This window comes from Mus musculus, chromosome 13, assembly GCF_000001635.26.
Source record: "Mus musculus strain C57BL/6J chromosome 13, GRCm38.p6 C57BL/6J".
In the NCBI taxonomy this organism is placed as follows: domain Eukaryota; kingdom Metazoa; phylum Chordata; class Mammalia; order Rodentia; family Muridae; genus Mus; species Mus musculus.
In genome coordinates, this window is record NC_000079.6 from 62,664,904 (window position 1) to 62,809,082 (window position 144,179).

Sequence of the window (144,179 nt, forward strand, 5' to 3'; positions counted from 1 at the left end):
AAACAAACAAACAAAAAATGACCTAACCAAACCAAGCCAAAGCAAACCAACCAAAAACAAAAACAAAAACCTAACTTTAGAAAAGCTTTCACCAGCCAGGTATGGTGGCACAGGCCTTTGATCCCAGCATTGGGGAGGCAGAGGTAAGCAGATTTCTGAGTTCAAGGCCATCCTGGTCTACAAAGTGAGTTCAAAGACATCCAGGGCTATACAGAAAAACCTGTCTCGAAAAAAGAAAAGAAAAGAAGAGAAAAGGAAAGAAAAGCTTTCACCAAAAACTTAAGGAACCTCTGCAAGGCAAGATGTGAACATAACCAATGTTACCTATGGCTTTATGTGTGGAAAATTAATAGAATATTCTGAGCTTTTGGGGTAATATCCACTTATCAGAGAGTGTATACAGTGTGTGTTCTTTTGTGTCTGGGTTACCTCACTTATGATACTATTTCTGTCCATTTGCCTGTAAATATCATGAAGTCATTGTTTTTGATAGTTGAGTAGTACTCCATTGTGTAAATATACCACATTTTCTGTAGTCACTCCCCTTTTGAGGGGCATCTGGGTTTTTTGCAACTTCTGGTCAATATATACAAGTTTGCTAAAAACATGGTGGAGTATGTGTCCTTGTTATATGTTGGAGCATGTTCTGGGTATGCCCAGAAGTGAGATAGCTGGTCTTCAAGTAGAAGTATATCTAATTTTCTCAGGAATTGACAGATTGATTTCCAAAGTGGTTGTACCAGCTTGCAGTCTGACCAGAAAGGGAGCAATATTCCTCTTTCTCCACATCCTTGCCAGCATCTACTGTCACCTGAGTTTTTGAATTTACCCATTCTGATTGTTGTAGGGTGGAATTTCAGAGTTGTTTTGCTTTTCATTTCCCTGATGAACAAAGAATTTGAACACTTCTTTAGGTGCTTCTTGGCCATTCTAGATTACACAGTTGAGAATTCTTTGTTTAGCTCTGTAACCCATTTTTTACACACAGACCATATGGTACTCAGGGGAATGGAAAACAAGGGTGTGGATGCTTCAGTCCTGCATAGAAAAGGGAACAAGATGGTTGAAATAGGTAGAAGAAATAGGAACCTGGGATCCTTTATGGCACACCAGGCCTTTTTGTTGATTGTGTGTGACCCCACTATTCTCTTTCAAGCAGATTTTTAAAATACTGACCTTGATCTGGAGATGGACCTAGTGGCCATATTAATCAGGGTCGTTTTCCTTTTTATGATCTGAAGCCATATTTCCTGACAATTCCAATGAACATACATGTGTATTCTAGTATACCTAAAATATCTTATGATGCTAGGTTACTGTGCTACTTACCTGTGGGTGGTTTTTTTGTTTGTTTGTTTGTTTTTGTTTTCTGTTTTTTTGTTTTTCTTTTTGTTTTTGTTTTTGTTTTTTTTTTTTTTTTTTTTGAGACAGGGTTTCTCTGTGTAGCCCTGGCTGTCCTGGAACTCACTCTGTAGACCAGGCTGGCCTCGAACTCAGAAATCCACTTGCCTCTGCCTCCGGAGTGCAGGGATTAAAGGTGTGAGCCACCACGCCTGGTATGTGGGTGTTTTAAAGACAGTCCATCCCTTAGTAAATTCTGCTAGGTGTGAGTTACTATTTCCTAAGCACTGGAAAATCTTTTACATCATACATTCTATTCTGATCACAGCTTAAATTTGGTGTGATACCCAGTTTGTGAGAAACAGTTTACAACCCTCACAAAATTAATTACAAATGGATCTTAAAGGGCAAGGGCACAAATTCTAGAAGATACCAAGAAACTTATTCTCTTCCATTTTGGCATCCTGCCAAGGATGTTTCTACAGCAAATCCATTGTTCCAAATGCTTTTTGCAGATCCAGCTCCCATAATGAAGTATTAGGAACCTCACAAGTGGCTGTTAGTTTTCACCCAGCCCAGTGGAGGGCCACCACCTCCTCTCCTGCTTCTCAGTCCACAGCTAATTCGGGTTAGGGGCAGCGGTTATTGCTCACTGTAAGACCCCCTTTTGGGGACCCCCACTCAAGTCTCGGGAGAGAGAGAGAACCTAAAGAAACACGAGAATCCTTCCTTGTTGTAAACACATGAGGCAGTTTAATGACAGAACTCCAGGTCCAAATGTATCTCACGCAGGAGACAGTGGATTCGACCCCGAGGCTCGAAAACTAGGGGGTTTTATGGGGTAAGGGGCTTAGGGGTGTAGAATTCAGCATAGCAACACACTATTGGCTTATTCAAACATCAGCAGAAAAATTACATGTACGTGCAGGATATCAGAGTTCTGTGAGTTGTTGACTCAGTTCAGATTGCCCTGTTATGTCTTCACATTCTTTTTTATCTTTAAGGTTAAACTGTTCCCAGAAATGTTTTAACTACAGGGCGTACCCGTGTTTTTCTTTTCTTTTCTTCTTCTTCTTTTTTTTTTTTTTTTTTTTTCTCAGCCCTTGGCAGCCTCTAGGCTCACAAACAACCAGCAATTTCTGAGTACTTTATATGACTTACAGGTCTTGAAATTTCATCTTTCTTTCACTCACCATGATGAGACTTAGTAGCTCCTGTAGGCACTCCCCTAAGGCACTTTGCTGCAGAGGTCAAAACACAACACACCAACCACAAAAGCCTGCTCAGCAATGGAGCTGAACCTGCAGCAAGGAGCAAAGCACCTGGAAGAACTCTCCTCTTCTTCTGATTGGGGCGGCTTCATGGAGTTCCTGATTGGCTAATGAGTCTTGAGTGACATGAGCACCTCCCTTAGGGTTAGACTGTGGTGGAGGCACCAGCCGCATAAGGTTTCCTGGCCTGGCATTCTAGTCCAGGAGCTGACCCTTTTTCAGCCCAGCAAGTTTTGTCTTTCAGTATAACTTTTGCCTATCCTTCAATAGCCCATCTTTCTGTCTACTAGCACTGAGCAGGGATTTCTTCCCCCCCCTCTCCCTTCCCCTTGTCTTCCTCCTCCTCTTCTTTCTTCTTCTCCTCATCCTCTTTCTTCTTCCTCCTCTTATTCTTCTTGGTCTCCTTCTTGTTCTTGTCTTATTCTTCCTCTTCTTTTCTACGTGCCCCTCCTCCTCCCCCTCCTCTTCTCATGCTAAACCTCCTTGAATCAAGATGGAGAGCTTGAAAAAGTTCATTATTCATTGTATGATCCATGCACAGAATGATTCCAAGGATATCAAAAATTAGCCGGGCGTGGTGGTGCACGCCTTTAATCCCAGCACTTGGGAGGCAGAGGCAGGTGGATTTCTGAGTTCAAGGCCAGCCTGGTCTACAGAGTGAGTTCCAGGACAGCCAGGGCTACACAGAGAAACCCTGTCAAGAAACAAACAAAAAAATTAAAGAGAAGATTTTAGGACACAAAATGATATGTGACTCTGTGATTTTACACTTCCATCAGGAAAACTATAACTGATATTCTTCTACTACATAATGTACATGTCTGGAAAAAATCGCTGAAGGAAGACCCCAGACTCAAATATTATGTAAAAGCAAAGAGGGCTTATTGTGCAGAAACAATCATCATACAGAGGTCAACCATTCATTGAAATAGCGACCTCAGACAAAGGCATAAAAGCTTTTTTATCGGGAATCAGGGAAAATAGGGTAATCAAAAATTTCATTGGTGGGTGCTAGGGGGGGTCACAGGTTGTCAGTTGTCTGTATGCCTCTGTCAAGGACTTCTAACCATATGATGAAATAGGGCTGCCCAGTGCAGATGGCACATTGTTATTGGGTTTTTTTTTTTTTTTGAAGAGGAAATTATTTTTAATATCAAAGGTTATAAAGACTCATTCTTACATTCATCCAAACTCAATTAGCTATGGAGAAAGCTGCCAGCCTACATACTTCCTAACAATTCTTTTTTTAAAAAAGATTTATTATATGTAAGTACATTGTAGAAGAGGGGTCAGATCCTGTTACAGATGGTTGTGAGCCACCATATATGTGGTTGCTGAGATTTAAACAGTCAGAAGAGCAGTCAATATTGAGCTGAGCCACCTCTCCAGCCCCTAACAATTCCTTAATTAGCAACTAAGAGACCTACAGACTAAAGCAGTGGCTCAGGACCAGTCTCAGCACTTTGGAAGGTGACTCAGCAAGACTGCCTAGTTGCAGGCCAGCCTGGGCTACACAGTGAATTCCAGATTAGCCAGTGTAAGAATAAAACATCTCCATATATGACATAATCCATGCTATATGTATAGAAAGGAACAGAAAGTGTTCCAGATAGAAAGAAGTCTTGTTTCTCCTGCTCACTCCCATTTTTCCTAAGAAAGCCAGGTGTTATGACACACATCTTTGATCACAAAAAAAAATCTGAGATTTTCCGTACAGACAAGGAAGATAAAGAAATTCATCACTTTTGTGCTGTCCTTGCTTGCTGCCCTTAAGATTAGGAATGAGGCCCGAACAGAAATGCACCAAAGACTGAATGAGATAGGCATCTCAGAAGACAATGACTTTGTGTCAGTCAGCTGCTGTGAATCAGCAGGTACCTTCATCCTGGGCATTGGCTGAGAGTCTGGTTGTGACAAAGTGACAGCTACTGCATTCAATTTCATCCTACAGACAGCAGTTGTGTGAACCTCTAAGGATTTCTGGCTAGGCAGCCTTCTCAGGTAGGAACCACGCTCCAGTAGGAATCTAGCCCAGCACAGACTTGCAGGCTGGAGTGCTCAGGCAGGGACAAGGACAGGAACCATGTTCCTGGAGATCCATCTCTTGGTTGCTGGGATGGTCTTCATACAAAATAGACAATACAAATCTTGAGGCTCCTGCTGTTCCCAGTCTGGTGGGATCCTGTAATGAAAACTTCTTTCAATACCACAACATTTGTTTTTATAAAAGACTGTGCTTATAGTGCTTGGGCTAGCAGCTCTGAGTGGCAGGCTCTCAGACTTAGGAGCTCCTTGAGATGAAGAGACTTCAGGCTCAGCAGCTCCTTAAGTTGACGGTTCTTCGGGCTCAGCAGCTCCTTGAGGTGACCGGAGTTCAGGCTCAGCAGCTCCTCCAGGTGATAGGTCTCCCTGCTCAGCAGCTCAGAGATTTGGTCTTTTAGTCTCTCCTTCTGCAAAATCTTGCAGTTGCAGAGCTGTTCCGACAGGATACAGTTTTCGTTCTTTAGCCCTGTTGCTTCTTCCATGCTGCAGCTTCCTTCTCCTTCAACATTTCCACTGTCTGTTCCAGCGTCTTCCAGTGCTGCTTCTGTTCCGTTAAGCTGAGGGTGAGCTAGCTGTTTTCTTTCTTGAGCTGTTCCAACTGCTCTTTTCTTGATCTTTCACAATAAGGTCCTCCATTTCTTTTTCTTGAGTTGCCAGCTGGGTCTGAAGCTCTTCTACTCTGATCCCCAAGTCCTTTTCCGACATTATCTTCTGCTGTATGGATTCTTTTGGAGCAGCTCACTCTCCCAAGAGCCCTTCTTTTCCTCCCAAGAGGCCTTCTCTTCCACTTCCTGTTCTAAGGTCTTTTTCATCCTCTGCGTGGTTTCCAGTACCATCTGCTTCCTCTGAAGCTGCTCATGGAGGTCAGCGTACTTGTCTTTCAGTTCCTGGTTTTCTTGGTAAAGCTCCTCACTGAGCTGTTGCATCTCGTCTACCCTTTCCTTATTGATAGCAACCATTATGTCCTCGTCAGGGTCTGGACAGAACTGGAAAGGGACACTTGTTCCCCAGACCAAACTATCTTCATCCACATAGCAGAACTGGTAGCTCTCCTCATCCTTGGGAAGGTAATAAGCTTTGAATTGGATTTCCTGCTGCGTGGCTGACACCTTGTTTAGGTCTTTCTCTGCAAGGGAGCCCACACGAAGGTATAATACTCCTGGGTGGTCTTCCATCCTACTTTAAAGATGCAGATCCAGGCCTTGGGATGAGGGATGAACTTTTCAGTGAGGGTGTAATAGCACATGACATCTCCTCCAGGAACATAGAACTTCTCAACATTGTTAAACAGGACCTGAGAGAAGTTGCCATGTTCTAGCAAGGTAGGTATGGGGCACTGGTCTATGGTGGAGTCCGGGCACAGCAGCCAGCAGCAGCGCAACAGCAGCAGGGCCCAGATGGCCCATTCTGAGATAAGATATCACCCCCTGTTTTGTGGTTATGCCTGGGCTGGTCTCTGTGGCTGTGAGGTTATGAATTTGTTCTGGATTTAAGATCTGTTCCTAGAGCTGGTGTCTTACGACTTTCCTTCTGTTACTGTGGCCTGTTCCTGAAGCTGGTGCTTTAATGGCTGTTTTCAAAACCAAGCCCTGTCTTCCAAATGGAGACAAATGGGGTTCTTAAAGGAGATAAATGGGGTTTATCTTTCCCTCTTTTGTGAAAAAAACAACAACAAAAAACCAAAACACAAAACAGCTCACCAAGCTTTCACCAGCAACCTTACTAAAATGTATAATCACACATATCCTCATATTTAAATAAAGAATGGACCAGTTAGATGAGTAGTATCTAACTTCATTGCAGCAGAAAAATACCTTTCAACAAGTAAAGTTGAAATAAAGTTGAAGTCTCAGAATGAACTCAAGGATCCCCCAATAAACACCTGTAAATGGATTTGAAAGTCATAGAACAAACGTCAATATCTATCCCAAAAGTTTGAAAATAAAAACCACCACTATGATTGGTGATCTCTACTACAACACTTGGGTGAACGTGGGAAATAATTTACTTCCTTCAAGGCTATGATGAAGAGAAGAAAAAACGGGATTTTTTTCCCTGCTATCAAAAACATCTGTGATGTCTATCGTCTATAACAAGATCATCAACCAGATAAGGTTTTCTCTTGTATAAGTTTTTTACATTTCCTGACATCAAGATGATGTAAAACACATTAAAATAGACACATGGCCAAGCAATTAAAAAAAAGTTTTTTCCCAGGAACCAGGTCAGGGTTTGACATCTTCCTTTATTTCCTGCTATAAGAAGGTACAGCAGCTTAATTTTCTTGGAAATCAGCATGCACATCCTCACACAAAGCCACAGACAAATCTCATATTTTCTCATGCTGTTCTTCTTATACAAGAATTCATTACTATAACACAGGAGTGGAGGCATCTGAAGGCTTACCCAGTTTTCCTTCATCATGAATGCGCTCATGTAACACAAAGCAATCATAAAGGCTTAAAAGCAAAGAAATCAATCCTTCTCAGTTGGTAGTGTCATTTGGGGAGATTAAGGAAATGTTCCCCTACTGGAGAAAATATGTCACTGTGGCTGAACTTCAGAGTTTACATCCTTACACCATGTCTAGTTCCCACACTGTGAAGTGCAAAAATTTCCCACAATGACTACATTTATAGGGCTTCCCTGCAGCATGGACTTTTCTCATAATTTCCAGAATGACTCGTACACGCACAAGCTTTACCACATTGCTTATTTTCATGAAGTTTCTTACAAGTGTTGTTTCATACATTACGAGATAAATGTCACCTGCCAAGGCCTTACCATATTATTTACAAAGGTTTCACCAGAGTGTTTTTTCTTGTATTGTGATACATTATGTATTTTTTTTAAATGTTCAAAGATGACTGTCATATGCAAAGGCTTACCACATTGTGTACATTCATAAGTTAACCGCCCCAACCTCTGTCTCCCCAGTATGTGCTCCTTGATGCATTAGGAGATAAGTGTGTTGGGATAGGTTTTATCACACAGTTAATATTCAGAGGGTTTCTTGTCAATACAAATATGTTCATGAAGATTAAGACTATGAATATTTGTAGATTTTACCATATTATATACATTCATAAGCGTTCTTTACAGTATGAATTCTTTTATGCTTTTGAAGATTCCTGTGACGTACATGGGCTTTCACACATAGATCACATTCATCGGGTTTCTATCCAGTATGTATTCCTTTATGTCTTTGAAGATCATAATGTCCTAAAAAGACTTTCTCACAGTGATTACATTTGTAGGATTTCTCTCCAGTATGAATTCTTCTATGTGAATGGAGTATACTATGTTTTGAAAAGGCTTTTTCACATGTATTACATTTGTAGGGTTTCTTTCCAGTATGAATTCTTCTATGTGACTGGAGGTTACTATGTTGTGAAAAGGCTTTCTCACATTCATTACATTTGTAGGGTTTCTTTCCAGTATGAATTCTTCTATGCGACTGGAGGTTACTATGTTGTGAAAAGGCTTTCTCACATTCATTACATTTGAAGGGTTTCTCTCCAGCATGTATTCTTATATGTATTTGGAGCGTACTATGCCTGGAAAAGACTTTGTCACATTGATTACATTTATAGGGTTTCTCTCCTGTATGTGTTCTCTTATGTATTTGGAGACTATGATGTTGGGAAAAGGCTTTGTCACACTGATTACATTTGTAGGGTTTTTCTCCTGTATGTATTCTTCTATGCTTCTGGAGATCACTGCTTTGTCTAAATACTTTATCACATTCATTACATTTGTAGGGTTTCTCTCCTGTATGTATTCTTTTATGCTTTTGGAGACTATGATGTTGGGAAAAGGCTTTGTCACATTGATGACATTTGTAGGGTTTCTCTCCTGTATGTATTCTTTTATGCTTTTGGAGATTACAGTGTTCTGAAAAGGCTTTACCACATTGATCACATTTGTAGGGTTTCTCTCCAGTATGAATTCTTCCATGCCTTTTAAGCCGACTATGTTGTGAAAAGGCTTTACCACACAGATCACATTCATAGCATTTCTCTCCAGTATGTCTTCCTTTAGGTTGTAGGAGATTACTGTGACTTGAAAAGGCTTTTTCCCACTGGTGACATTCATAAGGTTTCTCTCCCATAAGAATTCCTTCATAGCTTTTAAGATGACTGTGATCTTCAAAGGCTTTACCACATTGCTTCCATTCATAGAGTTTCTTTCCAGTTTGTACTCTTTTACGAAGTTGGAGACTATGTTGAGCAAAGGCTTCAACAAATTGAATAACTCCATGGGGTTTCTTTTCTCTATGAATCCTTTCATGCCTTTGAGCATGACTGTGAGCATGTAAAGCAAATGCTTTACCACCTTGAGTATATTCAGAGGGTTTCTCTGCACTCTGAATTCTTTCATGCCTGAGAAGAGAATTGGCACATGTGAAAGTTTTATCACACTGATGAATACTTTCATCTGTATGATTTAATGTTACTATTTGTCTAAATATTAAGAGGAATCAGATCTTAAGATCTTTATCACTTTGCTGTTTATCATTCACGCTGTTACCCCTTCACTATGGGTTGTTTTTCAGCTTCAAAGATACCTGAGATGGCATGACCATATATTACATGGCTCAACTTTATTTATTCTTTTTCTATAAGAGGGTTTTCCCATATTTGAACAAAAGTGGAACAACTCAGACCTTTACCACACTAAGTGTATTCCAATTTTTCATATACTATGGGTCATTCTATATTTGCAAAAAGAACTAGGAGAAAGAGAAGCATTTCCACATTCCTAGTACTCAAGAGAATTTTCTACAGATGAGGTTGCTGATGTATTGCCAATGAAGTTGAAAAACCAATGATATGAAATTTGTATCACATTCAAAAAGTCTATCCTAACTGAAAGCAAATGCATATCTTCTAATTGCTCTGGGAGGCAGAAAGGGGAACACTAGGTCATTCAATATCCGTTATGTATACATGGCTTCTGTCCATTATGACATATGATATGTCTATAAAAGGATGACTAACAAAAAATTTGAACATTGGATTCACTGAGTGTAACATTTTGCTCCTCAGAGATATGTGATATAGGGCTAAGGTTACTTTACAACATGGCTGTTACCTCCCATAAGCTGCTTGTCTCAATGAATTTAGCAATTTCACTACCTGTATGAAGTAACAGTAGCTTTACTATAGACTTTTTGCTTCTTAGAAGCTATTGGACCTATATGTACTACCTTTTAGTGTGCAGAGCATTTACATAAGAAGAAGAAACTGATTGCCAGCTGTGAACTGTAACTCTAATAGGACTATGTTTCTAATGATGATATACACTAAGACACTATTTCCATGTCCTCTTTCTAAAGGAATGCCTTGCAAAAACAAATCAGATACAGGACATTGAGGACCATGGTTTTGTTAGAATGTAAAAATCACCAATACACTTATAGTTGTGCTTATTAAAAATGTTGATTTTCTTTAAAACTTTCAGCACACATTAAAATTTCTTTTTTTTTTTTTTTCCGGTTTGGTTCAAGACAGGGTTTCTCTGTGTAGCCCTGGCTGTCCTGGAACTCAGTCTGTAGACCAGGCTGGCCTCGAACTCAGAAATTCGCCTGCCTCTGCTTCCCAAGTGCTAGGAGTAAAGGTGTGTGCCACCCCTGTCCAGCTAAAATGTCTTCAGAAGCTTATTTGTATGAGCTTGCACGTGAAAATTACCTTGTGTGTCTTCCAAAACTTTGACAATGTTCTTCAATATTTTTGTCGTCCCAATTAAATCCTAAAATAGAGTAACAGAAAATGTATGTATGGACATTAGGCAAAATGTAAGTTACTGTCTTCAGTTAACCTTAGAGTCATGCATCACTTACTCACCCAATTCTTCATCCATCTCAATTGGAATTACAGAAGTGAATCAAAAGAAAAAACAAACAAACAAACAAACATTTTTTCCAATTTTAAAATAGGAAAGGGAATTCACAGTTTTACCTATAGCGATGAGGTTCCTGTAGGTCTCCAGCATGACATCTTTGTAGAGCTTCTTCTGGGAAGGATCCAGCAGAGCCCACTCCTCTTGAGTGAAGTTCACATGTACGTCTTTATAAGTCACTGCATTCTGTAGAATCTCATATACAGGTGCAAAAGAAAGTACAATAGAGACATTATTGATCATGTTTTTTTTGTTTTTTGTTTTTTTGTTTTTTTTTTGAGACAGGGTTTCTCTGTATAGCTCTGGCTGTCCTGGAACAAACTTTGTAGACCAGGCTGGCCTCGAACTCAGAAATCCACCGGCCTCTGCCTCCTGAGTGCTGGGATTAAAAGCGTACACCACCACACCCGGCTTCATGTATTCTTCATAGACAATGTGTTCATATAATTCTGGGGCGTGCCCCACTTATTTCCTGACAAAGAAGCTCTACTGTAACTACCGAGTCATGTTAGAAGGATACTTAATAATGAGGTTCACCCCTGTCATTTCTCAGTCCTTTGGATAGGATATAGCCTTCCTAGAGAATTGTCAATTACAGACATAAAGAGGATGCAAGCTCTACAAGATCAGCAGGGCTTACCACACATTAAAGAAATTGTATTAACATTAACAGTTACTAACTATAAAAATCAATCAGGGGCTGGTGAGATGGCTCAGCGGTTAAGAGCGCCGACTCAAAGGTCATGAGTTCAAATCCCAGCAACCACATGGTGGTTCATAACCATCTGTAATGAAATCTGATGCCCTCTTCTGGTGTGTCTGAAGACAGCTACAGTGTACTTACATATAATAAATAAATAAATATTAAAAAAAAAAATCAGCCTTAGCACCAAGGGGGATGGGGATGGGGGACTTGAGGATAACAAACAATAAGGCCGGCTGCATTTCAATAAAACTTTATTTAAAAAAAAAAATCAATCAGTATGCTGGGTCTATTGGCTTATGTCATTAACACTACAGTCAGGGGACAGAAGCAGAAGTATCACATTGAGTTGGATGCCAGTGTGATATATCCAAAGAGTTCTAGGACAGACAAAGGTACATAGTAAGAACCTGTGTCCCTTGCCAGAGTTAATCAATCTGTATAGCAGTACCCTACATGCAAATTGAATGCTCATTGGCTTAACTGACATTCACAAATCAAACACCCATCAATATAGGCTGTCTTCATCACAGAACATGATTAATACATGATCCAAAATTAAAAATCATCTCCCTGCCATAATCGGGTCTTGTTCATAAGGGCGACTCCAGCAGCTGATTGCCTACCCTGTTTCCCCAGTAGGGATCACAATAAACTCCCTTATCTTCTGGTGTGAATGCAGAAGCTATGCCCATCAGGCAAATCCTGTTCCTCTTACTGTAATAAAAAAGTTGATTACATACATGATTCAGCAAGTAATTTAAAAACACAGTGGTGGTAGTGATTTAGACTCAGCAGTTAGGAGGGCCGACTGCTCTTCCAAAGGTCCTGAGTTCAAATCCCAGCAACCACATGGTGGCTCACAACCATCCGTAATGAGATCTGATGCCCTCTTCTGGAGTGTCTGAAGACAGCTACAGTGTATATAATAAACAAACAAACAAACAAACAAACAAACAAAAAATCCTTGTATTTAATATCCCCACAGGCTAACCAGCATGTTTTAATCCCCAGATATTAGCATATATTTATGTACAAATAATAAAGAGTTAAGTTTATAACCATAGTAAGATGTAACAGACATAAAGAGTTAATAAAGAATTGTTTATTCATGACTTAATGTACCACAGAATAATAAGAAAGAGTTTAGATTTTACCACAAGATTGTATAAAAGAGTTAAGATTCCCCAGCAAGCCATGAAGCACAGAACAGTCATAAAGTTAAGAAGGAGTTAAGTTTTCAGGGCTTAATAAAGCACACAATAGCAATAGAGAGTTATAAAGTGAAGATACAGCAATTAATAAAGCACAGAGTTTTATAAAGTAAAAAAAATGCACAGCAAGATAAATAGGAAAGCCAGCCATTTTCATCCACACTATGAGCAAGAGCGTGTCAAGTCTCTAGAAGCCATTAGTGGATAGCATCCAGTACAATTGGAGAAAGATACAAGGCCAGAGATCATCAGTCTTTTGGCCCTCATCCAATGCTGTGTCCCATCCACCTGAGCTGTAAACCCCCCAAAGCTGGTACGACCAAGCAGCAGAGCCTGTTGATAAACCTGTAGCCTGATATGGTATCTGATGCTCCTAATCTGGGGAAGACTTGATGAGCAAATGTGGGAAGATACCTGGGGCCAGGAGAAGCCATGGGAAAGGTCTCTATGACAGGGAGGGGAGATCAGCAGATGGGATAGCATTTGAAATGCAAAAAACAGCACCTCAGTTTAGTAAAGCTTTCACCAAGAACCTAAGGCAACTCTGAGAGGCAAAATGTGAACTTGATCAGTGTTACCAAAGGCGTTATGTGTAGAAAATTAAAACAACACAGACTTCTCAATGCCCACAATAATGACTCAAACTGGACCTTAATCTGTTATATTTCTCACCCTCCAGCTACTACTGATCTTTCTTCCAAGTATAATCCCCATCACCTCATGTCTCAGTTTTGAAACTATTTGTAAAATTTATCACACAAACATGTCTGTGGAATACAGTGTTCAGAAACCCTAGAAACAAGAAATTTATTTTGTAAAATTGTCTTTCCACTACATCCACAAAACAATGTCTCAGTGTGTACACTGTATAGTAATTTTATAAGGACCACAGTTTAACACTGCCAGGACTGCAGAACCTCTCTCTCCCCATGAAGTCCAAACTCGGGAAGGCTGAGAGGCCAAGGGTTTCTGCTCAGTTCACCACATGGACGAAGAGAACCACTGTCTGACTCACAGTCCATCCCAGGCCCAGCAGATCAGATTCTGATAGCTCAGCCTACCTGCTCTTCCTGGGCATGGAATCTCCTGTCCTAAACCGTGGCTGCCACACTCAGCACAGTATTGCTTGTGGTCTACCTCACAGACCACTCGTGCTGCATCCCAGGAGAATCCCAGCAGGATTCCACAACATACCTCTTAATGTTGCTTCTAATGACTAGGTCTCCCCAGAATTCATCTCAACCCAGAGTCACTCGGCTGTACCTCAGGACAGCAGCGACATTGCTACTGGATGAACAGAGAACAAATGACTCAGACAGCACAGACCTACCTAGCCCTGTACTTCCTCAACAGGGGCAGACAGGGCCCTAGTCTGGGAAATCTGTAGTTATCAAGAAATTCTTCCAGTCTCCCAGAGAACATCTTCTTATTCAATCAAAGGACACAGTACCTTGTGTGTGCATTCTATTACACTCCAATAGTCCATTTCAGCCATTAACTCACGTCATAGTTGGAAAGTCCTGCAGGCAGACGTAGGTCACATTCAAACAGTAACTATTGTTCAAGCAAAAAGAGCTCTTAGATGATAAACAATGAGTCGCCTATGGAAGGATTTGGAGTCTGAAGATGGATGGTGGAAATGCCATAAGTATAGTCAGAAAATATTGTTTAAAAGTTGAAATGGGCCTTATGGGCATGTGCTCTAAGAGGCTGGCCAGTTTGAGTCTCAGTCATGATGTTTGTAGAGGAATACAAACTGTGACTAAGACAGTGATGCTAACGGTTGTTTGCTTGCACTATTTCTCTCCGTGAATTACACAAGAATCTTGTCCTACTCTGGTCTGAAGGCAGAAGCCATGCTCCACATGCAAATCCTTTCCCCCTTACTGCAGTGGAAAGTTGATGATATGACTCAAACAGGTAAGTTTAAAACTGAGTGGCGGTGCAGGCAGTTCATTTAAGTATTTAACTATGGCTTAATCAAGAAAACAGTATGCACCAGCCGGGCATGGTGGCGCACACCTTTAATCCCAGCACTCAGGAGGCAGAGGCAGGCGGATTTCTGAGTTCGAGGCCAGCCTGGTCTACAGAGTGAGTTCCAGGACAGCCAGGGCTATACAGAGAAACCCTGTCTCAAAAAAACAAAAAAAAAAAAAAAAAAAAAAAAAACAAAAAACAAAAAAAAACAAAGAAAACAATATGCTATTCCCCCAGGAGCAATATCTGGGATCAAGGACACTGGAGTATGTGTGGGAGAGCTTTTCTAAAAACATCTTTCTAGGCTGGAAATACAGCTGCTCTAGCATTAATATGCGTTTTGATAAGGAAATCACCCTACACAAATAAAAATTATCTTTAAAAATCTTTTTTTTCACCGGGCGTGGTGGCGCACACCTTTAATCCCAGCACTCGGGAGGCAGAGGCAGGCAGATTTCTGAGTTCGAGGCCAGCCTGGTCTACAGAGTGAGTTCCAGGACAGCCAGGGCTATACAGAAAAACCCTGTCTCGAAAAACCAAAACCAAAACAAACAAACAAAAAAACCTCTTTTTTAAAAATTAGATATTTTCTTGATTTACATTTCAAATGTTATCCCCTTTCCTAGTTTCCCCTCTGAAAATCCCCTATCCCTTCTTCCCCTGCTCATCAAACCACACACTCCCATTTCCTGACCTTGGCATTCCCCTATACTGGGGCACAGAACCTTCACAGAGCCAAGGGCCTCTCCTCCCATTGAGGACCGACTAGGCTATCCTATGCTACATATGCAGTTAGAGCCATTAGCCCCACCATGTGTTTTCTTTGACTGGTGATTTAGTCCCAGGGAGCTCTGGGGGTACTGGTTAGTTCATATTGTTGTTCCTCAGCCTGGGAACTCAGGCCCATAAAGAATAAGGGAGGTCCAGGGAGAAAAAAAAAGGGGAGGGGTTAAGTCAAGAGGGTGGGTCTTCTAATCTCAACATTGTCAGTCCCTCAAAATCAAAGTCCCCCCTTAACAAGAAACAGAAAACAGAGTAGACAAAAGTGACAGAGAGCAAAAGTAAATAGGACCCCAAATATAGGCGTTCCACATCTACTCAGTCTTTTCCAGAAATTAACACCAGGAGCACTCTGTTCCCTGGGGTCCTTGGAACATCTCTCAAGGCCCCATGGCTATGAGGAACCAGCACATCTGCTGCAGCGAGATTCCACATCCTCTTTTGTCATTTCTTCCATGAAATACAAAGTTTTAGGCTTCTTTAGAACAGAATTACAGAATTATTTAGAAAAGATTTATTGTGGCTCATAGACACAGACATTACTGGCATTGAGACCTACTGTGTTGGGTCCTGGTGGCCTTGGAGTTCCTGTGCCAGAAAGCATTCCTTAACACCAAAGACCACCAAGGAGCCATTCCTGATGTAATAGAATAAGGGTGGCTTAATTACAAGCTCAGGCTTGGGCTCTCCTCCAACCCAACTCTGACTCAGTAGGACAGGAAGGAAAGGTGGATGAGCCCCAAATCTCAGCAGGACAAGATTTTATAGGACAATAGAACCCAGTGAGGGGGTGAGGGAGGAAGTCCAGTCTGACAAATATCTATTAGAATAACTATTGTAAGCCAACATGTGGGTGCTCTAAGGCAAGATCATATACAATCACCACAAGTCTGAAAGTACACCTGAAACAGACTATCTTTGATTAACTGTTGCTTGGAAGTAGCTAGGGAGGAACTCTGGCCAAGAATAAATAGGGGGGGTGGTCCTTGCTGGTACAGGGGTGGGGCTTGGGTACTCCTGCAGGTCAAGTTCTCAGGCTTTTTTTTTCTTTTCTTTAAGATGGAGGACAGTCCCAAGATGGAGTAGATATAATTTCTCAAAACAACATTTCAAAGTAATTTGTGGAAATATGAATAATAATACAAGGCAAAACTGCTCCCAACAAGCAGCCTTCCTTGAAAAGCGTGATCAAGCACAGCCTGATATTTGTATAAACAGTGATGCACTTAGATGATAGGAATCCCTTTCTATACATCGCTGCAGAAAGCTACCTATCACCAGGTGAAAGCATATTCCAAGATCAACAGGAGCCAGAGAAGGAAGACGGGAACAGCCAAACAATCTCTCTGAATGGATTTGTCACACACAGAGCAAATGTTAATATCTACTACCAATGTTTCAACAACCACATTGGTGATCTCCCCAAAAGTACTTGAGTGAATGTGGTAAATAATTTACTTCCTTCAAGGCTGTGATGCAGAAGAGATGAAGCAAGATTGTTTTTTGAAACAAGATGTTATGCTCTTGAAATTGAAGACAACTCTGATGTCTACAGTCTTTACCCAGTCATTTACATGGATAGGATTTTTCTCTTGGTAAAACCTTTTCCTATTTCCTGACATTAAGATGATATAAAAAGACTTGAAAATATTTACAGTGCTATAGACATAGACAAGCCATACAGAAAAGTTCATTTCCAGAACAAATGAAGTTTTTGCCAACTTCTCATAATTCCTTCTAAAAGAAGATCTAATGGTTAAATCTTCTGGGAAACCAGTATGTATATCCTATCACAAAAACACAGAGATGTCTCTTAATAAAAAATTAAGGGCTGGTGAGATGGCTCAGTGGGTAAGAGCACCCGACTGCTTTTCCAAAGGTCCAGAGTTCAAATCCCAGCAACCACATGGTGGCTCACAACCATCTGTAACAAGATCTGATGCCCTCTTCTGGAGTGTCTGAAGACAGCTACAGTGTACTTACATATAATAATAAATAAAAATCTTTAAAAAAAAATTAAAAAAAAAAATTAAAAGAAAATCTATAAATATACTTACCGTGGTAAATGTCAACACTTCATGGTCTCTTTTAATAGTAAAATTTTGAGAGTGTACTCAGTCTGTCAAAGCCTTTGCATAATACAGAAGTCTTTGAGGACCAGAGAGAATTAATACTGAAGGAACTCTAAGACTACAGAGAATGTGGTATGATCTTTAGCTAGCCCGCTTATGTTAAGTTCCACACGATTGTATTTTCTTGAGAAAAACTCTAAAAAGTATCATGAGACTTCTTAAGTATACTGATGTCCCTTTCTATAGTTTCTGTATTTGCAAACTCATGGAAAGAAACCTATGAATTTCATTGATAAGGCAACCTGTTTAGATTTCACACTTCTCTTTACTTCCATGAAATAACTCATTTAGGTGTAAAAGGTTATGGCTATGTACCAGTGACATCTCAGCTGCTGGTGATAAAACAAAATATCTAAGGCAACTTTTAAAAGTGTTTAACTTGAGGCTGGAGAGATGGCTCAGCACACCTGGCCACTGGTTCCCACCCAGCCAAGGGAAGTACCCACTTCCCCAGCATCAAATGTTCATGCCCCTGCTCTTTCAAGTAAGAGGCAGCTGTCACAGGCTCACCATAGAGCTGAACCTCCAGTATGGCACAAAGTACTGGGAAGAACCCTCCTATTCTCCTGATTGGCCTGCCTGGATGCCCTGATTGGCCAGTGATTCTTGAGTGATATAAGCATGCTCTTTAGGGTTAGAGTGTGCTGAAGGCACACAGTATAGACCTTCAATGCTCAAAATTCTAGTTCAGGAACTTTGAAAGTAGTGTAGTCACAGCCCAAAAAGGGACAGGACAAAAGGAAGTAGATAACTTTGCTGCTTTACAGTATGTAATATTAAGAATGAACAGTGAGGCAATCAATTGTAGACCATTGACAAGAGTCTGAATGGCCTATTTTTTTGGTCCACACACCAGGCAATCAAGAATCTGAATAAAAATTTGACCATACTGTGAAAACAAGATACTACCTGAGTCCTACGAAATACATTGTATTACCAAATCTAGGTAATACAATGTGGCCCATCTACTCAGAGGAAAAGGGAAGGGGGGACTGGGGGAAGAATTGTGGGAGGGGGGTGACTGGGAGGAAGGCAGTGAGCAGGATATAAATTGAATAAAGAGAAATCGATTTATTAAAAAGTAGGGGAGTGCTTTTATAGTCAAGCTCAAGGCCTAGGTACATAGCATGTGCTTACAAAAGTGGAATCTTTTTCAGTTAGTAACTTAGTTCACTATCACACAGTTAACAGAACACACCAGGAATGCTGGAATCCATTTCTGATGTGGAAATCACAAGATTATAAATAAATGAAAAGTCAATAAAAGAAGGTGACTTTTAAGTAGGAATTGAATTTTAACATTAAGATTAATTGGTAACCTAGCACTTGGGAGGCAGAGGCAGGCAGATTTCTGAGTTCACGGCCAGGATGGTCTATAGAGTAAGTTCCAGGACAGCCAGACCTGCACAGAGAAACCCTGTCTCTCAATACCAGAAAAAAAAATTAATTGGTAAAAGAAAAACTGGAGTCTGCAAGCCTATCACAAATACAATTCTGATTATTTCCTGTGTTTGAGATAGGGTCTGATTTAGAAGCCCAGCTGACTTTGACTCACTCAGCACACTACAATGTATAATACATATTAAAAGTACAATAGATAGCAGGATGTATGCGCCTTTGAACAAATATTCCTAGCATCAGAATCTTCTATAGAAGAGAGAGCTGAGAAGTCATTTGGCGTTGGAATGGTTATTAGGAAAGGAGAGTGATTTTGAAAAAGTGCAGGCCATTCCCTGGCAGAGAGAATGGCATAAGAAGATATAGTTTGACAGCACCCCTATGTGCAATGTTAGCTGCGGAGAGACATAATCTAACACACAGCTTCTCAACACTCTGAGCTGAAGTAACTGTGCAAGTGGATTGGACATATCTGCAAAGGAGTCCCCTCTAGTTGGAAATTCAACATACATTGGACCAAACTAACCTCCCAAAAGTGTATGAATTTATATGTTTATCCATATTTGCCTTTCCTTCTGTGAGGGTGGCTCTCTTCTCCTGGTTTAAGAGAACTTTATTGCTCCAAACTTGCCCCAGGCTTAGCAAGCAAGAGGCATCTGGACAAGAGGGAAAGGCTCTAGCAATGACTCCTTTACTTAATTACCCACTCCCTTTCATAGGAAACTTTTTAGAAGAACTTGGAAATAAAGATTAAAGAGATGTTTAAAAGTGTCCCGCCTTTCTTCCTGTGACTTCAACTAGCAGGCTGGAAGTTAGAGCAGCCCAGTTTCAGTGGAGATAGAACAAAAGCTACTCACTTAATCCCCTGTCTTTTTAAGAGGAGGCTCTAAATACCAGAGATTGCAGCGTCCAGCCTTGCCTCAGAGGAACTCGGGCAGGTCAGCTTCGGATGCAATGCGACTGAGACTCAAAATAGGCAAACGTCTTAATACTAAACAGCAACCCTAAACATCCCTAAAGACCAAGTCTTGTCACCTCAGACACTTCCCCCTCCGCTGCCTGAAGAGGAACCAAGAACAGTCAGGGCTGGTCCCCTGCATCCCATCACCCCGACTCCAGCTGCTTAACTCCCTGCTCCTTCCGGTTAAGGGCAGTGGTCACACGCTCACCATGTCGCCACGTTGTAGATCGCTGGCAATTCCCTAAGGCCCCTGTCAGCAGAGATGAAAACAAATCAGATCAATCTTTCAGCCTGCTCGCAACGGAGAGGAACAGAGAGCACAAGGCACACGGAAGAACACGCCTCTACTTCTATTGGCGGGCCTATCCAGAGGCCCTGATTGGCTAGTGAGTCTTGATTGACATGACCACCTCCCTTAGGGTTAGAGTGCGCTGAAGACACACAGCATAAGGCTTCCCAGCTTGGATTTCTTATCTAGGAGCTGACCCTTTTCAGATCTGCAAGACTTTCTTTCAGTCCTGTCCTCCAAAAGTCTATCTTTCAGTCATCCAGAACTCAGCAGGAATTTCTTCTTCCTGCTCCTCCAAGGCCGCCGCTGGTTCTCCTCCTCCTCGCTCCGCCCCCTGCTCCTCCAAGGAAACAAGAGCCACACCTTGCACAGTACATTATTCAACTTGGAGCAGAGTGAACTATAGGTTTCAAGAATATTTACAATTAAAGAGAGATTTTAGGACACAAAATGTGCTTCTCTCGTTTTACACTGACATCAGGAAAACCGCAGCTAATAAGCAATTGCTACTCCAGACAACCCTGGGAGAAAAGCAGGGGATGGATGCCATTCATTATGGAGCACTATTGTTAGCCAGCACGGTTTCCTACGTGGGAAGGTGAAAAAACATATCTGTATTAGTAAAGGTTTTCCAGATGAACAGAATTCAGAGCATGAATCTCTATGAGTATGCAGAAAGTGGAGAGATCAGAATGGCTCACAGAATGAGGCCCCACTAGTAAATCAATGACTGTACCAATGGAGAGTTGAAGAAAACAGTAGTGCCTATATGTCTCAGCTGGTCTTCAGCATGTAACAGAATTCCACAGATGGAGCCTTAATGTCAGAAAAATAAAGAGACCTTGCAAGCCAGTACGTGGGAAAGAGAGATTGAGAAAGACCTATCATCTTCAATATCCTTTATATATATATATATATATATATATATATATATATATATATATATATATATATATATATACTCACAGCAGAAGTAGTTCTGGCCTAGATTAATTTTTTTCTTCTCAATCAAAACCTCCAGATTAAAGAAGGGTTTTCCCATCTTTTTGTTTGTTTGTTTTGTTTTGTGTTTTTTGAGACAGGGTTTCTCTGTATAGCCCTGGCTGTCCTAGAACTCACTTTGTAGACCAGGCTGGCCCGGAACTCAGAAATCTGCCTGCCTCTGCCTCCTGAGTGCTGGGATTAAAGGCGTGTGAAACCAATCCCGGCTCTCTTTTCAGATTCTTAATTGCCTGGTCTGCAGACCAGAGTAATGGCCAGTCAAGGTGACATCAAGATGGAAAACTGGTGACCTTACTACTCATTGCTAATGTCAAGTACAGCCATACCAGAAAAACGTTCACCTTCAAAGCCTAGCCTAGAAGAGATGCAGGACAATCTTCCCATCATGTGGCTTTAGAGACAGGATTAGATGTTCAAAGCAATTCTGAATTACATGGCATGAGCCAGCCTGGGCTTCGGGAGACCTTGTCCTAAGCAGCACTTGTAAAAGAAATGGAAAGAAATTCTTATGCCTGAGAAACATCACAGAATGGATACAAGTAAGAGATCAGAGCAGTGTGGCATTTAAAGGGAACCAATAATTGACTTTTTACAAACATCAATATAATTGAAAAAGCACATAGCCTTTCTGACTTTGAAAAGAGCAGTCCATTTCCTTCTAGAAGGAATAGCATTTTACCAATACTTTTGACCTTGCCTCTATGTGGATTGTTGCCTGCTGAGACCTGTAACTTGACACACACAACTACAGCCAATGAAGTCCTGTGTTTTAAATTTCTGAGCTGACTTAATTATGTCAATGAGAATTGCACGTATCTCATAGGACAGTAGTAACCTAACTGCAATTTGAATATTCACTGGCTTACCTGACATCACATATCATACACCCACCGATCTAGTCTATTTTCATTTACAAAACATGAATTAAGACATGCTGCAAAATTATAAAATTACCTCCATGCCAGCATCAGGCACTTTCCCTTATGGCAACTCCAGCAGCTGATTACCCACCTTTTTCCCCATTAGTGTACACAATAAAATTCTTCCTATTTTGGTGAGAATGCAGAAGCTATGCCCCTCATGCAAATCTTTTCCCTCTTGACTGAGTAAACAATTGATTACATGACTCAAATGCATAACTATAAAACACAGTGGTGGTACAGATATTAACTTAAGAATTTCGTTGTTTTAAACAATAGGATAGGCCAGGCGTGGTGGCGCACACCTTTAATCCCAGCACTCGGGAGGCAGAGGCAGGCAGATTTATGAGTTCGAGGCCAGCCTGGTCTACAAACTGAGTTCCAGGTTTCGAGAAGCCCTGTCTCGAAAAACCAAAACCAAAAAAAAATAAAATAAAATAAAATAAAATAAATAAAAAGAATTTAGTTGGTTTAAACAATAGGATAGTAATGTAACTGCCCTGAGAGATAACAAAGTGGAATGAGAGCTACATGGCTCACCATAGGAAACCTTGTCTCAGAAAAAATTTCTAAAAGCCTGGAGGTATAACAGGTAGAATTAGCATCCTTTCTCATGAAGATATCACTTATTCACCATTGACTGATGCCCAAAGAAAAGCCAGCCTAGAACAGAATTTTTAGTTCCCAATATGCTGTTGTACCTAAGTCTGTCTTGGGTTTGGGCCACAGCTATAGTTTGAACAATAGTCACAGAGGCAGAAGGAGATTTACAGAGTAAAACGACCTTCTAGTCAACAATGTATGATCTAAAAGTAAATTTAAAAGATGTACCAATGCCACAACTCTCCATATACATTGGACAGAGAATACAAACAGAAAATATCAAGGAAACATCACCCAACAGCACTGTGGTTACCGTTCTTACGTGAGCAGGTGTGCTGAGCTAGTCTAACCTCAGAATAAGGCTGCTTTTTTTGTAAAAGGTTTATTTATTTATTATATGTAAGTACATTGTAGCTGTCTTCAGACACTCCAGAAGAGGGTGTCAGATCTTGTTACAGGTGGTTGTGAGCCACCATGTGGTTGCTGGGATTTGAACTCCGGACCTTCGGAAGAGCAGTCGGGTGCTCTTACCCACTGACCCATCTCACCAGCCCAAGGCTGCTTTTTTACTCAGCAACTTGGTTCAGAGGAAAGTCACAGGTGCTTTTCTGTAGGACCAGAAAGAAGTGCATCCTGAATGCTGTGTGTCTCAAGGCTGTGACATCTCTGTAGAAGATTCCATATTTTATACTTTATTTTTTGTATGTCAGTCTGTTGCTGGGACATGTCTGTTTGTATTACCAACAGTGGTCAAAAAAGGGCATTATATACCTTGGGATTGCAGTTACAGCAATTGGACTAATGCCATATGGTTTCTGGGAATGCAACCTGTGTAAACTGGAACACTATGCAATGCTCATAACTAAACTATATGTTTATTCATTAATTTTTCATTTAAAATTCGTTTTTATGAATTTAAATAAGAATATAATGCATCACTTCTTGTCAACTTTACTTTTTTACATTTCTCTAATATGTATTCCCAATAATGACAAAGGAGGTTGGAGGTTTGGTAAAAACATGCTATCCTAGTAAGCTAACTTCATTTTCTTCACTATATGCAAAATACCTATTTACAAGCTTGAATGTACTGAAAGAAAATAAAACTTGAGACCTGTGATTCATGTAATTTATGTCAAATAGCCCAAAGAGTTGTTTGTGAGCTTTGAAACCTGGGGCTAAGAACATAGCAGAACAGGCCAGGACATGCCCAGGGAGGCCAGTCATTAAGATATTCCTGAGGTTGCTTAGCCATAAAGATAAAGAGAACGACATGTCCAGACTGGCTGGCGCCTCCCTATCTCCAGCCCTTCTGACCTAAGTTAAATGTTATCTGCATGTACAGTCTGCTGATGTTTAAATGAACCAATCATGTGAAACCGTGCCGATTCCTCCCCCCAGCCCCAGCCCCTTTTCTATAAAAACCCCTAGCTTCCAAGCCTCGTGGTCAAATCCACTGTCTCCTGCAAGAGATACATTTCCACCTGGAGCTCCGCCACTAAACTACCTCGTGTTTTTACATCAAGATGGTCTGTTTGTTTGTGATTCTTGGGTGCAAGCCGAATCAGGAGTTAAGTGGGGGTCTCCCCACCAGGTTTTTTCAGTACAACTAAACTGCTAGTGGCTAAGAAATCTCTTTGTCTATGCCTGTTTACATAGATAATATACCTTTCTCTTAAGCTCACCCAGGAGGGCTCCTTTGCTCTCTTTCTTGAAATCCTGTCTCATCTCTGTCCTGCTATTAATTACCACTCTGCTTCCACAATGCTATTCTAAGCCAAGAGATAGAGACAGAGTCCAAAGAGAGTGCCCACCAGGAGAAAGCTCAAATGTCTTATTGCTATAAAACCAGGCTGTATCTCCCTTACTACATCCTTGGCAGGCTGCAGCAGGTCAGCTCCAAGTGGTGGTAGTGGCGGGAGGAGCCAAGTCAAGTCTGAAAAGAGCTAAAACTTTTCACCTTTACTAAGGAGCATTTCTAGGCCATCCCAGCTGACTTTGCCTCAAATCATCCAACAAAGAACTCAAGACCCTTCCCAAGTAATTTGCCTTAAAATGTGTTGTGGATAGCTATGGAGCTAATTATATTTGATGTTCTGTTCTCCAAGGAGTGGCTGCAAAGGAAGAATGAGTTGAAACTAAGGTGATTTCCTGTAACCTGCTTCCTACCTTAATTTGTAAAATAAAGGGTAGGTGATGATTGGACAGATAAAAGGAGAGGTGGAGCTGAAGGTGAGGGAAGAGGAGGAGGAGGTTGGAGGAGACAACTCAGAGGAGGAAGAAGAAGAAAAGCTGAGCAGAAGCACATGGCTGGAGAAACCTCAAGTTCTAAGGGGGTCTCATAAGATGAGAAAGATGGTAGTGGAGCAGTAGATCTGCCCAGCCTAGTCACACAGCATGTATTCATATTAACTGAGTTGTGTTGTCATTGCCTGGGCATATTTGGATTGGAGCTTTACTGCAACAAAATTAGGCAGGACATTTCCATTCTTTAGCATTGTCTTGTATTGAGGCTTTTGCTTTCAGAGGCACACCCAAACTATATATTTTCAGGGCACATCTACCTGCATCTGAAAAGACAATATCTTCCTAAGCTTGGCTATTTCACTACCAATTAATCAGGTTTTCTATGAACCATAATCAAATATCCTTCAACAATTTACACCCTTACTTCTCCCCTCTCCTTCCTAAATTCTTCCCTGCCAATTTCTTCCTTGTTACATACATGTGTGACTATGAAGACTCAAATACATAAATAAAACTTGCTTGACTGCATTTTTATTCCTTACTTGTATATGATTCAAGGAATGCCATTGTTGCATTGATTAGACAAATAGATAACTCATTGACTGGGGCTAATTCTACTTGAAAGTTCCACTCTTTAATAAGCAATAGGACTTGAGGAGTACAAATTACTGACAAATCATGAAAATACCATAGGCCCTCTTCTCTGTGAAGAAGATACAAGTTCCTGCATTGAATACAAAAGCTGCAAGTGGATTATTTTATTTACCGAGTGAGCTTTTTGCCTTCTGTGGTGGCAAACCTCCCCTACCTTTGATATAGAGGTAGATGTCACCCAAATTCCCCACAATAATTATCCTAAACCTTTCTCCTACTCCTCTGAAAGACTTCCAGGTACTGGAAAATAAGTATTCAACATAGGAACAATGGGCGACATTCCCATTTAAACAGCACATCTTGCTTCAATACCTACGGAGTGAATCCTGCCTCTTACCCTACCACTCTCTTCCATGACTGTCAATGAGACTGTTATGATTCCAACATACAAAGCTAAGAATAATCAACATTATTCCACAAAGAGTCAAAGCATATCAACGATGGAACAGACCAAAGCAAGACCTAATCCAGCAGGAAAATATGAAATCATGAAGTTCTTGTCCAGCTTCTTGAGATAATGATGAAATTGCCTAGAGCACAAATTACTTAGGTGTCCCTAGTCTTCCAACTCTGTCACTGAAGCACACATGGCCACATTTTTTGCCAACTCCACGACATGCTTGCAGCTCTTTTCAAAGCTGCTCCTCTTGTCTCAAATACCTTGTGTGTGGTATTATATTTTACTTTACTGAAATTAGGTTAGTGGGGCAGGAGAGCTTTCTCAGTTGTTAAGAGCACCAACTGGAGAACCAGGCTTCATTCCTAGCATATACATGGCAGATCACAACCATCTATAATATAGTTCCACAAAAACCTAAGGTCTAGCCAGGCAGTGGTGGCGCACGCCTTTAATCCCAGTACTTGGGAGGCAGAGGCAGGTGGACTTCTGAGTTCCAGGCCAGCCTGGTCTACAGAGTGAGTTCCAACAGAGCCATGGCTACACAGAGAAACCCTGTCTTGAAAAACCAAAACAAAAAAAACAAAAAAAAAACCAAAAAAAAAAAACACCAAAAAACAAAAAACAAACAAACAAAAAAAACCCCTAAGGTCTAAATAGTTACATATAAGCTGTCACCTGGCATCTTCTTGGGTATTTCCATAAGTGAGACCTTTTCTGTGTGTCTTGTCATATAGACTTGAAAATTAATGGTATACATATATACTTTCAAACTGTGAGGGAACAAAACAAAGTTGTTTGAGTTACTCTTTCAATCAGCAATGACAATATGTGATGTAAAGAATCAAATGTATGGTTTCAGGGGTTATAATAAATCAATTATAACAAAGAAACCACAAAGTTTTAATTTTGAGTTATCTGTAAAATAACAATAATAATAATAATAACCTACAGCAATCAGAGTTTAATTCATCTGCTAACTCACAATCCCCTGCCAGAATCAGATGCACAGTTCAATTCTGAACTGTGTTTTATTTTCACCCCTTTGTTTTCTCGGTTACTTAGGGGGTACTTAGTGGGAGAATTTTCCTCTGCCCAGTTCACCACATGTATGATCAGAGCCATAGTCTAGCTCACAATCCATCCCAGTCCCAGCAGACCAGATTCTGATAGCTCAGCCAAACTGCTCTTCCTGGGAATGGAATTTCCTGTCCTAAACAGTGGCTGCCACACTTAGTACAGTATTGCTTGTGGTCTACCTCACAGCTCACTAGTGCTACATCAAGGGAGAATCCCAGCAGGATCCCACAAGGTTCCTCCTACTGTCGCTACTGATTGCTAGCTCTGCCCAGATCCATCACTATCTAGGTCACCCAGCTGGGTCTCAGGACAATAGCAGCACAGCGACTGGATGATGAGAGATGAGAGGATTCAGACAGCACAGGCCCATTGAGCTCTACACAGCCACAATAGGGGTAGACATGGACTGAGTTTGCAAACTTTGTAGTTATGAAGCCATTCTTGCAGTCTCCCAGAGCATGTCTTCCTCTCCAATCAAGGAACAGGGTACATCATGTGTACATCCTATTCCACACCTATATTCCTCTTCAGCCATCAATTTGCTTCATAGTTGAGAAGTCCTGCAGGCAAACATAGGTCACATTCAAACAGTAACTGTTGTTCAAGGAGAAATGGCCGTCATGAAAAACAATGAATTGTCTATGAAGGAATTCAGAGACAGAAGAGAGATGGTGGGAATGCTGTAAGTATAATGGAAAATACAGTTTTAAAGTGGAAAAGGCTTGATGATTACGTGCTCCATAGAGGAGGGAAGTGTATTAGAGCACACCACGTGTTACTCAGGCCTAGTCTCTCAGGAGGATCATCTTAAAACTTAAAAAAAAAAAAACAAAACCGTGAATCACAATCACTACCTAGATACCCTTTTGTTAGGACTAGTGTAACTATAGTAATTTGATTTTTTTGGTAAATTCATTTTTTATGCAGATTCTTTTGTTTTTGTTTTTCGACACAGGGTTTCTTCGTGTAGCCCTGGCTGTCCTGGAACTCACTCTGTAGACCAGGGTGGCCTCGAACTCAGAAATCCACCTGCCTCTGCCCACCAAGTGCTGGGATTAAAGGCATGTACCACCACTGCCCAGCTTCTGTGCAGATTCTTGAACACCTGGTGTTGGACCCAAAAAAATGGGCTAGCAGGATACTTATCAATCATCTCAAATTGATTACCTCAGTGTTCATTGCTAATAATAGGTACTGTCAAAGCAGGGAATTTATCAACTCTTTTGTCCTGTCGCTTACTGTCTCCACTTTCCCAGCACCATGATTGCAGGCCTGTGCCTCCATGTCTGGCTGAGGTGGCTTCCACTTCATTGACTGAGTCTCTGGAAACAGTCCTTTGGTGACTTATAACAGATGTTATGATAAAGCAAAACAACATAGCTCCTAATGTGAAAAACAGGGGAGTTTAAGATAGGAAGGCTGCATTTTATGGTGGACTTCTGTTACTAGAGTTAGGACCTTAGTCTGTGTCCTAGCTACCCTAACCTGATATAGACTCAGCCACTCATGTTCATTAAGCCAATTAAAAGAACACATTTATCTAGCTGTCACATGCCTATCTATAATGCTGGTAATCTGGAGGCAAGGTGGGCAGAATTCTCTGATGTTCTAGAACAGATTATAGTTCCAGGCTATCCAGAGACTCATAGTAAGAATATTCTTTAAAATAAAACAACAGAAATGAATACAGTAAAAAAAAAGGAAATTACTAATGAAAACTGAAAACAGATTAACTGGGCTGGAGACATGGCTCAGAGGATAAGTCAGTACTGCTCTTCTGGAGGTCCTGAGTTCAATTCCCAGCAACCACATGATGGCTCACAACCATCTGTAACAAGACCTGATGCCCTCTTCTGGTGTGTCTGAAGATAACTATGGTGTACTCATATACATAATATAAATAAATAAATCTTTAAAAAAACATAAAACAATAAAACAAAACAGCAGAACTTCTGTAAGGCAAAGGACACTGTCAGTAGGATCAAACAGCGGCCTACACACTGGATCATAATCTTCAATAATCCTTCATCTGGCAGAGGGATAATATTCAAATTTCTAAAGAACTCAAGGGGTTAGACACCAACAACCCAAATATCCCAATTACAGTATGGGGTACAGTGCTTATCAGAGAAGACTCAACAGAGGAATTGTGAGTGGCCAAGGAATACTTAAAGAAATGTTCAAAGTCTTTCATCATCAGAGAAATTCAAATCAAAACTTTGAGGATCCATCTTGCACCCACTGGAATTGCTAACATCAAAAACTCAAAAAATGCACATGCTGGAAAGAATGTGGTGCCAGGGAAACACTCTTCTATTGCTGGTGGGTGTGCAAACTTATAGAACCACTTTGAAAATCATTTTGTCAGCTTCCAAGAAAACTGGGAAATGTTTTACCTCAAGAGCCAGCTATATCACTCCTGGGCATATACCCAAAATATGCTCCCCTACTCCACCTGGACACTTTCCCAACTATGTTAATAGCAGGTTTATTCATACCAGATATAAACTACAAAACGGAAACTTTCATGTCGCTGACCTGAAGAATGGATAAAGGACATGCCATTCCATTACAGGAAGAACACTCTGGCATTAAAAACAAGGGCATCATGCAGGCAAATGGAGGAAATGTCATCCTGGGTGAGGTAGCCCAGACCTAAAAATACATGAATGATATGCACTGACTTATAAGTGGATATTATAGACAAAATACAGGATAATCATACTAACTTCACAGATCTAAATACCCAAATAATTAAGAGAGCCCAAAGAAGGCTGGTTGAATGGTCCTCATAAGATTTCAAACTGAGGGGAACCCCAGGGCCAAAAAAATGGGAGTGGGCAGGTAGGGGAGTTGGGGGGGAAGGGGGGACTTTTGGGATAGCATTGGAAATGTAATTGAGGAAAATACATAATAAAAAAAATTATCTTAAAAAAAAAAAAGATTTCAAACTGGGTGGGAAAAGAAATTCGGAAGGAAGCCGTGGGTGGGGAGAGTAGGGTACAGATGCAGGGAAAGCAGAGGAGATAATGCAAAGTGGTGGTATAGGATCCAAAAGACATGTTTAGGTTCTGCCAGGAACCACAGACAGGGGGAGCCCACAAGATGACTATTGCAAGACTCTAGCTAAAACTCCTTTTTTTTTTGTTTGTTTGTTTTTGTTTTTTTGAAACAGGGTTTCTCTGTATAGCCCTGGCAGTCCTGGAACTCACTTTGTAGACCAGGCTGGCCTCCAACTCAGAAATCTGCCTGCCTCTACCTCCGGAGTGCTGGGATTAACGATGTGGGCCACCATGCCAGGCTAGCTAAAACTCCTAGGACTGGAAGATGTGGATCATGAATTGGCCACTTCCTGTAACCAAGCAGGTCTCCCAGTGGAGAAATAAGGACATCACCTCACCCACAAAATTTTCTATCTACTCTTGACTTCTTGCTCTAGCTCTGTCCTCTCCCTCCTGCTCCCCCTTTTACACCATTCCTCTCCCCCTCTCTCTCCAGTGCTCATGGCCAACCTCTACTCTATTCTCTCTCTGCCCTTCTCTATCTCTACTACCTGCTTAACTCCCCTCCCCTGTGCTGAATAAACTCTATTCTCTACTCTCTCTCCCTCTCTCTCTATCTATATATACACACACTTCCTTCTAAAACTTGCCCTGTTTATAAGACAAATAGTGAGAAGAGCACAAAGAAGAAAGAAGTGGTCAATCAACAACTGGCCCCAATCGAGATACATCCCATGGACAAGAACTAATCCCTCACACTATTAATGATATCATGTTATGCTAGCAGACAGGATACTAGCAAACCTCTTCTCTGAGAGACTCTAATGAACAGCTAACAGAAATACATGCAGAGACAGACAATTATTAAACAGAGCTTGGTGAAGTGTGTGGAAGAGTTGGGTTCAGGAAAAGATTGAGGGACCCAAAGAAGATAGGGAATCCACAGGAAGATCAATAGAATCTACTACCCTGGAATCTTGATGGATCCCAGAGACTGAACAACCATCCAAACTGTGAGCATGAACTGGAACTAGGCCCGCTCTCATATATGTAACAGAGGTACATATTGGTTTTAATGTGGATCCCCCAACAATTATAGTGGTGGCTGTCTCTGATTTGATGCCTGCCTGTGGATTCCATTACCCTAACTGGGCTGTCATATCTGGCCTCAGTGAGAAGATGTGCCTAGTCCTGTAGAGAATGATGTGTTCAGGGTAGAAGGGTTGAGGAGGTGGCAGAGTTGAGGATCATACACAGGACTGGTTCCTCCATCTCAAAAGGGAATGTGGAGAGGAGCTGCGAGAGGGTGGTGGGAGAAGGGGGGCTGATACTGGGGTTTAAGTTGAAATTAAATAAATTTTTTTTAAAAGTGAAATCAATTGTTTACTCTTAAAAAATGATAAATATGTTTTTTAAAACCTACGTAGCTATACTAACTTTGAAAAGGAGAAGGCAGGGCTGGAGAGATGGCTCAATGGTTACGAGAACTTTTGAAGGTTCTTAATTCAAATCCCAGCAACCACATGTGGCTCACAACCATTTGTACAAGATCTGACGCCCTCTTCTGGAATGTCTGAAGATAACTACATTGTACTTAGATATAATAAATAAATAAATCTTAAAAAAAAAAAAAAAAAAAGACGGCCAATCCCCTGCAGAGAGAACAGTATTAAGAAGGTACTGTTTAGCTGGGTAGTGGCCCACGCCTTTAATCCCAGCACTTGGGAAGCAGAGGCAGGAGGATTTCTGAGTTCAAGGCCAGCCTGGTCTACAAAGTGAGTTCCAGTACAGCCAGGGCTATACAGAGAAACCAAAAAACCAAAAAAAAAAAAAAAAAAAAAAAAGGTACTATTTAATCTTGCCCCTAAATACAATGTAAACTTCTAAGATATGTAAACATACAATGTCTTAGTTAGGGTTTTACTCCTTAGTTGGGGTTTTACTGAACAGAAACCACGAACAAAGCAACTCTTATACGGCAAAGATCTAATTGGGGCTGGCTTACAGTTTCAAAGGTTCAGTCAATTATCATCCAGGTAGAGCATACTCTGTCCAGGCAAGCATGGTGCAGGGGGAGCTGAGGGTTCTCCATCTTCTTCTGAAGACTGCTAGCAGGATACTGGCTCCCAGGCAGCTAGGACAAGGGTATTAAAGCACACACCTACAAGGCCACAGCTCCAACAGTGACACACCCTGGGCCAAGCATATAGGAAACATCACAAATCCACACAGTTAAAACCAATGGCCTGTTTCTCACCCCTCTGAGATGAATTACCTATGAAAGGGGATAAAACATATCTGCAGGGTGGACCTGGTACAGGTATATTCAATATTCACTGGATCAAGCACGCCTCCTCAAATTGTATGCATACAAAGCTGGTTGGCACATGGCATGAATTAATACATGCAGGGAAATTACAAAATCCTTCAGCATGTCACAATGCGGTACTTTAGCATAATTGTGACTCTAGCAGCTGATTGCTTACAATATTTCTCCCTGTGAATTGTACAATAAGAGGCTACTCTCATTCTGGTGTGAAGTTAAAAGCCATAGTCCACATCCAAATCCTTTTCCTCTTGCTGTGATGCAAAGATGACAACATGATTCAAATGGGTAACTGAAAAACTGAGTGGTGGGACACCCATCTAATTGAAGGGCTTAGCTAGGTTAGTCACGAAGACAACATGTTATTGCCCTAAGGAGCAACAGTGGGATCAAGGCCACCAGAGTCAACCAGAGGAGCTTTTCTCAGTCTCATTCTAGACTGGGAGCAGCTGCTCTAGAATCAATATGTATCTCTTGGAAGAAATTATTCCACACATTTAAAAGATTATTTTTTTCAAAAAATCTTTTAGTAACAGCCTACATTTAGCTTGAGTTAATGCTCAAAGACAAGACAAGCAAGAACAAAATTTGTATTCCACATATGCTGTCATGCTGAAGGCTGTTTTGTTAACAGTCTGAAAATAAAACAGTACTTTACTGTTTATAGTCTGAAAACAAAACAGTATTCTACTGATATAATCTCTCTATTTCTTTGAGCATTAGTGAGAAGGCTCAATATGAAAGGTCTATGGTGAGCAAGGCTGGTAACCTGACCTTGATCTCCATATAATGATGGCCAAAAGTAGAAGCCACAAAGTTGTCTTCCAGTCTCCACATATCTGTGCTGACCTAAAAACACATCACCACATCCTACACAGACTCAAAGTAAAAAAAAATTAAAATCTCACTGCACTTACATCATCCTACATCTGCAGGTAATTTCCTTAAAAGACAGCAGCAGTTCAAGATGAAGTGCCAACTGCATAACTCACAGGACATGAAGAAGCATGGGCTGACAAATAATATAGACACACACATTGCATATCAAGCTATGATGTGAGATATATAGTTGATTGGTTATTCTATGTTACATTTCTATGATATAGATGAATATGATAGGAATTTCATTGTTCCTTCTATTTCCATCTTTTAAGCACTTTAACATTAATATTATTAAAACACATTAAAGAAAAAGGACACACTGAGCATACATCTCCTATCCCTGGACTTGTACTCAGAAGGCTGACACATGAGTATCAAGAGGTAAAACGAAATGCTGACTGACTGACAACAAAGCCAGGCTGGATAACAAACAACAATATCTCAAAGAAGTTTGTGAAAAAATGAAACACAAAACAGAGCTCACCATGCTTTTAGCAGCAACCTTACTGGAAATGTATAATCACACAGATCCTTATATTTAAAGAATGGACCAGTTATAGGAGGACTATCCAACTAAATTCATTGCAGCAGAAAAATACCTTTCAACAAGTAAAGTTGAAATAAAGGTGAACTTAAGTCTCAGAATGAACTCAAGGACCCCCTAATAAACACCTGTAAATGGATTTGAAAGTCATAGAACAAACGTCAATATCTATTGCAAAAGTTTAAACTAAAACCCACAACCACAGTTGGTGATCTCTACTACAACACTTGAGTGAACGTGGGAAATAATTTACTTCCTTCAAGGCCATGATGAAGAAGGAATGAAACAGGATTTTTTCCCCCTGATATCAAAAACAACTGTGGTTTCTACAGTCTATAATGAGATCATCAACATACATAGGGTTTTTCTCTTGTATAAGTGTTTTCCATTTTCTGACATTAAGATGATGTAAAACACTGTAAAATATTTACATGCCTAGACACATGGCCAAGCAATTAAGAAAAGTTTATTCCCTGGAACCAGGTCAGGGTTTTACATCTTCCTATATTTTTCTGCTATACAACAGCTTAATTTTCTTGGAAATCAGCATTCACACAATCACACAAAGCCACAGACAAAGCGTAGCCTAGATGAAGCAAGGCAAATTCTAGGATGAAATCATTGGCCGGGAAATAGACATAATAGCACAGAGCATAAATATCTGCCAAGCTCATGTGCTGATCAAGGCTTAGTATAAATATAAAGGCTGTGTGTCTTTTACCTGAAAAATAAATGGCCAAAGATGGGGTGGGACCCCTGGTTTGGGATTTCTCTATAATACTTAAAATGTTTTATCAAATCAACAAAAAACACACAAATATGCACCCATAGTTCTACACATGAATGAGTTATTTAATGGACTTAAAATGAACTGTGAAATTTAAACCAGTTACCTTCTCAATGAAATTGAAAGGTCTTTTGAACCTATGAATTTACAAGTTAAAAAAAATAAAGATATCATCATATTTGAGCAGATAGTTGACACTTGCTAGTGTTTTTCTCAGGAATAAATAATTTTGTGTAACTTAATGTAAGTGGATTGGCTAAAGATTGTTCCAAGTCCATCAGAGTCATAGACTGCCTTACTTATGAGTTCTTAGAGGTTGAAAAATTACTGTGACATGCAAACGTTAACAGACTTAGTATAAGCTAAAGGCTTTCCTCTTACAGAAAGATACTGTGAAGTGCAAAGTTTTACTTGAATGACTACATTTGTAGGGCTTCCCTGCAGCATGGAATTTTACCACATTGTGTCCATTCATAAGTCCTCCTCCCCAACCCCCCACCTCTGTCTCCCCAGTATGTGCTCCTTGATGTATTGGGAGATAAGTGTGTTGGGATACGTTTTACCACACAGATAATATTCAGAGGGTTTCTTGCCAATACAATATGTTCATGATGATTAAGACTAGATATTTGTAGATTTTACATATTGTATACATTCATAAGCTTTCTCTACAGTATGAATTCTTTTATGCTTTTGAAGATGCCTGTGACATACACAGGCTTTCACACATAGATCACATTCATTGTGTTTCTATCCAGTATGTATTCTTTTATGTCTTTGGAGGCTATAGTGTTGTAAAAAGGCTTTCTCACATTTATTACATTTAAAGGATTTCTCTCCATTATGAATTCTTCTATGCGACTGGAGGTTACTATGTTGTGAAAAGGCTTTCTCACATTTATTACATCTGTAGGGTTTCTCTCCAGTATGAATTCTTCTATGTGACTGGAGATGACTATGTTGTGAAAAGGCTTTCTCACATGTATTACATTTGTAGGGTTTCTCTCCAGTATGAATTCGTCTATGTGACTGGAGGTTACCAAGTTGTGAAAAGGCTTTATCACATTCATTACATTTGAAGGGTTTCTCTCCAGTATGTGATCTTTTATGGATTTGGAGATGATGATGTTGGGAGAAGACTTTCTCACACTGATTACATTTGTAGGGTTTTTCTCCTGTGTGTGTCCTTCTATGCTTTTGGAGATCACTGCTTTGTCTAAATACTTTATCACATTCATTACATTTGTAGGGTTTCTCTCCACTATGAATTCTTCTATGATACTTGAGGGCATTATGTTGTGAAAAGGCTTTCTCACATTTATTACATTTGTAGGGTTTCTCTCCACTATGAATTCTTCTATGATACTGGAGGGCATTATGTTGTGAAAAGGCTTTCTCACATTTATTACAGTTGTATGGTTTCTCTCCAGTATGTCTTCTTTTATGCGTTTGGAGATCACGATTTTGTGAAAAGGCTTTATCACATTCATTACATTTGTAGGGTTTCTGTCCTATATGTGTTCTTTTATGCTTTTGGACAGTATAGTGTTGTGAAAAGGCTTTACCACACAGATCACATTCATAGCATTTCTCTCCAGTATGTGTTCCTTTAGGTTGTAGGAGATTACTGTGACTTGAAAAGGCTTTTTCCCACTGATGACATTCATAAGGTTTCTCTCCGGTATGCATTCCTTCATGGCTTTTAAGATGACTGTGATCTGCAAAGGCTTTACCACATTGCTTCCATTCATAGAGTTTCTTTCCAGTTTGGGCTCTTTTACTAAGTTGGAGACTATGTTGAGCAAAGGCTTCAACAAATTGAATCACTCCATGGGGTTTCTTTTCTGTATGAATCCTTTCATGCCTTTGAGCATGACTGTGAGCATGTAAAGCAAAGGCTTTACCATGTTGAGTATATTCAGAGGGTTTCTCTGCACTCTGAATTCTTTCATGCCCGAGAAGAGAATTGGCACATTTGAAAGCTTTATCACACTGACAAATACTTTCATTTGTATGAATTAATGGTACTATTGTCTAAATATAAAGAGGAATCAGATCTTAAGATTTTTATCACTTTGCTTACATTCCTGCAGTTACCCCTTCATTATGGGTTGGCTTTCATCTTCAAGGATACCTGACAAAGAATGAATGAGCATGTATTACATGGTTCAGCTTTATATATTCTTTTTCTATTAGAGGGTTTTCCCATATTTGAACAAAAGTGGGAGAACTCAGCCCTTTACCACATTAAGTGTATTCCAATTTTTCCTGGACTGTGGGTCAGACTATATTTGCAAAGTGAACCAGGAGAAAGAGAAGCATTTCCACATTCCTAGGACTCAAGAGAATTTTCTACAGAATGAGGTTGTTGATAAATTGCCAATGAAGTTGAAAAACCAATGATATGTGACTTGTATCACATTCAAAAAGTCTACCTTAACTGCAAGCAAATGCATGTCTTCTAAGTGTTCTGGGAGACAGAGAGAAGAACACTACTTCACTTAATATCCCTTAAGTACACGTGGCGGGTATCCATTAGGACATATGATACATCTATAAAAGGACAACTAACAACTAAAAAGTTAGAACATTTCATTCACTGAGTATAACATTTTGTTCCTCAGTGATATGTGATATAGGGACTAAGGTTACAGTACAACATTATTCTTACTTCCCATAAGCTGCTTGTCTCAATCAACTTAGTAATGTTACTATTAATATACGAGTAACATTATCTTTACTAGACTATTTGCTTCTTAGAAGATTTTGGACCTATATGTACTACATTTTATTGTGTATAGCTTTTACATAATGAGAAGAAATGGATTGCCAGCTGTACAGTGTAGCTCTAATATGGCTATATTTCAAATGACGATATACACTAAGGCACTATTTCCATGTACTCTTTCTTAAAGGAATGCCTTGAAAAAACTAATCAGATACAGGACACTGAGGACTATGGTGTTGTTAGAATGTAAGAATAACCAATACAATTATAGTTGTGCTTATTTACACTGTTGCTTTACTTTAAAACCTTCAGCTCATATTAATATTTCTTCAGAGGCATATTTGTATGAACTTGCACATGAAAATTACCTTCTGCATTTCATGAAGCCACAATTACTCTTATACCTAAACCACACAAAGACCCAACAAAGAAAGAGAACTTCAGACCAATTTCCCTTATGAATATCGATGAGAAAATACCCAATAAAATTCTCGCAAACCAAATCCTAGAACACATCAAAACAATCCTCCATCATGATCAAGTAGGATTCACCCCAGGGATGCAAGGTTGGTTCAATATACAGAAATCTATCAACATAATCCACTATATAAATAAATTGAAAGAAAAAAACATATTATCATCTCATTAGATGCCGAGACAGCATTTGATAAAATCCAACACCTGCTCATGATAAAAGTCTTGAAAAGAGCAGGAATGCAAGGCCAATACCTAAACATAATAAAAGCAATATAAAGCAAACAAGTAGGCCACATCAAATAAATGGAGAGAAACTTGAAGCAATTCCACTAAAATCAGGGACTAGACAAGGCTGCCCAATCTCTCCCCACCTATTCAATATAGTACTTGAAGGCCTATCCAGAGCAATTAGACAACAAAAGTATATCAAAGGGATACAAATTGGAAAGGAAGAAGTGAAAATATCACTATTTTCAGATGATATGATAGTATACATAAGTGACGCCAAAAATTCCACCAGAGAACTCCTTCAGCTGATAAACAACTTGAGTGAAGTAGCTGGATATAAAATTAATTCTAACAAATCAGTGGCCTTTCTCTACACAAAGGATAAACAGGCTAATAAAGAAATTAGGGAAACAACACCCTTCAAAATAGTCACAAATAATATAAAATACCTCGGTATGACTCTAAATAACCAAGTCAAAGATTTGTATAGTAAGAACTTCAAGTCTCTGAAGAAAAAAATTAAAGAAGATCTCAGAAGATGGAAAGATCTCCCATGTTCGTGGATTGGTAGGAGTAATATAGTAAAAATTGCTATCTTGTCGGAAAGCAATCTGCAGATTCAGTGCAATCCCCGTCAAAATTCTAACACAATTCTTCACAAAGGTAGAAAGGGCAATTTGCTAATTCATCTGGAATAACAAAAAACCTAGGGTAGCAAAAACTATTCTCAACAATAAAAGAACCTCTGGTGGAATCACGATTCCCAATCTCAAGCTTACTACAGAGCAATTGTGATAAAAACACATGGTACTGGTACAGTGAAAGACAGGTAGATCAATGGAATAGAATTGAAGACCCAGAAATGAACCCACACACACAAGGTCACTTGATCTTTGACAAAGGAGCTAAAACCATCCAGTGGAAAGAAGACAGCATTTTCAACAAATTGTGCTGGCTCAACTGGCAGTTATATAGAAGAATGCGAAATGATCCATTTTTTCTCCTTGTACAAAGCTCAAGTCTAAGTGGATCAAGGAACTCCACATAAAACCAGACGCACTGAAACTTATAGAGGAGAAAGTGGGGAAGAGCCTCGAAGATATGGGCACTGGGCAAAAATTCCTGAACAGAACACGAATGGCTTCTGCTCTAAGATCAAGAATCAACAAATGGGACCTCATAAAATTGGAAAGCTTCTGTAAAGCAAAGGACATTGTCAATAAGACCGAAAGGCCACCAACAGATTAGGAAAAGATCTTTACCAATCCTAAATCAGATAGAATGTTAATATCCAAGATATACAAAGAACTCAAGAAGTTAGACTCCAGATAACCAAATAACACTATTAAAAAATGGGGTACAGGGCTGGAGAGATGGCTCAGCGGTTAAGAACAGCGACTGCTCTTCCGAAGGTCCTGAGTTCAAATCCCAGCAACCACATGGTGGCTTACAACCATCTGTAATGGAATCTGATGCCCTCTTCTGGTGTGTCTGAAGACAGCTACAGTGTACTCACATACATAAAATAAATAATTCTTTAAAAAACATGGGGTACAGAGCTAAACAAAGACTTCTCATCTGAGGAATACTGAGTAGCTGAGAAATACCTAAAAAAATGTTCAACATCCTTAATCATCAAGGAAATGCAAATCAAAACAACCCTAAGATTCTACCTCACACCAGTCAGAATAGCTAAGATCAAAAAGACAGGTGACAGAAGATGTGAAGAAAGAGGAACACTCCTCCATTGCTAGTGGAATTGAAAACTGGTATAACTATTCTGTAAATCAATTTGGCCGTTCCTCAGAAAATTGGACATAGTCCTACCTGAATATCCAGGAATACCTCTTCTGGGCATATATCGAGAAGATGTTCCAACTTGTAATAAGGACACATACTCCCCTGTGTTCATAGCAGCCTTATTTATAATAGCCAGAAGCTGAAAAGAACCCAGATGTCCCCCAACAGAGGAATGGATACAGAAAACGTGGTACATTTACAGAATGGAATACACAGCTATTAAAAACAATTAAATTATGAAATTCTTAGACAAATGGACAGATCTGGAGGCTATCATCCTAAGTGAGGTAATCCAATCACAAAAGAACACACATGATATACACTCACTGATAAGTGGATATTAGCCCAGAAGCTCAGAATACCCAAGATATAATTTGCAAAACACACAAAACTCAAGAAGAAGAAAGACCAAAGTGTAGATATTTCAATCCTTCTTAGAAGGAGGAAAAAATACCCATGGAAGGAGTTACAGAGACAATATTCAGATCAGGGACTGAAGAAATGACCATCCAGAGACTACTCCACCTGGGGATCCATCCCAGAAACAACCACCAAACCCAGACACTATTGTGGTTGCCAACAAGAGCTTGCTGACAGGAGTCTGATATAGCTGACTCCTGAGAGGCTCTGCCAGTGACTGCCAAATACAGATGTGGATGCTCACAGCCATCCACTGAACAGAGCACAGGGTCCTCAATGAAAGAGTTAGAGGAAGTACCCAAGGAGCTGAAGGGGTTTGCAGCCCCATAGGAGGAACAACAATATGAACTAACCAGTACCCACAGATCTCCCTGAGACTAAACCACCAATCAAAGAAAACACATGGTGGGACTCATGTCTCTAGCTGCATATGTAGCAGAGGATGGCCTAGTCAGTCATCAATGGGAGGAGAGGCCCTTGCTCCTGTGAAGGTTCTATGCTCCAGTATAGGGGAATGCCAGGGAGCTGGAGTGGTTGGGATGGGGAGGAGGGGGAGGGGAGGGGGAGAGGGGATAAGGGATTTTTGGAGGGGAAACTAGGAAAGAGGATAACATTTGAAATGTAAATAAAGAAAATATCTAATAAAAAAATAAAAGTAAAAATAAATAAATAAAAAAGAAAGAAAATTACCTTCTCCATCTCCTGGTACTTGGACAATGTTCTTCAGTATTTTTGTCATCCCAATTAAATCCTAAAATAGAGTAACAGGAAATGTATGTGTGGAAATTAGGCAAAATATAAGTTAGTATCTTCAATGAACCTTAGAATTACATATGATTTATTCACCAAACTCTTTGTCCATCTCAATTGAAATTACAGAAGTGCATCAAAAGAAAGAAACTGTTTTTTCCAATTTTAAAACAGGAAAGGGAGCCGGGCGTGGTCACACACACCTTTAATCCCAGACAGAGGCAGGCAGATTTCTGAGATCGAAGCCAGCCTGGTCTATAAAATGAGTTCCTGGACAGCCATGGATACACAGAGAAACCCTGTCTTGAAAAAAAAAAAACAACAAAAAACAAACAAACAAAAAACAGGAAAGGGAATTCATAGTCTTACCTATAGCATTGAGGTTCCTGTAGGTCTCCAGCATGACATCTTTGTAGAGCTTCTTCTGAGAAGGATCCAGCAGAGCCCACTCCTCTTGAGTGAAGTTCACATGCACGTCCCCATAAGTCACTGCATTCTAGAGCATCCCATAAATGTGTACAAAACAAAGCACAATAGAAACAACATCGGGCATCTATTCTTCATTGGCAATGTGTTCATATAATTCTGGGGCCTACTCTACTTACTCCACTTATTTACTGACACTGAAGTTCTACCTTTTTTTTTTTTTTCCTTCGAGATAGCGTTTCTCTGTGTAGCCTTGGCTGTCCTGGAACTCATTCTGTAGACCAGGCTGGCCTCGAACTCAGAAATCCCCCTTTCTCTGCCTCCCAAGTGCTGGCATTAAAGGCGTACGCCACCACTGCCCATTCAGTTCTACTTTAACTACCAAGTCATATTAGAAGTTAACTTAACAATGAGTTTCACCCCTGTCATCATTCAGCCCTTTAAGTAGGATGTAGCCTTTCTAGAGAAATGTCAATTACAGATATAAAGAGGAGACAAGCTCATATATATGTATGTGTGTGTGTATATATATATATATATATATATATATATAAAACATTAATAAGATACTATCAAAAAGGAATATATGTTTAAACAGTTATAATTGGACAGAAGAAAATACTCGTAATGTTAATGTTGATTAGAGGTAAACAACATAGGGCAGTAGAGATAGCTCAGCAGTGCAGTGTAGGGCATGGTTCTGATGCTCTGACTGGGATTTGGCCTGTAAACTCTGAAGGTCCTTTTCTCCATTTGGTTCTTGATCCATCCATAAAGTGGCCAGCAGCCAATGGAAGGATGGAAGAGGCAGGATTTACAGGTTCCTAAAGGTGAGGAAAGAAGAGGCAGGAGGCAGGAAAGGGAGATTTCCTATGCTTGGGAGGGAGAGAGAGTCAACAGCCATGTGAGATCCCCAGTGGAGTAGACATTGGCCACTTTCTCAGATGGTAGTTTAGAAATACAACTAATCTGAGAGCAGATTTAGCAAAGAGAAAGAACCTGGGCAACTAGGCTGAGGGCAGATTTAAGATGTGGAGCAAGGAGGAGGTAACAGCAAATAAGTTAATGAAACATTTAGACTGTTGAGCAAGGATTAAAAAAGGAACACATTAGCTGTGACAAGCATGGAAAAGCCCAGCCGCTGAGCCATAAGGCAATGTAAAAACAGTGTGGCTGGGCGTGGTGGCACATACCTTTAATCCCAGAACTCGGGAGGCAGAGGCAGATGGATTTCTGAGTTAGAGGCCACCCTGGTCTACAAAGTGACTTCCAGGACAGCCAGGGCTATACAGAGAAACCCGTTCTAGAAAAAACCAAAAAAAAAAAAAAAAAAAAAAAAAAAACCACACACACACACACACATTTGTGTGTGTACATTTGTGTGCGTGTGTGATTTTAATCCATGAAGCGAGGGAACCAGAGTTTGGCTGGTAGTATGCCTGTCTGGAGCTTAAGAAAAGGTAGTTGCCAGGTGGTGGTGGCGGCACACACCTTTAATCCCAGCACTTGGGAGGCAGAGCCAGGTGTATTTCTGAGTTTGAGGCCAGCCTGGTCTACAAAGTGAGTTCCAGGACAGCCAGGACTATACAGAGAAACCCTGTCTTGAAAAACCAACCAACCAACCAACCAACCAACCAACCAACCAACCAACCAAAAAAGAAGAAGAAGAGGAGGAGGAGAAGGAGGAGGAGGAGGAGGAGGAGGAGGAGGAGGAGGAGGAGGTAGTTTAAAGGCTACACACTGCATGAAAAGCTCTTGCTGGCTCAGCAAATAAGTGAGCTCAAGTGCCTATATTTACATGGACCCAGAGCTATTCATTATTGCACTTTCAGGAGGTTTCAGGCCATCTCTGACTACTGTGAGGACTGGGCACACATGAAGTTTATATTCATGCATACAGGCAAAAGACTCAGAGTCTTCCTAACATAACTCACAACAAACACATCAGGGAGAAAGAAGGTCAGCACCTGCCATCCAATGACTGAGAAGGGTCAGCAGTATTATCATCATGAGTAGTGCCATCCTGGGAAAGAGAATGATAATGCATCCAGAATTTGAAAAATCAAGATGTGGTTGAAGCTCAGCACAAAAGCACACACTTGCCGTATAAAAACACGTATACTACAAACCCATCTGACAATAAAAATAATTTTAAACTATAAAAGCATTAAGTAAGCAAAACACTGAATAGCTACTACTTCTACTGACCTTATGCGATTCAAGGACAGAGTCTATTATGGGGAAGGCATGACAGGAAGGAAGAACATGAGATGGAAAATGAAGGGTGAGTTTCAAGCAAAGAAGAATAAACAGAAAGAGGAAATGGATTAAGTCTGTAGACACTTAAATCTCATTTCAAAAAGGAGTTGCACCTAAGCAAACACATTTTGCTTCCCATTTTATTTTTCTCACTTGCATGTTAGAACTGTTGTGATGAAGTGCTAAAAGCCAATGTGTCTCAAGTAACAAACAGGTTCATTTGGTTGGTTCTTCCCAATCACATTGCATTATTTAGGAAGCTTGTAATAGAAACTCAAGTTCAAAAGTAAAAGCAAACACCATGGTCAAACATTGTTTCCTAGCCTGCTCTCTCGCTTGGTCACTGGCTCATGCTCAGCTAGCTGGCTTATCCAGCCTAGGCCCACCTCCTTAGGGATTCATCCCCACTCAGTGGATGAGCCTTCAATAGACAATTGTCAATCACCACAATCTCTCACAAAGTTAGCAAAGAGCCATTCTGATTGGGGCACCTCCTCAATTATAGTTCCCTCAAATGATTGTAGGCTCTGAAATGCTGACAATTTAAGAAATTGGGAGATTGGGACAATAATATATGAGAAAAATTTAAGAATCCCAAACTTAATCAGTCACTTAAGTATTAAGAATCCAAACATTGATTACTGCAAGAACTGGGAAACACAGATTTTCCAAGAAATTAGAGAGGCAAGCCTTTTGATTTAAAAAGAGAAAAACTAGGGCTGGTGAGATGGTTCAGCAGTTAAGAGCACTGACTGCTCTCCCAAAGGTCCTGAGTTCTATTCCCAGCAACCACATAGAGGCTCCCAACCACATAGTGGCTCACAATAACCTGTAATTAGATCTGACCACCTCTTCAAGTGCGTCTGAAGACAGCTACAGTGTACATATTTATAATAATAAGTAAATCTTTGGGCTGGAGCAAGGAGGGACTGAGCCATAGGACCAACCAGAGCAAATGGGGTTGACCTGAGCAAGTCTTGGTCCTAAATTCAATACCTAACAACCACATATACATATGTGTACTCATATACATAAATTAAATAAAAATTTTAAAAATATGAAAAAATACAGAGAACCATTTATCAATTATAGCTATTTATATGAAAGCTTTCTGGATAGGCCTATATTTCCTTAGAGAACAGTGCAGTCAATTCTTACAAAAGTTCTTCTTTATTTTTAATTAGGGATTGAGACCTCAGAAAACAGCCCTGCACTGGTCTGTTTCCCTTCCTATTGACCAGTCATAGCATATCCTGGAAGGTGTTGCAGGACTGTCTTCCAGGAACTGGGTGGCAGAGGCAAGATGGACTGTTCAAAGTAATTCTCAATTAAATAGGATAAGTCACGCATGCGCTACAGAGATACTGCTATGAATAGAAATAAATAAAGTAAATGGTGAAAAGTGAAAAGATTAGTGATGGGGAAACATTGGAGAATTGAAACAAATAAAGGATTAGGCTGAGAATCATTACAAAATGAAATTTAACATGTAATGCCAAAAATAGACTTTTGGGGAAGATATATATATATACATATATATATATATATGTATATATATATATATATATATATATATATATATATATAACTGCAAAAAGACATAGGTATATTGTTTTTGAAAAAAAGCAGGCCATCCCCTGGCAGAGGCAATGGCATTAACAAAATTCTTTTTCATCTTGCCCCTATGTCAATTGGTAGTTGCTGAGTCCTGTAACATGACACACACAGCTGCAGCCAATGAATGGCCTGTGTCCCAAAAATCTGAGCTGGCTTAACCATGTCATTGAGGACCAGAGATATCCACAAAGGACAGACAGTACCCTAACTGGAAATTCAATATTCATTGGATCAACCCAATCTCTCCTAATTGTACAACCATCAATCGTGTGTATTTTCATTAACATGCATGAATTGATACATGCTAGGAAATTTTAAAATCACCCACCCTGCATCCATCAGCTCCTTCTTCATAATGGTGAGACCTGCAGCTGGTTGGCTCAAACTTGAGTAAGTCTGTGATCTAGCTATCACCTTCTCTCTTTTACTCTGCTCTATACACAGGACACTGTTCCTCCTTTTCTGGTTGAGGGCAGAAGCCATGCTCCACATGAAAATCCTTTCCCTGTTACTGCAATGCACATTTCATTCCATGACTGAAAAGCTTAACTTTAAATCTTTGTTGTGCTAGTACCATCTAACTTAATAATTTAGAAACTTTAATCAAGAGGAAATCAAGGTCATTGCACTTGGGAGCAACATGCTTTGATCAGTGCCAGTGCCCCTGAGGGCACAAAAATGTTTGTGTCAGAAACATTTTTCTAAAGGGCTGAAAATACAGCTGTTCTAGAACTAACTTGTCTTCCCAGGGAAGAAATCAGAAAACAAAACATTAAGAAAAATAAATCTCTGTAACAATACCACTCATCTCTGATTAATGGTCAAAGAGGAGCCAGGCCAGAAGAGATTTTGCATCCCATATACTCTGTCATACTTTTTTTACACCCTAGGTTATACTGTGAACAGTTTAAAGATAGAGCAGACGCTACTTGGTTTAGCCACTTGGCGGTTGGTAGATTTACAGTGCCAATATATTTTACTAATAATTTCTTAAGTACACTAATACCCTCAAAGAGCAGGCCAATCTTCACTGACATAGTCCTAAGTGGAAGGCCTCAGAGGATGCAAGAGGTAGAAAAAGTAGGAGATAGAGAGTATAAAAGATGGGGTGGTTGGCCAGGAGACAAGGCTTGTGCTAAGGTAGTTTGTATACTGCCTACAGGGGAAAATGGAAAGAAATGGGAGGCTTCTATGAAATCAGCAGAAACTACCACACACTGGGACAAACTAAAGAGCGATCTAATCAAACAATGCTGCTCACTGTGAACAGGGTACTCTCATCAACATTACTGACCATGCCTACAGTGTTTTGCAACTGATATCATCATCCTCATGTGGGAGGGAATTCTTGTAATCTAAGATCAGAGACATTCCCTCTCCACAGGACCAGGCCCCAAACCATTAGCAGCTCTCTCAAGAATATGCCTAGTATAAGGGAAGCAGTTCTGGTTTTTTGTTTTTAAATAAATACCTCAAGACCTTAGGGAAAGTTCCTGAGTCCTAGACCACAGGCTGTTACAGGCTCTTCCAAGCATGTATCTGCATTTGAGAAGGACCTATGTCATTCTCCATTCACGAAGGCCTCATAGAAAGCCTTGCTTGGGCAGGCCAGTCCTTACCACAACAGTGTTTTTCCTTTTCAAATGGTTTCACCAGATGTCTTGCCCATGTGGCAAAACTATGCTTTTCTCAAGAAGAAAAATTATCCTGTATGGCACACCAGGCCTAAGTGTTGGTTGTGACCCTGCAATGCTCAATTGAGCAGATTGTTCAAGTACTCACCTTTGATCTGGGGATGGGCCTAGTGGCTATAAATCAACATTGTCTCCTTTGTTACGATTGGAGCCATATTTCCCAATAATCCTGATGTACAATCATGTGTATCCCAGCACCCTAATCTCTCAGATGCTTGGATTAGCATACTACTTACCTGTAATATGTTTTAGAAGCAGTCCCTCCCTCAGCTAAATTCTACTAGGTGTGACTTACTGTTTCCTAAGCATTTGGAAATCCTTTACATCATCGTTTCTACTCTTTTTTTTTTTTTTTTGAGACAGGGTTTCTCTGTATAGCCCTGGCTATCCTGGAACTCACTCTGTAGACCAGGCTGGCCTCGAAGTCAGAAATCTGCCTGCCTCTGCCTCCCGTGTCCTGGGATTAAAGGCATGAGCCACCACGCCCGGCGATTCTACTCTTCTTATCACAGCTTCAATATGGAGTGCTATGCCGCCTGTAAGATGGGGTTTACAACTGCCACAAAATTAACTCCAAATGGATCTTAAAAGGCCAGGACACAAGTTCCAAAAGAAACCAGAGATGATGGGCCTTTCCAAATATGGCTTCCTGCTAAGGATGTTGCTATATGCAAGCCCTTGTTCCAAATGGTTTCTGTAGATGCAGCACCCATGATAAAGTTATTCAGATGCCACCACTGACTACATCTAGTGGCTAAGACCTCATGGAACCTCACAGGTGGCTGCTAGTTTCCACCTAACCCAGGGGAGGACCCACTACCAAGACTCCTGCTTCTCAGACCACTGCTCCTTCCGTTTAGGGGCAGTGTTCCCATGCTCACCATGATGAGACTCAATAGCTCGCCAGCACTCCGCCAAGGCACCCAGCAGCAAAGGTCAAAGCAAGTCACACCAACCATTCAAGGCTACTCCACAATGAAGATGAATCTGCAGCACTAAACAAAGCACCGGAAGAACCCGCCTCTTCTCCTGATTGGACGGTTTTCCTGGAGGCCCTGATTGGTCTGGCAGTCTTGAGTGACATGAGCACTGATGGCCCATGTGGAATGATTTCCTGGCCCAGGAATTAAGTACAGAAGCTGGTCTTTTCCAGATCATTAACATTTTTACTTCAGTATCGCGTTTCCCTGTCCTCCAATGACCTATCTTTCTGTATAGCAGTACTCAGCACGAATATCTTCCCCCTCCTCATCAGCTTAGTCCTTCTCCTCCACCTTCCTCTTTCTACCCTTCCTCCTCCTCACCTTCTCCTTCCTCTTTTCCTCCTCCTTCTCCTTCTCCTCGGCTTCCTCCTCCTCCTCCTCCTCCTTCCCCTTCTCTTCTTCCTTATCCCCTCCTCTGCCTCTCTTCCTCCTCGTAGACTCAAAATGTATAATTTGCACAGTCCTCTATTCACCTTGGAGCAGAGTAAACTATATGGCCCATAGGCAGAATGGTTCTGTGCCTATTAACAATTAAAGAGACAAATTAAGACACAAAATATGATATTTGGTTTCGTGATTTTACACTGATGTCAGGATTACTGCAGCTAATATTCACCTGCTATATATTGTAAGGGTCCAAAAATCGCTGAAGAAAGACCCCAGATTCAGATAGTATGCAAAAACAATAAGCACTTACTTTGCAGAAACAACCAGCATTCTTTGAAATGGCAACCCCAGACAAAGACACAAACACTTCCTTATAGGAAAAAAAAATGGAACTCTCTAGAAAGATAGGGCAGTCTTAAATTTTATTGGTGGGGACTAGGGAGTCACAGGTTGTCAGTGATCTGCATTCCTATGTTATGAACTTTTCACCATATGATGAAACAGGCCTGCCCAGCCCAGATGGACCATTCTGAGATATTTCCCCATTTCTGTGGTTATCCCCAGGCTGGTCTCTGGAAGGGGGTTCTACCATCTTCTTCTGGATTTTATGGTCTGTTCCTAGACCTGGTGTGTCATGACTTACTTTGGGGATTTACAGTTTATTCCAGAAGCTGGCACCTTTTTGAAATCAGGACTGGTCTTCAAATGGAAATTAAATGGAGACAAATGGGGTGTATTTTACCCTTTCAATATGATTCTCCAGACAACCCTGGGAGAAAAGCAGGAGATGGATGCCAGTCACTATGGAGCACTATTGTTAGCCAGCACGTCTTCCTCAGGGGGAAGGTTAGTGAGCATATCTGTATTTGAAAGGTTTTACACACTAACAGAACTGATAGCATGGATCTCTCTATGTATGCAGAAAGGGGATATATATGAATGGTTCACAAAATGTGGTTCAGTTAGTGAAGCAATTAGTGTGTACCCATGAAAAGTTGAAGACTACAGTAGTGCCTCTATGTCTCAACTGGTCTTCAGCATATACCAGGAGTCCGATCTTGCTATCCAGAATTTGGCAAGCAGAAAAAGAGAAGGAGCTACCATCTTCCATATGCTTTATATGTGTAGGCTGCCACCTGTCACGGACTCTGGTGGAGTCAGCTTGTGAGGCAGAAATGCCAAAAAGCTGCTCATGAGAAATGAATTTCTAGGACTCTCCTCCTGGATATTCTGGCGAAAGCCAACTCTCCAGTTTGGATCGGTTTGTCAGGCGAAAAGCCTGGAAGCTGTTTCACGAGGATAAGAGTCCAGGGAAATTTTCCTCCCAGAGTTATGGCATCTCTTACCCTAACCCATTATATTCAAATTTCCACCACATTAATCTAGTGTATAGATTCACGTGCACTCTATTAAGCATCACCTTATAGTAAATGCCTTTTAAGATTGTATTCTAACATAGCTAAAGCCTTTTCCCAGTGTTCTTAGATTCCAGATAGCAGCAAGGAGCTTAACCCATTCAGTAAACAATTAAGCACTTGCCATTTTACTCAGCTGTTTACAGATAGAGACTAAAAGTCTCACTGAGATAGAAATCTTTTACTACAGGCTACTTCCATGTCAAGTATAAGTTGATATACTACCCTGATAAGGGGAAACTCTCCAGACAAGATAAGTTTTATTAGACCTAAGAATTTAGAGCTCTGTGATAGCACATTACTCTTAAGGCCTGTCAAGAGTTAACAACCCCCTGATGCTTTTAACCTTAAAGTGTGAAATTCTTGCCTGGCATTAGGCTGATCCTAGGCAGGGCTTGTTATCCCTAATGTAAACATTTAATTAGTCCCTGTAAATTCCTTTCTGCTGTAACTGGTGAATTTCAGTGTATCTTGTCTTTTTGTGATTTGTATCCTCTGATAATTCGTTGTAATATAAGTCTGAAGCTCAACCAGAACATTACATTCAGATTCAACACATCTTTCGTGTATCTGTCTGTCATTTTCATCCGGAATCTTTGTCCATCTGCCTAAGAAATCCCGTTCTTCACAGACCAGGGACCCAGATTGTCTGTGGCAGTTGGCGCCTTCGAACAGGGACAACTGGGCAGATTAGTCTTTTCTTTTCTTTCCTTTTTTTCTTTCTATTCTTTATTTTCTCAGGCAAAGATAGGACCCCGTAGGACTGCGCTGCAGGCAGGCGGACCGGCGTGTTCGTTATAAAGACGGGTAAGTATTTATCATGGGGCAATCAGAATCAAAAGGGAAAAAATTGTTCCTGTCAGTGTTTAAACACATGCTGTCTGGAAGAGGCCTAAAAATCTCGGATAAATCTTTACAAGAATTTTATGATTTCGTGCAAAAAATCAGTCCCTGGTTTCCAGAGGAGGGAAGCTTGACACTAGAAGATTGGAAGCGAGTAGGAAAGGATATGAGGAAGTTTCACGAGGAAAATTTATCCAGGAACGTTCCTGACAGTGCTTTTATATTGTGGCAACAGATGAGGGATTTATTGACTGAGAAAACAGACCTAGAATTCCTTGCAGAGGAAGCTCCTTCAGAGCTCTCTGATGATCAGAAAGTGAAACTCAATACTAGTAAAAAGAAATCGTATTGTTCAAGAAAAAAAGGGATAAAGCTAGAAAAAAGTGAATCAGAGATCACTGACAGTGAAAATGATGATGAATGGGAAAGGACTAAGGGAATGGCAAAGTGTGTAATTAAGGGAAGAAAGGATCGTTTTAGTAAGCACACAGATAGCAGTGAGGAGGAGTCTTTAATTATAACACCAGCCGCCCGCAGACCAGTGCCAAAGCCACGTAGACTTTTGCCACCGGTAGGCTTTGATGCTGCTGTGGCAGAGGCAAAAAGGCAAGGAGACTTTACACTCACTTGCCCGGTAATCTGTGAAGAAGGGAGTGAGCCGCAATGGGAACCTTTGTCGTTAAAAACTCTTAAGGAATTACAGTCAGCAGTAAAAACGCTGGGTCCTACTGCACCATATACTTTACAGGTCCGGGATGCAGTAGCTAGTCAGTGGCTGACCCCTTATGATTGGTACCAAACCGCGAAAGCTACTCTTGCTCCCGGAGATTTCATTCTCTGGAGAACAGAATATGAAGAAAGGGCCAGAAAGTTAGTTCAGGAAAGATCTTCATCAAGAAATGGAGCTAGACCCACAGTACCTATGCTTCTTGGGCAGAAAGACTATGCTAGACCAGCAGCGCAACTGAATATTCCTAAGGCAGTGTTGGAGAGAATTAATCAGATAGCTATATCTAGCTGGCGGAGTTTACCTGTACCAGGGGCTAAATCCACAGTCCTTTCAGGAATTAGACAAAAGCATGATGAATCTTATGAAAGTTTTGTAGCTAGATTGGAAGAGGCAGTTTCCAGGATGCTTCCTCCCTCGGAAGGTACTGATATACTAATGAAACAATTGGCTTTGGAAAACGCTAGTACCTTGTGTCAAGACCTGATCAGACCAATTCGTAAGACAGGCTCCCTACAAGATTATATTAAAGCATGTGTAGATGCCTCACTGGCTGTAATGCAGGAATTAGCTTACGCCACAGCAAGGAAAGGGAAGAAATTCGGCGCTACGTGTGGAATTACATGTTTCGGTTGTGAAAAACCGGGGCACCTGAGAAAAGATTGTAAAAATCTCTCAGGAGACAAGAAGAGCATTCCTTTGGGTCCCTCCCAGTGTTGTGACAAGCACTGGAGAAGTGAATGTAAATCAAAGTCCCATAAGGATGGGACTCAGCTCACTAGAGAAGCTGGAAAGACAAAGAACTATAGAACTGCATGTTTCGGTTGTGAAAAACCGGGGCACCTGAGTAAGGATTGTAAAAATCCCTCGGGGAAACAAGAAGGGCCTTTCTCCAGGTCTCTGTCCAGGCTGAGGTGGAAACCTTGGGGGAATGATTGCAGATCAAAGTCCCATAAGGATGGGACTCTGCTCACTAAGAAGCAGGTAAGGCGAAAGACTAAAGGGGCAGTCTCTTAGCCCCGTTCAGAAACTGTGGAGCTCATTATAAGACACAGCTCCAGTTATAAGAAAAACTTCAAGTTGTAGATTCTGATACTTTAGGCTAAATTAAGAGTTATGGTTAAATTATGGTCAAAGTATAAAAAGAGACTTCATAAAAGTCAAAATATAGGTCATTTCTTACTGTTATCTTATTTACAATTTCCCAATCCTACATTGTGCTAAAATTCGTAGAAAAGGTTTTATTAAAAGTTAAGTCATCTCCTAAAACATATATAATTCATTCCATAAATGGTATTTTTGTAGGTTGCAGAAAATAGCGTTTTTGCAGGTGACTATAAAATATATGACTAACTGTGGACTGATGATGGCTTCAAAAAGATTCAGCATGGTAAACTTTTTGGCTATTTGAGACATTTAGCGTATAGAGATTGTGTGTTTTCTCAAAAATTTGCCCTCAGATTAAATAAATTAGAAGTTTGGATGCTTGCCAGAGCTGTTAGAAAATTTTAGGTTTTAATCTTGGTTCAAAAACCTGCCTCTTACAAGCAGGAAAAGAAAGGAAGGGATAAAAGAAAATGGATTTTAAAATTCTCCCAGGGACAGAGAGAAATCGGGGGACGCCCTGTTTCATTCTCTCTGGCCCCTACAGGAGAAATTCTTTGTTGTCTAATGTTCTGTTCGGTGCACCAATCATGTCAATTCATGTATATCTTTTTTGTTTCATTGTCTGAATGATTGTGTCGTTGTCTGAATGACTGTTTTATGTTTCATGTTGAAAAAAATAAATAAATAAATAAAACAAAAATAATGGTTAAAACTTTACCTGCTGATTCACTCTCAGTTTGCACAAAGGAGGCTGAGAAAGAGCCTTCACTATAGCCATAAATCAAGCACTGCAAGAGAGGCCCTGCTAGAAACTGTTTTTAAAGAAAAGGAATCTGCAACCTCTTAGTTCTAAGGCAAATAAGCTGATAGTTGTTTTTTCCTAAAACTTTCTCTGCAAGTTTGTGATCATTGTGTTTAGCAAATAACAAATTGCTTTTTTATCTTACAAGTATAGCTATAAAAGGTAAAATTCTTTGATTGATCTAAATTCATAAGATTCATGTAGCTACTTCATTTGGTTTTTGATTGGTCTTAAAGGTATAAATATGATCTAACATGTCTTGGTCATAGAGAATTGGTTTATAAGTTATTTGGGTATAATTAAAAAGATGTAACACTAGTTACAAAGTTAACTTAAAAGTAGTAACTCAAAGATAGAGTCATTTTCAAACAAAAGCACCTGGCATAAATCAGCCCAGAGAACTAGTCCTCTAAAGATACTTCTAAATTGAGATAACATTTTATGTAATTCTTATCTTTAAAGATAATATCTCTTTAATGAAACATTAAACTGTCATACATTAATGAATTAACAGCCAAATTTTGTAACGTGATAGTGATGTTTTTAGTATTGATTTTAAAGAAAATAAATTGTTTAAAATTGGGTCTTACTTATCAAAAGTTATAGATATATTCTAATATTGCAACAAAAACTTAAAAATTCTGGTTAAAATTGCCAGTGTCCCATTGACTGCAGTTTGCAGTTTAATCAAAAGCTTAAGACTTTTAACTCACCCATAATTAAGATTATTACTAAAATAATCAACTTATAAGAGTGCTAATGCTGCTCACTTGGGACATTCAGCCATACAAAACAAAGTAAAATTAACTAGATATATTCATCTTTGTGCAGAAATTAGACCCCCACACAATCAGTTTGACTATGGCTGTGGCCTTGTAGGACCATAAAAGGTCATAAAAGAAAATGTTTAAGGTATAAGTCATCTTAAGAAAGAGTGTCCAAAATCAGAGGCATGGACAAACAGTTAAATTGCTCCTCTAGAATCTGTCCTCATTGCAGGAGGGCAAGATGCTCAAATTAAAAAATATATACATTTGGGTTAATACAAAACTTAAAGCAGCCTCAGAGAAGCTTGTGCAAAGTTTCTTGCGTTTTACAGACTGCGCCTAAAAAAGTTCTTGAAACTTCACCCTCCCTGCCTTCAGGGAGAATTTCTTTTAGCTAAACAACATTTTTTCTTTTCAGATCTACCCAGGTGTTGTTCATGATTAAGTCTAAACTCAAGATTTATAAAAGGTCAATCAGGCTATAAAACTTATAAAGGCATTACAAAATAACTTGCCTACTTCATGTAAAATTATTATAGATTTAAAAGTCTATTTTTTCCATTTATAAAGAGTTTACTTCTAGTGAACTGGTGACCATTAAAGGTTTTTACCCCTAGGTACGGCTAATATAGTCTTATATTATGTAAGAAATTTTCATTGTCCAGGCTTCAATACAAGAAGCAAAATAGTTTAAATCTTTCAGTATATATTGTTTCCTAAGTGGAAAATATTTTATTAACTAATGTCTCTAGAGAGAAGTTTAAAGTTCTGGAAAATAGTTGTTGCTTCATAAGATTCAGAGGCAATGTCTTTTTTAATATCTAGAGTTTTAGTTATATTGGAAAATTGGTACAAATTTGCTTCAAAATTTTATTTTCAAAAAGCTTCCAGGAGATGTTAATTGACTAAGACCTCACCTTAAATTCACCACAAGAAAACCTAAGCCTTTGTTAGGTACTATCAAGTGAGATTCAAATTAACTGGAGAGAACTAAAAAGGCTTTAACAGAAAGTAGAGAAAACTTCTATAATATATTGATATCGATTGTAATTGATGGCAATCAAATATTAGCTACATATTCTAGTTATTGTTATTAAATGTGTCCACAGCTATTCTTTAGCAAGAGAAAATATTAATGTAAAATTATCCTTCTTCACCTTAAAGTTTTAACATCCTATTATAAGGCTGCTGTGGTACTAATCAAAAATTAAAAATTCCTTGTCCCAAACAGCAATTGGTTATTGCAGAATATTGATATTTGACCTATTGCATACCATCATTTTAAATAAAATTGATATCCATCCTAAAAATAAGTTAATTGCTTATTATGCATGCTTTTGTAAATTCATACATACATGCATCCCATTTACTGTATTTAAAAACAACCTTTCTATGGAAAGAAAAGTATATGTAAATTGAATCACATGTTTATTCTTTTGAGTTTCTGCCTACTTCAGCACAGATAATTAAATTATGTGCTGTAGATAGTGTTTTAAAATGTTAAAGATTGCCTGGTAAAAACCTCTTAAGGCAATGCCACGCTAGATTTCTATCCCAGGTAAATTATAGATCTTATAAAAAAAAAATAATTGCCATATAATCTTATTCTTTACATCATCAAAATAGTAATGGCTTGAGATAATAATTTGGTATTTATAATAAATAAATAAATTAATTAATTAATTAATGTGCATGTCATATTGTAAAGATTTGATCTCAGTGTCCTCAGTTTCTACCTGTTCCACACATTGGTATTAATTCTTAAGGACGTATACTTAATCAATTATTACAAATAGATACTTTTTAATTTTACAAAAATAAATCATGCACATGTGACTATTGATACCTTTTTAATCTTTCTAATTACAACTGCTCTAATAAAAATAGCAACTAAAAGTATAGTTGCCTATGTTGATATTTTTACTTGGTGTTCCAAATCAATTAAAACTGGCTATTATAGCCAAGCATTTGAGATGTTTTATCAACAATTTAATGTTATCCATGTTACTGAGATTTTTATTATTCCCAAGGAAACAGTACTGTGGAACTTTAAATCTATATCTTTTAAAAAAATTTTTTTTGGATGTCAAAAATCTCTCTAAGTGTCTATGGCACCCTACAATCAGACATACTCATGAGATAAAGGGATCCACTTATTGGCACATGGTATGATCCTGTTCAGATACTTAATATGGGGGAAAGGGGGCAATATTTCTGTTTTTTCCACAGAATGCTACAAGAGCGTGCTAGCTCCCAAAATGATTCATGTGACAGGCTGACCTATGAGTTCCTGAGTGCCCTGACAGTGGTGACCAGAAAGCTGTATTGAGTGCACAGAAGAAAAAGAAATCAGTCACTCACAAGCAAAATAAAGAAACTCTTCCTATCTCCGCCATGGACTACAACAAGGAGAGCAGACCTGGTGTCAACTTGGAGACAACTAAAACAGCTGACTTGTGAGGTGGAAGGACTACTACTAAATATTGGACAAGATTTCATTAGAGACTGTTTTTGGCCATTCAGGCCAACTCCCCTATAGCTGTAAAAGCTTGTGTACCTTACCTGTATGCTTATTGTTAAATAATTTTAAGAGTTAAGATCACCAATCTTGGCAAGTCTTTTCATATACATTGTAATTCTTGTTATTTAACTAATTGTGTAGATCCTAATTTAAATAAGGAATCTACTGTTATGATTTTGTTAAAAAGATTCTGCTTATGTTTTGCTGCCTGTAGAGTTAAAAATGCTCCTTGGTTTGAGAACTCAGGATTGCAAGCTTTAAAAGACTAAAAGAACTTATTAGACCTAAGAGATTTGTAGCAGCTTTGATCCTGGGAATTACTGCTTTAATTGCTATTTTAACTACCCTTACAATATCCACCACAGCCTTAGTACAACAACTGCATACTGCTCATTTTGTTAATGACATGCATAAGAATATCTCTGTAGCCTTGTCAGAGTTGTATTTTATAGATAAAAAATTGGAAGCAAAGGTTAACGCCCTAAAAGAAGTCGTGCTGGCAATAGGACAAGATATTGCTAATATCAAGACCAGGTTAGCTACTAAATGTCATGCTTCTTTTCTATACATTTATGTCACTCCTTTACCTTACAACCACTGATTAGGAAAAGACAAAAACTCATTTACAGGGTATATGGAAAGATACTGATATTTCTCATGACTTAGAACAGTTAAAGTTAAAAATTTCAGATATTAGTAAAAGCCATCTGGACACTTGGAACATTGATGAATTGGCTAGAGATTTAAAAATAACTTAAGTGCATTGAACCCCCTGAATTGGGTTCAATATATCATCCTACTTGTTATTATTTTTGGCATTACTTCATTAGTAATCATTGTGTTTCCACTCATCTTTAGAGTGCTCCTGAAATCTGTAGCTACGACAAAGCGGGACATCCTGAAACTTCGGCTGAGAATTAAAGATAAATTTAAAAAAAAAAAAAAAAAAGGGTGAAATGTCACGGACTCTGGTGGAGTCAGCTTGTGAGGCAGAAATGCCAAAAAGCTGCTCATGAGAAATGAATTTCTAGGACTCTCCTCCTGGATATTCTGGCGAAAGCCAACTCTCCAGTTTGGATCGGTTTGTCAGGCGAAAAGCCTGGAAGCTGTTTCACGAGGATAAGAGTCCAGGGAAATTTTCCTCCCAGAGTTATGGCATCTCTTACCCTAACCCATTATATTCAAATTTCCACCACATTAATCTAGTGTATAGATTCACGTGCACTCTATTAAGCATCACCTTATAGTAAATGCCTTTTAAGATTGTATTCTAACATAGCTAAAGCCTTTTCCCAGTGTTCTTAGATTCCAGATAGCAGCAAGGAGCTTAACCCATTCAGTAAACAATTAAGCACTTGCCATTTTACTCAGCTGTTTACAGATAGAGACTAAAAGTCTCACTGAGATAGAAATCTTTTACTACAGGCTACTTCCATGTCAAGTATAAGTTGATATACTACCCTGATAAGGGGAAACTCTCCAGACAAGATAAGTTTTATTAGACCTAAGAATTTAGAGCTCTGTGATAGCACATTACTCTTAAGGCCTGTCAAGAGTTAACAACCCCCTGATGCTTTTAACCTTAAAGTGTGAAATTCTTGCCTGGCATTAGGCTGATCCTAGGCAGGGCTTGTTATCCCTAATGTAAACATTTAATTAGTCCCTGTAAATTCCTTTCTGCTGTAACTGGTGAATTTCAGTGTATCTTGTCTTTTTGTGATTTGTATCCTCTGATAATTCGTTGTAATATAAGTCTGAAGCTCAACCAGAACATTACATTCAGATTCAACACATCTTTCGTGTATCTGTCTGTCATTTTCATCCGGAATCTTTGTCCATCTGCCTAAGAAATCCCGTTCTTCACAGACCAGGGACCCAGATTGTCTGTGGCAGCCACCAGAAGGTGTGTCCTAGATTAAAGACTTTTCTTGTCAATTCAAAAGTTCCAGCTTAAAGAAGGGCTTTCCCATTATAAATATTGCAAATAATAGAAAGCTTTCACAGTGACCCTCTGCTTTGGTTTTAGGTAATTTAACAGTGTTCAGGTACAGTAATTTGAAGTACTTGAACTACTGTGAACTACAGTTGTCAGTAAGTTCAGTTCTTTATCCATATTCATGATTGCCTTTTCTGCAGACCAGAGTAATGGCCAGTCAACCATACTGACATTTAAAAACAGCAGCCTATTTCCTTAGAGCAGGAATAGCATCAATTAACACTATTTGAACTTGTCTCTATGTGGACTCTTAGCTCCTGACTCTGGTAACTTGAGAAACACAGCTGCATGCAATGGCCTGGATTTCAATTTCTGAGCTGACTTAATGATGTCAGTGAAGATTGCACATGTATCTGAAGAACAGTACCCTACATGCAAATTGAATACTCATTGGCTTAATAAGTATTGGCTTATTGTGTCATCAATAAGCCTCCTTTAGGCTTGGGCCCCAGGTTATACTTTGAACAATTTAAATAGGGACAAGACCTTGCAAGATTTGTCACTGAGGGATGTAGAGTTTACAGAGCAAAACTATCTTCTAGTCCATAATATATGATCTAAAAGATAGATTTAAAAGATTTATCAATGACACTACTCTCACATATACAAAGGAGAGAGAACACAAACACAGAAAATATCAAGAAACCTAACAGTGATGTGGTTACCGTTCTTACATGAGCAGGTCTGCTGAGCCTGTCTAACCTCAGAATGAGGCTGCTGTTCTCACTCAGCAACTTGGTTCAGAGGAAGCCACAGGTGCTTCTCTGTAGGACCAGAAAGAGGTGCATTTTACCTTGTCCCGAATGCTGTGTGTCTCAAGGCTGCAGCATCCATGTAGAAGACTCCATATTTTATACTTAATTTTTATTTCATGTATGAGCATGTCTTGCTGGTACCTGTCTGTGTGAAGTACCTGCAGTGGTCAGAAGAGAGCATTAGATTCCCTGGGATTGCAGTTACAGCAGCTGGATTACTGCCATGTGGTTTCTGGGAATGCAACCTGTGTCATCTGTAACAACATCAAATGCTCATAATTGAGCCATCTCTGTACTTACTATAAATGATAATCTAAATAATAAATAATTAGTAATAATAAATTATAATTTAAATAATTTAAAAATGAATTTACATATTTGAAATAAAATGTAATATATCACTTTCTGTAACCCTTACTTTCTTTACATTTTCTTTTAAGATTTATTTATTTATTTTATGTATGTGAGTACACTGTAGCTGTACAGAAGGTTGTAAGCCTTCATGTGGTTGTTGCAAATTAAAGTTTTAGGACCTCTGCTTGCTCTGGTTGGCCCCGCTTGCTTCGATCAATTCTGTTCAACTCTGCTCGCTCAATCCGTGCTTTCTGCAGCCCAAAGATTTATTTATTATTATACATAATTACATTGTAGCTGACTTCAGACATGCCAGAAAACGGCTTCAGGTATCATTAGTGGTAGTTGTGAGCCACCATATGGTTGCTGGGATTTGAACTAAGGACTTTCAGAAGAGCAGTCAGTGCTCTTACCTGCTGAGTCATCTCAACAGCCCCTATGTTTTTCTAATATGTATTTTCAATAATGACACGTGAGGTGGGAGGTTTGGTAAAAACATCTTTCCAAGATGGGCATGGTGGCACACCCTTTAATCCCAGCACTCGGGAGGCTGAGGCAGGTGGATTTCTGAGTTCAAGGCCAAGGCCAGCCTGGTCTACAAAGTGAGTTCCACCACAGCCAGAGCTACAACAGAGAAACCCTGTTTCGAAAAACCAAAAACCAACCAACCAAACAAACAAACAAAAAACATCTTTCCAGAACACACCTTGCTGCACCTAAAAGGCAATTTCTTCCTAAGCTTGGATATTTTACAACCAATTAGGTTTTCTACGAACCTTAATCAACTATTCTTCAATGATTTATTTTTTCTTTTGGTTTTTCCAGACAGGGTTTCTCTGTATAGCTCTGGCTGTCCTGGAACTCACTCTGTCGACCAGGCTGTCCTCGAACTCAGAAATCTGCCTGCCTCTGCCTCCCAAATGCTGGGATTAAAGGCGTGTGCCACCAGTGCCTGGCCATCCTTCAATGATTTACCCCCTTACTTTATTCCCTCTCCATGCTAAATTCTTCCCCACCAATTTCTTCCATGTTATGCATGTGTGAAAATGAAATCTCAAATATATAAATACATCTTGCTGCCTGCATTTCTATTGGTTGTATGTATATGGTTCAAAGACTGACCCATTTGCATTGATTAACCAAAGAGCAACTCACTGCCTGAGGTTCAGTCTCCTAGCTGAAGGAGAGTTCCACTCTTTAATAAGCCATAGGGCTTGGGGAGCTCAAATCACCCACAGATCACTAGGAAAATAAGGAAGGGGCCTCTCCCTTGTGAAGTACATAAAGAACCTGCATTTAATACAAGGGCTTAAGTGATTTTTTTTTTATTGACCTGGTGAACATTTTGCTACTTGTGGTGGTTGACCTTCCTACCTTTGTTATAGAGGTAGAAGTCACCCAAATTCCCAAGAATGATTATCCCAGACTTTTTCCTCTTATAACTCTTACCGATCCTTATCAAAATATGTGACATGTAATTTATGGCCTGCAGACCTCTTTGGTATCGATCAGAGAGCACATTGGATTATAGGCCTTTAAGCTCTAGAATCGACCCCCATGGCCTCCTGTATTTTTGCAAGAGTTTGTGTATAGATGCTTCCTGTGTCCCTGGAGTCCCTGGAGTCAGCTTGATTGGATTGACCGTTGTCTTGATTGGACTGACCGTTGTCTGGAAACCTTCTCCCAAATTGCACTGTGTTTTAAGTATGCTGTCAACGATTTACCTGGTATTAGACTCTCTGAAGACTGATCCAGGTTGAAAAAGACAATCTGCATGAGGTTTTCATCCTCATTTCTTAGCATACTTTCTTTCCATAATTGCAGGGACCCTTCAACACAAGCCTGACCCCCACGAGTTGTAGAATACTTTGGACAAGAAACATAATCAAGAATAGAAAACCTGGGATAAAAAATCCCCTAGAAGCTCAGAACACAAAATGTTCTTCCTGAGCACCCATGTTTCAACCCCAATATCATTCATCCCCGACTAAGAGCAGGAGAGCCCTGTATAGACAAACTCAACCCTAGTTACATAGAAAGGGATTACAAAAGCAGATTTTCAGGTAATAATTTAGTTAACTATTGTATTAGTCAGGGTTCTCTAGAGTCACAGAACTTATGGATAGTCTCTAGATAATAAAGGAATTTATTGATGACTTACAGTCGGCAGCTCAATTCCCAACAATTGTTCAGTCGCAGCTGTGAATGGAAGTCCAAGGATCTAGCAGTTATTCAGTCTCACGCAGCAAGCAGGCGAAGGAGCAAGAGCAAGAGCTAGACTCCCTTCTTCCAATGTCCTTATATTGTCTCCAGCAGAAGGTGTAGCCCAGATTAAAGGTGTGTTCCACCACACCTTTAATCCCAGATGAAAGGCGTAGCCCAGATTAAAGGTGTGTTCTTTAAACTCGGAGATTCAATCTTCTGGAATCCATAGCCACTATGGCTCAAGATCTTCAAACCAAGATCCAGATAAGGATCTCCAAGCCTCCAGATAAGGATCACTGGTGAGCCTTCCAATTCCGGATTGTAGTTCATTCCAAATATTGTCAAGTTGACAACCAGGAATAGCCACTACAATCCACCCCTTGTCAACTTGACACAAATAATATCTCATGTTCACATGAAACAATAACAAGGTTGTAAATACGCCTAACATGATATAACTATCCCTCGTACAATCGCAAACGCATTAGTAAATTTACAATGGGCATTCATATTACTTTATAATCCTCGTTTCTGCAACTGGTTACGTGGCCTTAATTGGTATTTATAAGTACCTTCCTCTACTACCCATTCTGTATTTCCTTCTCCTTCAGCCAGCACCTCAGCAGGTCTTGGCTCTTTTCCTGGAGGATTGACCCATACCTTCATTCCTGATGGGTCTGCGTCCTTTGTCATCCTGCTTGGATTAGGCTGTTGTAGTTTCCCATTGACTTTAATCACAGGACATGGTAGTACTAAGAGAAGCCCTAAGGGGTCTCCTACACTCCAGACATAATCTTGCTTACCACCATTGTGAAGAGGTAATCCAATTTCCCCATGGTAATCTGGATCTATCACCCCTCCTAACACTGTTATTCCTTTTTTAGCCTGTTGGTTTAAGGGCATTAGAAGCCCAAAATAACCAGAGGGAAGTCTGAGCTTCCAGTTCAATGGAATGTTTGTTGTAGCTCCTGGTAGGAGCACTCCCCTCTCTGGAGCCAAAACTTCTAGGCCAGCAGAACCTAGAGTTATGGGGACAGGAAGCAAAAATTTTCCTAGAGGGTCACTAGGAGTGATAGTAAGTGGAACTATTCCATTTTCCACCCCTTGATTCCTGGACCCATGAATCCTGGCTATGGGTGAAACTGTACCATATATCGAGCGCTGATTCAAAGCATATACTGCCTTCTGAAGAACTCTGCCCCAGCCTTCCAAGCTGTTACCACCTAATTGGCGCTGTAACTGCGTCTTCAAAAGGCCATTCCATCTTTCTATCAGACCAGCTGCTTCAGGATGATGGGGAATGTGGTAAGACCAGTGAATTCCATGATCGTAAGCCCACTGTCGTACTTCTCTGGCTGTGAAATGAGTTCCTTGGTCAGAAGCAATACTGTGTGGAATACCATGACGATAGATGAGGCATTCTGTCAATCCGTGAATGGTGGTTTTGGCAGAGGCATTACGTGCAGGAAAGGCAAATCCATAACCAGAATAAGTATCTACTCCAGTAAGAACAAAACGCTGTCCTTTCCACGAAGGAAGTGGTCCAATGTAGTCAACCTGCCACCAGGTTGCTGGCTGGTCACCTCGAGGAATGGTGCCGTATCTGGGGCTCAGTGTTGGTTTCTGCTGTTGGCAGATCTGGCAATCAGCAGCAGCTGTAGCCAGGTCAGCTTTGGTGAGTGGAAGCCCGTGTTGCTGAGCCCAAGCATAACCTCCATCTCGACCACCATGGCCACTTTGTTCATGTGCCCATTGAGCAATGACAGGGATGGCTGGGGAGAGAGGCTGACTGTCCACAGAACGGGTCATCTTATCCACTTGATTATTGAACTCCTCCTCGGCTGAAGTCACCTTTTGGTGAGCATTTACATGGGACACAAATATCTTCACATCCTTTGCCCATTTGGAGAGATCTATCCACATACTTCTTCCCCAGATGTCTTTCTCACCAATTTTCCAATTGTGATCTTTCCAAGTCCCTGACCATCCAGCCAATCCATTGGCTACAGCCCATGAGTCAGTGAATAATCGTACATCTGGCCATTTCTTCTTGCAAACAAACTGTAATACCATGTGTACTGCCCGAAGTTCTGCCCACTGTGAAGATTTCCCTTCACCTGTGTCTTTCAAGGTTGTCCCAGAAAGGGGTTGTAATGCTGCAGCTGTCCACTTCTGGGTGGTGCCTGCATAACGTGCAGAGCCATCAGTAAACCAGGCTCTAGTCTTCTCCTCTTCAGTCAGTTGATCATAGGGAACACCCCATGAGGCTATAGGCGCATGCTTGGCAGCAGATGGCATTGTAACAGGAGTAGAAACCATAGGCATTTGAGCAACTTCTTCATGTAACTTGCTTGTGCCTTCAGGACCTGCTCTGGCCCGATCACGTATATACCACTTCCATTTGATAATAGACTGCTGCTGTGCACGTCCCACTTTATGACTTGCAGGGTCTGATAGTACCCAGCTCATGATGGGTAGTTCAGGTCGCATAGTAACTTGGTGTCCTATTGTCAAACGTTCAGTTTCCACTAAGGCCCAATAGCAGGCCAAGAGCTGTTTTTCAAAGGGAGAATAGTTGTCTGCCGATGATGGTAGAGCTTTGCTCCAAAATCCCAAAGGTCTTTTCTGTGATTCACCTACAGGGGCCTGCCAGAGGCTCCAAACAGCATCTCTATCAGCCACAGACACCTCAAGTACCATCGGGTCTGCTGGGTCATATGGTCCAAGTGGTAGAGCAGCCTGCACAGCAGCCTGGACCTGTTGAAGGGCCTTCTCCTGTTCCAGGCCCCCCACAAAGCTAGCAGCTTTCCGAGTCACTTGGTAAATAGGCCTAAGTAACACACCCAAGTGAGGGATGTGTTGTCTCCAGAATCCAAATAGACCCACTAAACGTTGTGCTTCTTTCTTGGTTGTAGGAGGGGCCAGGTGCAATAACTTATCTTTCACCTTAGAAGGAATATCTCTGCATGCTCTACACCACTGGACTCCTAAGAATTTCACTGAGGTAGATGGTCCTTGAATTTTGGTTGGATTTATTTCCCATCCTCTGATACGCATATGTGTTACCAATGAGTCCAAAGTGGTTGCTACTTCCTGCTCACTTGGTCCAATCAGCATAATGTCATCAATATAGTGCACCAATGTGATATTTTGTGGAAGATCCAAACGATCAAGATCCCTTCTAACTAAATTATGACACAGGGCAGGAGAGTTAATATATCCTTGAGGCAAAACTGTGAAGGTATACTGTTGGCCTTGCCAACTGAAAGCAAATTGCTTCTGGTGGTCCTTATGGACAGGTACTGAGAAGAAGGCATTTGCCAGATCAATAGCCGCATACCAGGTGCCAGGAGATGTGTTAATTTGCTCAAGTAACGAAACTACATCTGGTACAGCAGCTGCAATTGGAGTTACTACCTGATTTAGTTTTCGATAATCAACTGTCATTCTCCATGATCCATCTGTTTTCTGCACTGGCCAGATAGGAGAGTTAAATGGAGATGTGGTGGGAACCACCACCCCTGCATCTTTCAAGTCCTTGATAGTGGCAGTAATTTCTGCAATGCCTCCAGGAATACGATACTGTTTTTGATTCACTATTTTCTTTGGCAGAGGCAACTCTAAAGGCTTCCATTTGGCCTTTCCAACCATAATAGCCCTCACTTTACAATTCAGGGAACCAATATGAGAATTCTGCCAATTTCTGAGTATATCTATCCCAATTATACATTCTGGAACTGGGGAAATCACCACAGGATGTGTCCGGGGACCTACTGGACCTACTGTGAGTCGGACATCAGTCAAAACTCCATTAATCACCTGCCCTCCATAAGCCCCTACTTTAACTGGAGGGCCACAATGTTTCTTGGGATCCCCTGGGATCAGTGTCAACTCAGAACCAGTATCCAGCAGACCCCGAAAAGTCTGATTATTTCCTTTTCCCCAGTGTACAGTTACCCTTGTAAAAGGCCGTAGGTCCCTCTGGGGAAGAACTGGAGAAAGGGTAACAGCAAAACCTTTAGGTGTCCTATCAAGATCCTTCCTCAGCGGAACCTGGCCACCCCTTCATTCAAGGGGTTCTGGATCTGCAAACTGTCTCAAGTCTGGAAATTGATTCACTGGCTGAGATTGCTGTTTACCATGATCTAATGTAGCCTTTCTTTCATTGGGCTGTTTACCACGATCTAATGTAGCCTTTCTTTCATTTGTTTGAGAATTTTTCTGCTTATACAGATCAAACAAATATGCAGTAGGCTTCCTATGTATTTCATTCCTGGAAACACCATGATTGGTTAGCCAGTACCAAAGGTCCAACCGAGTCATGCCATTATAAATTTCACCTCTCCTGTGATGACCATTACTGGGTATGTTATTATAAACATTCTTTTGTCTACGCTGTCCATTATAATAACTAGAATCACCTTGTCTCCGGCGATTCAATGCTGCCACCTGGCCCTTGTTACCTCGGAATCCAACTAAACCCAGTGAATTTAATTCATCTAATTGAGCAGAAGCATCTCCAATGCTAAGATCTGGCACAAGGAAAAGGGAAAGAACAAAACCCTTCAAATGTGCTGGTGCCCCTCTCACCAATTTGCGTCTTATAGAGCTAGTGAAAGGCATATCTTCTGGACCTTCCCATTGTGGACAATTATGCTTTACACAATATATCCACTCTAGCATTGCAATTTCCCTAAGTCTTAAAATCCCTTCATTGACACTAAGCCACGGAATATCAGGCATCTCCAAGTCATTTCCAGTAGGCCATCTTTTGATAAACACCTCAGCCAACCATTCAAACAAACTTTTGACACCTTTTTTAACTATGCGAGCTTCCATATTAAACCTAGAATCTCTACTCAGAGGACCCATGTCAATAAACTCAGCCTGCTCTAGTTTTATGTTCCTTCCACCCTTATCCCACACCCTTAAAATCCATTCCCACACATATTCACCAGGTTTCTGCTTGAATGAATTAGCAAACTCATTAAGCTCCTTAGTAGTGTAGCGAATTTCCTCATGGACTACACTTTCTACCTCCCCTCTAGGAGCCTGTTTTGCTTTGAGTCTGGTTACAGGTCTAGAAGAAACTATTGGTGGGCCTTGAGAAACATCAGTAGTGAAAGTCATTGCTGGTTTATCAGACTCTGCAAAATTAATTTCCTCATGTGGGGAAGGCATTATTTCAAGGGGTGGGGCTGAGGGTACTACTTCCTCAGGTGGGGCAAACTCTTGAGAATCTGAAGATTCAAAATTCTCAGCTTCAACATGGTCTTCCCACACATCCCCGTCCCATGTTGTAGGATCCCATTCTTTGCCAATTAGAGCCCTTACTTTAACTGTCGACACACTCTGAGGCTGAGACTTGAATTTTCGCTGTAGTTCAGCCAACCTTACAATGAGAGTTTCCGTTTGATTTTCTGCAACTTGAGCTCTATTGCTACAAGAGAGAAGATTCTCCTCAAGGACACACTTAGCAACTTTTAGATCGTTTACTTGTGTCTGGAGCCTTTCGATTTTATCACACAACTCCTTCCTTTCATTCATCATTTTTTCCACAGATACTAAGAGCAGCCAGCCAGTAAAATCATTTTCTGATTTTTTCCCCATCTTGTAGAAAGCTTTGTGCACTGAATCACCTAATTCATTAAGAAAATCAAGGGCATTCGCTTCTTTAAGTTTGGAATATAGTTTCAACCATGGGTCTTCAAAATTCTCTGAGCTCCCAGGAGGGAGAGAATCTGGAGAGGTTTCAATAGTTGAAAGTGCTGGTGGATCAACAAGCCAATTCCAGTATTTTAAAAGATTCATCCTTGTACTTCTGTTACTCTAGAACCACTCCTGGTACCAACTTCTGTATTAGTCAGGGTTCTCTAGAGTCACAGAACTTATGGATAGTCTCTAGATAATAAAGGAATTTATTGATGACTTACAGTCGGCAGCTCAATTCCCAACAATTGTTCAGTCGCAGCTGTGAATGGAAGTCCAAGGATCTAGCAGTTATTCAGTCTCACGCAGCAAGCAGGCGAAGGAGCAAGAGCAAGAGCTAGACTCCCTTCTTCCAATGTCCTTATATTGTCTCCAGCAGAAGGTGTAGCCCAGATTAAAGGTGTGTTCCACCACACCTTTAATCCCAGATGAAAGGCGTAGCCCAGATTAAAGGTGTGTTCTTTAAACTCGGAGATTCAATCTTCTGGAATCCATAGCCACTATGGCTCAAGATCTTCAAACCAAGATCCAGATAAGGATCTCCAAGCCTCCAGATAAGGATCACTGGTGAGCCTTCCAATTCCGGATTGTAGTTCATTCCAAATATTGTCAAGTTGACAACCAGGAATAGCCACTACAACTATATACCAGTTCCCAGAACATAAGACAAACAACAGAAATCATTTATGATGTGGAAATCATAAGATTATAGATCAAGTAAAAAAAAAGTGGACTTTTAACTTGGAATCAAATTTTAACATTATGATTAATTAGTAAAAGTAAGAAAAAATGGAGTCTGCTAGCCTATCACAAATATAAATTTAATTTTTTCCTTTGTAGGGGACATAGTCTCATTTAGAACCCTAGCTGACCTTGATTCACTAAGCACCCTATAATGTATGATACATATTGAATCTGTAATAAATAGCAGTGAATATTTATTCTGTGCATTTGGATCACTATTCCTAGAATGATAATCTCCTATGTATGGGAGATCTTAGAAGGAATGTGATACTGGTTTGGTTAGAAGTAAAGCATTGTCTTCATAACAGAATTGCTTCTTCATTGCAGCCAAGAGTTGTCAATCATGGGGTGTCTCATATGCTCAAAGGGATTGCTCTACAGCTAGATTGAGAAGAAACCCTCCCTGCTTTCTGTAATTCTAGGGGTAGGTTTATTGTGCTCGCACAGTCCACAGACACTTATCTATACTTAACTTTTAGTGCCGTCATAAAACACACCATGGCCAAGGCAAATTATAAATGAAAGCACTAAACTGGACTTACACTTCTAAAGAATTAGAGTCCATGATGGCATTGTAAACACATGGCAACAAGAGGAGCAGAAAGTTCACATTTTGAAACTCAGACATGAGGTAGACAGTAGCACATTTTACATGGTCAGAGGCTTTTAAAAGGTCTAGTATACCCACATGACACACGCTTTTCTAAAAGGTCACACATCTGGTCTTTCCCAAACACTTCCAGCAACTGGAAAATAAGTATTCAACATATGAGCATATGGGAGACATTCTCATTTAAACTCTACATATTCCTTCGAGTCTTAAGAGTAGGAAACCTACTTTTTATCATATGACATTCTACCATGACTTTCAATGAGACAGTTGTGTCCAATATACAATGCAAAGAATAAACAGTATTATTCCACAAAGAGTCAGAGCCTATCAAAGATGGAGCAGATTGACACAGGAGCAAATCCAGCAGGTAAAACAAAACCATGAAGCTCCTTGTTCACGTTCTTGAGATTATGATGAAATTACAATGTACTTAGGTATCCTAGTCCTCCAACTCTGCCTCCTGAAGCACACAGTCTTCCTTCTAGGGCAGTTCCATAAGATTCTCCAGCTTTCCTCAAGGCTGCTCCTCTTATCCCAAATATCTTTGTATGTGGTTTTATTTTACTTCTTTGAAAGTAAATACGTGAGGTAAAGAATCAAATGGATGGGGCTGGAGAGATGGCTCAGTGTTTAAGAGCACTGACAGCTCTTCCAGATGTCCTGAGTTCAAATCCCAGCAACCACATAGTGGCTCACAACCATCTGTAATGGGATCCGGAGCCCTTTTCTGGTGTGTCTGAAGACAGCTATAGTATACTCACACATACAACAAATAAAATCTTTTAAAAAAATCAGATAGCCGGGCGTGGTGGCACATGCCTTTAATCCCAGCACTTGGGAGGCAGAGGCAGGTGAATGTCTGAGTTTGAGGCCAGCCTGGTCTACAGAGTGAGTTCCAGGAAAGCCAGGGCTACACAGAGAAACCCTGTCTCGAAAACCCAAAAAAAAAAAAAAAAAAAAAAAAAACCCAAAAAATATATCAGATAATCTTGATCATTTTTAAAAAAAGAACAAAAGGAATCAAATGTATATCTAAATTATAGTTTGAAGAGAAATAAATCATCTATAACAATAAAGCAAGGTTTTACCTGATTTTATTTGCTGTTTGTGGGAAAAAAACAACCTACAGCTATTAGAGTTTTTCTGTATGCTAACACACAATCCCCTGTCACAGTCAGATTCATTGTTAAATTCTGGACCATGTTTTATTTTCACTTTTTGTATTCTCAGTTAAATAATAGCTAGTGGAATAGCTTTCATGTAGCAATAACAATGTGTTCTGTGTCATGAAGCAAAATTTTTACTGTCTAAAAAAAATTGAAAAAACAAAGATGGAGCAGAGACTGAAAAAATAGCCAACCAATACCAGCCCATCTTGAAACACATGACATGGGTAACTACTAATCTCTAACATTATTAATGATACTCTGTTATGCTTGTAGGCCGGCGCCTAGGATAAAGATCCTGAGAGGCTCTACCCAGCTGCTGACTCATACAGATGCATTACCCAAAGCCACACATTGTACAGAGATTGGAGATTTTGTGGAAGAGTTGGGGAAAAGATTGAAGTCCCTGGAGTAGGTGGGAACCCCACAGGAAGACCAGTAGGGTCAACTAGCCTGGACCTCTGTGAGCTCCCAGTGACTGAGCCACCAACCAAAGTGCACACATGGGCTGGAATGAGGTCCTAGGCACATATGTAGCAGAAGTGCAGCAGTCTCCCTCTAGGCTCCCCACCAAAAGGATCTGAGTGTCAGGAGCCATCTAGGAAAGGCTAAGTCAAGCAGGAGGCCTTCGTATATGGAGCCTACCTCTTTTTGCGTGGCCTAAGATGGGTGAGCTCTTAGAAGGAAGGTCCCAAGAGATTTCACATCAGGACTGCTTCTTGCAGATGATATATATACCTTTTTATCACTATTACGTAATTGAATGATATGTCGGCATCAGCCACTCTTATTGGGTAAATTTCCTTCAGATCAACATGAAGATGAACTTTGATGAATTAATGCTTTTAGAAGAATTAATGATTTTATGGAGTTCCTGGTTTGATTAAAATAATGTAAGGAATATTTTTTTATAGTGTGCCCATTCCTCATAAAACTAAGTAAAGTTTTCCAAATAAGCAATACAATGAGCATTCATAATTACACTAAAAGGAGAAACAGGCTTGGAACAAATTTGTCTTCAAGGAAAAACATTCAGGTCCAGGGATGAAGCTACAGGTGTGTACTTTGATAAGGCAAGGCCATGTGAAAACTGTTGTCTTGAACTTAATATATCACTGCTTTAAATTTGTCATTGATACATTTTTGAAACTCTCCTTTTTGTAACATTTTATATATGAGGTAATCTTTTTTTAAAAAATTTAATTTATTATATATACACACACACACATATATATATATATGACTAGTACACTGTAGCTATCTTCAGACACACCAGAAGAGGGCATCAGATCTCAATACAGATGGTTAAAAGCCACCATGTGGTTGCTGGGATTTGAACTCAGGACCTTTGGAAGAGCAGTCAGTGCTCTTAACTGCTGAGACGTTTCTCCAGCCCATGAGGTAATCTTTTAAGGAACTTTTGTCTAAGAAGCTATAAAAAGTACAGAGGAAAAAAGTAAAGTTGATAACTTGGGTGTTCTGTCCCATCCATTCATTAAAATGTATTAGTACAGCCATTTTCTACTTCACCTAATATGGGGCGTGGGTGTAGGGGGAAGAGGGGAGGGAGAGCCTGCGTCCGGCCGGAGTTGCTGTGCTCTAGGCAGGCAGATGTGGGAGGACTACCGGAAGTTTTCCACTCGGCCCTGGGTGGGCATCTATAGCTGTGTGAAACTACTGACCCCACACAGCTGGAAGGTAGACAAGGGGCAGCCCCAGAACCATGTTCTCAGTCTCTGGCATCCCACACTGGATATGGCAGAGGAGCTGAGAACAGAATAGGGGCCCCAGGGAAGAGGGCAGAGAGAGAGAGAGAGAGAGAGAGAGAGAGAGAGAGAGAGAGAGAGAGAGAGAGAGAGAGAGAGAGGTAGGGGGGAGGCGTCCCTTAGTCTCGTCCATGGCTGCAGCATTGGAAGTCTTTCTGTGAGGAGATTAGGCACGGCTCATTAGGAGAAAGCCTATCTGATCATAAGCACAAGCACAGTGGGCCTTGATGAACAGAGACAGTCTATCTGGTTTTATAGCTTAATTGTAGAAAGGCAGGGGGAAAGAGAGAAAGTAGAAACAGAGAGACAGGCCATGGCCAAGAGGAGAGAAGGGGAAAAGGAGAGAGAGAGAAGAAAGGCTAGAGAGGAAGAAAGCTTAAAGAAAGAGAGGTAAAAGCTTAAGAGAGTAAGACAGAGACAGTAAGAGGGAGAGAGAGTAAGGAAAGTAAAGGCTTAAGAGAGCAAGGAGTGGCCAAGCAGCCCCTCTTAGAGTGGGCAGTGTTATCTTGCTGTTGCTAGGTAACTGGGAGGAGTCTAGCCTGAAGGTCAGAAGCTTGGGACATTGTCTATGTGACTGAAAGCCATGAGCTTCTCCTCTGGGGGCTGTTGGGGTGGTAACTTTGTCAGGAACCAGGGGTCCAGGAGCATGAGGGAAGCCTTCCTTCCCATGTAGATGAAAATGATCACCACCATTTGCACCGGGGCTCCACCTCTCAACCAGCCTGTCTGTGCATAGGCCATTGTCCCACAGTGTATCTGTGTAGTGTATATGTGCCTGTGTGAGTGACTCCTTTCCTCTCTCTCTGGTTCAAAGAGGTAACAAACTCCCAGGCCAGCAAGAAGCATCTAGCAATAAATCCTTTCACTTAATACCCACAAACTAAACAGCATTTTTTCATCCCCAGATATTAGCACTTATTTATGCAAAAGTAATAAAGAGTTAAGTTTTGGCTGGAAAGATGGCTCAGTGGTTAGGAGCATCGACTGCTCTTCCGAAGGTCCTGAGTTCAAATCCCAGTAACCACGTGGTGGCTCACAACCATCCATAATGAGATCTGATGCCCTCTTCTGGTGCATCTGAAGACAGCTACAGTGTACTTAGATATAATAATAAATAAATCTTTAAAAAAAAAAAAAGAGTTAAGTTTTTAGCACAGAACAGTAAGAGTTGTTTCTCCAGCACTTAATGAACCACAGAATAATAAGAAAGAATTTAGATTTTAGCACAGAACAGTAATAAGGAGTTAATAAGGAGTCAAGTTTTAGGAGCTAAATAAAGCATAGAAGAGAGAGTTATAACATAAAGATACAGCATTGAATAAAGCCCAGAGTTTTATAAAGTAAAAATAACACACAGCAAGATAAGGAGAAAAGAATCAAGCCAAGAGAGTGTTAGGTTTCTAAAAGACATTAGTTGATAGCATCCAGTACAAGTGAAGAAAGTTACAAGACCAGTGATCATCATCCAACACTGTGACCCACCCACCTGAGCTGTAACCCCTCAAATGCCAGTTATGCCCCCAGCAGAAGAGGCTGTCCCTAAACCTGTAACCTTACTGTGGTATGTGATGCACCTAATCTGGGAAAGACTTGATGGCCAACAGTGGGAGGATACCTAGGGCAAGGAGAAGCAATGGGAAAGGTCTCTATGGCAGGAAGTGGGTAGTGGGGAACCAGCAGAAGGGACAGCCTTTGGAATGCAAATGAACCTAACTTTAGAAAAGCTTTCACCAAAAACCTAAAGAACCTCTGCAAGGCAAAATGTGACCTTAACCAATGTTACCTATGGCTTTATGTGTGCAAAATTCATAGAATATTCTGAGCTTTTGAGCTAATATCCACTTATCAGTGAGTGTATACCATGTGTGTTCTTTTGTGTTTGGGTTACCTCACTCATGATTCTATTTCTATCCATTTGCCCGTGAATTTAATGAAGTCATTGTTTTTAATAGTTGAGTAGTACTCCATTGTATAAATGTACCACATTTTCTGTAGCCATTCTCATGTTAAGGGTCATCTGGGTTCTTTGCAGCTTCTGGTCATTATAAACATGGTGGGACATGTGTCCTTGTTATATGTTGGAACACGTTTTGGGTATATGCTCAGGAGTGGTATAGCTGCTCTTCATGCAGAAGTATTTCCAGTTTTCTCAGGAACTTCCATATTGATTTCCAAAGTGGTTGTACCAGCTTGTAGTCCCACCAGAAATGGAGGAGTGTTCCTCTTTCTCCACATCCTTGCCAGTATCTACTGTCACCTGAGTTTTTGAACTTACCCATTCTGATTGGTGTGAGGTAGAATCTCAGAGTTGTTTTGCTTTGTATTTCCCTGATGACCAAGGATGCAGAATAATTCTTTACGTGCTTCTTGGCCATTCTACATTCCTCAGTTGAGAATTCTTCCTTTAGCTCTGTACTCATTTTTTACCCACAGACCATATGGTGCTTTGGGGAAAGAAAACCAGAGTGTGGATGATTCAGTCCTGCATAGAAAAGAGAACAGGATGGTTGAAATAGGTAGAAGGAGTAGAAACCTGAGAGGGAGAGATGGGGGGGAAGGAAGGGGGACATGATCAGGTATTGGAGAGGACAGGAGAGAATTACAGAGGATCAGGAAATCAAATAAAATTATGTACCAGTAGTGGATGAGGAACTGGGGGTAGCCACTGGAGAGTCCCAGAAGCCAGGGAAGTGAAAGGATCCCAGGACACAATGGGGATAACTTTAGCCCCAACAGGATTGACTTTAGCTGAAATGAGAAGCAAAGGGGAGATAGAACCTCTAGAGACCACCTCCAGTAGAATGACATGGCCTCCAGTCAATGGATGGATCCACCCACCTATTTCAAAGTTTTTAACCCAGAAATGTCTCTGTCCAAAGGAAAGACAGGGACAAATATTGGAGTAGAGACTGATGCAGGGCTATCCTGGGACCACTCCAACTGGGCACCCATTCCCTCTGCAGACACCAAACTCTGACAGTGGACATTGTTGCTGTAGCCAAGAGGCGATTGCAGACAGTAACCTGGTGTGGCTCTTCCTGGGAGGTTCTGCTAGTCCCTGATGAGAGCAGATGTGGATGCTCCCAGCAAAACATCACACTGAGCTCTGGACCCTGGTTGGGAGCTCAGGGGAAGGTCTGGAAGAGCAGAGTGGGATTGCAACCCCATAGGAAGAACAATGTAGGCTGAGATGACCACTCAGAGCTCCCAGGGACTTGACCACCAGCCAAGGAGTGTACCATGGCTCCAGATACATATGTAGCAGAAGATGGGCCTTGTCTGCCATCAATGGGAGGGGAGGGACTTTGTCCTGTGGAGGTTTGATGCTCCAGCATAGGGGGCTGATGGTGTGGTATGGCAGGAATGGGTGAGTTGGTGGGAGAGCACCTTCATAGAGGCAAAAGGGGGTAGAGAGAAGAGAGTTGGAATGTGGTAGTGGCAGAGGTGTAACCAGGAACGGTGATACCATTTGAGATGTAAACTAATGGAATGATTAATTAACAAAATTTAGTAATTAAAAGACTTCTCAACACCCACAATAATAATGCAAACTAGACCCTAGTTTGTAATTTGGTATATTTCTTTTTTTTTTTTTTTTTGGTTTTTTTATTTTATTATTTATTTATTTATTTTGGTTTTTCAAGACAGGGTTTCTTTGTATAGCTCTGGCTGTCCTAGAACTCACTCTGTAGACCAGGCTGGCCTCAAGCTCAGAAATCCACCTGCCTCTGCCTCGAAAGTGCTGGGATTAAAGGTGTGCCACCACTGCCCCACCCTGATTTGGTTTATTTTTTACCCTACAACAACTACTGATCTTTCTTTCAAGTATGACCCTATCTCCTCCTGTCAATCAGTTTCTAAACTATTTGTAAACTATATCAAACAAAACTATCTTTGGAATGCAATGTTAAGAATTTCTAGAAACTACAAATACATTTTCTAAAATTGTCTTTCCCCTACATCTAAAAAGCAGTGTCTTGGTGTATGCACTGGATAGTCATTTTGTAAGAACCACAGCTTTCCACTGCCAGGACTGCAGAAACTTTCTCCACACCCCGCAACCCCCATCCCCCAGGAAATTCAAACTCAGGAAGGTTCACAGGCCAAGGTCCTTGGTCAAGGTCACCACATACATGTATGAACAGAACCATAGTCTGCTCACAATCCATCCCAGTCCCAACAGATCAGATTCTGATAGTTTAGCCAACCTACTCTTTCTAGTCCTGAAAGTGACCTTCCTGGACAGGAGCTGAGACACTCAGCTTATGGTCTACCTCACAGCTTCCTAGTGCTACATCAGAGTTGAATTCCAGAAGTAAGACACAAGGTACTTCCTACTGTTGCTTCTAGTGACTACGTCTACCCAGAGTTCATCACAATCTAGTGTCATCCTGCTGGGCCTCAAAACTGTGGCCGCACTCCTACTGGACCAGAAGAGATCAAATGACTCAGACAGCACAGGCCTGCCCAGCTCTCTGCTTCCACAATAGGGCCACACAAGGCCTTAGTTCTGGAAATTTGTAGTTATCAAGCATGGTGGCGCACGCCTTTAATCCCAGCACTTGGGAGGCAGAGGCAGGTGGATTTCTGAGTTCGAGTACAGCCTGGTCTACAGAGTGAGTTCCAGGACAGCCAAGGCTATACAGAGAAACCCTGTCTGGAAAAAAAAAAAAAAAAAGAAAAACAAAAAAGAAATTCTTGCAGTCTCCCAGAGCACATTTTCTTATTCAATCAAGGGACAGAGTACCTTGTGTGTACAACGACTTCCAATTTTCTGAAGATGGCTGGATTGACTTTCAGAGTGGTTATAAAGTTTTATAATCCCACCAGGAGTGGAGGGGTCCCTTTCTCCACACCCTTGGGAGCAGGTGCTCTTACTTGAGTTTTTGACCTTAGCCACTTTGATTTTTTAGGAGGAATCTCAGCGTTGTTTTGATTTGCATTTTCCTGATGAGTAAGGAGTTTCAACATTTCTTTAAGTGTTTCTCAGACATTCCAGATTCTTCTGTTGAGAATTTTGTCTCCAATTAATTTTGGAGAATTTTCTGTGAGGTGCTGAGAAGCAGGCATATTCTTTCATCTGGATGTGAAATGTTCTTTAGGTACCTGTTTTTTGAAAAAAATTCTAAAAGAGCTAGAAAATTTGTAAAAGCTGTGTTATCTCTCCATGGATTTACCAACCAATGTCAGAAATTCTCACTGAAAAAAAAAAAAAATTCAAGAGCTTTTTAGGTTTTCCAGAGATGTCCAGACTGCTCAGCTCTTGCTGGAAAAAAAAAAAAAAAATTAAAAAAAAATCTAAAAAGTAAGGCTTACAGCTTTTGGCTAGTTAAGCCGGAAAGCCAAGGTTTTAATTCACACATCCATTTAGTTCTTTATTGCAGAATTCAGAGGTCTGTCTGCAGAGCATAAATTTAGCTGGGTGAGACCTTGTCCTGAGATTTCCATTCTGACCACACCAGGACCTAAATTCTCTCTGTTTCAGGCTGACTTTAAACTCAGGGATCTGCCTGCATTTGCATTTGCCTGTCTTTCAATCTTTCTGATAAGCTGCCTCATAGTATAGCTGCCTCTGTTCCTTTAGATCTGTGAAGCCCCTTATAGAATTTATATTGCATCCTTATATTTTTATGTAGTTCAGAAATTATATATTTTCAAACTCATGCTTTTAAAGTTCTTCTCCACAGCCTTACCTCTGTATTGAAGTTCCTAGGATTTACCATTTTGATGACACATTAGCCACATCTTTTCTTCCCAGATTAATTCTGTCACTGATTATCTTGGAGTCATTAACAGAGAGGACCCTCCTTGGAGTAGGATGTGAGAACATGTACATTATAATACAAAGAAGCCTTACACCCATAGCATCTCTTGATACTCCAAGTGGCCCATGACGTCTTGCCCTGTCCTAGGAACAGGAACCGTGTCCCGCTATCCCTACCAAGGCCGTGCTGGACTCTGGCAGTATCCATTTCTGTTGGTTTTGTGTACATGGTTTTGGGGATGAATACTTTGCACTGAAAATGCCATTAAGGAGCTCATCACTGCCTGAGGATAGCATTCCCACTCTCAGTATATTCTGACCCTGAAGTAACCTAGGCTATCTAGGACAGGAAACATTATCAAGAATAGAACACTTGGCATGGGGAATACCTCTGCTAACATTTACAGATGCCATGGGCCTGAAGTTTTGCAGCTGCGGGGAAAACTATCCATATTGGCCTGAACCAAGCACTCACAGGCTGTCTTGGCTCTCTGGGTCTCCTACCATACCCCACTAACCACTCTCATCTTACTTTAAAAACAGGTTTTATTTATTTATTTATTTATTTTATGTATATGTCACTGTAGCTTTCTTCATAAACATCAGAAAAGGACATCAGATCCCATTTCAGATGGTTGTGAACCACCATGTGGTTGCTGGGAATTGAACTCAGGATCTTTGGAAGAGCAGTCAATGCTCTTACCTGCTGAGCCATCTCTCCAGCCCTTTACTTAAACTCTTTTGAGAGTGATACATACAATACAGTTCTGTATTCATCTTCCAGAACCTGAGGTACACCAGTTCACACTATAACATTAATAAGATATTACCAAAAGGGAATATATGGTTTAGCAGTTCCACTTGGACATAAGAAAATATTGGCTGAGTTCCTGGGTGTCTGGTTAACGATGGTCCCAGTAACTGCAGGTGTTGGGGCACATGTTTTGTGCTCCTCACCTATAATCCTATGATCCTGGAAGTGTTAGAGCACTTGGGAGTGGTGCTTCCTCTGGGTGTTGTGGGACAGGCTGTGGAATTTACACCCAATGTCCACTCATGGCACCAGTCCAGAGTGGAAGCAAGTTGATCCATTCTTATCTCCTTGTACAAAGCTCAAGTCCACTTGGATCAGGGACTGCCACATAAAACCAGATACACTGAATCTAATAGAAGAGAAAGTGGGGGAAGAGCCTCAAACACATGGGCACAGGGGAAAATTTCCTGAACAGAACACAAATGGTTTATGCTCTAAGACCAAGAATTGATAAATGCAACCTCAGAAAATTGCAAAGCTTCTGTAAGGCAAAGGACAGAGCCAATAGGACAAAATGGCAACCAACAGATTGGGAAAAGATCTTTACCAACCCTACATCTGCTAGAGGGCTTATATTCAATATATATAAATAACTTAAGAAGTTAGACGCCAGAGAACCAAATAACCCTATTAAAAATAGGATCCAGAGTTAAACAAAGAATTCTCAACTGAGGAATATTCAGTGGCTGAGAAGCACCTAAAGAAATAGTCAACATCCTTAGTCATCATGGAAATGCAAATCAAAACAACTCTGAGATTCTACCTCACACCAGTCAGAATGGGTAAGATCAAAATTTCAAGCGACAGCAGATATTGGTGAGGATTTGGCAAAAGAAGAATATTCCTCCATTGTTGGTGGGATTGCAAGCTGGTACAACCACTCTGGAAATCAGTCTTGAGTTTCTTTAGAAAACTGGACATAGTACTACCTGAGAACCCAGCTATACCACTTCTGTGCATATACCCAAAAGATGCTCCAACATATAACAAGGACACATGTTCCATTATGTTCATAGCAGCCTTATTTATAATAGCCAGAAGCTGCAAAGAACTCAGATGTCCTTCAACATAGGATTGGATACAGAAAATGTGGAATAATTTACACAATGGAGTACTACTAAGGTATTAAAAACAATGACTTCATGAAATTCTTAGAAAACTTGATGGAAATAGACAATATCATCCTGAATGAGGTAACCCAGTCAAAAAAGACACACATGGAATGCACTTACTGATAAGTAGATATTAGCTCAAAAGCTAGGCATACCAAAGATACAATTAACAGACCATATGAAGGGCAAGAAGAAGGAAGACCAAAATATGAATGCTTCAGTCCTTCTTAGCAGGGGGAAGACAATACTCATGGGAGGGAAAGTGTGGAGGGACTTGGCAAGAAGTGAGGAGTGGAAGGGAGGAAAAAGGGGACAGGACCAAGTATGGGAGGAGAGAGGGATGATTTACAGAGGGTCAGGAATTTGAGCACAGGTGTGTAGCAATGGGGAAGGGGGATCTGGGGACCAGCAAGTCCAAGATGCTTGAAAGCAAAAGGCTCCCAGGACGTAAGAGGGATGAGAGTAGTTGAAATGTCCAACAAAGGAGGGAGAACCATTAGAAACCATATCCTGTGGTTAGGCAAGGCCCCCAGTAGGAGCCTGAGACCACCCACTCATCTTCAAATTCCTAACCCAGAATGGCTCCTGTCTAAAGGAAAGAAGGGGACAAAGTATGGATCAGAGACTGAGGGAAAGACCATCCAGAGACTGTCCCACTTGGGAATTCATCCCCTATACAGACACCATACCCAGACACTACTGTGCATGCCAAGAAATGCTTGCTGACAGGAGCCTATTATACTTGTCTCTTTAGATGCCATGCCAGAGCATGACAAATACAGAGGCAGATGATCACAGTCAACCACTGGACTGAGCACACAGATCACAGTGGAGGAGTTAGAGAAAGGACTGAAACAGCTGAAGGGGTTTGCAACCCCATAGGAAGAACAACAATATCAACCAACCAGATACCTCAGAACTCCTAGTAACTAAACCACCAAACAAAGAGTATACATGTTAGGACCCATGGTTTCAGCCCTATCTGGAGCAGAGGATGGAATTGTCTGGCATCCATAGGAGGAGAAACCCTTGGTCCTGTGAAGGGTCCATGCCCCAGTGTAGTGGAATGCCAGTGAGATGGGAGTGGGTAGGTAGGAGGGGCAGTATCCTCATAGAAGCAGGAGGAGGGAGTATGGGAAAAGGGGGTTCTAGAGGGGAAATGGGGAAAGGGTATAACATTTGAAATGTTTTATGTATTTAAAATACACAAATTATCCAATTTAAAAAACAAAAAAAACAAAAACCTCATTCCATTATTTGGGAATATTATGATAGAAACTCAACTTCAAATATAAAAGCAAAAACCATGAGAAAGCATTGTTTCCTGGCTTGCTCTCTTGCTTGCTCTCACTCATCCGGGCCAGGCCTACTTACTTAGCGATTCTTCCACACTCAGTGGTTGAGCCTTCACTAGTCAAGGGTCAATGCCACAATCTCTCACCAAGTTAGCAAACAAAACATTTTGACTGTGTACCGCCTCAACTGTAGCTCTCTCACATGATTGTAGGCTCTGAAATGCTGACAAATTAAGTAACTTAGGAGACATAGACAATAACATATGAAAAAAATTTAAGACCTCCAATACCAAATCAGTCACTGAAGGATTAAAAATCCAAACACTGATGACTGCAAGGACTGGAAAACACAGATTCTCCAAGAGAGGAGGAGAGGCAACCTTTTCAGGTCAAGAAGAGAAAGCTAACACTGTTTCTCCACAGAAAGTTCCCAAACCAGCAAAACCTCAAGGAACGGATAGTAAATTATCAGAAGAAGAAGAAAAGAGGTGAAGGTTTATTATGTCCTAGAGAAACAACAGTATAGTTAGATATAACTAATGAATCATACCACATAGATGGTAGCACAGAGAAAAGGAAACATAAACAGGCCTGTGACTCTAACATGGTCATTTAAATAAGAACTGCAAGATTATAATCAGAATGAAAATTACAAACTCAGTGGCCGGCACTCTTCCTGTTCATTCTGGTTATCTCCTTTGACAATAAAGTGAGATGGATTGGGAATGGAGGCTACTCCAAAAAACTGAAGAGATTAAGCATTCTGATATTTTCAATTTGGAAGAAGTAGGGTTATTTACTAAAAATATCTCATTTATTATGTTAACAAAAAAGGATATCTATTAGGATCACATAGAATCCATGTTTCTTCCTATGACTGATGATTAGATATTAAGTGTGTACTACATTTATGAAATGGAAACTTTAAAAAAATACAAAATCCCAGATTAAAACACTGTATGATTTCTATTATACACATAAACTTGCTTGATTTGCTTACCTTGCATTATAAGATATTAGCACCTTTGAAGTCATGTCTGTGCCTATGTTCATGTGTATGATTTCACGGGAGAGAGGAAGTTTTCCATGTATGTGCAAGTGGCACATCAGAGAAGAGGGTGTCAGACCCCCTGGATCTGGAGTTGCAGGTAGTAAACATGGGTGTTGGTATCTGAACTCAGGTCACCCCAAGCAAAATGCTTCCTGAGTGACCTGCCCAGGTCACAGAGTCTTTTCTTGAAAAAAAGGAAAAGATGTACACAGATTAATGAGAACAAAAATTTAAATAACAAAGAAGTGAATAAATTAGTGCAGAGAACCTGAAGCTCAGTTTTTAGATGTGAGTTATAGGACCAGGGTAGAGAGGCACGTGGACCATCTCTAGTAACTGTTATCTGAGACCCAATAATCATGGCTATCCCTACTGCTGAGTCTTCTACCTCATACATGCCCTTATACATACCACTGTGTGTAGAGAAAAAGCCAAGAATAAAATGCCCAATATATATTCAAGTCTTCTTCAAAAGTTGTGAGGAATCTCAACTAGGAAAAATTAGAGTTTCAACGATGTTAACTGTGATTGTAATTGCTTAGAAAAAAACAAACAAACTCAAAACTCACAGGAAAAATAACTCAAAGTAACTCCTAACTTGTTATATTTCTGCCCCTCCACCTACTTCTGATCTTTCTTCCATATAGAGAGGCCCCATTCTGTAGAGTTCCCTCTGTAAATGGAAGTGATCAGAAAGGTGGGCTATGGCTTTATAACTCCTCATAGGCTGTTGTGGTTTCAGTCAAACACAGAACCTCTGATGCCCACACAAAAAACAAAGTTGAAGAATAATTTAATGACTGCTTCCTGTCACATGACTTATGAAACAAAATGCAGAATCTGCCCTATTGACAGCTCAACATGATGAACACATCAAACACCTCTGTATCACAGAAACTCTCTTTGTACCATGGAGCTGAATTTGCCTGAATCATGCCATTGGGACTGGTAGGAGTAGAAAGTAAAAAGCATTCTAATGAAGTAAGGCTCACAGATGATCAGCACCTCCATTCTACCAGTTCCCAAACTATTTGTAAAATGTATCCAATGAAACTGAAGTGTGGAATAGAACATTTAGAACTTCTACAAACCAGACCTCAAGTTTCCCTACCTGTCCTCAAACTGCACACCAAAAGCCTCTGTGTGCACACTGCACAGTGACGGTATCAGCACCACAGCATCCAATGGTGACAACTGCAGAGGCTCCCCTCCCCAAGGAATTCACTCTCAAGGAGGAAAGAAAGCCATGTGTCTCTACCCAGATCAACACATGTATGAAAAGAACAGTGTCGCTCATAGTCCATCCTAGTTCCATCAGATTGGACTCTGATAGCTCTACCAACATGCTCTTCCTGGTCTGGGGTCAGTTGTCCTTACCTTCTCCATGGTAGGACTGTGGTCTTTCTCACAGCTCAAATGCATGTGGCTGCGGAGAATCCTAGAAGAACCTGCATGCTATCTCCCACTAGTGTCCCTCATTAGCTTGCACCACCTACCTGGGCCTCAGGAACTTAGCATCTCCCCTACTGGAGGTTTACTGATCAAGTAACTAAGACAGGACAGGTCTCCCCACATCCACCCTTCCATACAAGTCAGTGAAGTAAATTCTTAAGAAGGCTCCTCTTTATTTGTAATTACCCCCAAAAGGACAGAGACCACAGAAAACACTCATGTATGGTATTTTTTCCTTTTCATTGACCGACCCTCATAGCACATCCTGGAATGTGTTTCAGGTCTATCTTTCAGGAACTAGGTGGCAGAGTCAAGATTGAGTTTCCAAAGTAATTCTCTATTATACAGGATAAGTCAAATCTGAGCTACAGAAGATGCTGCTATAAATAAAGACAAATAAGCAAAACAGGGCTGGTGAGATGGCTCAGTGGGTAAGAGCACCTGACTGCTCTTCCAAAGATCCCGAGTTCAAATCCCAGCAACCACATGGTAGCTCACAACCATCCGTAATGAGATCTGACTCCCTCTTCTGGAGTGTCTGAAGACAGCTACAGTGTACTTACATATAATAAATAAATAAATCTTTATAAAAAAATAAGCAAAACAATTGGGAAAAAATTGAAAATATTATTGATTGGGAAATTTTGGAGAATTCAAAAAGTCAGGGTGTGGTTCTTTAAAAAATGAAAATTATAAATTAATGCCAGAAATGGACTTGGGGGAAGATATATAGCACACAGGTATACTGGCACTGACAAAGAACAGGCATTCCATGGCAGAGGTAATGGCATTAATAAAATACTTTTTGATCTTGCCCCTGTGTGGACTGGTAGTTGCTGAGTCCTGTAACCTGACACACACAGCTGTACCTAATGAGTGGCCTGTGTTTCAAAAATCTGACTTAACCATGTCAATGAGCATCTCTCACATCCACATAGGACAGTACCCTAAGTGGAAATTCAGTATTCATTGGATCAACCTAAATACTTCAAATTGTACACCCACCAGTTTTGTGTGCTTATATTAAAATGTACAAATTAACATGGGCTAGGAAATCACAAAATCACACATCCTGTGCAACTCAGCTCCTTCTTCATATTGGTGAGCCCTGCAGCTGAGTGCCTTAAACTTGAGTTAGTCTGAGATCTAGCTATTGCCTACTCTGTTTCACTCTGCACTGTACACAGGACATTGCTCCTCCTGTTCTGTTCTGAGGGCAGAAGCAATGCTTCATGCAAATCCTTTCCCTGTTACTGCAACGCACAGTTTATTCATGGAGCCAAATGGGTTAAAACTCTGTTGTGCTACTACCCTTTAACGTAAGAATACAGAAACTTTAATCAAGAGGAAAGCAAGGCCATTGCCCTGGGAAACAACAGACTGGGATCAGGGCCCTGTGAACAATATACCTCCTGTCAGAAAAATGTGCCAGAAAGGCTGAAAATCCAGCTGTTCTAGAATCAGTATGTCTTCCCAGGGAGGGAAACACTCAACACACAATTCAAAGATTAATTAAGAAAAAAAAAATCTACTCTTCACTTGGTGATTTCTGCCTGGACAGACTGACTGCTAGCTAGTCTGCTCTCCTGAACACACCATATCCTGAGGCATCCCAGGAGATCTGTTTGCTTAAGCCTCTGATACCACAGCCAAAGACCTCCCAGGAGATCTGCTGCACACAGGACAATTGAGCAACTGATCACCAGCTTGTGTACTCCCCTGAAGACAACACAATTTGAAGGCATCCCAGGGGTTCCTCTGTACACAAGGCAACTGGACAACCAACCACAGTCTGAAGACCTCCTGGGGGCTCTGTAGCATGCAGAACAAATGACCAAACAGATTGAAAGCCTCCCTGGAGTTCTGCTGCATACAGGGAAAATGAAATCACAGTCCACAGTCCCCCATCGAGAACATCTTCCCATAGGACAACAGCTTGACTGCTCCTCTGAAGAACCAAAACTCTGATGTCCTCCCAGGAGATCTACTGCAGCCAGGGCAACAGATCAGGAGCTTCTCTGCCCTTTTGAACCCAACACCCACCCCCCCCACCCCCAGTTGGAAGGCCTCACAGGAGGTCTGCTATAGCTAGGCCTACCAGGAGACCTGAAGTGACCCAGGAACAAAAGAGGCAGACTACAGACTGACACCAGGGATTAAACAGATGGGGAGAGGTAAGTACAAGACCATAAGGAACAGAAGCCAATGAAGTCAGTGAACATCATCAGAACCCAGTCCTCCCACCAAGACAAGCCCCGAATACACCAACACACCTGAAAATCATGAAGCTGACCTAAAATCCTAACTCATGAAGATAATCGATTTCTTCAAGGAGGATACAAATAACTTACTGAAAGAAATACAGGAAAACACAGATAAGCAGGTAAAAGCCCTTAAAAAGGAAACAATAAATCCCTTAAAGATATGCAGGAAAGCCGGGCATGGTCGGTCACGCCTTTAATCCCAGCACTCCGGAGGCAGGGGCAGGTGGATTTCTGAGTTCCAGGACAGCCTGCTTCTCAAAGTGAGTTCCAGGACAGCCAGGGCTACACAGAGAAACCCTGTCTGGAAAAAAAACCAAAAGAAAAATGAAAAAAAAAAAAAAGAAATACAGGAAAACACAAACAGGTAAAGGAACTGCAGAAAGCACTCCAAGACCTAAAACTGGAAGTAGAAACAATAAAGAAAACACAAACCTGGGAATGGAAAACCTAGGAAAGAGGTCAGGCATTACTCATCGACAAACAAAAAACTACAGGAGATTGAAGAGAGAATCTCAGCTGTAGAAGATACTGACACAACCCTCAACGAAAATTCAAAACATAAAAAACTCCTAATCAATACATCCAAGAATTCAGGCAGTGGTGGTGCTTGCCTTTAATCCCAGCACTTGAGAGGCAGAGGCAGTCAGATTTCTGAGTGTGAGGCCACCTTAATCTACAAAGTGAGTTCCAGGCAAACCAGAACTATACAGATAAACCCTGTATCGAGAAAAAACAAAACAACAACATAAAAACATCCAGGAAATTTAGGACATAATGAAAAGACCAAGTCTAGGAATAATTGGAATAGAGGAAAATGAAGATTGCAAGTTCAAAAGATGTCAAAAGCATCTTCAACGAAATCGTAGAAGAAAACTTCCCCAACCTAAAGACCGAGATGGCTGTTAAAGTAAAAGAAGCCTATAGAACACCCCCCCCAAAAAGGGACCCCTTTTCTAAAAAATCCTCTCATCACGTAATAATGAAAACACTAAACACATAGAACAAAGAAAGAATATTAAAAGCTACAAGGAAAAAGGGCCAAGTAACACACAAAGGGAGACCTATCAGAATTATACCAGACTTCTCAACAGAGACTATGAAGGCCAAAAGTGCCTGGTCAGAGGTCACGCAGACTCTAAGAGAACACAAATGCCAGCCCAGGCTACTATACCCAGCGAAATGCTCAATCAACATAGATTGGAGAAATCAAAATATTCCAGGACAAAACCAAGTTAAAACAGTATCTATCTACCAATCTAGCCCTACAGAGGATCCTAGAAGGAAAACTCCTACACAAGGAAGGTACCCACACCAAAGAAAACACAGGATATTAAGCCACTCACAACAAAGCCAAAAGAAAAGAACCACAAGCCCATAAAGCCACCTACAAAAACAAATATAACAGGAACCAACAATCATCTGTCTTTAATATCTCTCAATATTAATGAACTCAACTCACCTATAAAAAGACATACTCAACTCATATAAAAAGGCATACGCTAACAGACTGGATTTGCACACAAGATCTAACATTTTGTTTCATACAAGAAGCATACCATAAAAACAAAGACAGACTCTATCTGAGAGTAAAAGGACAGAAAAATGTCTTCCAAGCAAATGGTCCCAAGAAACAAGCTGGAGCTGCTATCCAACTATCCAATAAAATAGACTTTCAACCAAAAGTTATATAGCATGATGAGGAAAGACACTTCATATTTATCAAAGAGAAAATCCACCAAGAGAAAGACTCAGTTCTAAACATCTATGCCCCAAATACAAGGGCACCCACATTCAGATAAGAAACTAAAGTTCTAAAGACACATTGAATCCCACACAATAATAGTGTGAGTCTTCAACACTCCACTCTCACCAAGTCGTTGAAACAGAAACTAAACAGAAACACACTAAAAGCAATAGAGCTTATGAACCCAATGGATTAACAGATATTTACAGAACATTTCACCTAAAACAAAAGAGTACACCTTCTTCTCAGTGCCTCATGGTACCTCCTCCACAATCGACCATATAATTCATCACAAAGCAGGCCTCAACAGATACAAGAAGACTGGAATAATCTCATTCATCCTATCAGATCACCAAGGCATGAGGCTGCTGGATCTGGGTTCACTCAGAGAAGATGCACCAAACCCTCAAGAGACTGAGGCCCCAGGAAGTTAAGAGCTTTGGTGGGGGGTGGGAGGGCATCCTAGGGGAGACAATGGGATAGGAAGGAGGTATAGGATGTAGAACAGTCTGAGGGTGGACCAGAAGGGGAATAAAATCTGGAGTATAAAAAGAAAAGAAAAAAATATAAAAAGAGAGAAAAATAAAAAAATCTCTGTGAAAATAGTATGTCTCTAGCTTTAGTTAATGCTAAAAGAGGAGCCAACCTAGAGAGATTTTCCATTATTCTCCATGTGTTGCTATCCTTAACTCTTCTTTAGGTTCTCACCCCAGGTTATAATGTGAACAATTTAACAATGGACTGAACACCACTGGGGATCTGACCAGCCTCTTAGGCAGATGGGAGATGAACAAGGCAGAGATATTCCAGACTCATTTCTTAAGTACACCAATACCCTGAAGCATCAGGTCATTCTGCACTGGCAGAGTCCTAAGTGGAAAGTCTCAGACGAGGCCAGAGATAGGAAAAGTAGGAGGTAGAAAGCACAAAAGCTGGGGTGGGGGAGCAAGTTGCTAAGGCTCTGCTAAGGAAGCTTCTTAAGAATGGCAGCCTGTGCACTACATACAGGGAAATGGAAAGATATGGGAGACTTCCATGCTGTCAGCAGAAACTAGCGTACAATGGGACAGAGGAAGAATCCAATCAAACACTGCTGCTCAAGGAGAACACAAGCAATCTCATCAATATCACTGCGCATGCCTACGGTGGTTTGTGATTGACATCATCAGCCCTATGTGGTAGGAACTGTTAGATTCTCGGGATAAGAAACCACCCCTCTCCACAGGCTCTGGCCCCAGACCATTACCAGCTCTTCCAAGAATATGCCTGGTTTTAGAGAAGGAGCTCTTTTTCTGTTTCTTTGTCAATACCTCATGGCCTTAGGCAAGGATCCCAGGGCCTAGGCCCCAGGCTGTTACAGGCCCAACCAAGACTGTTGCTGAGTTTGAGAAGAGGCTATGTCATTCTCCATCTATGAAGGCCTCAGGGATGGCCTTGCTTGATCAGGACAGTCCTCACCACAACAGTGGTTTTCCTTCCCAAATGGTGTTGACAGATGTCTTGACCATGTGGCAGAACTATGCTTTTTCAAGAAGAAAAATGGTCCTTTATGGCACACCAGGCCTTAGTGTTGGTTGTAAGTCTGTAATACTTCATTGAGCAGCTTGTTAAAGGCCTGGTCTGTGACCTGGGAAAGGGCCTATTTGTTAATCAGGATTGTCTCCTTTGTTATGACCTGGAGTCATATTTCCCCACAATCCTGATGAACAACCCTGTGTATCTACCATCCTAATCTCTCAGATGCTTGGTTACTATACTACTTCTCTGTGGGTGTTTAGGAGGCAGTCTGTCCCTCAACTAAATGTGACTTTCCATTTTCTTATTATTGGAAAGTCTTTTCCATCACCGATTCTACTCTATGCTTCTTATCACAGCATAAATTTAGAGTTCATGAGGTGGGGTTTACAACTGGCACAAAATTAACTGCAAATGGATCTTAAATGGTGGCCAGGGCACAATGTTTAGAAGATACCAGAGAATCTCGGACATCCAAATTTGGCATCTTGCTAAGGATGTTTCTACATGGCAAGCCCTTGCTCCAAATGCTTTGTGCAGATGATGCTCCCATAACGAAGTTGTTAAGATGCCACCACTGAGTACATCTAGTGGCGAAGACCTCAAGGAATCGCACAGCTGGCTGTTAGTTTCCACCTAACCCAGGAAAGAGCCCACTATCAGGACTCCTGCCTCTCACACCACTGCTCCTTCAGGTTAGTGGCAGTGGTCACGTGCTCACCATGATGAGACTTAGTAGCTCGCCTGCACTCTGCAAAAACACCCAGCATCAGAGGTCAAAGCACATCACAGCAACCATAGAAGCCTGCTCTGCAATGCTGCTGAACCTGCAGCAGGGAACAAAGCACCTGGAAGAGGCCTCTCTTCGTCTGATTGGACGGTTTTCCAGGAGGCCCTGATTGGCCAGTGACAAGAGCACTGGCCTTAGGGATAGACTGTGCTGAAAGCTTGCCTCTTAGGGCTTCCTGCCCCAGGAAATCAGTCCAGGACTTGACACTTTTCAGATTTGCAAGATCTTTGTTTCAGTATTGCAATGTGCCTATCCTCAAATAGCCGAGCTTTCTGTTACCAGCACTGAGCACAAAAGGCTTCTCCCTCCATTTCGTAATCCTCCCCCTCTCCTCTTCCTCCTGCTTCTCCTCCTCCACTTCCTAATCCTCCTCCTCCATTCTTGCTCCTGTTCCTCCTCCTCCTTTATCTCCTCCTCTTCATCCTACTGTTCTTCCTCCTCGTCCTCTTCTTCTGAACGTTCCCCCACCCCGCCTCTTCCTCCTTTTCTTCTTCTCCCTGCCCTCCTCTGCCTCTCCTCCTCCTCCTCCTAGAATCGAGATGGGTAGCTTGCACAGTTCATTATTCATCTTGGTGCAGAGTGAACCATATGAACCACATGCAGAATGGCTCCATGGATATTATCAATTACTGCGTCATTTTAAGATATAAAATGTGATATTTGTTTCTGTGATTTTGCACTGATCTCAGGAATACCTCAGCTAATATTCGCCTACTACATACTGAACGGACCGAAAAATCACTGAGGACCCCAGATCAGATAATATGCAAAAAGAAAAAGGACTTATTCTGGAGAAACAACCAGCATTCTTTGAAATGGCGACCCCAGACAAAGGTATGAGGACCTCCTTATAGGAAACAGGTGGAACCCTCTAGAAGGATAGGGTAGTCTAAAATTTCACTGGTAGGGGCTAGGGGACACAGGTTGTCAGTGATCTGCATTCCTATGCCATGAACTTTTCACCATATGATGAAATAGGGCTGCCCAGCCCGGATGGACCATTCTCAGATCCTGATTTCTGTGGTTATCCCCAGTCTGGTCTCTGGAAGGGGGTTCTACAATCTTCTTCTGAATGTTATGGTCTGTTCCTAAACCTGGTGTCTTATGCCTTACTTTTGGGATTTACAGTTTATTCCTGAAGCTGGTACCTTTTGGAAATAAGGACTGGTCCTCAAATGGCAACAAAGGGGCTCCTTAGATGGAGAAAAATAGGGTTTCTCTTGCTCTTTCAATATGATTCTCCAGACAACCCTGGGAGAAAAGCAGGAAATGAGGAAATGGATTCCAATCACTGTGGAGCACTACTGTTAGCCAGCACATCTTCCTGAGTGAAAAGGTGAAAAAAACATCTGTATTATTAAAGGATTTCCACTTGAACAGAACTGATAGTATGGATCTCTCTATGTATGTAGAAAGTAGATATATAAGAATGGCTCGCAGAATGTGGTCCAACTAGGAATCTAATAACTGCGTACCAATGGGAAGTTGAAGGATACAGTCGTGTCTGTATGTCTCAACTGGCCTTCCTCATATACCAGAATTCCAAAGATGGAACCTCTAATGCTAGAAAAATCAAATGATCTCTCTTGCCAGAGTATGGCAAGCAGAAAAAGAGAAGGAGCAAGCATCTTCAATATCCTTTATAAATGTAGGATGCCACCAGAAGCTGTGGCCTAGATTAAAGACGTTTTTGTCAATTCAAAAGCTCCAGAATAAAGAAGGGTTCTCCCATGTTAAATGTTGCAAATAATAAAAAACACTTTCACAATGCCCACCTGTTTCAGTTTTAGGTTATTCAACTTTTTTTAACACAGTAATTTGAACTACTTGAAGTAGTGTCAATTACAGTTGACAATAAGTTCAATTCTTTATCCAGATTCATGACTGCCTTTTCTGCAGCCAGAGTAATGGCCAGTCAAGGTGATTATCGACCAGGTCAAATTGATTACCTCACTTCTCATTGCTAATGTCAAGTACTGCCAAACCAGGAAAACTATCCCCTTCAAAGCCTAGGCTAGAAGAGATGCAGCACTGTCTTCCCATCATGTGGTCTTAGGGACAGGACCAGATGTGCAAAGCAGTTATCAATTACATAGCATGAGCCAACCTGGGCATCAAGAGACCTTGTCCTAAACCTACCTTGTAAAAAATGAAAAGTAATTGTTATACCTGGGAAATACAACACAATTGCAAATAGGAAGAGATCAGAGCAGAGCTGAATTCACAGAAATTACATTGAAAGGGGAACCAATAATTGATTTTTTCAAACTTAAATATTACTAAAAAACAGCATACCAATACTGACATTCAAAACTAGCAGCCCATATCCTCACATCAGGAATAGCATTAATCAAACACTATTTGAACTTGCCTCTATGTGGATTCTTAAGTGCTGACACCTGTATCTTGACACACGCAACTACACCCGATGGCCTGGGTTTCAATTCCTGAGCTGACTTAATGATGTCAGTGAAGATTGCACATGTATCTGTAGAACAGTACCCTACATGCAAATTGAATACTCACTGGCTTAACTGACATTCACAACTCAAACACCCATCAATATAGGCTGTCTTCATCACAGAATGTGATTAATACATGATCCAAAATTAAAAATCACCTCCCTTCCATAAGCAGGTCTTGTTCATAGTGGGAACTCCAGCAGCTGATTGCCTACCCTGTTTCCCCAGTAGGGATCACAATAAACTCCCTTATCTTCTGGTGTGAATGCAGAAGCTATTCCTGTCAGGCAAATCCTGTTCCTCTTACTGTAATAAAAAAGTTGATTACATACATGACTCAGCAAGTAATTTAAAAACACAGTGGTGATAGAGATTTAGACTTAAGTATTTAGTTGGTTTAGTCAAGAGGAGAACAATGTCACTGTCCTGGGGAAAAACAGAGCGGAATCAATGCTACCTGACTCAACCTAGGAAAGCTTGTCTCAGAAACATTATTTAAAGCCTGCAGGTACAGCTGGTGTGGATTAACATCTTTCCCAGGGAGAGATCACTTATTCACCTCTGGCTGATGCCCAAAGAAGACCCAGCCTAGGAAACAGCATGAATTCCACATATGATGTCATCAATAAGTCCTTGTAGGATCAGCCCCCAGGTTATACTTTGAATAATTTAATGGGGGACAGGACTTTGCAAGTGTAGCCACTGAGCCTGATGGAGTTTTACAGAGCAAAACTATCTTTTAGTCCATAATGTAAGATCTAGAAAAGAGTTTTAAAAGATAGATCCATGCCACAACTCTGTCATACATAAAGGACAGAGAACACAAATACAGAAAATATCAAGGAAACATCACCTAAGAGCACTGTAGTTACGGTTCTAATATGAACATGCCTGCTGATCTTTTCTAACCTCAGAACAAGACTATTTGAAGGTTCTGCCCCACCCACCCACCCATCTACCCATCCATCCAGCCATTCATCCAAGGCAACTTTTTAAAGTGTTTAACTTGGGGCTGGAGAGATGGCTCAGCATATCTGGCCACTGCTTCTCACCCAGCCAAGGAAAGTGCCCACTTCCCCAGCTTCAATTGTTCATGCCCCTGCTCTTTCAGGTTAGGGGCAGCTGTCACAGTCTCACAATAGAGGTGAACCTCCAGTATGGTAGAAGGTACTGAGAAGAACCCTCCTATTCTCCTGATTGGCCTGCCCCGGTGCCGAGATTGGCCAGTGATTCTTGAGTGACATAAGCATGCTCCTTAGGGTTGGAGTGTGCTGAAGGCACACATACACCTTCAATGCTCAGGATTCTAGTTCAGGAACTTTGAAAGTAGTGTAGTCACAGCCCAGAAAGGACAGGACAAAAAGAAGTAGATAACTTTGCTGCTTTGACAGTATGTAATATTAAGAATGAACAGCGGGGCTGGTGAGATGGCTCAGTGGGTAAGAGCACCCGACTGTTCTTCCGAAGGTCAGCAGTTCAAATCCCAGCAACCACATGGTGGCTCACAACCATCCGTAATGAGATCTGACTCCCTCTTCTGGAGTGTCTGAGGACAGCTACAGTGTACTTACATATAATAAATAAATAAATAAATAAGTCTTTAAAAAAAAAAAAAAAGAATGAACAGCGAGGGATGGCGAGATGGCTTAGCAGGTAAGAGCACGGACTGTTCTTCTGAAGGTCCTGAGTTCAAATCCCAGCAACCACATGGTGGCTCACAACCACCAGTAATGAGATCTGATGCCCTCTTCTGGTGTGTCTGAAGTCAGCTACAGTGTACTTATGTATAATAATAAATAAATCTTAAAAAAAAAAAAAAGAATGAACAGTGAGGCAATCAATTTTAGACCATTGACAAGAGTCTGACTGGCCCATTTTTTGGGTCCACACACCAGGCAATCAAGAATCTGAATAAAAATTTGAACTTACTATGAAACCAAAATACTACATGAGTCCTACCAAATACATTGTATTACCAAATCTAGGTAATACAATGTGGCCCATCGACTCAGGGGGGGGGGGGGATGGAGGAAGAATTATGGGGAGGGGGTGACTGGGAGGAAGGCAGTGAGCACGCCGTAATTTGAATAAAGAGAAATCGATTTATTAAAAAGCAGGGGAGTGCTTTTATAGTCAAGCTCAAGGCCTATGTACATAGCATATGCTTACAAAAGTGGAATCTTTTTCAGTTAGTAACTTAGTTCACTATCACACAGTTAACAGAACATATCAGGAATGTTGGAATCCATTTCTAATGTGGAAATCACAAAACTATAAATAAAGAACAAGTCACAAAGACAAACAAACAAACAAACAAAGAAGGTGACTTTTAACAAGGAATCTAATTTTAACCTTAATATTAATTTGTAAAAGACAGAAAAACTGGAGTCTGCAAGCCTATCACAAATACAATTTTGATTATTTCCTGTGTTTGAGACAGGGTCTGATACAGACACCCAGCTACTTTGACTCACTAATCACACTACAATATATCATACATATTAAAAGTATAATAGAAAACAGGATGTATGTGCCTTTGAGCAAATATTCCTAGCATCAGAATCTTCTATAGAAGAGAGGGTTGATAAGCCATTGGGCGTTGGTCTGGTTATTGGTAAAGGAGAGTGATCTTGAAAAATTGCAGGCCATTCCCTGGCAGAGATAATGACATAAGAAGATAAAGTTAAGCCAAGTGGTGGTGCAAGCCTTTAATCCCAGCACTTGGGAGGAAGAGGCAGGCGGGTTTCTGAGTTCGAGGACAACCTGGTCTACATATTTAGTTCCAGGATAGTCAGGGCTATACAGAGGAACCCTGTCTCAAAAAAAAAAACCCCAAAAAGATAAAAATTTAAAAACCCCCAAAAAGAAGATATAGTTTGATCTCACCCCACGTGCAATGTCAGCTGCTGAGAGATGCAACCTAACACACAGCTTCTCAACACTCTGAGCTGAAGTAACTGTGCAAGTGGATTGGACATATCTGCAAAGGAGTCCCCTCTACTTGGAAATTCAACATACATTGGACCAAACTAACCTCCTAAAAGGGTATGAATTTGTATATGAATTTATGTGATTTTATCCAAATGTGCTTCTGTGAGGGTGACTCTCTTCTCCTGGTTTAAGAGAAGTTTATTGCTCCAAACTTCCCCCAAGCTTAGCAAGCAAGAGGCATCTGGACAAGAGGGAAAGGCTCTAGCAATGACTCCTTTACTTAATCACCCACTCCCTTTCCTTAGAGAACTTTCATAGGAAACTTTTTAGAAGAACTTGGAAATAAAGATTAAAGACATGTTTAAAAGTGTCCCGCCTTTCTTCCTGTGACTTCAACTAGCAGGATGGAAGTTAGAGCAGCCCAGTTTCTGTGGAGATAGAACAAAAGCTACTCACTTAATCCCCTGTCTTTTTAAGAGGAGGCTCTAAATACCAGAGATTGCAGCGTCCAGCCTTGCCTCAGAGGAACTCGGGCAGGTCAGCTTCGGCTGCAACGCGACTGAGACTTAAGATAGGCAAATGTCTTAATACTAAACAGCAACCCTAAACATCCCTGAAAACCAAGTCTTGTCACCTCAAACACTCTTTCCCCCTCCGCTGCCTGAAGAGGAACCAAGAACAGTCAGGGCTGGTCCCCTGTATCCCATCACCCGGACTCCAGCTGCTTAACTCCCTGCTCCTTCCGGTTAAGGGCAGTGGTCACACGCTCACCATGTCGCCACGTTGTAGATCGCTGGCAATTCCCTAAGGCCCCTGTCAGCAGACATCAAAACACATCACACCAATTTTTCAGCCTGCTCGCAACGGAGCGGAACGCAGAGCAGGGGAACAAGGCACACTAAAGAACACGCCTCTACTTCTATTGGCGGGCCTATCCGGAGGCCCTGATTGGTTAGTGAGACTTGATTGACATGAGCACCTCCCTTAGGGTTAGAGTGCACTGAAGGCACACAGCATAGGGCTTCCAAGATCGGGTTTCTTATCCAGGAGCTGACCCTTTTCAGATCTGCAAGACTTTCTTTCAGTCCTGTCCTCCAATAGTCTATCTTTCTGTCATCCAGAACTCAGCAGGAATTTCTTCTTCTTGCTCCTCCAAGGCCGCCCCCGGTTCTCCTACTCCTCGCTCTGCCCCCTCCTCCAACAAGGAATTAAGAGCCACACCTTGCAGAGTACATTATTCAACTTGACAAAGAGTGAACTATAGGTTCCAAGGATATTTACAATTAAAGAGAGATTTTAGGACACAAAATGTGATGTTTGCTTCTCTCATTTTACACTGACATCAGGAAAACCGCAGCTGATATGCAATTGCTACATATGAGACTCCAGACAGCCCTGGGAAAAAAGGAGGGGATGGATGCCACTCACTAAGGAGCATTATTGTTCGCCAGCACATCTTCCTACTTGGGAAGGTGAAAAAACATGTCTGTATTAGTAAAGGTTTTCCAGATGAACAGAATTCAGAGCATGGATCTCTCTAAGTATGCAGGAAGTGGATAGATAAGAATGGCTCACAGAATGTGGCCCCACTAGTAAATCAATGACTGTATCAATGGAGAGTTGAAGAAAACAGTTGTGTCTATAGGTCTCAGCTGGTGTTCACCACGTAATAGAATTCCACAGATGGAGCCTTAATGTCAGAAAAATAAAAAGACCTTGCAAGCCAGTATGTGGGAAGAAGAGAAAGAGAAAGAACTACCATCTTCAATATCCTTTATATATTTAGGCTCACAGCAGAACTTCTGGCCTTGATTAATTTTTTTCATCTCAATCTAAACTTGCAGATTAAAGAAGGGTTTTCTCATGTTTATTGGTGAAAATAATAAAAACCCCTCAAAGTGCCCATCTGTTTGGTTTTAGGTAACTGAACTCCTGTAAGTACAGTTATTTGAAATAATTACATTGGTGGCAACAACAGTTGACAGGAAGTTCAGTTTTTATCCAGATTATTTCTTATTAGATTTATATATTTATTTTTTATGTATATGAGTACACTGTAGCTGTACAGATGGTTGTGAGCATTCATGTGGCTGTGGAGAATTGAATTTTTCAGACCTCTGCTTCACTCTGGTCAGTCCCACTCACTTAGTCCCTGCTTGCTCTGGCCCAAAGGATTTATTTATTATTATTATACATAATTACACTGTAGCTGACTTCAGACACTCCAGATCTCATTATGGATATTTGTGAGCCACCATGTGGTTGCTGGGATTTGAACTCAGGACCTTGGGAAGAGCAGTCAGTGTTCTTACCCGCTGAGCCTTCTCCCCAGCCCCTTTATCCAGATTATTAATTGCCTGGTCTGCAGACCAGAGTAATGGCCAATCAAGGTGATTATCAAGATGGAAAATTGGTGACCTTACTACTCAATGCTAATGTCAAGTACAGCCATACCAGAAAAATGTTCACCTTCAAAGCCTAGCCTAGAAGAGATGCAGGACTGTCTTCCCATCATGTGGCTTTAGAGAAAGGATTAGATGTTCAAGGCAATTCTGAATTACATGGCATGAGCCAGCCTGGGCTTCGGGAGACCTTGTCCTAAGCAGCACTTGTAAAAGAAATGGAAAGAAATTCTTACGCCTGAGAAACATCACAGAATGGATACAAGTAAGAGATCAGAGCAGTGCTGCATTTAAAGCAAACCAATAATTGACTTTTTACAAACATAAATATTATTGAAAAAACACATAGCCATTCTGACTTTGTAAAAGAATAGTCCTTTTCCTGGTAGAAGGAATACCATCTTTCAAATACTGTTTGACCTTGCCTCTATGTGGATTGTTGCCTGCTGAGACCTGTAACTTGACACACTCAACTACAGCCAATGAAGTCCTGTGTTTTAAATTTCTGAGCTGACTTAATTATGTCAATGAGGATTGCACATATCTCATAGGACAGTAGTAACCTAACTGCAATTTGAGTATTCACCGGCTTAACTGACATCACAAATCATACACCCACCGATCTAGTCTGCTTTCATTTACCCAACATGAATTAAGACATGCTGCAAAATTATGAAATTACCTCCATGCCAGCATCGGGCACTTTTCATTATGGCAACTCTAGCAGCTGATTACCCACCCTGTTTCCCCCATTAGTGTACACAATAAACTTCTTCCTATTCTGGTCAGAATGCAGACGCTATGCCCCTCATGCAAATGCTTTTCCTCTTGACTGAGTAAACAGTTGATTACATGACTCAAATGCATAATTTTAAAACACAGTGGTGGTACAGATGTTAACTTAAGAATTTAGTTGGAACTGGGCGTGGTGGCGTTCACCTTTAATCCCAGCATTCAGGAGGCAGAGGCAGGCAGATTTCTGAGTTCTAGGCCAGCCTGGTCTACAGAGTGAGTTCCAGGACAGCCAGAGCTACACAGAGAAACCCTGTCTCGAAAAAACAAAACAAAACAAAAATGAATTTAGTTGGGTTAAACAACAGGATTGCAATGTTACTGCCCTGAGACATAACAGAGTGGAATGAGAGCTACATGACTCACCAGAAGAAACCTTGTCTCAGAAATAATTTTCTGAAAGGCTGGAGGTGTAACAGGTAGAATTAGCATCCTTTCATAGGAAAAGATCACGCATTCATCTTTGACTGATGCCCAAAGAAGAGCCAGCCTAGAACAGAATTTTTAGTTCCCAATATGCTGTTGTACCTAAGTCTCTCTTAGGTTTGGGCCACAGCTATAGTTTGAACAATAGTCACTGAGGCAGATGGAGATTTACAGAGTAAATCTATCTTTTAGTCCATAATGTATGATCTAAAAGTAAATTTAAAAGATGTATCAATGCCACAACTCTCCATATACAATGGACAGAGAACACAAATACAGAAAATATCAAGGAAACATCACCTAACAGCACTGTGGTTACCGTTCTTACGTGAGCAGGTGTGCTGAGCTAGTCTAACCTCAGAATAAGGCTGCTTTTTTACTCAGCAACTTGGTTCAGAGGAAAGGCACAGGTGCATCTCTGTAGGACCAGAAAGAAGTGCATCCTGAATGCTGTGTGTCTCAAGGCTGTGTCATCTCTGTAGAAGATTCCACATTTTATACGTTATTTTTATTTTATATATGTGAGTCTTTTGCTGGGTCCTGTCTGTGTGCATTACCTACAGTGGTCAGAAGAGGGCATCATATCCCTCTGGATTGCAGTTACAGCAATTGAATTACAGCCTTGAGGTTTTTTGGAATGAAATCTGCATTACCTGGAACAACATCCAATGCTCATGACTATATCTGTGTTTATTATATTTTCCTTGTAAAATAAATTTTATGCATTTAAATTAGAACATAATACAACACTTCACGTAACTTTTACCTTTTTACATTTTTCTAATATATATTCCCAATAATGTCAAATGAGGTGGGAGATTTGGTAAAAACATGCTTGCCTAGTGAGCTAACTTCATTTCCTTAACTGTATGCAAAATACCTATTTGCAAGCTTGAATGTACAACTAAACTGCTAGATGCTCAGAAATCTTTGTCTATGCCGGTTTACACAGATAGTCTACCTTTCTCTTGAGCTCACCTTAACCCAGGAGGGCTCCTTTGCTCTCTTTCTTCAAATCCTGCCTCATCTGTGTCCTGCTATTTCTTAGTACTCTGCTTCCACAATGCTATTCTAAGCCAAGAGATAGAGATAGAGTACAAAGAGAGTGCCCACCAGGAGAAAGCTCAAATGTCTTATTGCTACAAAACCAGGCTCTATCTCCCTTACTACATCCTTGGCAGGCTGCAGCAGGTCAGCTCCAGGGGGAGGTAATGGTGGGAGGACCGGGGTCAAGTCTGTAGGGAGCTAAAACTTCTCACCTTTACAGAAGAGCATCTCAATGCCATCCAAGGTGACTTTGCCCCAAGTCATTCAGCAAAGACCTCAAGACCCCTCCCAAGTAACTTGCCTTAAACTGGGCAGGCTCTTTCCATTCCTTAGCATTCTCTTGTATTGAGGCTTTGGCTTTCAGAGGCACACCCAAAATACACCTTTCCAAGACACACTTAGCTGCATTTGAAAAGGCAGTATCTTCCTAAGTTTGGATATTTCAATACAAATTAGGTTTTCTATTAACCATATTCAAATATCCTTCAACAATTTATCCCCTTACTTCTCCCCTCTCCATCCTAAATCTTCCCTGCCAATTTCTTCCTTGTTACATACATGTGTGACTATGAAGACTCAAATACATAAATAAAACTTGCTGACTGCATTTTTATTGGTTATGTGTATGATTCAAGGACTGACTGACTTGCATTGATTAGCCAAATAGGGAACTCATTGCCTGGGGCTAATTCTCCTACTTAAGAGTTCCCCTCTTTAATAAGCAATAGAATTTGGGGAGCACAAATGACAGATTAGGATGAAAACAAGATAAGCCCTCTTCTCTGTGAAGTAGATAAAGTACCTACCTCGAATCCAAAGCTACAGGTGGATTATTTTATTTACCGAGTGAGCTTTTTGCTATTTGTGGTGGCAAACCTCTCCTACCTTAGATATAGAGGTAGCTGTCACCCAAATTCCCCACAATGATTATCCTATAATTTTTGCCTACTCCTCTGAAAGACTTCCAGGTACTGGAAAAGAAGTATTCAACATAGGAGTAAAGGGCAACATTCCCATTTAAACACATTATCTTGCGTCAACTCTCATAGAGTGAATCCTGCCTCTTACTCTACCACAGTCTTCCATGATCTTCAATGAGACTGTTATGATTCCAACATACAATGCTAAGAATAAACAATATTATTCCACAAAGAGTCAAAGCATATCAACGATGGAACAGACCAAAGAAAGACCTAATCCAGCAGGAAAATATGAAATCATGAAGTTCATTGTTCAGCTTCTTCAGATAATGATGAAATTGCCTGACTACAATATACTTAGGCATCCCTAGTCTTCCACCTCTGTCTCTGAAGCACACATGGCTTCACTTTTAGGCCGATTCCACGACTTGCTTGTAGCTCTTTTCAAAAATTCTCTTATTGTCACAAATACCTTGTGTATGGTATTATATTTTACTTTATTGAAATTGGGTTAGTGAGGAAGGAGAGATCTTTCAGTTGTTACGAGCACTGACTGTAGAAGCAGGCATGGCATTTACATGGCAGCTCACTATGATCTAGAACTATGTTTAGTTCCACAAAAACATATGGTCCAAATTGTTACATATGAGGCGTCAGCTGGTATTTTCTGGGGTATTTCCATAAATGAGACCTTTTCTGCATGTCTTTCCTATAGATTCTAAAATGAATGGCATAAAAATATACCTCTATACTACACAGGAACAAAACACAGTTGCTTGAGTTATGCTTTCATTCAGCAATGACAACATGTGAAATAAAGTATCAAATGTATATTCTAGTCTATGATTTCAGGGGAAATAAATCAACTATACCAAAAACGAAAAACAAGCTTTTAACCAATTTGAATTATTTGTCAAAAATCCTAATCTACAGTGAGAAGAGTTTATTCTATCTACAAACACAGAATCCCCGACCACAGATAGATTCACAGTTCAATTCTGGACCATGTTTTGTTTTCACTCCCTTTGTTTTCTGTGTTAAACCATTCTTAGTGGTATAATTTTCCTCTGCCCAGGTCACTACATGTAAGAGCAGGACTACTGTCTCTCTAACAACCCTTTCCAGTCCCAGCAGATCAGATTCTGATAGCTCAGCCAACCTGCTCTTACTGACCATGGAAGTTACCATCCTAAACACTGGCTGCCACACTCAGCACAGTATTGCTTGCAGGGCTGCTTCAGAGGAGAATCTTAGAATGAACCCACAAGGTTCCTCCTACTGTAGCTACTGAGTGTTAGCTCTTTCCAGCTTCCATCACTATCTAGGTCACCTGCTGGACCTCAGGAAAGTAGCAGCACTGCTAAGGATGGGAAGAGATCAAATGACTCAGAGAGGCCAGGCCTATTGAGCTCTGCCATTCCACAATGGGTGCAGACAGGGTCCTAGACTGGGAAATCTGTAGTTATGAAGAAGAACTTGCAGTCTTCCAGAGCATGTCTACTTGATTTATTCAATCAAGGAACAGGGTACATCATGTGTACATCCTCTTACACACCTACAGTTAGTTCTGCCATCAATTTGCTTCATAGCTGGGAAGTCCTGCAGACAAACATAGGTCACATTCAAACAGTAACTGTTGTTCAAGGAGAAACGGCCCTCATGAAAAACAATGAATTGTCTGTAAAGGAATTCAGAGACAGAAGAGAGATGGTGGGAATGCTGTAAGTATAACGGAAAATATAGTTTTAAAGTGGAAAAGGCTTGATGATTACGTGCTCCAGAGAGGAGGGAAGTGTATTAGAGCACACCACGTGTTACTCAGGCCTAGTCTCTCAGGAAGATCATGTTTTTTAAAGATTTATTTATTATTATATCTAAGTAAACTGTAGCTGACTCCAGACGCACCAGAAGATCTCATTAGATTAGATCTCATTTCGGGTGGTTGTGAGCCACCATGTGGTTGCTGGGATTTGAACTCAGGACCTTAAGAAGAGCAGTCAGTGCTCTTACCCACTGAGCCATATCGCCAGCCCTCAGGAGGATCATCTTAAAACTGTAAAAAAAAAAAAAAAAAAAAAAAAAAAAATTGTCTAACTTGGTGGCAAGACAATCATTACCTAGATATTATTCTTGGTAGAACAAGTATAGCTACAGTAATTTGACATTTTAGCAAGTTCAGCTTATCCAGAATCTTGATTGCCTGGGGTTTGATAGAAAAATGGGTCAGCAGGACAGTTATCAATCATCTAAAATTGATTACCTCAATGCGAATCTTAAGTACTGTCAAAGCAGAGATCTTATCAACTTCTTTTGTCCTGAAGCTTTCTGGGCTGTGACAAAACATATTTCAAAGTTGGTCACTAAATTCAATTCTTGCACAGGTGCAGCTTCATTGGACAGTCCCAACAGAAAACAGAAGTTGGATGGCAACCATTCACTGGCCTATCTTTCCTTTCAATGCAGTCAAGGCCCAGGCTGGGAGAGGTGCAGGACTGACATCCAAGCTTGTGGCAGCAGAGACAGGATTGGAAGATCACATTGATTCTAAATTACAGAGTATGAGCCAGAGTATGGTACAGGAGATAATGCTCTAAACAGAAATAAATAATCAACAGCACTCTTAAAAAATTAAAAGAAAATTTTAATGACTGGGAAGTACTGGAGAATGAAAACGATTAAGGGACAATAACAGAGATGCATTTTCAGGAAATCAAATTCAAGAATTGAAATCACAGGGGGTGGTGGTGGCGCACGCCTTTAATCCCAGCACTCAGGAGGCAGAGGCAGGTGGATTTCTGAGTTTCAGACCAGCCTGGTCTACAGAGTGAGTTCCAGGACAGCCAGGACTACACAGAGAAACCCTGTCTCGAAAAAACAAACAAACAAACAAACAAACAAACAAAAAACTGAAATCAATTAGAAACTCTTTAAAAATTTAAACATCATTGAAAAGTTCTCACACATCTACACCAATTTTCAAAAAAAGGAGAGCATCCCTGGCAGTGGGAATGCTGTTAAGAAGATGGGGTTTTACCTCACCCCATGAGCAATGTTAGCTGTTGAGTTATGTAACTTAACACATGCAGTGAAATCAATGGCCTGTTTCTCAGCCCTTGGAGCTGAAGCAAATTTGCAAGTGGATTGGACATATAGGCAATATTGACATCTAGTCGGAAATTCAATATTCATCAGACCAAGCTAATCATCCCAATGTGTATGCCCACCAGTCTGATCTGCTTTCACTCACATGACATGAATTAATAAATGCTGGGGAACTACAAGTTCACTCACCCTGGCATAACTAGGGACTTCTACATAATGGTGATACTAACAGTTGTTTGTGTGCCAAATATCTTTCTGTGAATTACACAAGAATCTTGTCCTCCTACTCTGGTCTGAAGGCAGAAGTCATGCTCCACATGCAAATCCTTTCCCCACTTACTGCAATGGAAAGTTGACTACATGGCTCTAACAGGTCATTTAAAACTGAGTGGTGCTGCAGGCAGTTCATTTAACCATTTGGCTAGCTTAATCAAGAAGACAATATATTATTGCCGTCAGGAGCAAGAACTGAGATCAAGGCCACCTGAGTGTAAGTGGGAGAGCTTTTCTCAGAAACATCTTTCTAGCCTGGAGGTACAGCTGCTCTAGCACTGATGGGTTTTGATAAGGAAATCACTGCACAAAAGTAAATGATTATTTTGAAAAATCTCTTTATAAAGAGTGTGTATTCAGCTCAAAGAGAAACCCGCCAAGAAGAGATTTTGCATTTCACATATGCTACCATTTTAATTCTTTTTAAATTTTAGGACCCAGGTCATCCTTTGAACCACAGCAATAGGGAAAGTAGTCTGCAAGTCTAGCCACTGAGGCACATGGGGATTTATAACTCAAGTGCACATTTTAATCATGAAGGAGGATTTCAAAGATTGAGTTAAAAGATGTATCAGTGCCACAATCCTCACACATACAAGGGACACAAACACAAATATAGAATATTGGAAAAGTCACCTAACAGTACTGTGGTTGCTGCTCTTACATGAACAATTCTGCTGAGCTACTCTAACCTCAAAGAAACCTCGGCCTTGGCTCTCCGGACCTTGCAACACACTCTGTTGACCACTTTTAACTTGGATGACTGTGAAATCCTGGTGTCCTCACTCTGTAAGCACCATGAATATAGGCATGTGCAACCATACCTGGTTTAGGTGGCTTCCACTTCAATTCCTAATGCATTAGAATTACAGCGTGTGAAAGATGAACAGTTCCAATTAAGCATATTCAGAAGCAACTTAACTTGTGACACGCAGTTTTACCATGTGTAGAATAAAAATAGAAGTCTACCCTAGTTTTGGTGAATTATAACAGATGCCACCATAAACCAAAATAATATTGTTCTTACTTCACAGAGAGTGGCTTTTAGGAAGGAGAGCTACATAGGATGGGAGACATCTGTTAATAGTGTTAGGACTAGGGACTGTGTCCTAACTACTCTAACCAGCTAGGCTGAACCATCCAGCCTCATTAAGCCAAGAAAAAAAATTGTTTTCTGGCGACAACATGCCCACCTATGTGTGAGATACGTAGTTGATTGCTGACTATTCTACATTATTACATCTCTATGAGAGAGATAAATAGGATGCTCTGGGTGTATACTTAAGGTATTGTTGTTCTTTCTATTTTCATATATTAACCATTTGAAATTTAATATTAAAGTGTGTTGACAAAAGAGGACCCTCTGACTGTATATCTTCTATCTTTGGACTTACACTCAGAAGGCTGACACATGTCTATCAAGAGTAAAAGGACAAGGCAGGCGTGGTGGAGCACAAATTTAATCCCAGCACTTTGGAGGCAGAGGCAGACGGATTTCTGTGTTCGAAGCCAGCCTGGTCTAGAAAGTGAGTTCCAGGACAGCCAGGGCTATACAGAGCAACCCTGTCTCAAAAACAAAACAAAACAAAACAAAACAAACAAAACAAAACAAAAACAACAAAAAAAAAAAACAAAGAAAAAGGATAACCCTGATTAATGACTGACACAAAAGCTAGGATGCATAACAACCAACTCTCACAGGAATTGGTGAGAAAATGACACACAAAGCAGCGCCCACTATGCTTTCACCAGCAACCTTACTGGAAATGTATGATCTCACTGCCCTCATATTTAAATAAACAATGGACCACTTAGAAGATGAGTATCCAACTCATTTCATTGCAGTGGAAGAGTACCTATCAACAAGAAAAGTGGGATTAAAGCTGAACAGAAATCACAGAAGGAAGTCAAGGACCGCATAATAAACATCTGTGAATGGAATTTAAAGACATAAAATAAGCTCTAATATCTATTCCAAATGTTTGAAAATGAAACCACCACCACAATTGGTGATCTATACTATAACACTCGAGTGACCACGGGAAATAATTTACTTCCATCAAGGCTCTGATGAGGAAGAGAAGAAACATCTGTAATGTTACAGGCTATAACAAGGTCATCAACATGGATAGGGTTTTTCTCTTGTATAAGATTTTTTTCTATTTCCTGACATCATGATGATATAAAACACTTTAATTATATAGATGGCTAGAGACATGGCCAAGTAATTAAGAAAATTTCATTCCCAGCAATAAAGTCAGGTTCGGACATCTTCATGTATCTTTTGCCAAGAGAACATACAACAACTTAATAATCTTGGAAATCTTCATAGACATGCACATACTCACCCGAAGATGCAGACAAACCCCATAAATAAAATTAAACGAAGTTGGTTAGCAAAGAAAAATTTACTCGTGATGTTATTCTTGTATAAACACTGACTACTATAACATAGGGTTTGTGGCATCTAAGGCTTATCCACAGAGTTTTTCTTCATCATGAGTTGGCTTATATTACAAAAGGCAAGCATAGAGGATTGATGGCAGAGAAATCAATACTTCTTAGTAGTGTCAAGTGGGGAGATGTAGGAAATATCTGCCTGCTGGAGAAAATATGTCACTGAGGTTGAATTTCACAGTTTACTTCCTCAAATCATGTCTAGTCCTAACACACACACTCTCTCTCTCTGGCTTTTTTTTTTTTTGTTGTTGTGGTTCTTTGGAGACAGGGTTTCTCTGTGTAGCCCTGGCTGTGCTGGAACTCACTCTGTAGTCCAGGCTGGCCTCGAACTCAGAAATTTGCCTGCCTCTGCCTCCCAAGTGCTGGGATTAAAGGTGAGTGACACCACGCCCGGCTCTAACACTCTCTTTAAGGCTATAGGCTGAGGACGTGAGCTCTGAGCTCCTCCTTTAGCTGCCACAAATAACACTTGTTGCCCTGACAATATCATGGTGATCCTAAGTCCCTTTGGAACTTTAATGAAATTTAAGTGCTTCTAAAAATTGCCTTCATGTTGGGGTTTCATCTCTTGCTATGTACTGTAATGTTAAAAGCAGGAAACTAAAAAATGATTGCTCCTTAGAAGACAAGATCTGCACACAGACCCAAGCGAAGGTGTGTGACCTTACTCTCAAGTTTCTTCTGACTGGTTATTAAAGATGACAACAATCAATAGCTGGACAGTAGCTGGGCAGAAGAGACAAAGACAGCGATTAGGGATACTGGACTTGGGGTCAGAGGAGAACCAAAAGGAGAAGAAAGCAGACAAAGAAAAAGCAGCCTTAGGTTAGGTCAATAATAAGATAATGGCCATGTGGAGTGACTAAGTGGAGTTAAGCATAACTCCAATGAAATAAGGCAAAATTATATGACAAAATTACTGGCTCAAAATAGATGTGATAGCATAGAGGATAGATACCAGTCAATATTGGGTGTTGATAAGGGTTTATTACAAATATAAAAGTTGTGTGTGTTTTACCTGGAAAAGAAATGGCCAAAGCTGGGGTGGAAACCCTGGTTTGGGACTGCAGTTTTCGACAATACCTTAGACATTTTATCACAACAATAAAAAAGAAGGCACTAATACTCACCAACAGTGTTTCACACCTGAATGAGTTATTGCATGGACTTAAAGTGAACTGTGAATTCTAAACCAGTTACCTTATCAATGGACCTCATAGGGCTTTTTTCCTTATGAGTTTCCATGTATGAATAAAATAGAGACATCATCATACTTGAGAAGAGAGTTGACAGTTGCTAGAATTTTTCTCAAGAATGAATAATGTTGTGTAAATTAATGTAACTGGGTTGGCCCAAGATGGAACCATATCCATAAGAGTCATAGATTGCCTTATTTTTGAGTTCTTTAAAGTCCTAAAAGATTATTGCGACATGCAAACTTTCACAGACCCAGTACATGCTAAAGGTTTTACTCTTGCATACAGATACTGTGATGTACAAAATGTTTCCACAGTGGATCCACTTACAGGGTTACCCTGCAGCATGGATTTTTCTCAAGAAAAAACAACTGGTCCACACACAAGTTTACCACATTCCTTGTTTTTATGAGGTTTCTTACAAGTCTGTGTTAATTTATACATGATGAGATCAATGTCAATGTCAACTGCAAAGGCCTTACCACATTATTCACAGTTTCTCTCTCCAGTGTCTTCTTTTATGTATTCTGAGATATATCATGTGCTCTTTTATGTATTCAAAGATAACTGTGATACACAAAGGTTTACCACATTGTGTATATTTACATGGTCTCTCTCTGTATCTCTCTGTCTGTCTCTCTCTCCAGTATGTGCTCCTTTCTGCATTAGGAGATAACTGCCCAGCATAGATTTTTCCACATTGCTTATACTCAGAAGGATTCTGGCCTCTACAAATGTGTTCATGACGATTAAGACTATGATCACATTCAGTCTTTCTCTTCATTATGTTCACTTACACATTCAGAAATAATGGCGTTGTAAAAAGGCTCACATCCATTTCCTTCGTAGCTTTTTTTCTCCAGTGTGGATTCTTTTATTCTTTTGAAGATGAAAATGTTTTGAAAAGACTTACACACACTGAATACACTTGTAAGGTTTCTCTCTAGTATGTCTTCTCTTATGAATTTGTAGATTATAATGCTGGGAAAAGGCTTTTTCACATTCATTACATTTGAAGGGTTTCTCTCAGGTATTTGCTCTTCTATGAATTTGGAGATGACCTTATTGGGAAAAGGTTTTATCACATTCATTACATTTGTAGGGTTTCTCTCAGGTATGTGTTCTTCTATGAGTTTGAAGAGTACTGTGTTGTGAAAAGGCTCTATCACGTTGATTACATTAGTAGGGTTTTTCTACAGTATGTATCCTTATATGTGTTTGGAGATGATGTTTACAGGAAAAGGCTTTATCACACTGATTACATTTGAAGGGTTTCTCTCCGGTATGTGTTCTTCTATGAGTTTGAAGAGAACTGTGTTGTGAAAAGCCTTTACCACATTCATTACATTTGTAAGGCTTCTCTCTAGTATGTGTTCTTATATGATTTTGGAGGTGAAAGTGTCGTGAAAAGACTTTATCACAAAGATTACATTGGAAGGGTTTGTCTCTGGTATGTGTTCTTCTATGAGTTTGAAGATTACCTTGGTGTAAAAAGGCTTTATCACATTGATTACATTTGTAGGGTTTTTCTCCAGTATGTATCCTTATATGTATTTGGAGATTCTGTTTATAGGAAAAGGCTTTATCACATTGATTACATTTGTAGGGTTTTTCTCCAGTATGTATCCTTATATGTATTTGGAGATTCTGTTTATGGGAAAAGGCTTTATCACATTGATTACATTTGTAGGGTTTTTCTCCAGTATGTGTCCTTATATGTGATTGGAGACTACCTTTCTCTGAAAAGGCTTTGTCACATTCATTACATTTGAAGGGTTTCTCTCCGGTATGTGTTTTTCTATGAGTTTGAAGAGTTTTGTGATGTGAAAAGGCTTTATCACATTGATTACATCTGTAAGGCTTTTCTCCAGTATGTGTTCTTATATGATTTTGGAGGTGAAAGTGTCGTGAAAAGACTTTATCACAAAGATTACATTTGTAGGGTTTTTCTCCACTATGTATCCTTATATGGTTTTTGAGAATATGTTTATGGGAAAAAGCTTTATCACACTGATTACATTTGTAGGGTTTTTCTCCAGTATGTATCCTTATATGTATTAGGAGACTCTGTTTATGGGAAAAGGCTTTATCACACTGATTACATTTGTAGGGTTTCTCTCCAGTATGTATACTTATATGTTTTTGGAGACTACCTTTCTCTGAAAAGGCTTTGTCACATTCATTACATTTGAAGGGTTTCTCTCCAGTATGTGTCCTTCTATGATTTTGGAGATTACCAAATTGGGAAAAGGCTTTGTCACATTCATTACATTTGAAGGGTTTCTCTCTGGTATGTGTTCTTCTATGAGTTTGAAGATTACAATGATGTGAAAAGGCTTTTTCACACTGATTACATTTGAAGGGTTTTTCTCCAGTATGTGTCCTTATATGTCTTTGGAGACTATATTTAAGGGAAAAGGCTTTATCACACTGATTACATTTGTAGGGTTTCTCGACAGTATGAATTCTTTCATGCCTTTTAAGAAGACTGGGACATGCAAATCCTTTACCACATTGTTTATATTCATACTGTTTCTGGCCAGTTTGTGCTCTTTTATGTACTTGGAGACTTGTGTAAGGTAAAAAGTCTTCGATGCAGTGAATAACTTCAGAGGGGATCTTTTCTGTATGAATCCTTTCATGCCTTTGGGCATGACTGTGAGCATGGAAAGCAAATGCTTTACCATGTTGAGTATATTCAGAGGGTTTCTCTGCACTCTGACTCCTTTCACACCTGAGAAGAGAAATGGCACATGTGAGAGCTTTACCACACGGATGAATACTTTCTTCTTGTTTTTCTGTTTGTTTGTTTGTTTGTTTGTTTACTTATTATATGTAAGTACACTATAGCTGTCCTGTCTTCTGACACTCCAGAAGAGGGAGTCAGATCTCATTAGGGATGTTTGTGTGCTACCATGTGGTTGCTGAGATTTGAACTCAGGACCCTCACAAAGACAGTTGGTGCTCTTAACTGCTGAGCCATCTCTGAAGTCCCAGAATACTTTCATCTCTAGCATTTAATGTTACTCTCTGTTTAGATATAGATATAAAGAGGCATCAGACTTTTTATCACTTTGCTTACATTCATGCTGTTCCCCTTCATTATGGGTTGTTTTTCATGGTCAGAGACACCTGAGAAGGTATGAATATTGATTATATGGCCCAGTTTTACGTATTCTTTTTCTATAAAAGGTTGTTCCCAGACTTGAAGAAAAGTGGAGGAATTCAGAGCTTTAACACACTAAGTGTATTCCAAATTTTACTGTACTGTGCGTCAAAGTGAACCAGGAGAAATAGGAGCATTTCTACAGCCCTAGGACTCAAGAAAATTTTCTCCAGAATGAGGTTGCTGATGTATTGCCATCAAAGGTGGAAATGTAATTTACTGTTAACTTTTTTTTTTTAAGATTTTTTTTTTTTTTTTTTATTATATGTAAGTACACTGTAGCTGTCTTCAGACGCACCAGAAGAGGGCATCATATCTCATTATGGGTGATTGTGAGCCACCATGTGGTTGCTGGGATTTGAACTTCGGACCTTAGGAAGAGCAGTGGGGTGCTCTTACCCACTGAGCCATCTCACCAGCCCTACTGTTAACTTTTATTATGTTCAAAAAGTGGACTCTATAACTGCCACCCACTATATATCTTCTAATAGTTTTAGGAAAGTGAGGGAAAGAGAGGAGAGAAAGACAGACAGACATAGTTTTTTGGGATATCTGTTTGGTATACATGGTATGTATCCATTATAAAATATTATATACTTATGGAAGGAAGTCCAATAAATAAAATGTTGAAGTTTGCATTCACAAGGTTTGACTCAGTGTTCTCATAGACACATGAAATATGGATTAAGGTTACTGCAAAACCTCCTACTCACCTCCCAATTGCTGCCCTTCTAACTAAACTTAGCACTGACACTGCTAATAAATGAGTACAACCACCTTAAATATGGACTATTTGCTGCTTAGAAGCTTTTGGACACACATTTATCAACTATTTATTTTGTGTAGCTTTTCCTAAGTAAGCAGAAACAGACTGGCAGTTGTACTGTGTAGCGCTAATAGGGCTATGTTTCAAATGGAGATACACACTAAGGCATTGTTTCCCTGTCCTTAAAGGCATTGCAAAATAATAAGAAATTAAAGACAATGGTTTTGTTGGAATGTAACAATCATCAATACACTTAAAGCTGTGCTAATCTACACTGCTCCTTTTCTTATCAATTTTCAGCACACTTTAACATATCTTTAGAGGCAGATTTGTATGAGCTTGCACATGAAAATTACCTTCTGTGTCTTCTAGAACTTTGACAATGTTCTTCAATATTTTGGGCTTCCCAACTAAAGCCTAAAACAGAAAATGTATGCCTTAAAATTTAGCAAAATATAAGTTACTATCTTCAGTGAACCTTATAGTCATGCATGATTTATTCACCAAATCCTTCCTTCATTTTTATTGAAACTACAGAAGTGCATCAAAAGAAAAATTGTTTTCTTATATTTTAAATCAGGAAAGGGAATTCACAAATGTACCTAAAGCACTGAGGTTCCTGTAGGTCTCCAGCATGACATCTTTGTAGAGTGTCTTCTGAGAAGGATCCAGCAGAGCCCACTCCTCTTGAGTGAAGTTCACATGCACGTCCTCATAAGTCACTGCATTCTAGAGCATCCCATAAACGTGTACAAAACAAAGCACAATAGACACAACATCAGGCATCTATTCTTCATAGGCAATGTGTTCATATAACTGTGGGGCCTGTCCCACTTATTTACTCACACCCAAGTTCTACTGTAACTACCAAGTCATGTCAGAAGGAAACTTAATAATAAGGTTCGCCCCTGTCATTTCTTTTTTGTTGTTGTTGTTTTAAAGAGTTATGTATTTCACATATGTGAGTACACTGTTGCTGTCTTCAGACACCCAAGATGAGGGCATCAGATGCCTATTACAGGTGGTTGTAAGCCACCAGGTGGTTGCTGGGAATTAAACTCAGGACCTCTGCAAGAACAATCAGTGTTCTTTAGCTCTGAGGAATCTCTCTAGCCCTGTCACCCCTGTCATTTCTCAGCCCTTTGAATAGGATGTAGCCTTTTTAAAAAAATGTCAATTACATATATAAAGACAAAAGCTCTACAAGAACAATAGTGTTTGGCACACACCAAAGAAATTGTATTAATATTGACAATTACTACATATAAAAATCAATAAACATGCTGGGTCCACTGGCTTACGACTTTAACAATGCAGTCAGAGCCAAGCATGGTGGCACAGTGGCAGAGGCAGGCGCGTTTCTGAGTTCCAGGCAAGCCTGGTCTACAGAGTGAGTTCCAGGACAGCCAGGGCTACACAGAAAATCCTGTCATGAAAAACCAAACCAAACCAAACCAATGCAGTCAGGAGACATAGGGAGAAGACATTGAGTAGGATGTCAGTGTGATGTATACAATGAGTTCTAGGACAGCCAAAGATACATAGGAAGACCCTTTATCTCCTGCCATAATTAACTAACCAAACCAGAAACATAAAATGAACTTATGTGCTTTTATTTAAGTTCTTATTAAAAAAAAAAAGATTTTATTTATTTTATGTATATGTCACTGTAGCTTTCTTCAGACACATCAGAAGAGGGCATCAGATCCCAATACAGATGGTTGTGAACCACCATGTGGTTGCTGGGAATTGAACTCAAGATCTTTGGAAGAGCAGTCAGTGCTCTTACCTGCTGAGCCATCTCTCCAGCCCTTTACTTAAACTCTTTTGAGAGTGATACATACAATACAGTTCTGTATTCAACTTCCAGAACCTGAGGTACACCAGTTCACACTATAACACTAATAAGATATTACCAAAAGGGAATATATGGTTTAACAGTTCCCCCTGGACATAAGAAAATATTGGCAACATTAATGTTGATTATAGGTAAACAACATATGGTAGGAGAGGCAGCTCAGCAGTGAAGACTAGGGCATGGTTCTAATGCTAAGACTCGGACTCTGCCTTTAAACTCTGAAGGTCCTTGTCTTTACATGATCAATCAGTATGGTTGACAGCAGTCAATGGATGGGTGGAAGGACTGCTGGATTCCCAAAGGAGAGGAAAGAGAGGCATGGGGCAGGAAAGGGATGTATACAATCTACCATGCTTTAGAGGAAAAGACAGTCACCAGCCCCCACACTGGCTGCTCCGAAGAGCCATCTTTATATTGTTCCGGGGTCCTGCTCTGCGCTCACTGCAAACAACTTCTCTGCCCACCACCTCCTCCAGTGTGGACTTCGGTAGCTTTCTCGCGAGATCCTGGAACTCAACTTTAATTCCCTCACTCGCAGCATGGGACCACTGGCGTGCCCCACCATGTCAGACGTGGCACTGGACAACAGCTCCGAGATCACCACTAAGTACTTGAAGGAGAGGAAGGAAGTTGTGGAGGAGGCAGAGAATGGAAGAGATGCACCTGGCAATGGGAACGTTCAAAATGAGGAAAATGGGGAGCAGGAGGCTGGCAATGAGGTAGATGAAGAAGAGGAAGAAGGTGGGGAGGAAGAGGAGGAGGAGGAAGAAGGTGATGGTGACGAAGAGGATGGAGATGATGATGAGGAAGCTGAGGCTCCTGTGGGAAAACCGGTAGCTGAGGATGGTGAGGATGACGATGTCGACACCAAGAAGCAGAAGACTGAGGAGGATGCGTAGACCGCAAAAGGAAAAGTAACCTATGCACGGTGACCTATTCACCCTCCACTTCCCGTCTCAGAATGTAAACGTGGTCACCTTCCAGTAGAACAGCAGTCCCCGCCCACCCATAGCTGGCAGTGCCAACCACAGGAGGCATGCGCTCTCCACCACCCCACCAAAACTACAACATGAATTGGCAACATGGGAGGAAAAAAAAAAAAAAAAAAACAGAACTTCCCAGGCCCTGCCTTTTTTCTTAAAAATACTTTAAAAGGAAAATTTGTTTGTATTTATTAATTTACAGTTTATATTTTTGTACATATTGTCAGCCATTTTTAATGATAATGGGTGAGCAAACCAACCTTCAGAGTGTTTTCTGTCCTACTTCAGACTTTACTTGTGGTTTGACCATGTTCATTATAATCTCAAAGGAGAAAAAACAAACAAACAAACAAAAAAAAACCTTGTAAAAAAAGCAACAACAACAACAACAAATCTTATTCGGAGCATTCCAGTAACTTTTGGGTATGTACCTAGCTGTACTATAAGTAGCTGGTTTGTATGAGATGGTTAAAAAGGCCAAAGAAAAGAAGGTTTTTTTTTTTTCTTCTTTTTTTGTCTATGAAGTTGCTGTTTATTTATTTATTTTTTGACCTGTTTGATATATGTGTGAAACAATGTCCAAAAATAAACCGGAATTTTAAAAAAGGGGGGCGGGGAGTCACCAGCCATGTGCTATCCCCAGTGGAGTGATCATTGGCCACTTCCCCAGGTGGGAGGTTCAAAATACAAATAAGTTGACAGCAGAATTAGGGTGTTGGGCAAGGAAAAGTCAAGTGGGCAACAAAGCTGAGGGCAGATTGAGAGGGTTGAGCAAGGACTAAAGGAAAGAACACACTAGTTGTGGGAGGCTGGAAAAGGCAAGACACTGAGCCACAAGAAAAGGTAAAAATAATGTGTGTGTGTGTGTGTATGCGTGTGTGGGGGTGTGTGTGCAAGAGCATGCTGAAGACTTTCATCCAGATCTTTTTGTTTTGTTGTGTTTTGTTTTCGAGATAGGGTTTCTCTGTATAGACCTGGCTGTCTGGAACTCACTCTATAGACCAGCTGCCTCAAACTCAGAAATTCGCCTGCTTCTGTCTCCCAAATGTGGCAATTAAAAGCATACATCACCACTGTCCAGCCTTTCCAGAGCTTAAGAAGGGGTAGTTAAAAAGCTAGGTGCTACATGAAGAGCTCTTGCTGGTCCTACAAATGAGTGAGCTCAGTTCCCTCTATTTATAGGGGCCCACAGCTATGTAGCAGAGGATGGAACTATCTGGCATCAACAGGAGGAGAAGCCATTGGTCCTGTGAAGGCTCCATGACCTAGTGTAATGGAATGCCAGAGCGGAGAGATGGGAGAGCGTAGGTGGCAGAGGGAGTATCCTCATAGAGGAAGGAGAAGGGGTTATAGGAAAGGGGGTTTCCAGAGAGAAAACGGGGAAAGGGTATAACATTTTTCAATGTTTTATGTATTTGAAATACACAAAATATCCAATTAAAAACACCAAAAACATCCTTCCATTATTTGGGAATCTTATGATAGAAAACCAACTGGAAATATAAAAGCAAACACCATGAGCAAACATTGTTTCTGGCTGCTCTCTTACTCATCCAGGCCAGGCCTACTCACTCAGCAATTCTTCCACACTCAGTGGATGAGCCTTCACTAGTCAATAGTCAATGCCACAATCTCTCACCAAGTTAGCAAACAACCATTCTGACTGTGTACTGCCTCAACTGTAGTTTGCTCAAATGATTGTAGGTTTTGAAATGCTGAAAAATTAAGTAAATTAGGAGACAGAGAAAATAATATATGAAAAAAATTTAAGAACCCCCATACCAAATCAGTCACTGAAGGATTAAAAATCCAAACACTGATGACTGCAAGGACTGGAAAACACAGATTCTCCAAGAAAGGAGGAGAGGCAACCTTTTCAGTTCAAGAAGAGAAAGCTAACACTGTTTTTCTCCACAGAAAGTTCCCAAACCAGCAAAACCTCAAGGAACTGATAGTAAATTATCAGAAGAAGAAAAGAGGTGAAGGTTTATTATGTCCTAGAGAAACAACAGTATAGTTAGATATAATTAATGAATCATACCACATAGATGGCAGCACTGGAAAAAGGAAACATAAACAGGCCTGTGACTCTAACATGATCATTTAAATAAGAACTGCAAGACTATAATCAGAATGAAAATTACAAACTCAGTGGCCGGCACTCTTCCTGTTCATTCTGGTTCTCTGCTTTGACAATAATATGAGATGGATTGGGAATGGAGGCTAATCCAAAAAACTGAAGAGATTAAGCATTCTGATATTACAAAATTATAAAAGTGTGTACTACATTTATGAAATGGAAACTTTAAAAAAATACAAAATACCAGATTAAAAAACACTGTATGATTTCTATTATACACATAAACTTGCTTGATTTGCTTACCTTGCATTATAAGATATTAGCACCTTTGAAGACATGTTTGTCCCTATGTTCATGTGTATGATTTCATGCACGAGAGGAAGTTTTCCATGTATGTGCCAGTGGCACACCAGAGAAGCGGGTGTCAGACCCCCTGGATCTGGAGTCCCAGGTAGTAAATATGGGTGGTGGTATCTAAACTCAGATCACACCAAACAAAATGCTTCCTAAGTGACCTGCCCAGGTCACAGAGGCTTTTCTCACAATAAAAGAAAGGACTTACATAGATTAATAACAACAAAAATTTAAATTAACAAAGAAGTGAATAAATTAGTGCAGAGAACCTGAAGCTCAGTATTTAGATATGAGTTATAGGGCGGTAGAGGCACGTGGACCATCCCTAGTAACTGTTATCTGAGACCCAATAATCATGGCTATCCCTACTGCTGAGTCTTCTACTGCCCTTATACATACCTGCTGTGTGTAGAGAAAAAGCCAAAAAAACATATCTGTATTAGTAAAGCTTTTAGACTTGAAAAGAACTGATAGCATGGATCTCTCTATGTATGTAGAAAGTGGTATATAAGAATGGCTCACAGAATGTGGTCCAACTAGGAAACCAATAACTGCATAGCAATGGAAAGTTGAAGGATACAAGTAGAGCCTGTATGTCTCAACTGGTCTTCAGCATATACCATAATTCCAAAGATGGAACCTCTAATGCAAGAAAAATCAAATGATCTCTCTTGCCAGATTATGGCAAGCAAAAAAGAAAAGGAGTGAGCATCTTCAATATCCTTTATAAATGTAGGCTGCCGCCAGAAACTGTAGCCTAGACTAAAGACTATTTTTGTCAATTCCAAAGCTCCAGAATAAAAAAGGGTTCTCCGTAACTGAGCATGGTGATGCACACCTTTAATCCATGCACTCGGGAGGCAGAGGCAGGCGGATTTTGGCGTTCCAGGCCAGGCAGGTGTACAAAGTGAGTTCCAGAACAGCCAGAGCTATACAGGGAAACCCTGTCAAGAAAAACAAAAACAAAACAAAAACCACACACACAAAAAAGGAAGGGTTCTCCCATGTTAAATGTTGCAAATAATAAAAAACACTTTCACAATGCCCACCTGTTTCAGTTTTAGGTTATTCAACTTGTTTTAATACAGTAATTTGAACTACTTGAAGTAGTGTCAATTACAGTTGACAATAAGTTCAGTTCTTTATCCAGATTCATGACTGCCTTTTCTGCAGCCAGAGTCATGGCCAGTCAAGGTGATTATCGACCAGGTCAAATTGATTACCTCACTTCTCATTGCTAATGTCAAGTACTGCCAAACCAGGAAAACTGTCCCCTTCAAAGCCTAGGCTAGAAGAGATGCAGCACTGTCTTCCCATCATGTGGTCTTAGGGACAGGACCAGATGTGCAAAGCAGTTATCAATTACATAGCATGAGCCAGCCTGGGCATCAAGAGACCTTGTCCTAAACCTACCTTGTAAAAAATGAAAAGTAATTGTTATACCTGGGAAATACAACACAATTGCAAATAGGAAGAGATCAGAGCAGAGCTGAATTCACAGAAATTACATTGAAAGGGGAACCAATAATTGATTTTTTCAAACTTAAATATTACTAAAAAACAGCATACCAATACTGACATTCAAAACTAGCAGCCCATATCCTCACATCAGGAATAGCATTAATCAAACACTATTTGAACTTGCCTCTATGTGGATTCTTAAGTGCTGACACCTGTATCTTGACACACGCAACTACACCCGATGGCCTGGGTTTCAATTCTTGAGCTGACTTAATGATGTCAGTGAAGATTGCACATGTATCTGTAGAACAGTACCCTACATGCAAATTGAATACTCACTGGCTTAACTGACATTCACAACTCAAACACCCATCAATATAGGCTGTCTTCATCACAGAACATGATTAATACATGATCCAAAATTAAAAATCACCTCCCTGCCATAATCAGGTCTTGTTCATAATGGCGACTCCAGCAGCTGATTGCCTACACTGTTTCCCCAGTAGGGATCGAAATAAACTCCCTTCTCTTCTGGTGTGAATGCAGAAGCCATGCCCATCAGGCAAATCCTGTTCCTCTTACTGGAATAAAAAAGGTGATTACATACATGACTCAGCAAGTAATTTAAAAACACAGTGGTGGTAGTGATTTAGACTTAAGTATTTAGTTGGTTTAGTCAATAGGAGAACAATGTTATTGTACTGGGGAAAAACAGAGTGGAATGAATGCTACCTGACTCAACATAGGAAAGCTTGTCTCAGAAACATTATTTAAAGCCTGCAGGTACAGCTGGTGTGGATTAACATCTTTCCCAGGGAGAGATCACTTATTCACCTCTGGCTGATGCCCAAAGAAGACCCAGCCTAGGAAACAGCATGAATTCCACATATGATGTCATCAATAAGTCCTTTTCGGTTCAGCCCCCAGGTTACACTTTGAATAATTTACTGGGGAACAGGACCTTGCAAGTCACTGAGGCTGATGGAGATTTACAGAGCAAAACTATCTTCTAGTCCATAATGTAAGATCTAGAAAAGAGGTTTTGTTGTTGTTGTTTGGTATTTTGTTTTGTATTTTCAAGACAGGGTTTCTCTGTATAGCCCTGGCTGTCCTGGAACTCAATTTGTAGACCAGGCTAGCCTTGAACTCAGAAATCTGCCTGCCTCTGCCTACCAAGTGCTGAAATTAAAGGCGTGCACCACCACTGCCCGGCTTAGAAAAGAGTTTTAAAAGATAGATCCATGCCACAACTCTCCCATACATAAAGGACAGAGAACACACATACAGAAAATATCAAGGAAACATCACCTAATAGCACTGTGGTTAGAGTTCTAACATGAACATGTCTACTGATCTTCTCTAACCTCAGAATAAGACTGTTTGAAGGTTCTGTCCCACCTACCCATCCATCCATCTATCCATCCATCAATTCATCCAAATGTATGTGAGTAGCCATTTTCCACTTTGCCCACTGTATGTTTCTGTGTGAGTGACTCCTTTCCTTTCCTCTCCTCATTCTCTTGAAGAAAGTTAACAAACTTCCTGGCCAGAAAGCAGCTTCTAGCAAGAAATCATTGTATTTAATACTCCCCAGGCTAACCAGCATGTTCTATTCCCCTGATGTTAGTGTTTATTTATGTAGAAATAATAAAGAGTTAAGTTGATAGCAATAGTAAGACATAACAGACATAAAGAGTTAATAAAGAATTGTTTCTCCAGGACTTAATGTACCACAAAATAATGAGAAAGAATTTAGATTTTAACCACAAGATTGTAATAAAGAGGTAAGATTCCCCAGCACGGCATGAAGCACAGAACAGTGATAAAGTTAAGAAGGAGTTAAGTTTTAATAATAAATAAAGCACACTTAATAAATAAAGCACACTTAATAAAGCACACAATAGTAATAGAGAGTTATAAAGTGAAGATACAGCAATTAATAAAACACAGAGTTTTATAAAGTAAAAATAACGCACAGTGAGATAAAGAGGAAAGAAACCAGCCATTTTCAGCCACAATATGAGCAAGAGAGTGTCAAGTCTCTAGAAGCCATTAGCTGATAGCATCCAGTACACTTGGAGAAAGTTACAAGGCCAGAGATCATCAGTCTTTTGGCCCTCATCCAATGCTGTGTCCCGCCCACCTGATCTGTAAAACCCCAAAAGCTGGTATGCCCCCAGCAGCAGAGCTGTCCCTAAACCTGTAGCCTGATGTGGTATCTGATGCACCTAATCTGGGGAAGACTTGATAAGCAAACGTGGGAAGATACCTGAGGCCAGGAGTAGCACTGGGACAGGTCTCTATGACAGGGAGGGGAGATCAGCAGATGGGACATCATTTGAAATGCAAAAAACAGCTTCGGCTGCAACGCGACTGAGACTTAAGATAGGCAAACGTCTTAATACTAAACAGCAACCATAAACATCCCTAAAGACCAAGTCTTGTCACCTCAGACACTGTTCCCCCTCCACTGCCTGAAGAGGTACCAAGAACGGCCAGGGCTGGTCCCCTGTATCCCATCACCCCGACTCCAGCTGCTTAACTCCCTGCTCCTTCCGGTTAAGGGCAGTGGTCACACGCTCACCATTTCGCCAGGTTGTAGATCGCTGGCAATTCCCTAAGGCCCCTGTCAGCAGAGATGAAAACAAATCAGATCAATCTTTCAGCCTGCTCGCAACGGAGAGGAACAGAGAGCACAAGGCACACGGAAGAACACGCCTCTACTTCTATTGGCGGGCCTATCCAGAGGCCCTGATTGGCTAGTGAGTCTTGATTGACATGACCACCTCCCTTAGGGTTAGAGTGTGCTGAAGGCAGACAGCATAGGGCTTCCCAGCTCGGGTTTCTTATCCAGGAGCTGACCCTTTTCAGATCTGCAAGACTTTGTTTCGGTCCTGTCCTCCAAAAGTCTATCTTTCTGTCATCCAGAACTCAGCAGGAATTTCTTCTTCCTGCTCCTCCAAAGCCGCCGCAGGTTCTCCTCCTCCTCGCTCCGCCCCCTGCTCCTCCAAGGAATCAAGAGCCACACCTTGCACAGTACATTATTCAACTTGGAGCAGAGTGAACTATAGGTTTCAAGTATATTTACAATTAAAGAGAGATTTTAGGACACAAAATGTGCTTCTCTCATTTTACACTGACATCAGGAAAACTGCAGCTAATAAGCAATTGCTACTGCAGACAACCCTGGGAGAAAAGCAGGGGATGGATGCCATTCATTATGGAGCACTATTGTTGGCCAGCACGGTTTCCTACGTGGGAAGGTGAAAAAACATATCTGTATTAGTAAAGGTTTTCCAGATGAACAGAATTCAGAGCATGAATCTCTATGAGTATGCAGAAAGTGGAGAGATAAGAATGGCTCACAGAATGAGGCCCCACTAGTAAATCAATGACTGTACCAATGGAGAGTTGAAGAAAACAGTAGTGCCTATATGTCTCAGCTGGTATTCAGCATGTAACAGAATTCCACAGATGGAGCCTTAATGCCAGAAAAATAAAAAGACCTTGCAAGCCAGTACGTGGGAAACAGAGATTGAGAAAGAACTACCATCTTCAATATCCTTTATTTACATATATATATATATATATATATATGTGCTCACAGCAGAAGTTCTGGCCTAGATTAATTTTTTTCTTCTCAATAAAAACCTCCAGATTAAAGAAGGGTTTTCCCATCTTTTTGTTTGTTTGCTTGTTTTTGTTTTTTGTTTTTTGAGACAGGGTTTCTCTGTATAGTCCTGGCTGTCCTGGAACTCACTTTGTAGACCAGGCTGGCCTGGAACTCAGAAATCTGCCTGCCTCTGCCTCCTGAGTGCTGGGATTAAAGGCGTGTGAAACCAATCCTGGCTCTCTATCCAGATTCTTAATTGCCTGATCTGCAGACCAGAGTAATGGCCAGTCAAGGTGACATCAAGATGGAAAACTGGTGACCTTACTACTCATTGCTAATGTCAAGTACAGCCATACCAGGAAAACATTCACCTTCAAAGCCTAGCCTAGAAGAGATGCAGGACTGTCTTCCCATCATGTGGCTTTAGAGACAGGATTAGATGTTCAAGGCAATTCTGAATTACATGGCATGATCCAGCCTGGGCTTCGGGAGACCTTGTCCTAAGCAGCACTTGTAAAAGAAATGGAAAGAAATTCTTATGCCTGGGAAACATCGCAGAATGGATACAAGTAAGAAATCAGAGCAGTGCTGCATTTAAAGGGAACCAATAATTGACTTTTTACAAACATCAATATAATTGAAAAAGCACATAGCCTTTCTGACTTTGAAAAGAGCTGTCCATTTCCTTCTAGAAGGAATAGCATTTTTCCAATACTTTTGACCTTGCCTCTATGTGGATTGTTGCCTGCTGAGACCTGTAACTTGACACACACAACTACAGCCAATGAAGTCCTGTGTTTTACATTTCTGAGCTGACTTAATTATGTCAATGAGGATTGCACATATCTCATAGGACAGTAGAAACCTAACTGCAATTTGAATATTCACTGGCTTAACTGACATCACAAATCATACACCCACCGATCTAGTCTATTTTCATTTAAAAAACATGAATTAAGACATGCTGCAAAATTATAAAATTACCTCCATGCCATTATCAGGCACTTTCCCTTATGGCAACTCCAGCAGCTGATTACCCACCTTTTTCCCCATTAGTGTACACAATAAAATTCTTCCTATTTTGGTGAGAATGCAGAAGCTATGCCCCTCATGCAAATGCTTTTCCTCTTGACTGAGTAAACAGTTGATTACATGACTCAAATGAATAACTATAAAACACAGTGGTGGTACAGATATTAACTTAAGAATTTCATTGTTTTAAACAATAGGATAGGCCAGGCATGGTGGCGCACACCTTTAATCCCAGCACTCAGGAGGCAGAGGCAGGCAGATTTCTGAGTTCGAGGCCAGCCTGGTCTACAAACTGAGTTCCAGGACAGCCAAGGATATACAGAGAAGCCCTGTCTCGAAAAATCAAAACCAAAACCAAAAACAAAAAAACAAAAAATAAGAATTTAGTTGGTTTAAACAATAGGATAGCAATGTAACTGCCCTGAGAGATAACAAAGTGGAATGAGAGCTACATGGCTCACCATAGGAAACCTGTCTCAGAAAAAATTTCTAAAAGCCTGGAGGTATAACAGGTAGAATTAGCATCCTTTCTTATGAAGATATCACTCATTCACCATTGACTGATGCCCAAAGAAGAGCCAGCCTAGAACAGAATTTTTAGTTCCCAATATGCTGTTGTACCTAAGTCTCTCTTAGGTTTGGGCCACTGCTATAGTTTGAACAATAGTCACAGAGGCAGATGGAGATTTACAGAGTAAAACGACCTTCTAGTCAACAATGTATGATCTAAAAGTAAATTTAAAAGATGTACCAATGCCACAACTCTCCATGTACAATGGACAGAGAATACAAACAGAAAATATCAAGGAAACATCACCCAACAGCACTGTGGTTACCGTTCTTACGTGAGCAGGTTTGCTGAGCTAGTCTAACCTAAGAATAAGGCTGCTTTTTTTTAAGGTTTATTTATTTATTATATGTAAGTACACTGTAGCTGTCTTCAGACACTCCAGAAGAGGGCGTCAGATCTTGTTACAGATGGTTGTGAGCCACCATGTGGTTGCTGGGATTTTAACTCTGGACCTTCGGAAGAGCAGTCCGGTGCTCTTACCCACTGACCCATCTCACCAGCCCAAGGCTGCTTTTTTACTAAGCAACTTGGTTCAGAGGAAAGTCACAGGTGCTTTTCTGTAGGTCCAGAAAGAAGTGCATCCTGAATGCTGTGTGTCTCAAGGCTGTGTCATCTCTGTAGAAGATTCTATATTTTATACTTTATTTTTTGTATATCAGTCTGTTGCTGGGACATGTCTGTTTGTATTACCAACAGTGGTCAGAAAAGGGCATTATATACCTTGGGATTGCAGTTACAGCAACTGGACTAATGCCATATGGTTTCTGGGAATGCAACCTGTGTAAACTGGAACACTATGCAATGCTCATAACTAAACTATATGTTTATTCATTAATTTTTCATTTAAAATTAGTTTTTTTTTAATTTAAATAAGAATATAATGCATCACTTCTTGTCAACTGTTGTGTCCGGCCAGCAGACCACAACCTGGGTTCTAGCCTGGAAAGGCATTTTGGAAACCTCGAAGAGAAGAGGAGCTAGGTGGTGAGAGAAAGAAATGTAGCCAAGACAGTTATTCTGATTAAAGCTCAAATTTTATTGTTGCGACACTAGTTATGAAGGAAGGGGGAGGGGACCCGATTCCCGCCGAATAATCTCTGGTCCAGTAGAAAGGTGAGCAAGTGTGTGGCTCCAAACAGCAAAGGGCAGGTTCCAGCAGTGGGCATGGCAGAACGAATGAGCAGGAAGCTCCACCCCTGAGCAAGCAGGTTTCAGGCTGGGGGAGGGGAGACTACAGTCAACTTTACCTTTTTACATTTCTCTAATATGTATTCCCAATAATGACAGGTTTCCAGGCTTAGCCACAACCAACTTTACCGATTAAGACAATTCTCTGGAGCCGGGTGTGGTGGCGCACGCCTTTAATCCCAGCATTCGGGAGGCAGAGGCAGGCGGATTTCTGAGTTCGAGGCCAGCCTGGTCTACAGAGTGAGTTCCAGGACAGCCAGGGCTATACAGAGAAACCCTGTCTCGAGAAAAAAAAAAAAAAGACAACTCTCTGCCAATCATTTGTGATTCTGACAAAAGTGTTATGAAGAAGTGTTTACTCCAAGAATAAACTATGATTAAGACAATTCTCTGCCAATCATTTGTGATTTTGACAAAAGTGTTACGAAGAAGTGTTTACTCCAAGAATAAACTAACACATTGCAAAAAAAAAAAAAAGACAACAGTATATACTTTTCATTGGCAAGTAAGATTTATCATCCTTTGATGACAATATGTTTGTATTCTGAAAAGAAGAAAATATTTTACTCATGGAATCTTTTACCTAATCTTATTTTAGAATCAGCAAGAGGCTTAGTGTAAAACATTTGTGGTATACAAAACTAGCAATCTGACCTTGAACACAGTATAAAGGTGGCCAAATATAGACCCTACAAAGTTGTCTTCCAATCTCCAAATATATGTGGTGGCCTAAAATCCCATCATTACCTTACAAACACGCACGCGCACACACACACACACACACACACACACACACACACACACACACATAGAGGTCACAAAAAATGAAATCTCATTGTTCTTACATAATGTAGCATCTGTACATAGTTCCCACTGAAAGCTGTACTTAAAGATGAAGTACAAAAAGGATACTTAGTACAGGCATGAAGAATTATGGGTCATCAAATAATACATATATATCCATAGCACAGAAAGCTATATTGTGAGATACACATTTAATTGGTGCTTATCCTACTTTATTAAATGTGTGAGAGACAGTTGAAAATGATGCTTGGGATACACACGTGACCTATCAGTGTTTATCATAGCCCCTTGCATTAAGCATTTTAACATTAATATTATTAAAACATGTTGACAAAACAGAGCACATTGGGGGTACATCTTCTACTCATGGACTTGTCCTCACAGGGTTGACACATAAGAATGAAGAGTTAAAATGTAGCCCTGTAGACCTCCAAGCCAGGCCACATAACAAGCAACAACTCAAAGGAATTTGATAAAATATGTAAAACAAAACCAGACAAAACAGCCCACAACCCTTTCCCAAGCACCCTTCCTTGAAAAGTATGATGAAGCACAGCCTGATATTTGTATAAACAGTGAGGCACTTAGATGATAGGAGTCCCATTCTATACATTGCTGCAGAAAGCTACCTATCACCAGGTGACAGCATATTCCAAGATGAACAGGAGTCACAGAAGGAAGACGGGAACAGCCAAACAATCTCTCTGAATGGATCTGTCACACACAGAGCAAATCTTAATATCTACTACAAATGTTTCAAAATATAACCAACAGCCACAATTAAGAATTTAGAAAGTTTAATCTAGAGGATAGCAAGGTCATTGTCCTGGGGAGTCCCTGAGGCAACATAGTTCATGTCAGAACATTTTTCTAAAAGGCTGAAAATCCAGCTGTTCTAGAATTAACATGTCTTCCCAGGGATGAAATCAGACAACAAACAATTAAAATATTAATTAAGAGGAAAAAAAAATCTCTGTAGTGATACCACTCATCTAGCTCTGGCTAATGCTGAAAGAGGAGCCAGGCCACAAGTGATTTTGCATCCTATATATGCTGTCATCCTTATGTCTCTTTTTGGTTTACACCCTAGGTTATACTGTGAACAATTTAAGGATGGAGTGGAGACTCCTTGGTTTAGCCACTTGACAGTTGGGAGATTTACATATTTCAGCAAGGTCATTTTTTTTAAAGATTTATTTATTGTGCTCGCTTCGGCAGCACATATACTAAAATTGGAACGATACAGAGAAGATTAGCATGGCCCCTGGGCAAGGATGACACGCAAATTCGTGAAGCGTTCCATATTTTTATTCACAAAGGAACTCACACAATATGTACTCACTGATAAGTGGATATTAGCCCAAAACCTAGGATACCCAAGATATAAGATACAATTTGCTAAACACATGAAACTCAAGAAGAATGAAGACCAAAGTGTGGACACTATGCCCCTCCTTAGAACTGGGAACAAAACACCCATGGAAGAAGTTACAGAGACAAAGTTTGGAGCTGAGACGAAAGGATGGACCATCTAGAGACTGCCATATCCAGGGATCCAACCCATAATCAGCTTCCAAATGCTGACACCATTGCATACACTAGCAAGATTTTGTTGAAAGGACCCAGATGTAGCTGTCTCTTGTGAGACTATGCCGGGGCCTAGCAAACACAGAAGTGGATGCTCACAATCAGCTATTGGATGGATCACAGGGCCCCCAATGGAGGAGCTAGAGAAAGTACCCAAGGAGCTAAAGGGATCTGCAACCCTATAGGTGGAACAACATTATGAACTAACCAGTACCCTGGAGCTCTTGGCTCTAGCTGCATATGTATCAAAAGATGGCCTAGTCGGCCATCACTGGAAAGAGAGGCCCATTGGACACGCAAACAGTATATGCCCCAGTACAGGGGAACGCCAGGGCCAAAAAAATGGGAATGGGTGGGTAGGGAAGTGGGGGGGGAGGGTATGGGGGACTTTTGGGATAGCATTGGAAATGTAATTGAGGAAAATATGTAATAAAAAATATTTTTAAAAAAGATTTATTTATTTATTTATTTATTATATGTAAGTACATTGTAGCTGTCTTCAGGCACTTTTTCTTTTCCCTCCTGCCCCGACCCTCCAGTTCTACTTACTCCAGCCCAGTTTGCTCCAGCAAATATTTCTTAAGTACAACAATACCCTGAAATACCAGCCCAGCCAGAGACTACAGTGAGAATAAACTTTAAAATAAAACAACAAAAATGAATTTAAAAAAAGGAAATTATTTATGAAAATTAAAAAAGATTAACATATTTCCTCAGTGTGACTTATTTGGAAAAGGGGATCTTCTCACTTTCCTACCTCCTTAACTAAATTTTTGCTCCTTTCTCTCCTGGAAAGTGTTCAGTAAACAAGTATATATGACGCAGAGAAGTCCCTACCTAGAGGAATCAGTCATTTTCCAGAGATTCCAAGGGAAATTCAAAGTTCATGGGATCCACTGTTACACTACACCACAACCAAAGGGAGCAATGTGAATGTCTCTTTAGAATATCTAATTCCTACCAGGAGGACAGGTTATAGGTTTGATGGGGTGGGGACTGAAAGGCTTTATCGTCTAATTGGAGACTGCCACGTGGGGTATGCAGGGTGCTATCACAGACATCTCTGTGTAGTTGCCAAGGGGGGTGGGGGGTGGGGCGGGACAGGGGAAGAACTGGACAAACTGACCCAGAACAGCTGAGTGGATACAGAGAGCACAATAGAAGGCAGCTGGGGTTCAGCTACATCCCAAGCATTGTACTCCAGAGGGCCGTTCTTCCTCTTTTACATCCAAACACCCAACCACCACCACCACCACCACCACCACTAGTTCATCCATACTCCATGGTTCTTTCTGAATGCCTGTCATGCAGTTTTAGAGTGACTTCTGTTTGAGGTCCAGGGTCCCCTGATGACAGCCTTGCTGTCACCTAGAATCAACACCACTCAAGAGTTCCTAACTGGATGTTTTGTAGGCATCATGGAACCAGAATAGGATCCAATTCAGCAAGTCAATCTTCGTGCATGCGTGTTACTTTTCTCTCACTACAGGAAGCATGAATTACATCAGAGGCTTACCTGACATGCATTGTTGTGGGCTCCCACTGCTGCCAAATGAATCCAGAAACCAGTCAGATTCTATTAGGAGATTTCAATAAAATGAGGTATGCTCTGTCTTTTTAGACTTTTTCTTGAGACAGAATGTCACTATATATGATGGCTGTCCAAGAACTCACTATGTACACCACCCTGGCCTAAAAGTCAGAGAGACTGGCCTGCCACGTCCACTATGATATATCTATGAAAGGAAGACTAACAAATAAAATGTTTGAACATTGCATTCACAGAGTTTGACCTTATATGTGATATAAGGATTAAGATTACCCCCACAACATGCATGTAACTACAGATAAGTTGCACAATTTACTAAACATAGCAATGGCAGTACTAATGTATGAGTAACACTAGTTGTACTATGGACTATTTCTTCATTAGAAGCTTTGGACATAGTTTTATCACCCATTCAACATGTACACCTTTTGCAATATCAGATTCAATGGATTCCCATTTTAAAGGGTAGTTCAAATAGGGCTATGTTTCAAATGCCTGAGCTAAGGCATTGTTTCCATGTCCTCTTTCTTAATGAATGCCTTGAAAAATTAATTCAGGTACTGCACATTCAGAAACATGGTTTTGTTAGACTGTAACAATCTCGATACACTTAAAGCTGTGCTTATTTACACAGTTGCTTTTCCTTAAAACTTCCAGGACATATTAAAACTCCTTCAGAAGCATATTTGTAGGAGCTTTCATGTATAAATTACCTTCCATGTCTTCTAGAAATTTGATAATGTTCTTCAATATTTTGATCTTTCCAACTGAAGCCTAAAATAGAGTAATAGAAAATGTATGATACATTATTGATAATTATGCAAACTGTAAGTTACTAACTTCAGTGAACCTTAGAGTCATGCATGATTTATTCACCTAATTCTTCTTCCATCTCAACTGAAATTACGAAAGAGCATCAATAAGAAAGAAACAATTTTCTCTAATTTTTAAAAGGGAATGGAAATTCATTCTTACCTATAGCATTGAAGTTCCTGTAGGACTCTAGCATGACATCTTTGTAGAGTTTCTTCTGGAAAGGATCCAGCAAAGACCATTCTTCCTTAGTGAAGTTCACATGCACGTCCTCATAAGTCACTGCCTTCTAGAGCATCCCATACATGTGAAAAAAAGAAAGCACAGTAGAGACAACATTGGGCATCTATTCTTCATAGACAATGTATTCATAGAATTCTGGGTCCTGGCACACTTATTTCCTGACACAAAAAGTTCTACTGTAACTACCAAGTCATTTTAGGATACTTAATGAGGTTCACCCCTATCATTTCTTAGGCCTTTGAATAGGATATAGACTTTCTAAAGAAATGCCAATTAAGACACATAAAGATATATAAACAAACTCAAAGACAAAAACCACATGATCATCTCGTTAGATGCAGAAAAAGCATTTGACAAGATCCAACACCCACTCATGATAAAAGTTTTGGAAAGATCAGGAATTCAAGGCCCATACCTAAACATAATAAAAGCAATCTACAGCAAACCAGTAGCCAACATCAAAGTAAATGGAGAGAAGCTGGAAGCAATCCCACTAAAATCAGGGACTAGACAAGGCTGCCCACTTTCTCCTTACCTTTTCAACATAGTACTTGAAGTATTAGCCAGAGCAATTCGACAACAAAAGGAGATCAAGGGGATACAAATTGGAAAAGAGGAACTCAAAATATCACTTTTTGCAGATGATATGATAGTATATATAAGTGACCCTAAAAATTCCACCAGAGAACTCCTAAACCTGATAAACAGCTTGGATATAAAATTAACTCAAACAAGTCAATGGCCTTTCTCTACACAAAGAATAAACAGGCTGAGAAAGAAATTAGGGAAACAACACCCTTTTCAATAGTCACAAATAATATAAAATATCTCGGCGTGACTCTAACTAAGGAAGTGAAAGATCTGTATGATAAAAACTTCAAGTCTCTGAAGAAAGAAATTAAAGAAGATCTCAGAAGATGGAAAGATCTCCCATGCTCATGGATTGGCAGGATCAACATTGTAAAAATGGCTATCTTGCCAAAAGCAATCTACAGATTCAATGCAATCCCCATCAAAATTCCAACACAATTCTTCAACGAATTAGAAGGAGCAATTTGCAAATTCATCTGGAATAACAAAAAACCTAGGATAGCAAAAACTCTTCTCAAGGATAAAAGAACCTCTGGTGGAATCACCATGCCTGACCTAAAGCTTTACTACAGAGCAATTGTGATAAAAACTGCATGGTACTGGTATAGAGACAGACAAGTAGACCAATGGAATAGAATTGAAGACCCAGAAATGAACCCACACACCTATGGTCACTTGATCTTCGACAAGGGAGCTAAAACCATCCAGTGGAAGAAAGACAGCATTTTCAACAATTGGTGCTGGCACAACTGGTTGTTATCGTGTAGAAGAATGCGAATTGATCCATACTTATCTCCTTGTACTAAGGTCAAATCTAAGTGGATCAAGGAACTTCACATAAAACCAGAGACACTGAAACTTATAGAGGAGAAAATGGGGAAAAGCCTTGAAGATATGGGCACAGGGGAAAAATTCCTGAACAGAACAGCAATGGCTTGTGCTGTAAGATCGAGAATTGACAAATGGGACCTAATGAAACTCCAAAGTTTCTGCAAGGCAAAAGACACCGTCAATAAGACAAAAAGACCACCAACAGATTGGGAAAGGATCTTTACCTATCCTAAATCAGATAGGGGACTAATATCCAACATATATAAAGAACTCAAGAAGGTGGACTTCAGAAAATCAAATAACCCCATTAAAAAATGGGGCTCAGAACTGAACAAAGAATACCTGAGGAATACCGAATGGCAGAGAAGCACCTGAAAAAATGTTCAACATCCTTAATCATCAGGGAAATGCAAATCAAAACAACCCTGAGATTCCACCTCACACCAGTCAGAATGGCTAAGATCAAAAATTCAGGTGACAGCAGATGCTGGCGTGGATGTGGAGAAAGAGGAACACTCCTCCATTGTTGGTGGGATTGCAGGCTTGTACAACCACTCTGGAAATCAGCCTGGCGGTTCCTCAGAAAACTGGATATAGTACTACCGGAGGATCCAGCAATACCTTTCCTGGGCATATATCCAGAAGATGCCCTAACTGGTAAGAAGAACACATGCTCCACTATGTTCATAGCAGCCTTATTTATAATAGCCAGAAGCTGGAAGGAACCCAGATGCCCCTCAACAGAGGAATGGATACAGAAAATGTGGTACATCTACACAATGGAGTACTACTCAGCTATTAAAAAGAATGAATTTATGAAATTCCTAGCCAAATGGATGGACCTGGAGGGCATCATCCTGAGTGAAGTAACACATTCACAAAGGAACTCACACAATATGTACTCACTGATAAGTGGATATTAGCCCAAAACCTAGGATATCCAAGATATAAGATACAATTTCCTAAACACATGAAACTCAAGAAAAATGAAGACTGAAGTGTGGACACTATGCCCCTCCTTAGAAGTGGGAACAAAACACCCTTGGAAGGAGGTACAGAGACAAAGTTTGGAGCTGAGATAAAAAGATGGACCATGGGCTGGTGAGATGGCTCAGCAGGTAAGAGCACCCGACTGCTCTTCCAAAGGTTCAGAGTTCAAATCCCAGCAACCACATGGTGGCTCACAACCATCCGTAACGAGATCTGACTCCCTCTTCTGGTGTGTCTGAAGACAGCTACAGTGTACTTACATATAATAAATAATAAATCTTTAAAAAAAAAAAAAAAAAAAAAAGATGGACCATGTAGAGACTACCATATCCGGGGATCCATCCCATAATCAGCTTCCAAATGCTGACACCATTGCATACACTAGCAAGATTATGCTGAAAGGACCCTGATATGGCTGTCTCTTGTCAGAGTATGCCTGGGCCTAGCAAACATAGAAGTGGATGCTCACAGTCGGCTATTGGATGGATCACATGGTCCCCAATGAAGGAGCTAGAGAAAGTACCCAAGAAGCTAAAGAGATCTGCAACCCTATAGGTGGAACAACATTATGAACTAACCAGTACCCCGGAGCTCTTGACTCTAGCTGCATATGTATCAAAAGATGGCCTAGGCGGCCATCACTGGAAAGAGAGGCCCATTGGACACGCAAACTTTATATGCCCCAGTACAGGGGAACGCCAGGGCCAAAAAAGGGGAGTGGGTGGGTAGGGGAGTGGGGGTGGGTGGCTATGGGGGACTTTTGGTATAGCATTGGAAATGTAAATGAGCTAAATACCTAATAAAAAATGGAAAAAAAAAAGACACATAAAGAGAAGACAAGCAAACCCATCAACAGTACTTAGCTTACATCAAAGAAACTGTACGAATAACTACTAAGTATAAAAACCAATAAGCAAGCAGGGTCTATTTGCTCATGCCTTTAATGTTGCAGTCAGGAGATAGAGGCAGACGTATCACATCGAGTCAGATGCCAGAGTGGTGTATGCATTGAGTTCTAAAATAGCCAGAGGTACATAGTAAGACACTGTCTCCCCTGAAAGAATCGATGAACAAAACCAGAACGATAGAAAGAACTCATAGGTTTTAATTTAAGCTCTTAAGAGAATGATACATGGGCTGGAGAGATGGCTCAGTGGTTAAGAACACTGACTGCTCTTCCAGAGGTTCTGAGTTCAATTCCCAGCAACCATATGGTGGCTTACAACCATCTGTAATGGGATCCAATGCCCTCTTCTGATCTCTCTAAAGAGAGCAACAGTATACTCACACACATAAAATAAATGTAAAAAATACATCTTTTAAGCCGGGCGTGGTGGCGCATGCCTTTAATCCCAGCACTCGGGAGGCAGAGGCAGATGGATTTCTGAGTTCAAGGCCAGCCTGGTCTACAGAGTGAGTTCCAGGACAACCAGGGCTATACAGAGAAACCCTGTCTCAAAAAAATCAAAAAAGGAAAAAAAAAAAGAGGTAGTGAATGATACATCCAGTCGAGATATATATTCATATTCTAGAAACCTGAGGTGTCCCAGTTTGAATAGTAACATTAATAAACTGTTACCAAAGGGAACATATTTTTAAACAGTTACAATTGGACAGAAGAAAATATTATTTAACAATGCTCAGATGTAAACAACATAGGGCAAGAGAGATAGTGCAACAGTAAAGAACTCTTACTGGTCCTGGAAATAAGTGAGTTCAATTGCCTGTATTAACAGGGGGCTCACAGCTATCTATTATTCCACTTTCAGGAGGTCTCAGGACATCTTCTGTCTACTGTGAGGACTGGGCACACATGAGGTATGTGTTCATGCATACAGGGAAAGACTCAGAGTCTTGCTAACATAAAGTCAAAACAACACAACAGGTAGAAAGAAGGTCAGCACCTGCCATCCAATAACCGAAAAGGTTCAGCAGTATTAATACCATGACTAATTCCCATCTTTGGAAATACAATGATAATGCCTGCAAAATTTCAAAAATCAAGAGGTGGGTGATGCTCAGCACAACAGTATATGCCTGACATTACAGGCCCATCTGTCAATTAAAAAGAAAAGAAAAAAAAAAAGTCTAGTATACTGGCCCACATTTGTTCCCAGCACCTGGAAGCCAGAATCATTTCATCTCCATGTTCAAGACCTATATAGTCTACAGCCTACTTTAGAGGATAGCCATGGCTACATAGAGAAACTTTATTTTCTAACATAAAAACAAAATTATAAAAATATTAGGTGAACAAAATAGCTTAGCACTGAATAGAAACTGCTTCTACTGTATCTTATGTAATTTATGGGAAAGCATGACGGCATGAGAAGGAAGCTGAAGGATGAGTTTCAGCCAAAACAGGAAAGGAAATGGATTAAATCTATAGAAACTCAAATCCCATCTCAATAAGGAATTGTATCTTGAAGACCTACTTCTACAAATGCCTCCATACTCTCCAAATGGAAAGACACTATGTTGAGACAAGTGTTTAAAGACAACATATCTGGAAGCTCTTTGATGCAACAAAGTATGCTCTGGCATTGGTCACTATAGGCTCATGGTAATTTGATGATGAAAAATCATTTAATCTAAATTCAAGATTCAGCAACAGCCCATACGCTATTCAAATGTCCAAAGTTTCTTTCAACACTCAAGGCAATCTTTGGACTGTCACATCTTCTAAAGTCAGGAAACAAGTGAAATCTTTATAATATAAAATAGCACAGAATATTCCTTCCCATTCCAATAGACAGGAGTGGGTACATATGGAAGATTGGAGTAAGGCAAGAAGCCATCAGGACAAAGAGTAATCTCTACAGCTCTGTGCCAGACACATGTGGCTTCAATTTTAAGGGGCAATTTCTCATACATCTCTTAGTTTGGTTACTACCACTCTGTACATGCAGCTCTCCATAGCAGATGTCTCACATGTTGTGCAACTCAACATCCTATCATCTGAAAATGCAACTGAGGCTTCATCCTCATAGCTTCAAGCAACGAACTCACCCAGGCTCATCACTGGGGCTCTGACTCTGCCAAACACAGATGGCTGGAACAGTGCCGAACTGAAACCACAGACCAAGCATCTATGACCTTAAATTTTGCATCATTCTTGTTTCCAGAACCCACAAAATATGGGTGACCTGTTGAGTTTGGCTTATCAATTGGGATGGACCCCATCACAGATGGACCACAGTTATAGCAGGTTTTGTATGAAGCTTCTTACTGGAACTAGAAATCACTTTGCCTTCTCCTTCCATCAGTTGGAGGGTTAGCAGCAGAGAGTGTTACTCTTGTGGCACCTACTTAGATTCCAAGTCCCTAGCAAGGACCTATCTTTGATGGTGATAATCTCCTGTGTTTCAATGCATGCTTCTGTTTCAGCACTTGAGGGTCATATGAAACTACCTGGAGCTGTTTTTCTTTGTTTTCATTTCTACCCCACTTGCTGAGTTTTTTCACTGTTGTCTTTAATGAGTAGCTAGTAATAACTGTCTTAAAGATATATTATTCTGGGGCTGAAGAGATAGCTCAGAGGTTAAGAGCACTGACTTCTCTTCCAGAGTCCTGAGGTCAATTCCCAGCAACCACAAGGTAGCTCATAACCATCTATAATGGGATCCAATGCCCTCTTCTGGTGGGTCTGAAGACAGCTACAGTTTACTCATATGCATTAGTAAATAAATCTTAGAAAACAGAATTATTAAAAAAAAAGATATATTATTCCGTCTAAGAAATTGGCCCTTTATGTTTTAATTCTGCCCTACTCAATTTCCCAGGGGATGAGCAGAATAAAAATGATTTGGAGCCAGAATATCACAAATAAATTGTGGAGTAATTTATCATTCAGTCTATTTTCCACTGAAATCCTATGACATTGATATTCTTTGAATGCATTACTCTTAACACACCAATCTTCTATGTTCTATAAGGACACCTAATTAAGATGAATATAGCTTTCAATGTTCTTTGCCATCTAAAGTCACCATATCTTCAACACTCCTCCAAAAGACAGCATTCCCACATTCTGTCCAGAAGCAAAATCATTTTTTGGTTACCAGTTTTTTCATTCCAACTTGCTTTGCTGTCACTGTGATTAAATCTTAAACCAAAGTGTCTCAAGTAACAAACAGGTCTATTTGCCTGGATCTTTAGACCACATTCCATTATTTGGGGAGCTTAGGATAGAAACTCAAGCTAGAAAATAAAAGTAACTTCATGGGCAAACATTGTTTCCTGGCTTGCTCTCTTGCTTGGTCACTAGTTAGCAAACAGCTATTCTGATTATGGGAGGGCCTCAGTTGTCATTTCCTCAGATGACTGTAGGGTCTCAATTGCTGACAACTTAAGAACATTAGAAGACAGAGACAATAATATAGGAGAAAGTTTTAAAAACACCAAACCACCTTGTTAAACCATATCAGTCATATGAGTGGTAAAAAATCCCAACATTGGAAGACACAGATTTTCCAAGAAATGAGAGAGGCAATCCTTTCAGGCTAAGAAGAGAAAACGAAAACTGTTTCACCATAGAATGTTCCCAAACCAACAAAAACTCAAGGAACTTATAGTAAATTATCAGAAGACCCAAAAAGGTGAGCATTTATCATATCCTAGAGAAACCACAATATAGTTAGATGGTACTCTCTCTGTACTATGGAACTGAATTTGTCTAAATCACGCTGTTGGGACTGGTAGTAGTAGAAAGTTAAAAGGATTCTAATCAAGTAAGGATAAAGGGTGATTAGCACCTCCATTCAACCAGTTTCTAAACTATTTATAAAATTTATGCAATGAAAGTGAATTGTGGAAGAGAACATTCAGAACTTCCAGAAACCAGACCTCAAGTTGCCCTACTTGTCCCCACAGTGCATACCAAAAGCCTCTGTGTGCACACTGGACAGTGATGGTATCAGCACCACAGCATCCAATGGTGACAACTGCAGAACCTCCCCTCCCCAAGGAATTCACTCTCAAGGAGGAAAGAAGCCATGTGCCTCTACCCAGATCAACACATGTATGAACAGAACAGTGCGGCTCACAGTCCATCCTAGTTCCTGCAGATTGGATTCTGATAGTTCCACAATGTGCTCTTTCTGGTCTAGGGTCAGTGGTCTTCACCGTCTCCATGGTAGGACTGCAGTCTCCCTCAGAGCTACAAATAGCTGTGGTTGAGGAGAATCCTAAAAGAACCTGCATGCTATCTCCCACCAGTGCTTCTGACTGCTAGGCCTGCCCATGTCCCTCATTAGCTTGGACCACCCAGCTAGTCCACAGGATTGTAGTAGGTCCTGCAAAAGGACAGAAACCTCAGAACACTCATGAACTGGTCTTTTTTTTCCTTCTCAATGGCCAGTCAGGGCACAGCCTAGAAGGTGTTGCAGAACTATCTTCCAGGACCTCTGTGGCAGAGTCAAGATTGAGGGTTCAAAGTAATTCTCAATTATGTAGGATAGGGCAAGCCTGCACTACAGAAGATATTGCTATGAACAGAGGCAAAAAACCAAAGTCGTCTGGAAAATGAATTGAAATTTTAAGTGATTGGGAAACATAGGAGAATTGAAACAAGGGATTAAGCTGTGATTCTTTTAAAAATAAAATTTAAAAGGTAATGCCAACAATGGACTTTGGGGGAACATAAATATAATTGCAAAAAATGCATAGGTATCTTGACTTTGAAAAAGGCGGAGGAAATGGCATTAATAAGATACTTTTTCATCTTGCCCCTTTAAGGACTGCTGAGTCATGTAACCTGACACACACACAGCTGCAGTCAATGAATGGGCTGTCCCAAATATCTGAGCTGAATAACTATGTCAATGAGGACCGCACATATCCACAAAGCAAAGTACTCTAACTGTAAATTCAATATTCATCGGATCAACGTAATCTCTCCAAATTGTACACCCACCAATCTTGTGTGTTTATATTAAAATGGATAAATGAACACTTGTTGGGAAATTACAAAATCACCCACCCTGGGTCAATCAGGTCCTTCTTCATAAAGGTGAAGAAGTGCAGCTGAGTGCCTTAAACTTTAGTTAGTTTCTTTCTTTTTTTTTTTTTTTGATTTTTTTTCCCATTTTTTATTAGGTATTTAGCTCAATAACATTTCCAATGCTATACCAAAAGTCCCCCATACCCACCCACCCCCAATCCCCTACCCACCCACTCCCCCTTTTTGGCCCTGGCGTTCCCCTGTACTGGGGCATATAAAGTTTGCGTGTCCGTGTCCAATGGGCCTCTCTTTCCAGTGATGGCCGACTAGGCCATCTTTTGATACATATGCAGCTAGAGTCAAGAGCTCCGGGGTACTGGTTAGTTCATAATGTTGTTCCGCCTATAGGGTTGCAGATCCCTTTAGCTCCTTGGCTACTTTCTCTAGCTCCTCCATTGGGAGCCCTGTGATCCATCCATTAGCTGACTGTGAGCATCCACTTCTGTGTTTGCTAGGCCCCGGCATAGTCTCACAAGAGACAGCTACATCTGGGTCCTTTCGATAAAATCTTGCTAGTGTATGCAATGGTGTCAGCGTTTGGATGCTGATTATGGGGTGGATCCCTGGATATGGCAGTCTCTACATGGTCCCATCCTTTCATCTCAGCTCCAAACTTTGTCTCTGTAACTCCTTCCAAGGGTGTTTTTTTGTTTTTTGTTTTTTTCGAGACAGGGTTTCTCTGTGTAGCCCTGGCTGTCCTGGAACTCACTCTGTAGACCAGGCTGGCCTCGAACTCAGAAATCTTCCTGCCTCTGCCTCCCGAGTGCTGGGATTAAAGGCGTGCGCCACCACGCCCGGTTCGAGAAACTTTAATCAAGAGGAAATCAAGGTCATTGCCCTGGGGAGCAACACACTGGTATCAGTGCCAGTGCCCCTGAGGGCACAAAAATACATTTTTCTAAAGGGTTGAAAATACAGCTGTTCTAGAATTAACATGTCTTCCCAGGGAGGAAATCAGACAACACACAATGAAAAATTCTAATTAGGAAAAAACAAATCTCTATAACAATACCACTCATCTAGCTCTGGTTAATGCAAAAGGAGGAGCCAGGCTAGAAGAGATTTTGCATCCCATATATGCTGTCTTCCTTATGTCTTTTTTAGGTTGACACCGTAGGTTATATTGTAAACAACTTAAGGATGGAGTAGAGACTACTTGGTTTAGCCACTTGGCCGTTGGGAGATCTGCATAACAAATATATTTCAGCAAATATTTCTTAAAGTACACCAATACCCTAAAACAGTCGGCCATTCTTTAGTGACAGAGTCCTAAGTGTAAGGTCTCAGAGGGTACAAACTATAGAAAAAGTAGGAGGTAGAAAATATAAAAGCTGGGGTGGTTGGCCAGGAGGTAAGGCTTATGCTAACTAAGGCAGCTTCTGAAGAATAGCAGCTTGTATACTACCTACAGTAGGGGGGAAACAGAAAGAAGTCAGCAGAAACTAACTCACAGTGGGACAAACTAAAGAGGGATCTAATCAAACAACGCTGCTCATTGAGAACAGGGTACTCTCACCAACATTACTGACCATGCCTACAGTGGTTTGGAAGTTATATCTGTCCAATGTGGTAGGAACTGTTGAAATCTCAGGATGAGAGACATCCCCTTTCCAAAGGATCTGGCCCAGATCATTAACAGCTCTCCCAAGCATATGACTGGTTTTAGATAAGAGGCTGAGTTTTGTTGTTGTTGTTGTTGGTTTGTTTGTTTTTGGTTTTGTTTTTTGTTTTTTAATACACACCTCAAGGCCCTAGGGAAAGGTCCCAGGTCCTAGACCACAGACTGGTACAGGCTCTAAGTTGTGGCTGGGTTTGAGAAGGAGCCAAGTAATTCTCTACCCATGAAGGCCTCGGTAAAAGCCTTGCTTGATCAGGACAGTCCTCACCACAACAGTGTTTTTCCTTTTCAAATGGTGTCACTAGCCCATGTGACAGAACAAAGCTTTTCTCAAGAAAAAAGGTCCTTCATGGCACACCAGGCCTTTCTGTTGGTTAAGACCCCGAAATGCTCCATAGAGCAGCTTGTTAAAGAGCTGGTCTTTGGTCTGGGGATGGGCCTAGTGGCTGTTTATTAATCAGGATTGTCTCCTTTGTTATGACCTGGAGCCATATTTCCTGACAATCCTGATGAACAACCCTGTGTATCCCAGCATCTGAATCTCTAAGATGCTCGGTTACCATTGCTACTTACCTGTGGGTGTTTTAGAGGCAGTCCTTCCCTCAGTTAAATTCTTCTAGGTGTGACTTACTATTTCCTAAGCATTGAAAAATCCTTTACATCATAGGTTCTACTCTTTTTATCACAGCTTAATATCGGAGTGCTACTGAGCACATGGCAAGGTGTATAAAACCTCCAAAAATTAACTCTAAAGGAATCTTACATTTAATCTTAAATGTCAAGGGCACAACTTCTAGAACATACCAGAGAATCTAGGCATCTCTGAATTTGGCAACCTACCAAGGATATTTCTACACACAAGACCAAGTGCTATGTGCACATGTAGCTCCCATAATGAAATTATTCAGATGCCACATTGCAGTTCATCAAGTGGCTAGGACACAAGGAACCCAAAAGTGGTTGCATCTGGCCACTGATTCCCACCCAGCCAAGGGAAGTGCCCACTTTCCCAGCTTCAACTGCTTATGCCCCTGCTCTTTCGGGTTAGAGGCAGCTGTTACAGGCTCACCATAGAGCTGAACCTCCAGTATGGCAGAAAGTACTCGGAGGAAGGACCCTCCTATTTTTCTGATTGGAAAGGACTCAAGAAGCTGAAGGGGCCGGGTAGTGGTGGCGCACACCTTTAATCCCAGCACTTGGGAGGCAGAGGCAGGCGGATTTCTGAGTTCGAGGCCAGCCTGGTCTACAAAGTGAGTTCCAGAACAGCCAGGGCTACACAGAGAAACTCTGTCACAAAACAAACAAACAAAAACAAACAAACAAAAACAAAAAAACAAAAACAAAAAAACAAAAAACAAAAAAAAAGAAGCTGAAGGGAATTGAAAACCCTTAGGAAGAAGAACATTATCAACCAACCAACCCTCCTCCCAGAGCTCCCAGGGACTAAACCACCAACCATGCAGTACACAGGGAGTGTACCCATGGCTCCAGCTGCTTAAGTAGTAGAGGATGGCCTTATCTGGAATCAATGGGAGGGGAGGCCCTTGGTCCTGAGGAGATTCTGTCCCAAGGTGGGGGAATGCTAGAGCAGTGAGGCAGGTGTGGGTGGGTGGATGGGAGAGCTCCCTCATAGAAACAGTGGGTAGGGAGAATGGGATAGGGGGCTTGCAGAGGGGAAAGCAGGAAGAGGATAACATGTAAAATGTACATAAATAAAATAACCAATAAAATAATTTATAAAAGAAATAAAATTTGAAATGTGAAATCAAGTATTGACTCTTTAAAAAGAAAAACATCATTAAAAAAAAAAAACAACCCACATATCCAAACCTAGATGCATAAAGGCCAGCTAGGAACATAATCAGTAACAGCCAAGAAATATGTCATCAACAGTGTTACATTATCCTACCACTGCTAGTCCTGAATATCCCAACATAGCTGAAGATATTAAAAACAACTAAATGAAGATGATAGAGGTCCTTAAAGAGGAAATGAATAAATCACTTAAAGAAATCCAGAAAAACACAAACAAACAATTGGAAAAAAAATCAATAAATCCCAATAAGAAAGATAAAAAAAACACAAACAAACAATTAGAGGAAACCAACAAATCCTTTAAATAAAGCTAAGAAAAAACAAGGATGTGGTTAGAGGAAATAAATAGAACTCTTCAAGACCTGAAAACAGAAATAGAGACAAAAACAAAACAAAACAAAAAAACCAAAACCAAAAAAAAAAAAAAAAAAAACCCCACAGGCAATCTGAAGAAATCCAGGAACTGAAAATTTTAAGACTATAAAGATAAACTACAGAGGCAAGGTTCACCCAAGGAATCTAGATGGGAGAGAGAATCTCAGGCATTGAAATGCCATAGAAGAAACTGATACATTAATCAAGAATAATGTTAATTCTAAAACTGTCCTGGCATCAAACACCAGGTAACTCTGGTACATTATGAGAAGGCCAAAACTACAAATAATAGGAATATTGGAAGTATAAGAATACCTACTCAAGGGTCCAAAAAATATTTTCAACAACACCATAAAATAAAAATTTCCAAACCCAAAGAGGAAATGCCTATCAAGGTACAAGAAGCATGGAAAATATCATATAGATTGGGCCAGAAAAGAAAGTCCCTTTACCACATAATAATCAAAACACTAAACATATAGAATCAAGAAAAAATATTAAAAGGTGCAAAGAAAAAAGATCAAATAAGATATAAAAATAGAGCTATTAGAATTATAACTCATTTCACAATGGAGACTCAGGAAGCCAGAAAGGCTTAGACAATGTACTGTAAACTCTAAGAAACCACAGACACCAGCCCAGATTACTATGCCCAGAACACTTTCAATAATCATAAACGGAGGGAATAAGACATTCCATGAATAAACTCGAATTTAACAATATCTACCTTCAAATACAGCCACATATAAGGTGCAAAAGAAAACCTCCAACCCAAGGAGGCTAACTATATACATGAAAAGAGAGGAAATGAATAATCTCATGTTATCAGCCTAACCAAAAGAAGGAACACACACACATACACCACCACCACCACCACCACCACCACCACCAAAATAACAGGAATTAAAAATCATTGCTCATTGCTGTTTCTCAGGATCAATGGCCTTAATCCCCCAATTAAAAGAAACAGATCAACAGAATGAAAGTGAAAACAGGATCCATCCTTCTACTGTATACAAGAATACAGTTCAACCTCAAGGACAGACATTACCTCAAGGTAAAGGGCTGGAAAAAGATATTCCAAGCAAATAGACCTAAGAAGCAAGCTTCTGTAGCTATTTTAATATTTAACAAAGTAGAGTTCAAACAAAGTCAATCAAAAGAGATGGGGAAGTGTCGCTTCTGTCTCCAACCAGCTGAAAAGAGTGACAACACAGCGTTCTTCTCAAAGCAGTTTATTTAGGAACCTTTCAACATGCATGCAGGAATCTCTCTGCAGGAATCTCTCTCTCACCCCCAATCGCAATCCCTTATATAACCCCTCAACCACGCCCCATCAGCCCAGTCCACATAACAGCAGTCCATTGGCCAGAATCATCACTAGTCATATGGTCCGATCTTGCATCATGGTGCACCTGTGCAGTTCACCCAGTGGACGAGGCTTAATCGGGTTATATGAGGAAGTTAGGTGCAAGTCATGAGACTTGGCTGCAGTCCCGGGTGCCATCTTGGAACTGCTGCCACACCCACTCCTCACAGGGAAGAATACTACATATTCATAAAAATAAGTCCTGAAAGAGAATCTCAATACTTACATCTGTGCCCTACAATTGTAAAAGAAGCACTATTTTAGTTTAAATCACACAGTGACCCTCACACACTGATAGTGGGAGACTTAATTGTCTCACTCTCACCAATGGACAGGTCCCCCAGACAAAGACTAAATAGAGAAATGCCAGCCAGGTGTGGTGGCTCACGCCTTTAATCCCAGCACTTGGGAGGCAGAGGCAGGCAGATTTCTGAGTTTGAGGCCAGCTTGATCTACAAAGTGAGTTCTAGGACAGCCAGGGCTATACAGAGAAACCCCCAAGGGGGGGAGGGGGAAGAGAGAGAGAGAGAGAGAGAGAGAGAGAGAGAGAGAGAGAGAAATGCTAGAGCTAAATATTAAAATAAAAGTAATGCTGGGGCTGGAGAGCTGACTCCGCGGTTAAAAGCAATGACTGCTCTTCCAGAGGTCCTGAGTTCGATTCCCAGCAACCATATGGTGGCTCACAACCATCTGTGATTGGATCTGATGCCCTCTTCTGGTGTGTCTGAAGACAGCACCAGTGTACAGCTCATATACACAAAATAAATAAATAAATCTTTTAAAAAATTAAAAGAATGTTAACTGATATTTAGAAAATGTTCCACCAAACACAACAAAATATACCTTATGCTCAGCACCTCATAGATCTTTCTCTGAAACTGACCAAATACTTGAAAACAAAGCAAATCTAAATAGATAGAGGAAAAACTAAAATAATCCCCCTCATCCTATCAGACCACTAAGGATTAAACCGCCCATCAACAAACAGCAGAAAGC

At 40.5% G+C, this 144,179-nt stretch overlaps 1 protein-coding gene, 3 non-coding genes and 2 pseudogenes across 21 annotated transcripts; 3 read left to right on the forward strand and 3 right to left on the reverse strand.

Moving 5' to 3' along the window:
• Gm7045 (predicted gene 7045) lies at positions 4,849 to 7,078 on the reverse strand (annotated as a pseudogene).
• Positions 6,881 to 97,099, reverse strand: Platr25. Of its 18 annotated transcripts, none has more exons than XR_003950613.1 (11): positions 95,679 to 95,905; positions 81,699 to 81,933; positions 73,989 to 74,195; positions 59,195 to 59,314; positions 43,251 to 43,306; positions 41,227 to 41,353; positions 40,798 to 40,858; positions 13,924 to 13,993; positions 10,616 to 10,742; positions 10,346 to 10,406; positions 6,881 to 9,037 (listed from the first exon to the last, which is right to left on the reverse strand). It is a non-coding gene; the product is annotated as a pluripotency associated transcript 25 (transcript). The 18 variants fall into 18 exon arrangements; XR_003950614.1 differs by lacking the exon at positions 43,251 to 43,306 and adding an exon at positions 74,349 to 74,461; XR_003950608.1 differs by adding an exon at positions 74,349 to 74,461 and having other exon boundaries at positions 10,616 to 13,993; positions 95,679 to 95,903.
• On the forward strand, positions 95,836 to 95,943 carry Mir713 (microRNA 713). The gene has a single exon (NR_030493.1). It is a non-coding gene; the product is annotated as a microRNA 713 (primary transcript).
• Positions 97,100 to 107,296: 10,197 nt separating the features above from the next.
• Positions 107,297 to 120,905, reverse strand: Gm5141 (predicted gene 5141). The gene is made up of 4 exons (NM_001256065.1): positions 120,778 to 120,905; positions 112,060 to 112,186; positions 111,814 to 111,874; positions 107,297 to 110,259 (listed from the first exon to the last, which is right to left on the reverse strand). Exons 1-4 carry the CDS (start codon positions 120,778 to 120,780, stop codon positions 108,705 to 108,707), a joined length of 1,746 nt encoding a protein of 581 aa, NP_001242994.1. The 5' UTR covers positions 120,781 to 120,905; the 3' UTR covers positions 107,297 to 108,704.
• On the forward strand, positions 113,879 to 114,229 carry Gm21963 (annotated as a pseudogene).
• A 5,698-nt stretch (positions 120,906 to 126,603) lies between the features above and the next one.
• Positions 126,604 to 126,710, forward strand: Gm25448. The gene has a single exon (XR_003950773.1). It is a non-coding gene; the product is annotated as a U6 spliceosomal RNA (small nuclear RNA).
• The last annotated feature ends 17,469 nt before the right edge of the window (positions 126,711 to 144,179 follow it).

What these genes read in the sequence shown, in the direction of transcription:
- Gm5141 (NM_001256065.1), bottom strand. An exon ending in CAGGAACCTCAGTGCTTTAG is followed by an intron (nt 111,875 to 112,059) that starts GTACATTTGTGA and finishes TTTCTGTTTTAG; the next exon opens with GCTTTAGTTGGGAAGCCCAA. An exon ending in AGTTCTAGAAGACACAGAAG is followed by an intron (nt 110,260 to 111,813) that starts GTAATTTTCATG and finishes TTCTCTTCTCAG; the next exon opens with GTGTGAAAGGAGTCAGAGTG.